Source organism: Nerophis lumbriciformis, linkage group LG06 (genome assembly GCF_033978685.3).
Source record: "Nerophis lumbriciformis linkage group LG06, RoL_Nlum_v2.1, whole genome shotgun sequence".
In the NCBI taxonomy this organism is placed as follows: Eukaryota; Metazoa; Chordata; class Actinopteri; order Syngnathiformes; family Syngnathidae; genus Nerophis; species Nerophis lumbriciformis.
Genome location: NC_084553.2, coordinates 42989554 through 43133732, shown reverse-complemented (window position 1 = coordinate 43133732; position 144179 = coordinate 42989554). Strand labels below are relative to the sequence as shown.

The 144179-nt window shown below is 41.0% G+C and overlaps 1 long non-coding RNA gene across 1 annotated transcript; it reads left to right on the top strand.

Annotated features, from left to right (window-relative positions):
* The first annotated feature begins 34655 nt into the window (after positions 1–34655).
* LOC133608340 (uncharacterized) lies at positions 34656–142128 on the top strand. The gene is made up of 5 exons (XR_009815566.2): positions 34656–34792; positions 131451–131563; positions 138800–139272; positions 141458–141630; positions 141722–142128. It is a non-coding gene; the product is annotated as an uncharacterized lncRNA (long non-coding RNA).
* Positions 142129–144179: the final 2051 nt, after the last annotated feature.

The window sequence follows — 144179 nt, the reverse complement described above, 5'->3', positions numbered from 1 at the left end:
CTTAATATTGAAGTATATAAACAAGTTAAACAGTTTACTTACAGGCTTATCTTTTCCGAGGCTTGTGAGAGCTAACGCAACTTGTCTGCTTCTCAATTGTCTCATATATTGACTTCCTGAAATAGTCAACCCGGAAGTGCCTAAACAAATCAAGCATAGTAATTTCCTATCGCCACAAGGTGTCAGTAAGAATCTACAATCAAATGGGCATAACAACACTAGAAGGTCCCAAAGTTGCCGGATGTGGGTCCGAAGCAAAGACTGGTGGGAGAGAGTTGTTTTGAAGAACTTTTTGGACAAGGACTGGAAAGAAAACTTTCAAATGTCTCGGAATTCAGTCACTGCTTTTCTGTCGTCTGCATGAGATGAGCGTGCTAGCCACCGAACTAAAAGCCCGGGTTGTCAACACGATAGCCCGATAGGAGTGAGGTTCACCAACGTACACATGGTGCACACTGGCATAGGTGGATTAATGAACGGGCCTACCGGGCCTAGGCCCAGGGGGCCAGAGGCCCCAAGGGGCCTGGCCAACTTGGCCCCGCGGCCGCGACGCATGCAAAACTACTTTTGCAAAAATAATAATCTTAGGCCCCAAGGGGCCAGGCCAACTTGGCCCCGCGGCCATGATCCATAGAGGGTCAGAGGCCCCAAGGGGCCAGGTCAACTTGGCCCCGCGGCCGCGACCCACAGAGGGCCAGAGGCCCCAAGGGGCCAGGCCAACATGGCCCCGCGGCCATGATCCATAGACGGTCAGAGGCCCCAAGGGGCCAGGTCAACTTGGCCCCACGGCCACGACCCACAGAGGGTCATAGGCCCCAAAGGGCCAGGCCAACTTGGCCCCGCGGCTGCGACCCACAGAAGGCCAGAGGCCCCAAGGGGCCAGGTCAACTTGGCCCCGCGGCCACGATCCATAGAGGGTAAGAGGCCCCAACGGGCCAGGTCAACTTGGCCCCGCGGCCGCGACCCACAGAGGGCCTGAGGCCCCAAGGGGTCAGGCCAACTTGGCCCCGCGGCCACGATCCATAGAGGGCCAGAGGCCCCAAGGGGTCATGCCAACTTGGCCCAGATCCATAGAGGGTCAGAGGCCCCAAGGGGCCAGGCCAACTTGGCCCCGCGGCCACGATCCACAGAGGGCCAGAGGCTCTCAATCATTATTATCAAAGCTAATTCTCAAATTGTATCACACAACCTCACTCACATATTCTTTATCAATTATTAAAGGTTGTTTCTGAATTTTGATCACAGAACTTAATGCAAATATTCTTGATTGATTGGCAAAGCTCATTCTCAAATTTTGATTACACAACCTTACTCTGACAAATTATCATTATCAAAAAGCTCTATCTCGAATTTGGATCACAGAATCTCACTCAAGTATTCTTAGCTGTGCCCCTCCCCCATCGAGTCTTTCATAAACCGGTCTGTTCTTTTAGAATCTCCTCATTTGGTACTTTGAACTCGTGAGTGACTGCTCAAAATTTGGTATCCTTTCCCTCAGTTCAGACTCAGAGATCATTTGAAATCATTCCACAAGAAGTTTAACGCGCACACACACACGACACACACACACTTGAGTTGAGCATTACTTGGAAATTCTTATATTTTCCATTTTGCCGTTATTATCAGCATCTTCCCATTTTGTCCTTTTCTTTCAAAAAAGTTTACAGTCTGACATTTGTCACTGCTGTCAGTTAATAACTTTTTGGTCTTTGACCCATTTTGTCATTTTCTCGATTCGATCGTCACTGACCACTCTCTCCTGTCTGGCAGACATCGTTGCTGCCATCATAGCCAGCAAGCTGCCTGCAGATAGCAACATTTTGGTGTCCTTTGTGAAAATATTTAGAAAGTAGACAAAAGTACACAAAGTTGTACAACTATTATCTTTATGATCTTTTTGTTTGTTTGTTTGTTTCTCTGTTACTGTGTGTGGCCAATTAAGCGACTTTTGGCCATAGCTGGCTGGTGACATTTAGCGACTTTCTGGTTGTTGTTAAAATTAATAATAGCAACAGTTCTCTTCATCTTAATACAATTTATTGTGTCTGTCTCTCCACATTTTGCCATTAGGTACTTTGAGCTCTTGTTGGTCAGTCACTCTAAGGTACATTGTTGCTGCCATCATAGCTAGCAAGCTGCCTGCAGATAGCGACATTTTGGTGTCCTTTGAGAAATATTAAGAAAGAAGACAAAAGTACAAGACATTGTACGATTACTATCTTTTTAAAAATTATTTGTTTCACTGTCAGTGTGATTGAGCGACTTTACCGCTAGATTTCGCGTCTTTTGGCCATACCTGGCTAGCGACTGAAAACATCATTTAGCGACTTTTTGGTTGTGAAGATAAGTGGTAAAAGCAGATCTGCCTGTTGGTCTTCCCACATTTTGCCATTTTGTACTTTGCACTCTTGTTGGTCACTCCAAGGCATTTGTCCCTGCCTTCAGCTAGTCACTTGGCTCTTTTGGAATTTATTTCACTGTAATTGGCTCTCTCTTTCTCCTCAGTACAAATCAGTCTGTTCCCTTGCCATTCATCACTGACCACTCCGCTCTCCTGTCTGTCAGACATTGTTGCTGCATGCAGATAGCTTGGGGTCCTTAGTGAAAATATCAGAAGAGAAAAGTACACAATTATCTTAATCATCTTTTTTTATTCACTGTCAGTCCTTCAGTGAGTCCCAGTGTGTTGGCGATTAAGCAACGTTGGCATTCGATTTAGAGACTTTTGGCCATACATGACTGGCGACTCAAAACGTCATCTAGTGACTTTCGCTGTCTGAGTTTAGCATTGATTGGAAATCTGTTATCAGTTCTTATAGAAATCAGCTGATTTCTGCTTTTGACTGTTAATGCTAGATTGATAGTTTTGAAAATTGCATCACTCACACACACACACACACACACACACACACACACACACACACACACACACACACACACACGTACACACACACACACACGCACACACACACACACACACACACACACCCAAACACACACACACACACACACACACACACACACACACACACACACACACACACACACACACACACACACACACACACACACACACACACACACACACACACACATAGTTGGTTAAGCTGTTGTGATAGGCAAAGAGCCAATGTGCACAGAAAGAAGGGAAATATGGATCATAAACGTCTAAGTGGAGGAGCTAGAAAAAAAATTCAGCAAGAAAAGAAAAAAAAGGAATCAGTTTTACTTGAGAGTGTTCCAAATATCTCCAGCTTATTCAGTACAAAGACATCTGCTGAAAGCAATTCTATAAATGCTACTGCAAATTCAGCTCAGGTTAGCAATGCACCTGAGCTAGCATGTAGCTCCCAAGATCCTGAGACCACTACAAGTGTACGCACTGAACCAAATGCTTCGGATGCTAATGATTCAACCAACTCAGCAGTAGCCAGTTGCTCGGATGAATGTGAGGTCACTGCATAGAAAATGAGTTGAATCTTTCTTCAACACCATCTACAGTGACAACTCTACCTAGTGATCCCGCTAAATGGGCTGATACCCTCACTGAGTCAATGAAGGAAGTTCTTATTCAAAGAGGTGCAAAATCATTTCACAACCGTCACAGCCATTATCCAGCTTCTGTGAGGAACTGTGGGCTAGGAGGCAAAACCCGATGCCTAAACAATGAACATTTTACTTCACACCTGCCCAATGGACAACGAGTACAAAGAGAGTGGATGATGTACTCTCCCTCTACTGGTAATGTTTACTGCTTTGCATGCAAACTGTTTTCCCCAAAAACGCATTCTTTTGTGACAGGCTATTGTGATTGGAAACACTCAGAAAAATTTGGTGAACATGAGCGAAGTGCTGAGCACATAACCTGCATGCAAGCAGTCTTGAACCGCGCCACAGGTGCCACAGTTGATGCAGACCTGTTCAAACAGTTTCAGGCAGAGAGCAGCTATTGGAGGCAGGTGTTACAAAGAGTTGTTGCAGTCATTAAATTCCTTGCAGAAAGGGGCCTTGCATTTAGGGGTAAAAATGAATCGTTAGGGTCTCCTCTCAATGGGAACTACCTTGGTATTCTGGAGGTCCTGGCTGAATTTGATCCCTTTCTAAAGGATCACATCAGAAAGTTTGGGCAGATGGGTCGAGGTAATACCTCATATCTGTCCTCCACCATTTGTGAGGAATTCATTGAATTGATGGGTGCAAAAACCAAACAGGCTATAGCAGATGAACTGCAAGCAAGCAAATACTACTCTATCATTGTGGATTCAACCCCAGATTTATCTCATGTGGACCAATTGACATTCATATTCCATTTTGTTAGCAAAGAGGGCAGTGTTGTTGAACGCTTTGTGGGTTTTGAGCCCATTACTAGCCATACAGGTGAAAGTTTGGCTAACTGTGTCATGTCTGTGTTGGAAAATCTAGGGTTAGAGCTGTCAAATTGCAGGGGGCAGGCTTATGATAGTGCCAGCAACATGTCAGGGAGGTATAATGGGTTGCAGGCTCACTTAAAGAAAAGCAACCCATTAATACACTATATTCCATGTGCAGCTCACTCTTTGAATTTGGTGGGAGTCAACAGCATTGACAGATGTGGAAATGAAGTCTCTAAGTATTTTGACTTGATTCAGTCTATTTACAACTTAACAACTGCATCCACACACCGATGGGACAGGGTATTTGGCAATTCCAACATATATCTCACACTTAAAGCTTTATCCAACACGCGTTGGAGTTGCCGTGCAGAATCTACCAAAGCACTGTGGCAGAACTACAGTAAAATAAGAGCAGCACTACAGGGTATTTCCACTGATGACACAGAGAAACGAGACACACAAACTGAAGCTGACAGTCTAGTGCGGAAGCTGGATTTACTTGAGATGGCCTTCATGGCAGGCTTTTGGGACACTGTTCTGTCCAGATTTCAGGCCACAAGTCTGCAACTTCAAAAAGCAGACATGGACCTTGGTACAGCAGTTAGATTGCTGGAATCTCTGCGCACCTTTGTTCTCTCCCAAAGAGATCTATTTGATCATTTTGAGCAGAAAGCCTTAAACATGTTGGGTGGCACCCCATCTTACAGGGCTGAACGGACGAAGAAACGTAAAAAGTTTGCTGATGAATCAGCATCCCCAGATGTTGTGCTTGAGGGAAGGCAACTGTTTCAAATAGAGACATTTATTGCCTCTATTGATCAACTGAGTTCAAGCCTTAATCACCGTCTGGAGGCCTACAAACATCTGAACAATTTGTTCAGTGTCCTTTTCTCTTTGGATACAGAGTCCAATGCTTCAGTCCTTCACAAGGCCAAGATTCTCACTGAATCATACTCATCTGACCTCAATGAAAGTCTTGGACAGGAGCTTATACAGTTCAAATCTTTTATACAGCTCAACAACACTGATGAGGAGAGGACCCCTTCAGGACTGCTCAAAACAATAATACATTTTGGACTACAGCCTACGTTTCCTAATACATACATTGCGCTACAGATTTTTCTCACTCTACCGGTCAGTAACTGTGAGGGAGAACGCTCATTCTCTCTTTTGTCAAGAGTCAAAAATGAGCTGCGCACAAGAATGACTCAGAAAATATTAAATGCGTTATCTCTAATGGCAATTGAGAGTGAGCTGACAAGAGAGTTGGACTTCAATGATGTGGTGGATGATTTTGCGAAATTGAAAGCACGAAAGAAACCCCTTGCTTAAAGGTGCACTGTGTAAGATTTTTAGGTTGTTATTTCCAGAATTCACCCATTCACTAATGTTAGGCTACCTGTTTTCATGAATACTTACCACCACCATAAAATTCTAAGTATCCATTATGACTGGGAGAATTGCACTTTCGCCATTTCTGGGAACTGTCTGTCACCTGGATTCTGAAGATAGGATTGACTTTAGGCAGAAGCTTGGTGCTTTCTCTGGCAAACTGAACCTCAAGCTTCATTCTCTGCAGCTTTGCATTCTTGTTCAGACTTTCATCGACAAGGAACTTTTCAACTTCCCCACTATCGTGAAGGGGCCACCAAAAGATTTCAGTGTGTCCAGCATGTCTAGTCTCTTCTTCTCCTGTCTTTGAGCCATCTCTTGTTTCTCTTCAGCCCAACTCTCGAATTTTGCCTTCATGAGTTTACTCCAGTTGAGTTCAACCTCTCTTTTTGCTTGTGCTGCTGCCTTGAAACCTCTGAAGCTCCTGGCTCTTCTGTAAAATTATTGACCTATTGACTGCGTTCAGTGTGCCCAACTTCTTCAGTCTGTAGTCCACCTTGCCACATTGTCTCTCCATCCCAATGTTGTGCACAGGGGTGCCATCAATGTTACTAGCCTGTTCACTGACAGGGTCCATTGGGAAGGTCTCCTCATCCATCCCATAGTCCATCCTCTGCCTGGCCAGGACAGTCTTCAGATGGGGCAGCATGAGATCTGTCAGCTGCTTCACTTCATCCAAGTATTCGGCAGCCACGTCTGACACTGCGTTCAGGACATGTCCAGTGCCTGTCCAGCCACTATAGCATTCTTGCTGTCTACATCCAGATCCACCATGAAACTCTGTAGCACTTGCTCCATCTTCATATCGGCCTCCGCCAACCGCATCACTTTATTCATGGCACTGCTGAAGCCCAGTGTAGTGTGGGTGCCACAAAAGATCTGCCCTGCTGGTTTTTCCAAGTTGTTCATCTCTGCCAACAGCTTTGAAAAGCCTTTGTTGTGCTCTGTGCTGTCAGTCATATGTGCATCTACAAGTTTATAAACATCCTCCACATTGACTCCTCTGACCGACGCCAGTATTTCGAACCCCATATCCACTTGCACTTCTATGTCCTCAGTGGTCTCTCGGTGAATGGGTAAGACAGGCAGAGGAAATGGGCTATCTTGACCTGCATGCAGCCCTTGTACCATGAACTGGCCTACACCTTTCTTTGTGGTGCTCTCCGATGCATGTGTTATCATTTTACCTTTCTCCTTCTCCTCCTCAAGCTTTCCCACAAAAGAGATACAGACTTTGAGCCTCAATTTGCTGCACAGCTGCCGTTATGCCAAAGTGTTTTCCTAAGATATTATTTTATTTTTAATGATAGAAGGGAGGAAAAGGGGGCAAAAATCATGTCCAATTTAGTTTTTTGGGTGGGGTGGGGGGTTTATTTCATGATAGGTACCAACTTCCAATACATAATATCTCTCAAATGACCCAATGCACCATCACTGAAGTGGGCGTAATCATTTTCCAAAATTTTTATTTTTAGGGCATTTATCCCCTCCCCCTACCTGTGTCTGTGTGAAACCTGTGCTTGTCTGTGTGGTATACCTAATAGTGTGTGTGCAGTATGTGCACTCTTCTGTACAGTACAGTGTGCATGTCTGTTCACAGTATACAGTATTTCTTGCATAGTGCGTGCGTGTGTGTGCGCGTGCACGCGCGGGGTTGAGGGGCCAAGACCATGTCAGGCCCAGGGGGCCAAAATTTCTTAATCCGCCCCTGCACACTGGCTGACCTCCGTTACACATGCACACTGGGACTTCATATGTGACTGATTAAGTGCATGGAGATGTAGTCACTGTCCGTAAATACAGTATCTGGCACGTACATTAAGTCAACATCTGGTTTGTAAACAATCGTCAGGTTATTCACAAAATGCAAATGCATGCATAGGGTGTGCTTCACTATAGGGCTCGAAATAAAACGTGATTTCGCAATGCATTGTGGGTGCCGGGTAGTCATTTTTGTTGGATGTAGGTTTTGTTTACATGGGTGTACTGTACCCGCGGTAATGTGAAAAAGCGCAGCAAACTGGATTACAATGGATCGTAAAAAATACCAAATAAAAACATAAACCGCACCGAGACAAACTACATTGAAAAAATAAGTAAAATTGGTAGAATTGATCCACATGAGCATGTCCGATAGACAAGAGATTTGGGTAAACTGTTGCCATTGTTGAAGCCAAACTTGTCTATATTGCGCATCGACGGTTTTCATCTCTTATGTGTTTGAGATTGAGTGAGGGTTCCCACCCTCATTTAATAGGCAGATTTCCCTGAAAAAACAAGCCCATTACTTTTAAATAGTTTGATCACTGTGCTATTTCTCCGAAAATAAAACTCTTTCATTTTTGTGCTTACCCAAGACTAAAAGAAAACAAACTAACATGCTTTTTTCCAAAATACTGTACGTTGTTTCTCGCCCGCAGCTAGCTTGGCTAACGCTAACAGCCTATTAAATGCTACGTGTGAAACTGAATAAAAAATGCTTTGATTCAAATGTACAAGTCTGAAGATATAATGTACACACCAATATGTACCAGGTGATGTCGTTAAAAGTCATCTTTGATCGTCTCAGGGCAGCTTTCCAGGATATTCACTGTCTCTTTATTTGCTTCATAACCCGACTTCTTTCAGCTTTTTTTCTTTCACTCTGGAGATGAGAAAATTGTCATCCGGTCCATTTTTTTTTTCTTCATGAAGCGATTATGACCACGTTTGTGGCAGTTAATGATGCCACACATTCACGCCATGTTTTGGACTTTTCAAGAAATAAAACAAAAACTGTTGTATTCAGCCAGGTACATAAACAATTCGGTGTCCAGCAAAACCCACGATGTAACGCGTTTCTACGTCACACTTTCAAGCCCTACCGGCATAATGTTAAAGTTAAAGTTAAAGTACCAATGATTGTCACACACACACGAGGTGTGGCGAATTTATTCTCTGCATTTGACCCATCACCCTTGATCACCCCGTGGGAGGTGAGGGGAGCAGTGAGCAGCAGCGGTGGCCGTGCCCGAGAATAATTTTTGGGGATTTAACCCCCAATTCCAACCCTTAGACAAAGAGGTAATGGGTCCCATTTTTATAGTCTTTGGTATGACTCGGCCGGGGTTTGAACTCACAACCTACCGATCTCAGGGCGGACACTCTAACCACTAGGCCACTGAGTAGGTTGCACACCCACATGCACGCACACACACACACACACACACACACACACACACACACACACACACACACACACACACACACACACACACACACACACACACACACACACACACACACTGTCACTAGCCTTGTGGTGCACTCACTGTTTGAAATTACAAAACTCTTTAACTTTACCAGCCAGGTTGCTACATTGATTAGGAATTAAAAAAAAACCTGCTTTACCTTGTTAGTTAATTTTCTTAGCGTGCAGCGGAAGGGAGGGGGCAGTGTTGACAACGCTGTGGATACTTCATGAACGTTTCAAACCACACAACACTTGTCCATTGCTTTTTTGGAATCATATTTAGCAAAAACTAGAAAAATACTGTAATAAAACAAAACAAAACTCTTACAAAGCACAGTAGTTGACGACAGCACTGCTGTGCTGACTGTATGAGCACCGGAGACCGATCAACCCGCCCACAATCGCTGAGCGGCCGGGCACAAAATGGCTGCCCTGCAGGCACACAATGGGTGGATGAAACATTTGCACACTGAGATAAGGATTGCACAGCAAAGCATCATTTTTGTCAGTCTGGTTTGTAAACTGAGAAGTTAATCTACAACGAGGGGTTTGTTTGCAGTTTGGCAACATATGCTATTCATTGGTGGAGTTCCAATATTTTTCGCTTAAAAAATACGACATACAGCAGTAATTGAATTAGTGTTGGAAAAAGGTCAAAAAAGGATGCTGCTGTTTCACAAAGAAAGTTGACAAACGAGATGAAGCATCTTTCTCCATGCTCTCCATCCTCAGTCTTTAATTTAAGTGATCCAGACAGGCAGGATGTTTAAAACGCTATTAGAATTATTCCAAAATATCCCTGGAGAGAGCTAGCAATAGAAATGGAGAATGCATAATGCAACGAGATGTTTCTAATCACATTAACAGCGCGGCAGGAGAACATTGTTCCATCCAGCGAGGACAGCCGCCACTCGTCCACTGGTCCCTCGCGTCCGCTGACTTTTTTAATCTCATTGAGTGATTTTCAAATGCTTGTTGTTTGGAATGTGGCACGGCATCTTGAGGTGTTCACTCTTCCGCGACCTCGCCGTCTATCTGCGAGGGTCTCCCCGGTGGGAGTAATGCACCATAATACATCAGCTCTTCACGCCCCGAGGCTAAATGATAGCCAAACTCTCCAGTTTGCCTAATGGACTAAGTGAGTATCCGCTGGAAGTTATGAGGCACATAACAACGCTGCCATAAATAAACAATGCTGCCGCCTTTACAATCCCGTTGTCCTCATTTAACAGCCCTCACGGTGATAGACTGGACCGTTTCTTTACTGCCAGAATGGTATTTCGCAAAGATTACATCAGGAGGGTTAAAGCGAGACCCCAATTTACTTTGGGAAGACCGCTATCGCGCGCAAATGACCTCTATGTGCTGACGCTTGTGGCTGGGAGATTTGTCAGGCCATAACTGTGCTGTGGTTAAGATTTAGGGCGGATCAAGGATGTCGGTGGGGGATTCAAAAGTGTCCTTTGAAGCAGATCGGCTGTGCTTGAGCAGCAAGAACAGGAAATCCTGATTTGGCCAGAAAACATCAATAAAAGTTGGAAAATCCAATTCTTTGGACAAGAAAAATGATGGAACGTGAAAAGGAATAACTCAGATCCTAAGCATACCAAATCACAGGCCTGATCTACTAAAGGTTTGTGTGTACTAAAACCAGAGGTGGGTAGTAACGCGCTACATTTACTCCGTTACATCTACTTGAGTAACTTTTGGGATAAATTGTACTTCTAAGAGTAGTTTTAATGCAACTTACTTTTACTTTTACTTGAGTATATTTATAGAGAAGAAACGCTACTTTTACTCCGCTACTTTTATCTACATTCAGCTCGCTACTCGCTACTAATTTTTATCGATCTGTTAATGCACGCTTTGTTTGTTTTGGTCTGTCAGACAGACCTTCAAAGTGCCTGCCTTACTGGTGACGTTTCACTCCGTTCCACCAATAAAATGCAGTCACTAGTGACGTTTGACTCCGTTCCACCAATCAGATACAGTCACTGGTGACGTTGGACCAATCAAACAGAGCCAGGCGGTCACATGACCTGACTTAAACAAGTTGAAAAACTTATTGGGGTGTTACCATTTAGTGGTCAATTGTACGGAATATGTACTGTACTGTGCAATCTACTAATACAAGTTTCAATCAATCAATCAAAAATGTGAAGGAAAAAAGACACTTTTTTATTTCAAACGTACATCCCGTCACAAGCCTAAAGACTGACTGCACAGTTCCTGTCTTCACAATAAAAGTGCCGCTCCATCGCGCCTGCGCTTTCAAAATAAGAGTCTCCGAAAGCCAGCGCAAACAAGCTAGCAAGCTACGGAATTTGCCGCCAATGTATTTCTTGTAAAGTGTGTGAAAACGAATATGGAAGCTGGACAAATAAGATACCAAAAACCAACCACTTTAAAGTTAAAGTAAAGTTAAAGTACCAATGATTGTCACACACACACTAGGTGTGGCGAAATTATTCTCTGCATTTGACCCATCACCCTTGATCACCCCCTGGGAGGTGAGGGGAGCAGTGGGCAGCAGTGGTGGTATTAGACAGAAAGGAGGAACTTTTTTTCTCCTGCATTTGAAAACGTGGACGTTAAGCACTGCTGTCTGATTACAATCAATGCAAGTCATCAGAATCAGGTAATACACCAACTTATATTCTTGTCAACATGAAAGAAAAGAATCTATATGTGTTAAACATGCATGTATATTCATTAAAACACCTTTAACATGTAAACAAAAACGGCAAAATAAATAAATATAAATGATATACTGTATATATCAATGTATGTGTATATATGTGTATATATATATATATATATATATATATATATATATATATATATATATATATATATATATATATATATGATATGTGTGTGTATGTTACTCATCAGTTACTCAGTACTTGAGTAGTTTTTTCACAACATACTTTTTACTTTTACTCAAGTAAATATTTGGGTGACTACTCATTACTTTTACTTGAGTAATAAATCTCTAAAGTAACAGTACTCTTACTTAAGTACAATTTCTGGCTACTCTACCCACCTCTGACTAAAACACGTGCAAACTTGATAGCACATGCAAAGCAGAGTTACTGTGAACAGAGGATTACGTCTCTTAAGTGAACAGAATAACATTTAGCGTGTCTGTCTTCATGAGTATGTAAAATATATCCTGATTAGCAGAACGCCCATACTACTGGAGAAAAACATCCAAATATAATCATTAAGCACAAGCAGTGTGATCTATCAAGACTGAAACTGTTCTGCGGGTGCTATTCTGAGTCTTAATTTAGTATGGCTGAAAAGTAGGTACAAACTGACACAGTTACGGCTGTGAGAAAGGAGTTGATTGCGCTGCAAAGACACATGGTGGACAGAGAATCCTCCATTCCTGTCACACCTGGGTGAAGTCTTGTCTGGGTTTTGTCTGGTTTCAGGTTGTCCTGTCACTTCCTGTTTTATTTTGAAAAGCTAACACTCCTTCTCTCGTTTCAGGTCACTTGCCCTTGTGTGTCATCGTTTGTCCTGATTGATTTCACCTGTTCCCCCACGCTTAAATGTCTCGTCCTCGTTTTTTCCTGCGCCAGAGTGTTTGGTATCGTATTGTGCGTACCTCCAGCGTTTATTTGCCATAGTCTTGTCCACAGTCATAGCCATGTTTTTGTGTTGCCGTTTGCATCCTCTGGAGAGTTTTGTCCATACCTTTTTCAGGTAAGGTTAGTTTCATAGATTAGATTAGTGCAGCTTCTTTGTTTGTCCTCCTAGTATCGCCTCCGTTGGAGTGCCTTTTGTTGTATTTGGAAGTTTAATTTCTTAGAACCTTTTTTCCCTCCGTAGGGAAGAGTTTGTTAATAATTTTGTAAATTTAGTAGTCAGGTTAGATCTGTTTTAATAGCCTGTCTTGTTTATCTCCCGTTTGGACCCCTTCCCTTGTCACAATAAAGAACTGTTTCTGAAACCCTGCACCTGTGTTCAGAGTCCAATTCTGGTCGTGACAATTCCTTCATTGATCAGGTACTCCAAAATCCGCCTGGTACATAAAATCTTTATGATGCTGCTCCACACCCCCTAAAAATATATGTACAGCTACGCTTTCAACTAACAAGCTGAGTGTTAAGGTCTGTATCTCGGGGTGACAATAATGTTCCACAAATAAAGTCTGCCTTCTCCCAATCAGCCTTTTCCTACAAAGCCATCAAAGAATAGTATGTGCTCCCAGACAATCTAAAGAACAACACAGGTTTTCACAGCTTCTCACGGGCAGTCAAAGACTGGCTTTTAGACCACCAGATGATACCTTCGCAAGTACTGTCTGATGGCTACTAGAGTACGAGCCTAATAGTGTAATAACGCCATCTTGTCAACGTATGCAATACCAATGGTGCATACAGCTATTGGACTTTATGTTATGTTACAGTCATGGTCAAAAGTTTACATACACTTGTAAAGAACATAATGTCATGGCTGTCTTGAGTTTCCAATCATTTCTACAACTCTTATTTTTTTGTGATAGAGTGATTGGAGCACATACTTGTTGGTCACAAAAAACATTCATGAAGTTTGGTTCTTTTATGAATTTATAATGGGTCTACTGAAAATGTGACCAAAGCTGCTGGATCAAAAGTATACATACAGCAATGTTAATATTTGTTCACATGTCCTTTGGCAAGTTTCAATGCAATAAGGCGCTTTTGGTAGCCATCCACAAGCTTCTGGTTGAATTTTTGACCACTCCTCTTGACAAAATTGGTGCAGTTCAGCTAAATGTGTTGGTTTTCTGACATGGACTTGTTCCTTTAGCATTGTCCACACGTTTAAGTCAGGACTTTGGGAAGGCCATTCTAAAACCTTAATTCTAACCTGATTTAGCCATTCCTTTACCACTTTTGACGTGTGTTTGGGGTCATTGTCCTGTTGGAACACCCAACTGCGCCCAAGACCCAACCTCCGGGCTGATGATTTTAGGTTGTCCTGAAGAATTTGGAAGTAATCCTCCTTTTTCATTGTCCTGTTTACGGTCTGTGAAGCACCAGTTCCATTGGCAGCAAAACAGGCCCAGAGTATAATACTACCACCACCATGCTTGACGGTAGGCTGGTGTTCCTGGGATTAAAGGCCTCACCTTTTCTCCTCCAAACATATTGCTGGGTATTGTGGCCAATCAGCTACATTTTTGTTTCAGCTGGCATCACGTGGACAAAGATAAGACCTTCTGGAGGAAAGTTCTGTGGTCAGATGGTCAAGACAGCCATGACGTTATGTTCTTTACAAGTGTATGTAAACTTTTGACCACGACTGTTTTAAAAAAAAATATATTTCTGAACTTTAAATTATGCTGCTAAAATACTGCAGCTTGACAACATTGCACACTGATTTGTAACTTGCACTTCCTGTATGTATTGAACTAGTATTTTGAAGTGAAGTGAAGTGAATTATATTTATATAGCGCTTTTCTCCAGAGACTGAAAGCGCTTTACATAGTGAAACCCAATATCTAAGTTACATTTAAACCAGTGTGGGTGGTACTGGGAGCAGGTGGGTAAAGTGTTTTGCCCAAGGACACAACAGCAGGGACTAGGATGGTGGAAGTGGGGATCGAACCTGCAACCCTCAAGTTGCTGGCCCGGCCACTCCACCAACCGAGCTATACCGCCCCAATTTAACTAGTTCTTTATTATGTCATTTTAATTTTGGTTTGCATTGTTAATCTTGTTGTGTAATTTTAAATGTGCCGTAAAAGGACTGTGATGGAAATGAACATGGTGCTAAATCTGGTGCAGCCATCATGTAACTGCACATTGTCCTTCAAAGAAACAAATACAAAATTCTGCGGGAGTGTCAACATATATGGACTGTCAGAAATACAAATATTAGACATATTGTCTGTTTAGCAGCTATACATATTTTATAGCTGCTGGATGACTTAAGGGGCTGATTAAAAGGAATTCAACTGATGCTGAAATAATTATTATAATATATCTCCTATATGGAAAAAGGTCTTAAATATGGACTTTCTTGCATTTGGATCATTCCAGACACACAAATGCGCTGCAGTTGTGATAGTCCATCGCCTACCTGCATAGCACGAAAAATAATTTCTGTTTGTTGAGTGCGATTCTAGATTGCAAAAAAGGTGTAACATACTATAGAAATCGCACACAGGTTGGAGAGGGTAATAACATAAATGTACAATAAATGATTATTCCCATGGCCACAGCCAGTAGTACGTGCAAAAATCTTACTTGAATAAGGCAGTCTGCACCAGTTATCAATTGTACACGCAGTCTTGGTAGATCACACACAACATGCCCACTGATAGTACACACAATGTTATAGTTTGCACACGCTGTTTAGCGCATGGTAGTAGATCAGGCCCCATGTGTACTAAGTATTAAAGGGGCTGCAACATTTAAACAGATGCCTAAAGGGTGGCAACTTTCCAATATATCTTACACAGTATATGCCGCCCTTTTATGGCTTCTCGTGCGTAATGATGTAATTATGTACACACGTAAAACATGCACGCACATTAGCTTTAAGTGTTGTTAGCTAATAATAGCAATTTGAAATGGAATGGAGTGATCTTTATTGTAGTACAACAACAATTTTTTTTCAGAACAAATTTGGATCGTTACCATTAGCCGTCATTAAATGTATATTCAATCATAACAACAACAACATGACCGCAAATGTTTTCGTTGTATGTTTTAGACTGCTTTCGTATGTGTGCACGCGCTCCTTACACATACGTACGTGTTGACGCGACAGGGTGAGTGACCGCCGTAAACACCAATCATTTTATTCGCGCCGGTAAAAATGTTTATTACATAAACTTTGTAATTGTGGAAAATATAGACAATTGTCAAACTAATGTGTTCTGGTAAACCAGTAAAGCTAGCAAATGGTGTTCTTGTTATATTTTTAACTTTGAAAAATGTTACTGTGTACTGTGAGGAAGTTTCAAACAGGACCTTTAACTAAGGATGCGCCGAGCAACATTTTTGGCGTCCAGTCCTGATCCAAATTTTTTACCTCAGATCCGATCCAATTTTGAGCTTCGATCTGATACTACGACAACAGATCATACAAGTGAAAATGTTTTATAGCAAGTAACTAAAGAAAAACATAACACATTTTTGATAAATCTTATCAGAATTAGAAATAGCCACTTTTTTCTCTGGTTTATATGGGTAAGCACGCCATTTATGTCAAAATAGCTGGTCTCCAAATTTCACATTTGCAGCCTCGAGTCGCTTTTACCCCACTCTACCAGCTTCCGTCTGCTCCATTATTTCTCCCTCTTCTTTGTGCTTGCTTCTAGAAGCAGCAGTTCATCCTCAGTTCTTTCAGCTTCAAAAAGATAAGGTAGTGAACCTTTATTTGTCCCGAAATAGTTGTCAATGTGTCTGTTACCAAGTCTGCTGTGATTAAAACACACAAGCGTTTTGTTTCCGTAAGTAGGAACACACATTTGTTGCCAGAAGTTAGATTTGCACTGCTATGGAAACGGAAATCAATGTACAGAAAAAATCAGTCTCGGCATTGATTAAAATGATCAAAATACGATAAATATTGAACATATTACATATTGTTATGAACGTGTCTGTTACTACATTATGTATAGACTTGCAGTGCGTATACAAAATTGAATACTTTATTAATCCTGAGGGGGAAATGAAATAATAAGATTATGTAAATGATTAATTGCTGAATTTGCTAATATTATTGTAAATCATATGATATCATATTTGTGGTATTGAATGCCACATCATTTTTTTTAACAAAAAATAAAGTGGCCAGTGCAAAATATAAAAAAAACACATCTACAATTGGCTCCCGTTTAAATAATTTTTGTTGCCCTTAAAACCTCCCTGTAACCATACACTCACTCCCAGACTTCGGGAAGGTTTTTAGAAGGTTGTAAACCTATTTTTTGTGCTCCAGCTATTACAATGTTTGATTGATAAATAATGACTCCTACTTTGCAGAAATTAATTTATCACGGTCAATGTTGTCTGTCTATCTGTGTTGGCCCTGCGATGAGGTGGCGAATTGTCCAGGGTGTACCCCGCCTTCCGCCCGTGTGCAGCTGAGATAGGCTCCAGCGCCCCCCGTGACCCCGAAAGGGACAAGCAGTAGAAGATGGATGGATGGATGTCCAGAACCGATCAACAGCAGTACACTAGGGACGACTGTAATTTTTTAAATAAAATCTCAGCCCGACTTCCTGTTCCTGCCGACTTTCCCAAGCCTTTTTCTACTTTGTAGGGCAAAAGAGGCTGTGATGAATTCTGCCTAGCAACAATCGGCCGTGCAAATAAGAATCCTCAGAAATAACAACAGGGTATTAAGAATCCTGTTATTATTAGCAGCAATACATGAATCAAGTTTGCTGTGTAATGTTAGCCTCTGGTGAATGCAGCTGTTTAAAATTGGCGGCAATAACAGTAATCTGCTTGTTCCCACTGCCTGTCAAGCGCGATCTGAGATAATGTCGCTCTCCTCGCTTCTCCTTTCCCTCCTAATCTCCTCCATGCTGACTGGTCGCCGATTTTAGTCTCCTATCTCTCTCTAAAAGTGTCACTGCAATGAAATGGCGTAAGGGAATTGCTCTGCGCTTTTTCTTCAGCCGCTGCAAACCGAGCAATTTACACCGAGGTGTCCCGCTCCTTTCCACTTGACACAGGCGGAGAAGTGAATTTATACAAAGAGAGAGTGAGGAGGACATGCAGAGAAAGAAAGAAGGGAGTGCAAGACATCCTGTCTGTGAAGGTAAAAGAGATAGGAACCCTTTGGAGGGAGAAATACTGGATAAAAAGGAGGAGAATAAATAACTAGACTGGTCCAACCAAGGACATGTCCCATTTTCACCTTCCCCAAAAGTTGTTTGGTTTCACAAGTCCTGCCGGAATGTTCTCTTGTTTGTTGTCATGTAAATAAAACTTGCATTATGTTGTTTTTTTCTTGGCTTGTTGACATGTAATACTGCTTAACTTCACTGACCAGCCGCGAAAAGGGTGTGTGTGAGGAGGCGTGGCCTGCGGACCTGCAGCGAGGCGGGGTGTGCCGGGGCCGGCTCCGAGACCGGCGACAGGTGCGTAGATGGCCCACCTGTGCGCGTTTGACTGATCACCTGTCACTCTATAAAAGAGCGAGAAAGAAACGGAAGAGGTTGGAGAAGTTGGAGTGGTTGATGGTGAAGAGAAAACCTGAGCACGAGCGAGAGCGAGAGCGAGACGGAAACGGAGACGGAGACGGAGACGGAGACGAGAGCGGATTGCTGAAAAGCAACCCGAAGAGCGAGAGCGTCACGAGAGGCGATTGCTGAAAAGCAGGCCAATAAGTTTATTGCAAAATAAACCAAATCACAAAACCGTCAAGCCTGTCATGTCAGTCCTTGGTGGTCCGAATAACCCGGAGGTGCAAGACCTCCACAGTGTGCTAATGAAAATAACACGAAGACTAGGGCTGTCCCCAAGGCCGCCTTAAAGGGGAACTGCACTTTTTTTTGGAATGTTGCCTATCGTTCACAATCCTTATGAGAGACAAGAAGAAAAAAGTTTTTGGTTTTTTTGCATTCTAACATGTAAACATCAGCTCGTTCTAGGTAGCTAGTAATGCAGCTAATGGGAGCAATCAATTCTACCTCTAAATCACTTTAAAAATGCATTCAAAAACAGTCAACAATATTTCATTTCATTCCATAACGTGTATAATAACCAAGCTGTAGCAACATTGATATTGTAAGAGCGAACACTGAGAAACTCTTTTTCTACGGTAGTAACACATCGGTGTTAGCCGTAAAAGCTAACTACAGCAAGAGATAAGCTAGCTTCTACGTCAACACGAAACACGTTTGAGTGTGTAATGCACAACGCTGCGATACAACACCAATCTGTACTGACTAAAAAACATGAACAATCATATTTAAGTATCTGTAAAGTCTTAGCCCACATTTTATGTTTTGTTTGTACTCAGCTAGACAGACAGCGTATGCTGTGAGTCATGATACACGCATGACGTATCATGATCAATATAAAGTGTGACTCACATGATGGACAGTTGTGCGTTTGGTCCAGCTGGCCGGGGACGTTTGTTCTCTGGTTTATTTGGGTAGGCACGCCATTTATGTCGAAATAGCTTGACTCCAAATTTCACATTTGCAGCTTCGATTCACTTCACCTCACTCTATCAGCTTCCGTATGCTCCAATATTTCCACCTCTTCTTTGTGCTCGCTTCTACGTTTGTAGAAGCAGCAGGTCATCCTCCGTTCATTCAGCTTCAAAAAGATAAAGTAGCGAATTCCATTTGTCCCAAAATGGTCGTCTTTGTTGTCTGTTACCAAGTCTGCCGTGATTAGAACACACAAGCGTTTTGTTTCCGTAAGTAGGAACACACATTTGTTGCCAGAGGGTCAGACGTGCGCTGCTATGGAAACGGAAATCAATGTACTGAAGGTATCAATATTAAAATGATCAAAATACGGTAAATATTCAACATATTACATATTGTTATGAACGTGTCTGTTACTACATTATATATAGACTTGCAGTGTGTATACAAAATATCAATGGAGGGTTTTGAGTTGTTTTAGAGGGCTTCGAAGGCTACAACGGTGACTGCCATTCGCCGCATCTTTTAAGCATTTTTTTATCATCTTCAAAATCCTAAAAAAAAGATTTGTTCTTGTCTCTTATGATTGTGAACGATAAGCAAAAAAAGCGCAGTTCCGCTTTAAATCAGGAGCCCCTGATTTTGACGGCAAAATGCAATGATTGGTGTTCATGGCTGTTAATCACAGACAGCTCTGCTTTGTTGTGTTTTCCTACTGCTCTGAGCAGAGCATGAACCCATGTCGCCGGTGTGAAAGGCAAGCATGCTGACTACTGAGCTAAAAGCACAGGCAATTTTTTGGGATGTTTTTTTAGAGCGCTTTATAGCCGGAATAGACACAATATTCAATATGGCCGTCCGACATTGTGGCATTTTGTGATTTTTAAATTGTATTTTCGCATACTTTGCAGATTGGAAATACAATTGGATATGGTTTACTGCAGTGGTTCTTAAATGGGGGTACGCGTACCCCTGGGGGTACTTGAAGGTATGCCAAGGGGTACGTGAGATTTTTTTTAAATATTCTAAAAATAGCAACAATTCAAAAATCCTTTATAAATATATTTATTGAATAATACTTCAACAAAATATGAATGTAAGTTCATAAACTGAACATCAAATCAAGTAGGCTATTCCATTCATTACCATAAACCCAGAGTTTCCCCCATGCCATGATGGTTTGACCCTACCTGGAGGTGCCACATGGCACCAACTGTCAATCAACTAAAAGATCCTCAGTGAAGCACAAGCTCAGGTTTCTCACTAAAATGTCTGTCAAAAAGAACTGTGAAAAAAAATGCAACAATGCAATATTCAGTGTTGACAGCTAGATTTTTTGTGGACATGTTCCATAAATATTGATGTTAAAGATTTCTTTTTTGTGAAGAAATGTTTAGAATTAAGTTCATGAATCCAGATGGATCTCTATTACAATCCCCAAAGAGGACACTTTAAGTTGATGATTACTTCTATGTGTAGAAACCTTTATTTATAATTGAATCACTGTATATTTTTCAACAAGTTTTTAGTTATTTTTATATCTTTTTTTCCAAATAGTTCAAGAAAGACCACCACAAATGAGCAATATTTTGCACTGTTATACAGTTTAATAAATCAGAAACTGATGACATAGTGCTGTATTTTACTTCTTTATCTCTTTTTTTCAACCAAAAATGCTTTGCTCTGATTAGGGGGTACTTGAATTAAAAAGAAATTCACAGGGGGTTCATCACTGAAAAAAGGCTGAGAACCACTGGTTTAATGAATACAATGTAACACAAGCATATAAAGGCAACTTGTTTTTTCACTCCAATGGTACTTTAAGTCGATGCAAAGCCAAATTTGACAGGGAATGCCATATTTAAGCGTTGCTCCACCGAGAGTGCACATATTGGATTAAGGCGTGTAAAGACAGACATAAGGAGGAACTGCACTTTTTCTGGAATTTTGCCTATTGTTCACAATCATTATGAGAGACAAGAATACCCTTTTTTTTCCTTCTCATGATTTTAAAAATGATAAAAAAACGCTTGAAAGATGCGACTAATAGGAGTCACCGTTGTAGCCTTCAAAGCCCTCTAAAACAACTTCAAAACCCTCCATCAATATTTTGTATATACACTGCAAGTTTATAAATCATGTAGTAACAGACACGTTCATAACAATATGAAATATGTTCGATATTTACCGTATTTTGATAATTGTAATCATCGGGCCTGATTTCTTCTGCTCATTGATTTCTGTTTCCATAGCAGCGCACGTTTGGCTTCTGGCAACAACTGTTTGTTCCTACTTCCAGAAGCAACAGCATGCGTGTTCTAATCACGGCAAACTTGGTAACAGACAACTAAGACAACTATATTGGGACAAATGAGGATTAACAACCTTATATTTTTTCAGCTGAATATACTGAGGATGAACTACTGCTTATAGAAGCGAGCATGAAGAAAAGGGTGAGACGTTGGAACAGACGGAAGCCGAGCAGGTGAGGTGAACGTGACGACTATAAATGTGGAACTTGGAGCCAAGCTATTTCGACATAAATTGATTTTCTCGGATTACAATGGACGCTGTGTGAGAGAGGAATAACGTACTGGGACACATAAAAAGTGAGTTAAAATGCAAATTAGGATTAGAACTGTAAATACAATTTATTCTGTTGATTAGTGTAGTTGCATTTTTCTTTGTTCTACATTGTTAAATGTTAGAGTATCAAATTCGATCAAAAGACTGAAGGGTCGTGATATTCATGAAGGAACCAAATCTATTGACTGGCTTGTTAACATGAACAAGGGTTTGTTTTGATTTGAAGCGCTTGACGGTGATGAAATACTTGCATTTACATCTCACTCTGAACCAATGCAAAAACAGCAGCAGCTTTGCATAGAGTGGGTGTATATCTCCTCTCTGCTCTGACTGGAATGGGACTTTGTTGTCATTGCACTTAAAAGTACAACAAAATTTGTTTTCAGTACAAGGAAGAGGGAGGAGGGGCTCACGGCGGCACTGGCTGTTTGTTTGGAACATTAACTGCAGAGTGATATGCTCATTCATGTCTCCAAAACATCACAAAAAGTCGCTAGATTTGTCGCTAGTCCCAGCTGCACTCGGGCGCATACTTGCCAACCTTGAGACCTCTGAATTCGGGAGATTGGGGGTGTGGAAGGTGGGCGGGGTCTTAATCCCAGGAATGTAGGCTCATACGACTTCTTTGTTTGTCTTGTCTTTATTGCACATGATGTAATTCAACCACACAACAGCTCCAATGTGTGGCAAGTCCCGGCAAAACTCGAACACCCACTTCCTATTAACAACGTCACTTCCCTATCTCTCCCGGAAGTCCCGCCCCCCAGCCACAGTCATTGGCTAACACCCCGTAGCCAGCAGCTACAGTATTAACGTGCCGGCTGGAATAAACACACGCTGAGAAATAGCTCCGTGCTTTATGGGTTATAAATAAACCTATGGATAACGGAGACATATATAATAGTCTCCTTTTCAGGTGAGAGACGACGCTAAAGGCAGTGCCTTTAAGGCACGCCCACAATATTGTTGTCCGGGTGAAAATCGGGAGATTTTCGGGAGAAAGATTGTCCCGGGAGATTTTCGGAAGAGGCACTGAAATCCGGGAGTCTCCCGGAAAATTCAGGAGGGTTGGCAAGTATGCCCGGGCGGAAGGCAGGGTACACCCTGGACTAGTCGCCACCTCATCAGAATCAGAATCGGACTCAGAATCAGAATAGTTTTTATTGCTATTGTTTGAGAACGGGTTCACAAAGTAGGAATTTTACTTGGTGCAATCGTGCAACATAAAACACATACAACACAGAATAGAATAACATGAGCTGTAGCATCGCAGGGCCAACACAGATAAACAGACAACTTTATTTACTCGGGTAAATGGGAACGTTTTTGTAAAAGTTCCTACGCTAGAAAAGGCCTTATTGAATACCTACTGAAAACAAGTCAACACAGACATTATTGTCTAAATCAGGGGTCGGCAACCCGCGGCTCTTTCGCGCCGCCCTAGTGGCTCTCGTGAGCTTTTTCTAAAATGTATAAAAAAGATGAGGGGAAAAAAATATATTTTTTGTTTTAATATGGTTTCTGTAGGAGGACAAACATGACACAAACCTCCCTAATTGTTATAAAGCACACTGTTTATATTAAACATGCTTCAATGATTCGAGTATTTGGCGAGCACCGTTTTGTCCTACTAATTTTGGCGGTCCTTGAACTCACCGTAGTTTGTTTACATGGAACATTTCTCCGACTTTCTAGGACGTGTTTTATGCCACTTCTTTTTCTGTCTCATTTTGTCCACCAAACTTTTAACGTTGTGCATGAATGCACAAAGGTGAGTTTTGTTGATGTTATTGACTTGTGTGGAGTGCTAATCAGACATATTTGGTCACTTCATGACTGCAAGCTAATCGATGCTAACATGCTATTTAGGCTAGCTATATGTACATATTTCATCATTATGCCTCATTTGTAGCTATATTTGAGCTCATTCAGTTTCCTTTAAGTCCTCTTAATTCAATTTATATCTCATGACACACTATCTGTATGCAATATGGCTTTTAATTTTTTGCGGCTCCAGACAGATTTGCTTTTGTATTTTTGGTCCAATATGGCTCTTTCAACATTTTGGGTTGCCGACCCCTGGTCTAAATAGCTAGCAAGATCATTGTGTCTTACCTACAGTAATGCATGGTGGTGGTATATCTCCATAACCTGGGGCTGCATGAGTCCTGCCGAAACCGCAAAGCTGCGGTTCCAACATCTACTGTGACATTCTGATTCCCTCCCTTGGGAAACTGGGTCGCACGGCAGTTTTCAAACATGATAACCCCTCCAAGACAACAAGTGCCTTACAAACACACAACACTTTCTTTATTTTTCAAGATGATTCCTACTTCTTAAGTCTTTTTTCTCCCGACACACACACACACACACACACACACACACACACACACACACACACACACACACACACACACACACACACACACACACACACACACACACACACACACACGCACACTTGTATTTGTTACCTTCTTGAGACCTCCGGAAAATGCCTACCTTTTTAGGACCACCCTTTCTAGATGTATAAAGAGTTGTATTTACAACATTAATAATATATAAATACTATGCAAAAATAGAAAAGGTAAGCTTTTAGTTAATTTTGAGAAGGGATTTTTTTTTTTTTGTAATTGGTTTTTGATCTTCATTATTTACTTCAAGTTATTACAGTATGTCTCTATATATATACAAACCCCGTTTCCATATGAGTTGGGAAATTGTGTTAGATGTAAATATAAATGGAATACAATGATTTGCAAATCATTTTCTTTTTTTCTTTTTCTTTTTTTTTGTGTCCTGTCCAGCTTCTCAGGCAAATCATATCGTTGATGTAGATGCCCATGTCGGCTGTTCAGATTTACTTTACAAAAGAGAAGTGTAGGATACTTCTCTTGTTGCCTTATTTGTATTTGACTTCATTAAATGTATTTATATTATCATTTAGTGCAGCCGGGCAAATCATTTTCAACCCATATTCAGTTGAATGTGCTACAAAGACAACATATTTGATGTTCAAACTGATAAACATTTTTTTTTTTGCAAATAATCAATAACACGTGACAAAGAAGTTGGGAAAGGTGGCAATAAATACTGATTAAGTTGAAGAATGCTCATCAAACACTTATTTGGAACATCCCACAGGTGTGCAGGCTAATTGGGAACAGGTGGGTGCCATGATTGGGTATAAAAACAGCTTCCCAAAAAATGCTAAGTCTTTCACAAGAAAGGATGGGGCGAGGTACACTCCTTTGTCCACAACTGCGTGAACAAATAGTCAAACAGTTTAAGAACAACGTTTCTCAAAGTGCAATTGCAAGAAATTTAGGGATTTCAACATCTACGGTCCATAATATCATCAAAAGTTTCAGAGAATCTGGAGAAATCACTCCACGTAAGCGGCATGGCCGGAAACCAATATTGAATGATCGTGACCTTCGATCCCTCAGACGGCACTGTAATCAAAAACCGACATCAATCTCTAAAGGATATCACCACATGGGCTCAGGAACACTTCAGAAAACCACTGTCACTAAATACAGTTCGTCGCTAAATCTGTAAGTGCAAGTTAAAGCTCTACTATGCAAAGCGAAAGCCATTTATCAACAACATCCAGAAACGCCGCCGGCTTCTCTGGGCCCGAGATCGTCTAAGATGGACTCATGCAAAGTGGAAAAGTGTTCTGTGGTCTGACGAGTCCACATTTCAAATAGTTTTTGGAAATATTCGACATCGTGTCATCCGGACCAAAGGGGAAGCGAACCATCCAGACTGTAATCGACGCAAAGTTCAAAAGCCAGCATCTGTGATGGTATGGGGGTGCATTAGTGCCCAAGGCATGGGTAACTTACACATCTGTGAAGGCACCATTAATGCTGAAAGGTACATACAGGTTTTGGAACAACATATGCTGCCATCTAAGCGCCGTCTTTTTCATGGACGCCCCTGCTTATTTCAGCAAGACAATGCCAAGCCACATTCAGCACGTGTTACAACAGCGTGGCTTCGTAAAAAAAGAGTGCGGGTACTTTCCTGGCCCGCCTGTAGTCCAGACCTGTCTCCCATCAAAAATGCATGGCGCATTATGAAGCGTAAAATACGACAGCGGAGACCCCGGACTGTTGAACGACTGAAGCTCTACATAAAACAACAATGGGAAAGAATTCCACTTTCAAAGCTTCAACAATTAGTTTCCTCAGTTCCCAATCGTTTATTGAGTGTTGTTTAAAGAAAAGGTGATGTAACACAGTGGTGAACATGTCCTTTCCCAACTACTTTGGCACATGTTGCAGCCATGACATTCTAAGTTAATTATTATTTGCAAAAAAAAAAAATTAGGTTTATGAGTTTGAACATCACATATCTTGTCTTTGGAGTGCATTCAATTGAATATGGGTTGAAAAGGATTTGCAAATCATTGTATTCCGTTTATATTTACATCTAACACAATTTCCCAACTCATATGGAAACAGGGTTTGTATATATATATATTTTTTTAAATTAGCTTTGGCCAAAGGGGGCGCATTTTAACTTCTTACACATGCTTGTTATTAGATATGTTGGCCAGAGGGGGAGCACTTCAAATTTTTACACACACTTGTTATTTCATATGTTGACCAGAGGGGGAGCACTTTTAAAACAGACAAACAGTCAATTTAAAAAATCTTTCCTTTTTGGCACCACCCTAATTTTGATAGATTTTACCAGCAGGGGTGCAAATGAGATATATATTTTTTGTTTTCAGTAATGTGCTTAAGGTCAATGACAAACGAGTCACGGACCACAGATGGCCCCTGTGCCGCACTTTGGGCAACCCAGCTGGAGAAGCTAACTGTTAATGGCGACTATATGCTATGTCTTTGACGCATGGATGCGATTGTCGTGTTCCCCTCCAACGCAGGAAACAAGCAGAAGCGGCGTGCAGGTAAGATTAAGTCTTTTTTAATAAATTAAACGCAGGACAAAAATACAAGACTGAAGACGCTAGCAAGCGTGGAGCTAAACAAAACATAAAATGTCACCAAGGGTGAAAAACAAGGAATGCTAGCGTGTACAAAATCAGTGAGGAGAAAAACCAGGAGAACGTAAATATTGCCATAGCAAACATTGACCCACCAACTATTGCTGGGTGACAGGAAAGTATAAAGGGGAGTGATTAACCAAAACACCTGGTGGGAACACTAATTGCTAAACTAAGACAGGTGAGGAGAATCAGTGCCCATGGAAACCAACAGAAAACAGCGAAAGAGGGTGCACCCAGGAAACCCGGATCATAGCACTATAGTCTTAGTACTGTAGTGTATTTGTTCATCCTAATGTCACATATGGGACGCGGGTTGTCTTACGTCAGCACCAGAAGTCGTAAAATCAGCTGTTTACCTGGCAGGTTTTTTCGGGGATGAATAGGGAAGTCCTTCTTTAGCTGCCGTCTTGTTTTATCAAACATTGCTGCCTTTGCACCTGTCAATGTTTACTTTTGTATGCACATTAAATCAACAAAAAATCCTGACTTTGGAGCAATGTTCACAAACTCTAGTATTTGGCTCTTTATTAGATACATACACACGCACGCACGCACGCACATCCCCCCCCCCCCCACACACACACACAAACACACACACACACACACACACACACACACACACACACACACACACACACACACACAACCAAAGTGTGAAACGACATGGAGTATCTTTCCATCAGTCTGCAGACTGTCGCCAAATCCCCTAGATGGCAAGCGAAAACACCTGTCACCTAATCATACCTCATTTTCGTGTTATTTTGTTGGTGTGAAACTGAATTCACGAGTACATCGACACTGCCGAGGTACTCTCAAGTATCATCCTCATGTCAGCTTGTCCATGAAACACATACAAAGACATCTGCGACCTTTAGATGAAGCCGATGTTAATGGTTGCCATGGTAGCAATATAAACAGTTGGACCTGCGTGTGTATTCCTTTTTACTGTTATATTGTTCCCCTTTTTTTACAGCTCTAACTATTAAGTGGTTGAGTTAGTGTACAGACAATTTGCAGTATACATGACCCAATATGGATCACCTGTTGGTAACACAATGTGTCTTAATCATGCAACCCACAAACGACACTCTACTAATCAGTCAAGTATCACACTGCAGTTATAGGATGTACAGCCATTCAGAAGGGGTACATACAGTGAGTGTGTGCATGTGTTAGGATTAATTTTATTTTGTCCCAATCAGCTCTGATCTAAATATTAAAGCGGCAGGTCACCACTTAGAACATTTAAGTAGAATAATAATGAACAGCTTCAAAAATCAGGTATGGAGACAAGGATGCTTAACAAAAGAACGTGTGTGGGTGTGTGTACGTGTGTTTGAGAGAGTGAGGTAGAGGTGCAATTTCAACTTGACTGATGAACAAGTGACAAAGAGGCACAGGAGAGTGTTTGACATGTGCATATTTCCTCACATAAGCATTCTAGCAATTTATCCAATGGGGGAGTGTGAAGAAGGACAATATATGTAGCACAGCACTTACACTGTAGGCCAAGTGCAACCTGAAGGATTGTGCGGTGATGGTGACAACTGATACCATATAAGAGCTTTCTGTGTGTGTTTGTGCTTTCCAATTACACTTGAACACACGCAACGCAATTATACAACTGGACTACCTTGCCAGGAGACGGATTTTAGGAAAGTGTTTGCATAGTACGATGACATTAAAACAGCCACCTTTGAAGGAGCTATTAATTATTGAGGTTTGCAGGAGTGTATGTTTTTACAGCAAATTTATAGTATAGTGTGTCACTGTTTCTATGTAATTCTGTATTAGTTAGGTGTCCAACCGCCTGCAGATGGCGCACTGTTCATTACATTAAATGTGTCATGACAAGAGAAGGATAGGGTAGGATTGGATAGGCTTTATTTATCCCACAATAGATAAATTATTTGGTTGCACTGCAGATACAAACAGTTCACAAAAATAAGGTAAAACACATGAAAACAAGAGGGAAACACTAAAGAACACAACGGCCAAAATAGACATTAAAGGGCAAAAAAGCTGATGCAACCTGCTGCCACTTCAGCGGCACCAGAATTAAAACACAGCAAAAAAGACAAAAAATGGGCAATAAACAAAACATATGATTGCACCATGCAAAGAAAAACTAAATAAAACAAAACAAAAACATCATCTTAGTACTGGCATGCGTGTCATACCAAATTCTGAATCCTCAAGGGCAGTCCGGGACACCCGAAACCGAACGTCGCTCCGCCATACACACACGCTTGATATGTTTACATGCAAAAAAAACCCAAAACAAAACAGAATAATATTGCATGGATTTGATTTAAACAAGCTTTTTAATACACATGTACAAACATTTTTTTCTTTTTAAAGATGCGAATAACATATTTAGAGAAACTGCCGTAAACAAAAAAGTGCCAACAACTTTAATAAAAAGTGGTCAAAATCCATCCATCCATCCATTTTCTACTGCTTGTCCTTCTTGGGGTCGCGGGGGGCTGGAGCCTATCCCAGAATATGATTTTATATAATCATATAACATTTCATTACTCCCTTCAATATAAATGTTCCTTTACCTTAGAGTGTAAAATTGAAACGATCTGATACAGTGTTTCTCAACCAAAAATACACGCCACACACACAGATAACCTACCCTGCATCCTATGCCTTCGCCGCTTCACCTCACGTGGTGTGACGAAAAACGGAGCAGCGCCCTTAGTGGCTGGCAGCTTGGGGCTGAATGCCCACTCCCTTAACCCTCGTTGCAAGTCTCTAGTTGTATGTCATAATATGCATGTACTTTGCTACCGAGTTTATTTTCTTACTCCAGACTGGACCCCCCAATACTCATCCTACCGCTGCATCCATTTTCCCCCCACCTTTTAAGGGGCGCCGTAAGTTCGACACATCAGCGTTCCTGTTCTGTTACCCTGTACAATGTGTGTCTAATCTTGAACGAGTTTGTGCTGAAAATTTAATTTTGTTGTACTTGTGCAATGACAATAACAATCCAAAGATAAAGATAAAGATCCATCCAAAATGCCACGACCCATTGTTGGGCCATTAGCGCCCCATAGAGTTCCGTAATAAAATATCTGTTTCTCAGCTGTGGTCCGTATGAGCCACAGCGGTACTCAGTTGTAATACACTTTTTCACCACTTGTGGCAGTAATGACAAAATCAAACAAACAGAAGAAGTTTATCACCTATGTCACAAAGAAAAGCAATATTACAACTAAAGTGGTGAACCCATATTTTTATTTGCACTTTACTTTTATTGATCGTTCAGTTAGAAAACATATTCATTATTGATTTAGTTTACTTATTTAAGCTTAACAAATATAAATAATAACATTTGAGTAGGCCCCAGGCCCCTTTGTAGTGGAAAAGTTGGGCCCCGAGGTCAAAAATCTTAAAAACCCCTGATCTAATACACATAGGATTATCATCAGTGGAGAATACAAATTATAACAATACATAATTATTACAATGATTAAATTATTATAATTACATATATTAGTACATATCCTGCGAGTTAAGTCCCCTGCTGTCTTTAAAAACCTAGTGATAGCTCAGTTTCTAACTTTAATCGAGCATCCTTGAATGCACCACAGTTAAGTGATGCAAAAAGTGAAACTTGCACATAACTTTCTCCTATGTTGCCACTTATGGCTTTATTATACGTTTTTACCTTTCTTCTATTACTTAATTCTTTTTACAAAATGCTGGTGCTGTGTGTGAATGCTTAAAAGAGAACTTTGATGAAATTAGATGATTTCTGTGTTGAGTGAAGTGTTCCAAGCTGGGTTTACTGCTATCAGGTGGAATGAACCATTTAGCATTTTTGACAGGGGGTGTATGTAGTAGTCTTTGAGGTTCTTAATTTGATTCAATAAACTTTATTATTGAACTTTCACGGATATATTTAACATGACGTAATTTTTTTAAACAACTTACATATTTAAATTACCTAATTTTTTTTTACAAAAGCCCTCTGCCCCCGTGCTTGGAGCCCCGGTACAACATTCCCACTTCTCCACTTCTACGCTCCTGTGTACCAGTCCTGTTAATGTGTTTTTGTCCTATCCACAATTAAGGTAAATTATTCTACATTCCATTCCAGTTAATGTAAATTCGTAATATTTAATATTGTTTTTCCAGTACTAGTCAAACAAAGATGGCGGCTGCTAGTTTAGCTGTGTTAATTATTGCTGTACAATAATGTTAAAACAGACATACTACTTTCTTCTGGTGTGTTTACAAAGCTTTTAAGGCCACTCATCATGATTTTAGGGATGTAATGTTGTTCTGCAACTGTGGTAAAAAGTTATAATTAATATGGACTGACATTTGATAGTGTTAATCACTCATAGAGTGAGTGGTACCTCAACCTACGAGCACACTGCTTTCCACGAATGAGCTCGTAACTCTATATACTCGTATGACAAAGCAGCCCTGCCCATTGAAATTAATTGAAATCAATTTCATCCGTGCTTGGCCCTCCCAGCACTGCCCAATTTTAACATTTAACATGACGTTTAAAAAGAAAAACAAACTTTTATATAAGAAATATTGTTTAAAAAACAATGCAATATAAATACAAACTACTACAGTAATAGGGCTGCACGATTTTGACAAAACACAACTTATTGCAATTTTTCTCTACAAAATTGCAATTCGATTTGCGATTTTTATATTTTATACGTATAGAAGCATGAAGCGTGAATATAATGAGTGAAGGAAAAAATGTTACTTTTAGACTGTCAATCAACATATTTTTGTCTTAAGGTGCCACACAGAGCAATGTGCAATAATTGAATTTAAAAAATGTTTGGCTTTATGTACTCAGAGCTTTTGTCTACATCATGCTCTTAAACTCAAGAAATAACCGATAAAAACCATACCGTCTTTATAATAGTGTAATCTTTATAGAAAATAATCATGCAAGTATGTATTTAAAGGGGAACATTATCACCAGACCTATGTAAGTGTCAATATATACCTTGATGTTGCAGAAAAAAGACCATATATTTTTTTAACCGATTTCCGAACTCTAAATGGGTGAATTTTGGCGAATTAAACGCCTTTCTATTATTCGCTCTCGGAGCGATGACGTCACAACGTGACGTCACATCGGGAAGCAATCCGCCATTTTCTCACTTTCGTCGGTGTGTTGTCGGAGGGTGTAACAACACGAACAGGGACGGATTCAAGTTGCACCAGTGGCCCAAAGATGCGAAAGTGGCAAGAAATTGGACAAAATTTGTTCAAAATACGAGGCTGTGGGGAAAGCCGACGAAATGGTCAGTCGTTTGTTCCGCACACTTTACCGACGAAAGCTATGCTACGAGAGATGGCAAGAATGTGTGGATATCCTGCGACACTCAAAGCAGATGCTGACATCAACTCCAAAACTGGACAGATCAGCTTTCAGGAAAAGAGAGCGGATGAGGGTATGTCTACAGAATATATTAATTGATGAAAACTTTATTCATTACTCGCGGTTTTACGTAAATTATTATACATAAACTGTGTTTACCAATAATTTAGCTTAAAAACATTTATTTTTTTCAATCATTCGAGTACATTCGGGTAGTCTTGTGTAATGCAGTATTTTGTGTCTATTTAGGTATGGTTAACCTGAGTGCTGAAATCGTGGAAAAATATATGTTCTTAGCGCGCCTAAAATGGGCTGTCTGCACTCTCAAAGTGCATGTTGTTGCCAAATGTATTTCATATGCTGTAAACCTAGTTCATAGTTGTTAGTTTCCTTTAATGCCAAACAAACACATACCAATCGTTGGTTAGAAGGCGATCGCCGAATTCGTCCTCGCTTTCTCCCGTGTCGCTGGCTGTCGTGTTGTTTTCGTCGGTTTCGCTTGCATACGGTTCAAACCGATATGGCTCAATAGCTTCAGTTTCTTCTTCAATTTCGTTTTCGCTACCTGCCTCCACACTTCAACCATCCGTTTCAATACATGCGTAATCTGTTGAATCGCTTAAGCCGCTGAAATACGAGTCTGAATCCGAGCTAATGTCGCTATACCTTGCTGTTCTATGCGCCATGTTTGTTTGTATTGGCATCACTGTGTGACGTCACAGGAAAATGGACGGGTGTATATAACGATGGTTAAAATCAGGCACTTTAAAGCTTTTTTTAGGGGTATTGCGTGATGGGTAAAATTTTGAAAAAAACTTAAAAATAAAATAAGCCACTGGGAACTGATTTTTAATGGTTTTAACCCTTCTGAAATTGTGATAATGTTCCCCTTTAAAAGTATATTATCCTTTATTTCTCATTACTGTAGAATCGTTTACTATTTGGACTGTTTACCATTGTCGTTGTTATTCTAAATAAATGAACAAACACATAAAATGGACCCATTTCTGTAAGGAAAAATTTTACTTCAATAAATATTTAACATCTTTTTTTTGCCCAGTTGGAAAAAAGGTTGTCTTCTTTTTTTTTGTTGCCAACATGTGATCATGGCATTCTCGCGTGTTCGTCTATGTTGATGGGCTCATATTGCCTGTCCGATGTGAAGCTGAAATATTACCACAACAGGACCCATAGCTTTGTAATCATATTGTTTTGTCATTATCGCTTGTGGCGAGTAGGGAGGTTCTCTGTCTGTGCTTCTGTGCTGGTGGTCACGCTCTCTGCCCACCGGGACAAAGATTGTGAAAGACTGAAAAATTCAATGATTTGGTGAATTTGCAAACAGCTAAAATAATGTACAAAGCAAACTATAAATTGCTACCCAAGAATGTACAACAACCCTTCTAAAAAAATGTATATCCATATATATATATATATATATATATATATATATATATATATATTTATATAAATATATATATATATATATATATATATATATATATATATATATATATATATATATATATATATATATATATGTATTAATATATCTATATATCACCTTCGAGAATTTTTTTTTTTATAAACATTTGTATGCACGTACAGCACTTAAGACCTTTAGTATATCAGTATGTGGGATTACATTATGGAATGGATTGAACAAAGAAGGTAAAAATGCACTAATATAATCCAGAGGCTGTTCAAATTAAGATTGCTTACAAAGTACAAAGAATAATTTTGAGAAACATCTTGAACCATATTGAAAATGAAATATTCTTCAACTCAGTATGTTAATCATGACTGAATTAATCATCTATTACAAGAACTGCTGTACTTGTAATTCGACTGATTTAAATTGTGTTACAAAAAGAAGACAGTACGTGAACATACAGTATGTACTTTGTATTAGTAAGTGCTCTGAAGTGGGAAAGGTGTAGGATTAAATACGCTTTGCTTCTTCCTACTCTTTTTTGGACATGTTGTAAAGAGAAATTATATGAAATTATGGGATGCATCGTATCAAGTGTGTTCATGTTCGAAATAAACTAAACTCAACCCAACAACAACTCAACTGGGCTAAAAAGAACTGTACAATTTGGCCATGAGGAGCAAGGAGAAGCAGAAAATTGGGATAGGAATGCGTCTATTTAGTGGAAAGATGGTAAAGTCAACACCATCAATTGGCTGTGAGAGAGCAGGATGGAGCGGGAGAAGCACGTGGATGAAAAAAAAAGAAGCATAGACCTCCTGGAAGAGAGAAGCATCTTTGAAAGGATAAAAGATGTGTAATCGCCTTCTTGTTTCTTTCTCCCCCAAAGCCCTGCGCTCCTGAAAACAACTGGGACTTTAAGCTTGGACAGATAGCAGACAGAGGGATGGTGTTTAGAGAGGAGGAGAATACTGCAGAGGGTTAGTTTGGGGGAATGCACAAAACACACAGTACTGAAAAAACATGCACACACACTTCCACACATAGCTATTTTTTGGCAGCTTGTAGATAAACGGCACACACACACACGCACACGCACACACACTCACACACACTCACCCATACTCCTAAACAGGGTATATCTTGCTCTCTTCTACCTCAAGAATCCCCGGAGAGGTGCCATGATGAAGATGGAGATCTGCATGCATTGACTGGGACTGGGACACAAAGAAGCATTCAGAACCTCTGAAAGGAAACAGGTCTATAAAGGTTGGCACACTTTAAAATAGTTAGTAAAGACAAAGTTTCAGATTTAATCGCTCCATGACTGCATTTTTAAAATTATTCACTGCCAGGTTCTCTAACATGGGTGTGAAGAAGTTCTTACATAATCTCATGCTGTGAAGTTTGGAGTCTCTGAACTAATGTGTGAAGGTGATGCATTGCAAACATACAGGCTCAATTCCAATGTCCCTCAGATTTTTGTTAATGCCATTTTAAATCAAGTTTGCAATTACTTTATATTAATTAATTTAGTTATTTGCAATGTAATATCATTTAAGATTTTTGCCCGTGTTGATGGGCTCATTTTGCTCACTTGTTTAAAGGCAACATTTTCCCACACAGTTACATTTGGTTTTGCTATCCGCTTTTTTCCTGCAGGTTTTCCATTACATGTAATTGATCGTGGTGCCCTGCCACAGCAAAAGAAAGGCCGTAACACCTTAAATAGTTTTTTTTTTTTTTTTTTAACATCTAAACAAATTTAAGTAATATATTGTATGAATTGATCAGGGCTGCCAAGTAATAATAAAAAAAATCAAATTAATCACACTCTTGAACTGTGATTAATCATGATTATTATTTGCTTGCATAAATACAAATTGCAAAAGAAAATACCCCAATATTTGGATACAAATGCAATTTGCTAGTCAGAATGTCATACAGGAACGTTTTTTAAAAGTTTCACTATCCACCATCTGAGCAGCGTGGCGGCCAGCCATAAACTTGAGGGTTCCTAGTTCCAATCCAGCTTCCGCCATCTTAGTCACTGCTGTTGTGTCCTTGGGAAAGACACTTCACCCACTTTGCTCCCAGTCCCACCTACACTAGTGTAAATGTAGCATAAATGTAGATACAGGGTTTCTCAGTGTAAAGCGCTTAGAGAAAAAACTATTATATAAATATAATTCACTTTACTTCACCACTGAACTGCAAGTCATTGATTTGCTCAAAACTCGCTGACAGTGTACAGTAAGAATTAAGTGCACATTTTGAAAGTCTCTGCAATGGTATAGCAAACTAGGTACAGATGCACTGTATATTAATAGATCATGTAATAAAGAGACCCATAAACGAGTTTACATTGTGCACCATTACATCTGCATTTACTCTTCCTTAGTTTAACCAGTTGTTTAAACAAATGTAAGCAATTTTTTATTTTTATTGCGCAGTTGGTGTCGCGTTATTATTGTGAAACCTGAAGTGTGTGTGTGTGTGTGTGTGTTTGTGTGTGTGTGTGTGGAAGAAGGTGCCTTGACGAGAAGCCAGTGTGTTGACGAGAGACCAATCAATCAATCAATCAATCAATCAAAGACGTGACTGTTGTCATTGAAGAAGGTGCCTCTCAATTCCCTCGTTACTGTCTGTCTTTCTGCTGGGCTTCATCCAATTACAAAACCTCGGTTACAAAAAGAAGCTAATTTACATTTTCGGATGACAGCGCTGATCTCTTTTTTTGTACAAAATAACGTATTTTTCGGACCTGTTTTATATAAGCACTCGTTGCACATGTAGACTCTATATATAGGTTTTAGGTACTAATTCAGACAACCTTCCTAATTCACCAAAAACCAACAAAAAGTGAAAAAGTAGATATTGATCGGTATGCATGGGTTATCACTCAACCCCGACATGGAGGCCCCTCTTTTCTCCAATGTGGACATCACAGTCCAAAAAAGACAACTTTCTGTCTTTGACATCCTCACGTGTGAACTTGATGGTTTTTGTCCACTGAGTTAATGTGCTCAGTGAAGGTTTGCACTTCTTGGTTTCTGATTTTCACCCATACTACTTGTAGCTTGTTACTGCCCATCACTAAATAGGCTTTGGTCCATCGTAGACAATCCACATCATCCACTGCACAGCACTATCTCCGCACAGAAGAGCAGTTTCAGTAAAAGATTGGGCTCACTGTCCTGCCATACTGACAGACTGAGCCAATCGTTCATCCCCCACGCCAAGCAATAAAACAAGCAACTTATTACAAACCCCGTTTCCATATGAGTTGGTAAATTGTGTTAAATGTAAATATAAACGGAATACAATGATTTGCAAATCCTTTTCAACCCATATTCAATTGAATGCACTACAAAGACGAGATATTTGATGTTCAAACTCATAAACTTTATTATTTTTTTGCAAATAATATTTAACTTAGAATTTCATGGCTGCAACATGTGCCAAAGTAGTTGGGAAAGGGCATGTTCACCACTGTGTTACATGGCCTTTCCTTTTAACAACACTCAGTAAACGTTTGGGAACTGAGGAGACACATTTTTTAAGCTTCTCAGGTGGAATTCTTTCCCATTCTTGCTTGATGTACAGCTTAAGTTGTTCAACAGTTCGAGGGTCTCCGTTGTGGTATTTAGGCTTCCACACATTTTCAATGGGAGACAGGTCTAGACTACAGGCAGGCCAGTCTAGTACCCGCACTCTTTTACTATGAAGCCACGTTGATGTAACACGTGGCTTGGCATTGTCTTGCTGAAATAAGCAGAGGCGTCCATGGTAACGTTGCTTGGATGGCAACATATGTTGCTCCAAAACCTGTATGTACCTTTCAGCATTAATGGCACCTTCACAGATGTGTAAGTTACCCATGTCTTGGGCACTAAAACACCCCCATACCATCACAGATGCTGGCTTTTCAACTTTGCGCCTATAACATTCCGGATGGTTCTTTTCCTCTTTGGTCCGGAGGACACGACGTCCACAGTTTCCAAAAACAATTTGAAATGTGGACTCGTCAGACCACAGAACACTTTTCCACTTTGTATCAGTCCATCTTAGATGAGCTCAGGCCCAGCGAAGCCGACGGCGTTTCTGGGTGTGGTTGATAAACGGTTTTCGCCTTGCATAGGAGAGTTTCAACTTGCACTTACAGATGTAGCGACCAACTGTAGTTACTGACAGTGGGTTTCTGAAGTGTTCCTGAGCCTATGTGGTGATATCCTTTACACTCTGATGTCGCTTGTTGATGCAGTACAGCCTGAGGGATCGAAGGTCACGGGCGTAGCTGCTTACGTGCAGTGATTTCTCCAGATTCTCTGAACCCTTTGATGATATTACGGACCGTAGATGGTGAAATCCCTAAATTCCTTGCAATAGCTGGTTGAGAAAGGTTTTTCTTAAACTGTTCAACAATTTGCTCACGCAAAATAAAACAATGTGACAAGTGGTGACCCTCGCCCCATCCTTGTTTGTGAATGACTGAGCATTTCATAGAATCTACTTTTATACCCAGTCATGGCACCCACCTGTTCCCAATTTGCCTGTTCACCTGTGGGATGTTCCAAATAAGTGTTTGATGAGCAACTTTATCAGTATTTATTGCCACCTTTCCCAACTTCTTTGTCACGTATTGCTGGCATCAAATTCTAAAGTTAATGATTATTTGCAAAAAAAAAAAAGTTTATCAGTTTGAACATCAAATATGCTGTCTTTGTAGCATATTCAACTGAATATGGGTTGAAAATGATTCGCAAATCATTGTATTCTGTTTATATTTACATCTAACACAATTTCCCAACTCATATGGAAACGGGATTTGTACAATATTAGTACACGCAATTGCACTATTTTTTTGTCCTTTTGCATACTGACCTCTATTGCACAACAAAACTGGACTTGTGTTTACTGTATATTCTATCGTATTTTTATTCTTACTTAACCTTGCATGCCCCTGTCTCTCTTTACCATGACACGCTGCTGGAAATGTGAATTTCTCTTTGGAGATTAATAAAGTATCTATCTATCTATCTATCTATCTATCTATCTATCTATCTATCTATCTAGCTCTTGGTTGCTGATATAATAGCGCTCAGATGGCTTAATAAACGTCTTTAAAAAAATCTATTCTTGAGGGGCGGCGTGGCGAAGTTGGTAGAGTGGCCGTACCAGCAATCGGAGGGTTGCTGGTTACTGGGGTTCAATCCCCACCTTCAACCATCCTAGTCAAGTCCGTTGTGTCCTTGGGCAAGACACTTCACCCTTGCTCCTGATGGGTGCTGGTTAGCGCCTTGCATGGCAGCTCCCGCCATCAGTGTGTGAATGTGTGTGTGAATGGGTGAATGTGGAAATACTGTCAAAGAGCTTTGAGTACCTTGAAGGTAGAAAAGCGCTATACAAGAATAAAAGTTTGTATTGATTCAGAATCGAAATAAATAAAAAATGCAATTGATAATTAAAAATGTTTTTTCCAGCACTCCTTATAATTTACCTTTACAGAACCCTGTTGATTGTGAGTAAGCTTGGGTCAGAGATACACAAAGGGTTTTTGTTGTCAATTGAAATCAAGCAATAACTGGAGAGAGGATGCTATTTATGAAATTTGAAAACTAATATATAATGACTGCAATTTTCTAACCAATGGGAATGTGTAGAGGAAAACTTGTCTCGCCGTACCTCCATAGTCACTTATCTATTAGTAATTTATACAGCACAACACAGCAGAAACAGAACCCATATTGTAGTTGCCTTAATTAGCAAACTGCCCAGTCAGTATTAATGGCACTGATAACAGTACTGCAAGTGTTACATGCATGAGTGTAAATGTTTAAAGCAATTTAATGCTGAGTTTTACAAAGCTGATTTGAGCACGGTTGTCATTTAGGTGCAAAAAGAAGTTACACATAAATCATGGAGCAAATATTTCCTTTGATTAAAAATAAACATTTAGATAACAGAACGATAAATACTAGGGCTGTAAATCTTTGGATGCCGCACAATTCGATTCGATTCTTGTGGTTAATGATTCGATTCAGAATCTATTCTCGATTCAAAACGATTCTCGATACTTTTTAAATAACATTGGGTGCCAGTTCCATAATTAACTACATTCCACCATGAAATAGATAATAAACAGCTGTGAAAATGTATATATTACTAACAACAAAACTGCTTTTTTAAAATAAAATTTTACCCAAACATTTAATAAAGTCAAATACAAATAAGGCAACATGAGAAGTATTCCACACTTCTCTTTTGTAAAGTAAATCTCTACGGCAGATATGGGCATATACATCAACAATATGATTTGCCTGAGTGGCAGAGCAGGACAGATTAAAAAAATAAATGAAATAAAAAACAATTTTTTGACTCGATTAACAATCAGTACAAATAAGAATTGTGATTCATTCGAAAGTCGATTTATTTTGACACTCCTAATAAATACCTTTTTTTTTTTTTAGTTCTACAAGTCATCATTAACAGTTTTTTTGTCACAAACTCGCATGGCTGCGGTAGTTGTGACCCCAAGATGCATGGGACATGAGGATGACGTGCAGGCAAGAGTTGTTTAATTCTCACAAGTAGCACAAGGAGGTGCAGCATGGAAGTGCACGAAAGCTTACTGCAAACCAGAGTTAGTAACATTTAACAATCCTCGAGCACTGACTGGAGGGCGAGGCAGGCATGGATAGCAGCCTGATTGACAGCCACAACCAGGTGTGGCCAGGCTGCCAATTAGTGGCGGGCGAGGGAGAAAAGCGCTCAGGGAGACAGACAGGAAGTGGAATTAAAATAAGAGCGCAGACCAGGAAATAAACACAGACACTAAGGAAACACCAAATCATGTGACACCTGATGGGACAGGTCGTCACATTTTACTTGTTGCTCAGTCAAATCTAGAACTTACTGACTTTGAACAGGCACATGTTTGATGTTCTAAAAGTACACTGCAAAAACTGAAATCTAAGTAAGATGAAATATCTCAAATAAGGGTGATATTTGCTTATTTTCTGTCTGATAAGATCATTCTTCTCACTAAGCAGATTTTATGTTAGAGTGTTTTACTTCTTTTAAGGGGTTTGGTCCTAAATTATCTCAGTAAGATACTACAGCTTGTAGCTGAGATTTTATGACCTATATTGGGTAAAACATGCTTGAAACTAGAATATCAACTGATGCAAAGCTGTGTCATTAACACTCACAAGTATAAAACTACTTTTTTAAAGTAATAATTTCTTACTTCAAGCATGAAAAAAAAAAATCATGATGCCGAGCGCCTATCATTATGTCAAGATAATGGCACTAGCATTTAAAAGTTAAAGTTAAAAAGTTAAAGTACCAATGATTGTCACACACACACTAGGTGTGGCGAAATTATTCTCTGCATTTGACCCATCACCCTTGATCAGGGGCGCTGCTAGGGATTTTGGGCCCCATGAAAAGAATCTTTACAGGGCCCCCAACACAGTGTCATTATTTTTTCTGTATTATAATTTCATCATCATTAGGGGCCTCTCTGGGCCCCCCTCCATCTTGGGCCCCTAGAATCCGTCTCCTTTACCCCCCCTTTTCGGCGCCCCTGCCCTTGATCACCCTCTGGGAGGTGAGGGGCGCAGTGGGCAGCAGCGATGGCCGCGCCCGGGAATCATTTTTGGTGATTTAACCCCCAATTCCAACCCTTGATGCTGAGTGCCAAGCAGGGAGGTAATGGGTCCCATTTTTATAGTCTTTGGTATGACTCGGCCGGGGTTTGAACTCCCAACCTACCGATCTCAGGACGGACACTCTAACCACTAGGCCACTGAGTAGGCTGAATTTACTTAATTTAAGAATATTTTTCAACATATTGAGCAAAAATGTCTCTCTTTTTTTTTCTACCAAGAAAAGTCCACTTGTCATTAGTGAGAATATACTTATTTTAAGGTATTTTTGGGTTCATTGAGGTTAGCTAATTTTACTTGTTTTAGAAAGTCTTGACAAGCCAAATTTTCTTGTTGTATTGGCAGATAATTTTGCCAATACCCCTAATTTTTGTATTTTTTTTTCCTTGTTTTTGAACACTGACTTTTTGCAGCGTACTTTTCTCTAACAGTCGCTGTTTTTGACTGAATTGCTTTAAACTTCGAGATAAAAGTCCCTATTAATTTTAGATCGTTAGCCAAGATGCTGAAAGGTTGGTTGGGTTTTTGCCACAGGTTTTGGTTCTGACAATACATGAAAGTTATTTATTGTGACATACGCTGCTCACATTAGTGTTATGCGCACAATAGGCTCAATGCAATTATAAAATATCACAACGCGTTTAGAGCATGTTTGACAGCCTTTTTATAAGTCTGGAACTATCTCTGCGAATGTTTTGCCGACAGATGTTGGCCATAATTGCGGCATTTAGTGCTCCTGTTTTGATACGCAACAGTGGTAATTATGATGCAGCTGCTGACAGAAGACGACGTCCTCGCATCTCCGCCGTAGTTGCCGTTGTGGATGGTTTTTAACGACACCTTGATGATTGTTGGGTTACAGTCGCGAGCTGTGAAACGTTTAACTCTGCATCTGGTCACCATTGTCGGCTGCCAGTTACCACAAACAGAGCAGCATTGGTTACATTGTTTTGTCGTTTGCAAAATCTGTTGCGTAAAACAAAAAACGCCCATGCGACCTCACTTGTTTTATCTTCGTTCTTTCTTTACGGTCAGCCTGGTTTTTTGTGTTTGCTTCTGTGCCACCAAGGTTACTCGTTAATGTTTGTGTGACTTCAGCCTTTAAAGCAAAAAGATGTGGCTCAACTTCCCGTAGCTGACTGTCTGTCCTTCTTTAGACTGCAGTAGTTGAGACAGCATATCTGCTGATTGCTACTAAGTACTTAAATTAATTTAGCCATAATCACTTAATCGCCATTAATCAAAAATAAATAATAGATAATAATCCCCTATTACAGCAAATTATTTCCAAGACAACTCATTACAGGACAGACAAATACCTATTTTTGATACGTTTGCCCCTATAAAATGCTTCTCACAGTGTTTAAACACATTTTGAATTCAGTTTTACACAATAAGAAACAATCGTAATTAAAAATGTGCAGTTATGCAACATCACCTCTTGTCAGAGCATCTCTCTGCTGGATAATGTTAAGTGAATTGACTTGTGAGACGGCACCTTATGCTGGATTCCTAGCTCTTTTCCCCCAACAGAAAGCGCCATAAAACCACTTTCTGTCCAAGTTAAAAAAAAACTACAACAACTAATTATTTGTAGGTTTTTACCATTTAAAGCAAAGAAGAGAAACATGTAGGGTTGCAAAGGCTGAACCGCAAATGGGCAGTTGATGTTTAATTAATCATACGTATTCCCAATTTATTTACACACTTTGTTGCACTTAAAATACTTTGTCAACATTTATTTAGCCTTAAACAAGATTTAATTTGTGGCCCCATGTTGGTCTTTAACGTTACGCTTATAACAAGTTCTATGAAAACTATTACTTTGACACAACTTTAAAAAAAATTGAGACAACATTTACCAATCAATTGTTACAGATTTTGTGAATTTTAGTTTGTCATAGGTTGGTGAACATTTTTATAATTAAGTTGGTGATAAGTTAAAGATGCAACACAATTAAGTATGATTTTTAAATTTCCCAAATTTCTGAGTTTGTGCATAAAAGCCACAACCAAGAAAAATACAGTTCAAGTCTGTTAATAATTATATATGAAGAAATAATGGAGTATTAATAATTTTCAAGTTATAAAAGATGTGTAATAACTATAAATCATTTATGAACAATAAAAACAAAAATACAACATTGACAACTACAATTTAGTTCAATCCAATATGTTCATTAGCTATGTATTTATATTCCAGATAATATCCAACGTTTATATGAAGAGGTAAAAAAATATCGTTTGAAGAAAAGTGTTCAAAAACTCCTATTGCAGTCAAGCCAATTCAAAACTGCTATGCCGCTTTGGCATTGATTGAAAAACCAAGCAAAACACATAAAATGGACAAAAAATATGATAACAAATGTTCTTCAGATAATATCCTTGGGGAAAAAGTTTGGCTACAGTATATACTTAAATAGTCGTCATGATGACGGAAATCAAAGCGATGCTAAATTAGCAATGATCTGCATGGGCTTTTAATTGGATGTGGCCGCGATGCTGCACAACCGAACTAAAACTATTACAAATGACATGTTAATGCACGGCACACTGACAAAGCTTAACCTATTGTCACTATAACAATCTACAAGGTTAATATAGTTTGCTTCTCTTTCTTCCCCTCCATTTATCTGCTTTCTTTTGTATTTGAAATTATCATTACATATATATATTGTTGCATGTAAGACACTTGTATTGTTGATAATAGAGGTCATTATTGGTATTTTTATTGCTCCATTTGTAGTGCAATAATGTTCATTGTCATTTCTGTGTTATTAATATTTACTTCACTAACTGCTTCTTTACTATCACATTTGTACATATCGTATTTGCTGATGTTGTTTTATTGTTGTTGTTGTTGTTGTTGTTGTGTTTGCTGTTGTTGTTGTTGTCTCTATGTCTTATCCCCCTCTTGTCCCCGCAATTTCCCCCTCTCTCTTCCTTTTTTTCTCTTTCTATCCCTTCTTGCTCTGGTCCGGCTGCGCCAAATAATAATATAAATCAATTTAATAAAGTCAAATACAAATAAAGCAACAAGAGAAGTATCCCACACTTCTCTTTTGTAAAGTAAATCTGTACAGCAGATATGGGCATTGACATCATTAATATGATTTGCCTGAGTAGCTGGACAGGACAAAAAAAAAAGACTAAACAAAGGACATGTTGACTCACTTATTGAATAGAAGTTTGAGGCATGTGAAATTTTTAATGTTTCAAATCCGCGTTTTGAAACATTAATTTGCGCATCAAAATTGAACTTCCACAATTTTTGATGAAATATCAATAAAAATACTATCTAAACAAAATTTGTTGAACGTTCGCTTTAGCCACAGGTACTCGCTGTTCCTCTTGCCTAAACGACAGACTTAGTTGCAGGACACGGAGACGATCAAGAGCACCGAAAGATTCTCGCTAGTTAGCTAACAATGTCGCTAGCTTACTTGTTGTCGCCTCTGTTCTTTCTCCGAGCCCCAACATTGACGGCTGTCCATTTTGCTACTAATCATATTTGGATGATTACAATCTGAACACTGTTAGTTCTGAACCAGTTGTAGTTCTAGAGTATTTATTAGTGGCCAGTAAGAAAATATATTTTTGACGTGACGGATTGTAAACAGAGGTCACAATACCGGATAGAGTTGCCAAATGGGGAACATTTTTCTGAGTTCTTTGCATGCATGTTATTTAATTTTACATTACACTTTCAATGATAATAATATTTGTAAATGATTTATTAAAAAAAACAAAAAAATGGAACATGCACGTTTCAAAAAGACAGCCAAAAGAAGTTGGTAGATGAGAATGAATGTAAAGGTAAAATATATTGCAGGAAATGTAGTCTTGATTTTTTTTTAAATATTTCGATATTTGCGTGGCAGCTCTTCATGCTGATTGAACATGTTCTCCTTTTTTTTTCTCAATTATTACTCTTTTTTTCCTCAAAGGGTTACCAGAAAGAAAGCCTCATTGTAATCATGAGGCAATTGAGTCCATCCATGACGAACAAGCTAACACCCGCAGAGCGCGATAACCACAGTGATGATCAGCTACTGAAAGGAACTTTTAAATGGTTTGTTAATAAACATGCTGTGCTTTGATGAAAAGATAACAATAAGCTGTTCAAACTTTAAAACTTCAAATATTCTTTATTGTCAAATCCTCCATACATGCAAGGCTTAAGGAATGATCGAGACACCAGGGTAATTAAGAAAATGCATGATTAATCTGCATTTATATACGATTAATGCAATTATTTTTTTGTAATTAAGCTAACACGTGTTGCCTTAACTTTGACAGCCCACATAATTTTTCTGTTTAAAAAAATACATGCTAATTAGCTCATTGTGTGATGCTGATTGAAATGTTTCTCCTTTTTTTCTAAATGTTTACTCTTTTTTTCCTTAAAGGGTTACCAGAAACAAAGTATAATTGTAATCATGAGGCAATTGAGTCCCTACATGTAGAACAAGCTAACCACCTGCAGAGCGTGATAACCACAGTGATGATCAGCTACTGAAGTGACAGGTCGCCATAATCATGTGCCCCTCCAAGTTGTTGTAGCCCTAAACAACCGCATTGAGTGTTTATGCCAGGGGCCGGCCCTGAGTAAGTCACAAATGTAGGAAAAGCCTTGGAGCCTTCCTGAATGTTATTTTGTGTTTCATTTACTGCTATAAAATGTTACATTTTTAAAACCAGATTAATTACACTCGAATTGGGATGAATCACGATTAATCGCAGTTCATAACATTGCCTCAGGAATACTCTGCCAGCATTTTTTGTCGCTGGTTAATGATGTACTTGTAGAGTCTTTTGCTAGCGGCTGCCTCAAAAACGTGTTTTGGTTTTAAATGGTTTGTTTAACATGATGTGCTTTGATGAAAAGATAACAATATGCTGTTCAAATTTTTAAAACTTCAAATATTCTTTATTGTCAAATCCTCCATACATGCAAGACTTAAGGAATGTTCGAGTCACCATGGCAATTAAGAATGTGTGGTTCAAAAATAAATGCATGATTAATCTGCATTTATATACGACTATCCATCCATCCATCCATCCATCTTCTTCTACTTATCCGAGGTCGGGTCGCGGGGGCAGCAGCCTAAGCAGGGAAGCCCAGACTTCCCTCTCCACAGCCACTTCGTCCAGCTCCTCCCGGGGGATCCCAAGGCGTTGCCAGGCCAGCCGGGAGACATAGTCTTCCCAACGTGTCCTGGGTCTTCCCCGTGGCCTCCTACCCGTCGGACGTGCCTTAAACACCTCCCTAGGGAGGCGTTCGGGTGGCATCCTGACCAGATGCCCGAACGACCTCATCTGGCTCCTCTCGATGTGGAGGAGCAGCGGCTTTACTTTGAGCTCCTCCCGGATGACAGAGCTTCTCACCCTATCTCTAAGGGAAAGCCCCGCCACCCGGCAGAGGAAACTAATTTCGGCCGCTTGTACCCGTGGTCTTGTCCTTTCGGTCATGACCCAAAGCTCATGACCATAGGTGAGGATGGGAACGTATATCGACCGGTAAATCGAGAGCTTTGCCTTCCGGCTCAGCTCCTTCTTCACCTCAACGGATCGATACAGCGTCCGCATTACTGAAGACGCCGCACCGATCAGCCTGTCGATCTCACGATCCACTCTTCCCTCACTCGTGAACAAGACTCCGAGGTACTTGAACTCCTCCACTTGGGGCAAGATCTCCTCCCCAACCCGGAGATGGCACTCCACCCTTTTCCGGGAGAGAACCATGGACTCAGACTTGGAGGTGCTGATTCCCATCCCAGTTGCTTCACACTCGGCTGCGAACCGATCCATATATACGACTAATGCAATTATTTTTTGTAATTAAGCATATGCGTATTGCCTTAACATAATTTTCATGTTAAAAAAAACATGCTAATTAGCTCATTGACATAAAACTACCATAGGTTGCATGGAAATTGCCATCCTTAAAATGTTTCACAACTCATCAGCTGTGTATTCCATGTTCTTTGTCCAAATGCTTTTTAATATGGTTGTCTCAATGGAATCGAACACTTACTTCTCAGTATTTAAGGCAATCTCCGAGAGAACCCTGGGGGTCACGTTTTTTATGCTGCAACAAAACAACAATAAAATCCAGTCGCCTTAAGGCACACTGGCAGCTATGTCGAGGCAATGAAGGCAATGTTAAAAAAAATCTTCCTTTTACTCTCCAGGGTGGTAGATGAAGGATGAGTGTTGGATAACAGGGATCACAGGCGACCGGTGGGATAATGAGGATTCGCTCAGATGAGCCATGTCATCCCTTCACCCTTTGACACAGCATCGTAGCTAATTTAGCTTCTTTTACCGCCATCCCAGAGAGAATGTATCACCTATTTCAATGATCCCCTCGGGAAATTCTTGTTTTTTCGCATGATGCTCCATCTTAAAAACAAAGCTAAATGTGTCTTCTGGAAAGAAATCAGAAATTCACAATAGCATGGGATCGTTCACCTCCACTTGCACCCGATTGTTTATAAACTTGCTGCCATTTACAATAAACACAACAGAACAAAAGCAATTTAAATAGCGCACCCAGCAAATAACAGAACCAGTCACTATTACAACTTTGAGAGTTTGCAAACAAAAGTAATTTTCAGTTTGTACTGATTGGCGAAATAATTTTTCTGATAATTGAAAGTATATTTTGGAAATTTTAAAACACATTCATTACAACTCAATCCATCCATCAATTTTGTACCGCTTGTCCCTTTCGGCGGGGTCATGGGGGGTGCTGGGGCCTATCTCAGCTGCATTCGGGCTACTTAAATAGAATAGAATAGAATAGAAAGTACTTTATTGATCCCTAGGGGAAATTCAGCTGTGCCATATGTAGTAATGTGGCCAGAAATGGTATTGCAATCACAGTCAAAATCCTGTAGTCCCCTCCCACTCTCCATGGCTGAGGTTGCCAGATACGCAGCCGAATCCGAATCCTACTCCAAAGAACTTGGAGCTAAGCATTCGTTGCACGAACATCTAGCTTTGTTAGACAAGGTCATAGACTGTATTGGATATTACAGTTTACATAGGAAATGTCCATTTCCATTTAATACAAGTAATAACAAAATGTAAATGCCTTACTTACCTATCAAGGAGGAAATTAGCAAGTTTGGCGTCAGATGAAAAAATCTTCTCTGCCTTCAATCGTGTCCAAAACTGGCAATTTAAAGTGCAGGCAGAGGTAGCTAAAGCTGTGAAATGATGACCACCGCTAATTAGAGACACTGCCTTACTTATAAGAAACTGCGATTAATTGGAGTATTTACGTTACGAAGATTCTTAAAATATGAACAAGGCACACCGTATTACAATTGTTACGTACAATCTAAGATTAAAATGAATAACATTAAAACTTAGTCACATGTCGATTCCTATTCTATACCAAACACAATAACAGACTAAATATCAAATTTTCTAGCATGCACACATCGCACTGTATGGAATGGCCTCAATCTCGTTACCTTGCGTAATGACAATAAAGCTGATTCTGATTCTGATTCTGAAATACCAAAATAATTACAAACAAAAGCTTTGATTTTCTTTGTCATGGATTCCTCGCACCTCCAAAGACATGCACCTGGGGATAGGTTGATTTGCAACACTAGATTGGCCCTAGTGAGTGAATGTGGGTGTGAATGTAGTCTGTCTATCTGTGTTGGCCCTGTGATGAGGTGGCGACTTGTCCAGGGTGTACCACGCCTTCCGCCCGAATGTAGCTGAGATAGGCTCCAGCGACCCCCCGCGACCCTGAAAGGAATAAGCGGTAGAAAATGGATGGATGGATGTTTTGGTGCTTGTTAAAATGTACATGAGTGCCTAATAAAGTCAAGTGTGAAGTTCCAAACCTTATCACGTTCCATGTCTTGATTAACTTTGCTTTACCACTTAAATTTTTTTGAAGTTCTCCCCTCAACACAGGTTTTCACTCTGCATCCTTAGATCATTTCTTGCCATTCATGTTAATTACTGATTTAGATATGCAGCGTGTCGACATTTTAATAAGATGCACAGGTTTTTAGCTTTCATCATGAGTGCTCGCACATCGGAGTGAACCAACTCTTATGTGGTAAATCACACAACGGCTACCAAAATAACGTGCCACTCTCAACCACTGCCAGTCAGTTAAAACATCTCCGGCAGATGGAATGGTTCTCACCTCGCTGTGATGTATACAACGGTTTTCACATGTTACACTGCAACTGGTCTTTTTCCTCTCTCACTCTTCCACGAGCCTCCTTTTGTAAATCTTAAAGAGGAACATTATCACAATTCAGAAGGGTTAAAACCATTAAAAATCAGTTCCCAGTGGCTTATTTTAATTTTCGAAGTTTTTTTCAAAATTTTACCCATCACGCAATATCCCTAAAAAAAGCTTCAAAGTGCCTGATTTTAACCATCGTTATATACACTCGTCCATTTTCCTGTGACGTCACATAGTGATGCCGATACAAACAAACATGGCGGGTAGAACAGAAAGGAATAGCGACATTAGCTTAGATTCAGACTCGTATTTCAGCGGCTTAAGCGATTCAACAGATTACGCATGTATTGAAACGGATGATTGTAGTGTGGAGGCAGGTAGCGAAAACGAAATTGAAGAAGAAACTGAAGCTATTGAGCCATATCGGTTTGAACCGTATGCAAGCGACAGCCAGCGACACGGGAGAAAGCGAGGACGAATTCGGCGATCGCCTTCTAACCAACGATTGGTATGTGTTTGTTTGGCATTAAAGGAAACTAACAACTATGAACTAGGTTTACAGCATACAAAATACATTTGGCAACAACATGCACTTTGAGAGTGCAGACAGCCTAGTTTTCATCAATTAATATATTCTGTAGACATACCCTCATCCGCTCTCTTTTCCTGAAAGCTGATCTTTCCAGTCCAGTTGGAAATGCATCTGCTTTGAGTGTCGCAGGATATCCACACATTCTTGCCATCTCTGTCGTAGCATAGCTTTCGTCGGTAAAGTGTGCGGAACAAACGTCCAATTTCTTGCCACTTTCGCATCTTTGGGCCACTGGTGCAACTCGAATCCGTCCCTGTTCGTGTTGTTACACCCTTCGACAACACACCGACGAGGCATGATGTCTCCAAGGTACGGAAAACAGTCGAAAAAACGGAAAATAACAGAGCTGATTTGACTCAGTGTTTGTAATGTGTTTGAGAAAATGGCGGATTGCTTCCCGATGTGACGTCACGTTGTGACGTCATCGCTCCGAGAGCGAATAATAGAAAGGCGCTTAATTCGCCAACATTCACCCATTTAGAGTCCGGAAATCAAAATAAAAAAAAAAAAAAGGTCTTTTTTCTGCAACATCAAGGTATATATTGCCGCTTACATAGGTCTGGTGATAATGTTCCCCTTTAAACGGAATAATTCAGTCACAGCCCACGGCCAAAGACAACACTGAAGTTGGATCGATGGATGTATAGACATATAGGTGTATAGATAGATACAGTAGATAGATAGATAATGTTTTATTCTCTTTAGCTTGGTTTTAGTCAGTTGCCTCAACTGAAGGACCAATAAAGTGAGGGAGAAACCTTACTTCCTCACACATGTTTTAAACCTTACAATTGCCTTGTGGGTCTGGGAGAGGTGACAGTTTGGTATTTACAAAACACAAGAGTGCTTCTGTTGTATAAAGGAACTTGTAACACATTGGCAGGTCCTTGCATTAACATTTTAATCTTGCTAACTAACATAGAACACTGGGGTCTAAACTTGTGATTCACATAATTGAGGCGTTCCTCAAGGCACCCTTTTAGGTCCTCTCCTTTTTGGCAGTTAACACATTTTTTCACAATGTAATTTCTGTAAGTAAGGTGTTGCTGTAGCTTGTTTACTTCAGATGCAGTCAGTAGCCATTTGTTCAACTTCTCTAGGTATATTAATAGGGTTCCTCAAGGTTCTATTTTAGGTCCTCTTTTTTTCATAATTTGAGCTGGTCAACTGGTGACCTGCAAGTTCAGTTACACAAACGTGTGAGAGACACACATTTTTAGCAGAAGATCCTTAAAAACAGCAGAAAGCTTCTGTCACTTTGACAAAAATAAATAGACCAAAATCAATTTTTTACTGGAGAGAACGCTGGTTCTGCGGAATATAGAGAATAGGACTGATAGTGAAGGGAGAAGTCCAGGCCCCTGGTCCTTAGCTTTCTGGAAATGTGGCCCCAAAAACAATTTTGTGGAATATTCCTGCTGTAGGGCATCTGATGCCTCACGTGAAGACGTCAATCGGCCATTTAAATTAGTATCTTTACCATCTAATACTTTTCGATAATTCAAAGGACCTGTCTAACACTAAGCCTGTGACATCATCAGCCACCCCATTAGCATAAAACAAGCTGCCAAATTGCTCGGCTTGTTGTATACAAACTATTATTTTCCCGCCATGACCTTTCCCTTTGTGTGGGCTTAGTGTTCCCGTGATGTTGTGAAGGGATTAAGCCTGTTTGCTGTAGGGACCAAGACGGGCTTCAGTGATTGTGAAGGAGATGGAGATTTATCACATGCATGCACGCACAGTTGCATAATATCTGCAGCACGCACACAAAGAGCTGTTGCTGTGCTTAAGCTAATGTGGTTCAACTTACAAAGTGTCAATATTAACCACATAATTTATGCCAGATCGTAGTAGGCTAAACGAGACTTTCTCCTAGTCTAGATGTTGCTGTAAGAGTGTGCCTATTGTACTGTTCTTCTAAACGTGTTCTACTACTGTACAAGTATTATATATACCTGTAAATACAAATGCTGAGGTAAATTGGTTAATTGTTCCAGTCCAGTCCTGCAGGTGGCAGTAATACGCATTTCTAACTGACAATTGGATTTTAATGGAATTATCTATAATTGACATATTTAACAACGTTTCTAGGTCATGGCACATGTTTGCCTGTAGGGGTGGATGATACTGCAAATGTTGGTATAGATGCAATACTATAAATATGGGACCAGTACTGATACTGGTATTTTCACTGAACATTTTTCAAGCTCATTGAATGATTTTGTGAGTTTGGCATCAAGCTTGTTTGTGAACCATTTAACGATGTATATAATTTACCACAATCTAACAGAATAGAATAATATAAAAAAAGAATACACAAAAGAACAATAAAAAAATATTTTAGTGCCAAAGTGCCTCTTTTCCCCCCATGGTGTCTGCGGGACTGCTCGTGGTAGCTCTTTCAGGCTCGTTTAGTGGGATTTGTATTTTTATCACAACCTTGTTTTGAGGTAACTTTAGTATTTGGACACATTTTAACCCTGTATTTTTACTGTGACTTGTTGGTGGCATTTTTTATTTTTATTTTTTTGCATTTTTTTTATTGTTGTTCTCTGACTTTTAAAATCCAGCCAAAGCCAAACAATGGAGTACTCTTCCCTATTTTCGGCACTGATTATTTGTTGGGCTTTGTTGGTTCAGCTTCCATTGGGTTGTTTCTGCTATTTTGTTAATGTCCTCTAAGCTTTTTGTGGCCCTAAGCTGTTTATGGTGCCATTTCAGTCTTCACCCCACCCTAACCCTAACACCACCTAAAAAACAAAATAAAACTAATAATTGACTTAATTCAATTAAAACAGTTTTTTAAGCACATGTTAAAACCGTATTTAGGTTTTTGACATTTGGTTTAAAACCTAATGATACCTATAATAATGATAATATAGTGTTATTGAATGCACCACCATCTTTTTCTATGAAATGAAAAAGTGGAACTTAAACAAATTTGTCTGATGCTGCTATAAATAGATTCATTATATTTTTACCTTGGATTGATTGAGACTTGTATTAGTAGATTGCACAGTACAGTACATATCCCGTACAATTGACCACTAAATGGTAACACCCGAATACGTTTTTCAACTAGTTTAAGTCCACGTTAATCAATTCATGGTAACGTTAAGGAATGAACCATTTAGCATTTCTGCAAAGGAGTGTAGTTAGTGTTACACATTACTAATTTGATTCAAACAACGGTATGATTTAAATAAATGATGTTTTAAAAATGTCAGATTGGAATGAAAGAAAAAAGATCTTAAAATCTTTGCAAAAGCCAAGGCTATGATCATGGGGCCAACACTAGTGGTTGAGGTCATAAACAACTGCATAGCGTGTTTATGCCACGGGCTGGCCCTGCTTGCATGCATGGATGTTTCAAAACATTAGCCGTTATTTCAGATGACGTAAAAATGCTGCCCCAAGTGCTGCAGACATTTTTTTTTTGTCACACTACGATATGTATTACAATATCGCACAGCGCTACCACCCACGCTTATTTACCTGGCCATGTGTTGCTATGCAGAATTTTAAGCGCATAACCTGTCCATTGTCAATATAAAATTCTGGCAACTTATTTGTTGATTTGGGACGGTTTAGCTTGGTTGGTAGAGCGGCCGTGCCAGGAACTTGATGGTTGCAGGTTCGATCCCCGCTTCCGCCATCCTAGTCACTGCCGTTGTGTCCTTGGGCAAGACACTTTACCCAACAGCTTCCAGTGCCACCCACACTGGTTTAAATGTAACTTAGATATTGGGTTTCACAATGTAAAGCGCTTTGAGTCACTTGAGAAAAAGCGCTATATAAATGTAATTCACTTCACTTCAATTTGTTTAAAAGCTAATCTATGGGCTTGGAAATTGTACAAGTACCAAAATGTATTGTGGTACTTTTCAAATTTGTTTTTAAAGTAAAGGGGACTACAAAAAAAAGGCTTCTTTTTAACAATCAATATTACAATACATTAAACATATGGTTCTTATTGCACTCAAAGAACAATTTAAGAAGATTAAAATACAAATTAAAATACAAATCAAAAGGCATCAAACACATTGGCCTTTTGTTATTGCACTCATAGAACAATTTACAAGTGTATATATTACATATAGCCTGCCATCATCGAGGATGAGGTTAGAATAGAATAGAAAGCTTTATTGACATTGTATTAAATGTTTCATGATTTATGGTTGCCATTCTTGATCTGTGCTTTACAATCATTAGTAAATACAAAACACTATACTATGGCTGAAACTACACATATAATACATGTAGCAGCCAAAAACACACATCGGTAAAGATGAAACACGAATTGTAGCAATTTGTTACAAATTTCAGTAATTTCACTTGCATTAGTTTGCGCCACGTGGGCGGTTTTAACTCCACTAATATTGTCATCAAGCCAAGCAGTTGTGTGCGTATCTACGTACTGTATCTATATGTACACAACAGAGGAGCTAATTAACTACAATACCTTCAAAGTCATTGTGCAAGTCTGGATGATTGTTATTTAAATGTTTACCAAGTTTGAAGCGCTGGTGGTACTGTCTTGCCCACTTTGGCGAGGCATGTTTTAAAGCACGGCGCCTCCGTGTTTAAAGCGTCACCTTCATTGTAGGTTTTAAAGTGAAAATACCTCCATATTGCGCTTCACACACTCTTTCTATTAACCAGTAGAATTGCCTTAATTTCCCATTTTTCCTCTCTACTCTGTTTCTGCTTGTGCACTCTGTGAGTGTGTGCGCGCTGACACACTCAACATGCTCCTCATCTCTGTTCGTCACCTCTGCACGGCAGCATACCGATATTTTTCAAAGGCAGTATAGTACCGTATTCAGTCCATTAGTACCGCGGGACTTTATTACAAAACCCAAAACCGGTGAAGCTGGCACGTTGTGTAAATCGTAAATAAAAACAGAATACAAGGATTTGCAAATCCTTTTCAACTTATATTCAATTGAATAGACTGCAAAGACAAGATACTTAATGTTCGAACTGAGAATGGTAATTTTTTTTTGCAAATAATCATTAACTTAGAATTTAATGGCAGCAACACATTGCAAAAAAGTTGGCACAGGGGCATTTTTACCACTGTGTTACATGGCCTTTCCTTTTAACAACACTCAGTAAACGTTTGGGAACTGAGAAGACTATTTTTTGAAGCTTTTCAGGTGGAATTCTTTCCCATTCTTGCTTGATGTACAGTTTAAGTTGTTCAACATTCCGGAGTCTCCGTTGTTGTATTTTATGCTTCATATTGCGCCACACATTTTCAATGGGAGACAGGTCTGGACAACAGGCAGGCCAGTCTAGTACCCGCACTCTTTTACTACGAAGTTACGCTGTTGTAACACGTGCAGAATGTGGCTGGGCATTGTCTTGCTGAAATAAGCAGGGGCATCCATGAAAAAGATGTTGCTTGGATGGCAACATATGTTGCACCAAAACCTGTATGTACCTTTCAGCATTAATGGTGCCTTTACAGAGGTGTAAGTTACCCATGCATTGGGCACTAATACACCCACATACCATCACAGTCCGGATGGTTCTTTTCCTCGTCCACAGTTTCCAAAAACAATTTGAAATGTGGACTCGTCAGACCACAGAACACTTTTCCACTTTGCATCAGTCCATCTTAGATGAGCTCGGGCCCAGCGAAGCCGGCTGCGTTTCTGGGTGTTGTTGATAAATGGCTTTCGCTTTGCATAGTAGCGTTTTAACTTGCACTTACAGATGTAGCGATGAACTGTAGTTACTGACAGTGGTTTTCTACTCAGTGACGTAGTGGTTAGAGTGTCCACCCTGAGATCGGTAGGTTGTGAGTTCAAATCCCGGCCGAGTCATACCAAAGACTATAAAAATGGGATCCATTACCTACCTGCTTGGCACTCAGCATCTAGGGTTAGAATTTGGGGTTAAATCACCAAAAAGGATTCCCGGGCGCGGCCGCCGCTGCTGCCCATTGCTCCCCTCACCTCCCAGGGGGTGAACAGGGAGATGGGTGACATTTCATCACACCTATTGTGTTTGTGACAATCATTGGTACTTTAACTTTTAACTTAACTTAACTTTTCTGAAGTGTTCCTGAGCCCATGTGGTGATATCCTTTATACACTGATGTCAGTTTTTTGATGCAGTGCCACCTGAGGGATTGAAGGTCATGGGCATTCAATGTTGGTTTTGAGCCTTACCGCTTACGTGCAGTGATTTCTCCAGATTCTCCGAACCTTTTTATGACGGACAGATGGTGAAATCCCTAAATTACTTGCAATAGCTTGTTGAGAAATGTTGTTCTTAAACTGTTAGACAATTTGTTTACGCATATGTTCACAAAAAGGTGACCCTTGCCCCATCCTTGTTTGTGAATGACTGAGCATTTCATGGAAACGGCTTTTATACCCAATCATGGCACCCACCTGTTGCCAATTAGCCTGTTCACCTGTTGGGCGTTCCAAATAAGTGTTTGATGAGCATTCCTCAACTTTCTCAGTCTTTTTTGCCACTTGTGTCAGCTTTTTTTTAAACATGTTGCAGGCATCAAATTCCAAATGAACTAATATTTGCAAAAAATAACAAAGTTTACCAGTTTGAAAGTTAAGTATCTTGTTTTTGCAGTCTACTTAATGAATATAGGTTGAAAAGGATATGCAAATCATTTTATTCTGTTTTTATTTACGATTTACACGACGTGCCAACTTCACTGGTTTTGGGTTTTGTAGTACTGGTATAACGTACAACCCTTCTTTGTATTATATATAACATAAACACAGTGTGGTACTACCGCAGCTGCCTTTAACACAGAGTTAAATCAAATCTTCTCTCCACATCCCCACAAATTGAAGCTTGTCTTTATTATCTAAAGCCACACCACTCCACAAAGTTTGTTGTAAATGGGTTGAACACTTTTGTAGTTGCGCTGGTAATCTTTAGACAACATAGCTTCAACATCATGGAGAGTTGCCAATAGAGGCAACAACAAAGAGATGACAATGAGACAAGAGACCATTTATGTAGACTCTGAAAAAGAATCAACTAATTGGCACATTTCTGTCAGCGCATCACTGTGTTCTTAACGAGGTGGCTTGCCTAATGAATAATGCCACACAAGCTTAGATAGGGTGTTCAGTTTACAATGTTCCTGCAAGAAGGTCACATCCATCCCTCATTATCCTTCCTCCTTTATTAAAGTCCACAAAGCTTTTGGCACACTCCTGCCAAAGTACTTAGTAATGTTGATACCGCATACTTTGACAGATGTTTGACAACCTGACTTGAAAAAAAACACTGTACTAAATTGAAGCTGCAGATCATTTTAATGCATACTTGCCAACCCTCCCGGATTTTCCGGGAGACTCCCGAAATTCAGCGCCTCTCCCGAAAACCTCCCGGGACACATTTTCTCCCGAAAATCTCCCGAAATGCAGGCGGACTCAGGTCCATGCGGACCTGAGTCTGCTTTCCCACAATATAAACAGCGTACCTGCCCATTCACGTTATAACTGTAGAATGATGGAGGGCGAGTTCTTGGTTTCTTATGTGGGTTTATTGTTAGGCAGTTTCATTAACGTCCTCCCAGCGCGGCAACAACTCACAACAACAGCAGTCACGTTTTCGTCTACCGTAAAGCAGTTTGTCTGCCGTAAACAGCAATGTTGTGACACTCTTAAACAGAACAATACTGCCATCTAGTGCATTTGATGAAAGCACTTTTGTGCGTGCCACACAGCAATGCATCATCAGAGAGGGTGTTCAGCATGGTTAGAAAAATAGTGACAGAGAATAGAACAAGGATGGACAATTCAACCCTTAACTCAACAATGAGTAGATGAGTGTTATGTGTGTGTATATGTGTAAATAAATGAACACTTAAATTCAAGTCTTTATTTTATATATATATATATATATATATATATATATATATATATATATATATATATATATATATATATATATATATATAAAATAAAATAAATATATATTTATAGCTAGAATTCACTGAAAGTCAAGTATTTCTTGTATATATATATATATATATATATATATATATATATATATATATATATATATATATATATATATATATATATATGTGTATATATATATATATATATATATATATATGTGTATATATATATATATATATATATACATATATGTATAATATATATATATATATATATATATATATATATATATGATTACTTGACTTAGTATTTCTTATATATATATATATATATATATATATATATATATATATATATATATATATATAAATATATATATATGAAATACTTGACTTGGTGAATTCTAGCTGTAAATATACTCCTCCCCTCTTAACCACGCCCCGCCCCCAACCACGCCCCCCGCCCCCCGCCCCCGCCCCCCCCCCCCACCTCCCGAAATCGGAGGTCTCAAGGTTGGCAAGTATGTTTTAATGTTTTCTTCTGATTGGACAGTTCATGTTTGCTAGAGTGACTAACTTAAAATTGAGTGTCACAACCCACTGAGACTTTGATGTCACCGGGCCGCCGCCTGGTGGTCACTCTGATGCTTCATGGTTTCACACTAAGCTGCTCCCATTAAAAGGACCATGGACTCATTTTGGGGCAGGTAAATATTCATCTCTAAAAAGGAAAGCCTTGCCCATTGGTATGAAAGCTTAAAGTTATTAAAGGCCAAATATTTTCTCTGCTTGTCAGAACTGCATAAATTGTATAAACTCCACAGTTCATAAGTCTTTTGCAGTGTTTGGCTTAATTGACTAAAACTTTGCAGCTGCTGACCTTGCTGTTGTGTTGAGAGGAGTCAAATATTGTGAAAGCATAGGATCATCATAAATTACTGAAAACATATGCTTTGAGAGCAGGCTCAAGCGTTAAAACTTCGCTTGAGCCTGTGAACGGTCGGAATAAATGCAATAGATGTAATGAGGTCACATTGGCTCCATTGTAAGCAGACTTTTATTTACCAGTTAGAATGCATACAAAAAAAACAGATGTGTTCTTGCTTCTCATAAGGATTGTGAATTATAGGCAAAATTCCAAAAAAAGTGCAGTTACACTTTAAGTTTATTGGGCTGCTGTCAGCAGTCAGTAAGGGCTTTAATTTGAGTTTGCGTCTGCCTTTGTCTTCATGGAAAAAGCAGCCGGACTGTCAGACTTATTGTACATTCATTTTTACTTGGGCTGTTCAAAGACAAAGCTTGTTTGCCTTTGCCAGCAGAAAGTCATACAAGTGTCAATTAGAGGTGGGAATCTTTGAGCAGCTCACGATTCGATTACTTAATTTAATTATAATTTGATAACACACCTCTAATAGTTTTTCCTCCCGGAAAGCAGGGCAACAACAAAAGGCTACAGCATATATGGAATACTAAATATGTGAGAACTGTAGCTGCCTGCCTAATTGATAAAATAAATAAACAACCCACTATTGAGCAGGCGTCCTTGTTTTAATTTCCATGCCTTACAAAACCATGGAATACCCAGACACTTTCCCCCGAATCCCCGTCCACTCGCAGCTCAAAGAGGTGTGTACAGTATAGGGATGTCCTGATGCAGGTTTTTGCACTTCCGATCCGATACCGATATTGTTTTTGCACTTCCGATCCGATACCGATACTGACCGATACCGATACTGGCCTATCCGAGCATGTATTAAAGTTTAAAGTTATTTAGCCTACTTAGTTGTCAGAATCATGTTGAAAAGGGTTTTAGTACTCTTGATAACAACTAGCCAGCTGAATTAAAGGAGTTTGAATAATACACAATGGTTGGTAACAAGAAACTGACCTGTTTATTCAAGGATAAACACAAAATAGACAAAATGATACATGACAAACAGAAATGGCATCATTGAACTAGGGCTGGGCGATATGGCCTTTTTTTAATATTGCGATATTTTAAGGCCATATCGCGATACACGATATATATCTCGATATTTTGCCTCAGCCTTGAATGAACACTTGATGCATATAATCACAGCAGTATGATGATTCTATGTGTCTACATTAAAACATTCTTCTTCATACTGCATTAATATATGCTACTTTTAAACGTTCATGCAGAGAGGGAAATCACAACTAAAAAAAAACACTATTTTTTTCATACAGTGTTGATGTGGAAATGTTTGCCTCGGCATTTTGATGGTGTGGACATGTGGCACCGAATGGAGATAAGCGTCTCGACAGACCTTACAATATTTGAACAATGATGACGAAAACTGTTTTCTCTGTCGTGTCCGTGTGTCGAAAATTGTTATGCGCTTATTTTTTTATTTGATTTTGTGCGTGGCATAGCTTTGCCGTGCGCTGAGGACGCTTGAGCAGGCGCGCACCTTAGCGGCTGTGCTAGCATCACAGCTAACGTTAGCCATGCTGCTACCTCGCTCTCTGCTGGGAGAGGACGTATACGTATGTGACGTATGTCGTGACAGTATGTGACGTGTGTAAGAAGGTGCGCTTGTCTGTCTGTAAGAGGGAGACACAGGAAAGAGTGAGAAGAGCCTGTCGTGTAATGCCAGCAGCTAAAAGCAACTGCGTGAGAATCCACAGACCTGTGGATGTGTTGAAGGTGAGCTGGAAAATGCGGAACGGAAATTAGGGAGCAGCAGAAAAGTGGAATGTATTATTTAAATCGGTGCGTTGGAAAACACGGACCGGAGGTTTTTTTAAACTGGATCTGGATCAGCATTTTCCCATGCCTTGCCGATACGCATTTTTTTGCAAATATCAGCGGCCGATCCGATCCAAATATCGGATCGGGACATCCCTAGTACAGTATATACTCATTCATATCTGACAGTGTTGTTGCACTATATGGATAATATTATTTGTTTTAGTTTATTAATCTACCTGCTAATTTCCTGTTCTTAGTTGGTTACTTTCGGTTATAACGCGGTTCCCATAAGCTTTCTGTTGACGTGTACAAAACATTTATTGTTTTCTTGTTTCACTACTTCACATAAGAGCCAGTTCAGCACCACAGCTACAGTGACATAACTTGTCCTCTCTTCCCACTTCAATGTGTGTCTGAACTAGATCTGGATTTTAGAATCGACTGTACAACTTTATCTAAAATACTGTACATAAATAATCAATATGTGGACTCTTGTCCATCTAAACATTGAAGAATCAATAATGTTTCCTACCGAAAAGTCAATGTCTGACAGAAAATGACATGAAGTCATATTTGAACACAGATTTTGATTTTTTTCAGGCTTTGGTCTTAAAGGGGAACTGCACTTTTTTTGGGGAGTTTTGCCTGTCGTTCTCAGTCATTATGAAAGACATGACGACAGATATGGAGCCAGAACACTGCCAGTAAGATTTGGTTTAGAAAACAAAAAGAATTACATTGTAGAAAAAATTGTATTGGCACAAAAACAAGTTTTGGCAACAAATGATTATCCATCCATCCATTTTCTACCGCTTGTCCCTTTAGAAACATACAATATTTTTGGTGGATGTTTTCGATGGCAATATTCATACTTTTATTGTTTTTGTGTGTTTCAAAAGTTTTTATGATCGCTTCTCTTTTTTTCGATTTTGTTTCTTTTTTTTTGGTTCCGCTTCTGTTTTTGAAATGAGGACAGAGGGTGTCTAAATTAAGTTTGAAAAAGCTTAAAAATAGGAAATTATGAAGCAAAAGTTGTTTGCTCGCATATTTTGCGTAGGGCAGCACGGTGGTAGAGGGGTTAGTGCCTCACAATACGAAGGTCCTGAGTAGTTGTGAGTTCAATCCCGGCCTCGGGATTTTTCTGTGTGGATTTTGCATGTCCTCCCCGTGACTGCGTGGGTTCCCTCCGGGTAATCCGGCTTCCTCCCACCTCCAAAGACATGCACCTGGGAATAGGTTGATTGTCAACACTAAATGATCCCTAGTGTGTGAATGTGAGTGTGAATGTTGTCTGTCTATCTGTGTTGGCCCTGCGATGAGGTGGCGACTTGTCCAGGGTGTACCCTGCCTTCCGCCCGACTGTAGCTGAGATAGGCTACCCCCCGTGACCCCGAAGGGAATAAGCGGTAGAAAATGGATGGATGGATGGATCTTGAGTAGGCCTTTATGTGTTGCTGTTGGCAGATTAATTTCATGCTCAGAGAGAAATCTTGTATTTGTAAACATGATACAGTGACCTATTTTGTTACTCATTGACTACTTCGTAAAGCACTCTGGTCAACTTCGTTACTTTCACAATTGTTCTTATATATGCAGTATATTTTAGTACTAAGCGGTTATTAGAATATATATATGTTATTTATTGAATGTTTAATTTATTACTATGCATAAATTATCTTTACAAAGCAAATAAAATAACTTTAAAGCAATTACTCATATTTATTAGTTATGATACAGTTTATAGAGGATTTATTATATGATTGTTAGACTTTTTTCAATAAAATGTAACAAAGCAGTTAACCATCAGCTTCGCTCACTTGATAATGTGCTGTAGTTGGATGTCCTGTCAGAAATATGCCTGTGAAGGAAGTCCAGATGTCCCACAAAGGCAGAGATCTTCTTTGTCTTTCTTGTTGAACTACATACAGCAACATCACAAAGTACGACTCAGATATCATTTTTAAAAATGTTTTAGTGAAATTGTTTATAGAAATGTCTCCTCTAAAAGTCCAGGCTATTTTTGAAAATTAATTGTAAATAATCCCTCAGCTCTACGTTGTAGCAGTTGATACTTTAAAAGTATATGCAGGTTGTATTTTCAATTTAATCACAATAGCGGTAGTTTCAGCACATTGTTTATACAAGTCAAAATAATACTTGACAATACAATACAATACAATAAGACACACAATAAGACATGAGTCCACCTATTTATGTGTAAACATAGAAAGAAAAAGATAGATCAGATGTAAGGCTTTACTTCCAAACACTGAAAAAGGTTCAGTGCATGAAGTTGTCTCCACAGCCTGGATATGAGGCTCCCTCCCGGGGAACAAGAGGAAGAACCGCCAGGGGTCGCTCAACATTACGATAATCGAAGTCTTGTGTTTTAAAAAAAAAATGGTTCCCCATGTCACACCAAGCTTTACATGTCTGGTGTTAAATGTTTTAAATGAATAAATACAGCTACAATTCCATTTTAAAGTCACTCTTTTCTCTGCATGTGGAAAAAGTATTGTTCCATACAAAGTTTCGCCAAGTATCACGGCTATATCGAGACAAACATGGATAATTTAAAATACATAATCAATTTCTGTACCGCATATACCAGTGGTCCCCAACCACCGGGCCGCGGCCCAGTACCGGTCTGTGGATCGATTGGTACCGGGCCGCACAATAATTTTTTTTTTTTTTTAATTTATTTGTTAAATCAACATAAAAAACACAAGACACACTTACAATTAGTGCACCAACCCAAAAATCCTCACTCATTCACACTCATTCGCACAAAAGGGTTGTTTCTTTCTGTTATTAACATTTCTGGTTCCTACATTATATATCAATATATATCAATACAGTCTGCAGGGATACAGTCCGTAAGCACACATAATTGTATTTTGGGATAGATTTTCAAGCGTTGACCGGTCCGTGGTACCAAAAAGGTTGGGGACCACTGGCATATACTACATCCTCAATGTATGGCTAGGTTAACCCAAATATATATAACTTTTACACTTGATTTAGACGCCATCAAATCAGTTTTTACAGTCCAGTAAAACTGCTTACAAGTAAACTTGATATAAGCCCCGCCCACAGGCGCCCGCCCCTCGTGCTAAAACACTGCCATTATTGTGCTACCGGAAAAAAAAGAAGCGAAACCGAAAAAAAAGAAACCAAATCGTAAAGAACAGAAGCGATCAAACCAACCTTTGAAACACACAAAAACAATAAAAGTGTACACAAATATGAATATTGGCATCGAAAACATCCACAAAAAATATTGTATTTTTTCAATGTTTGTATTTATTTGTTGCCAAAACTTGTTTTAGTGCCAATACAACTATTTCTACAATGTCATTTTTTTTTTCCGATACCAAATCTCACTGGCAGTGTTCTGGCTCCATAGACAGATGTATTTTTTTAATGCATTCTAAATATTAAATACATGCGATCAAAAGTCCGCCGACAATGGAGCCTATGGGAGCCGCTCTATTCTGCATAAAAAAGCCCTTAAAAAACATCCAACCACCTTTATTAAGGTTTTATATACATGCTGTAAGTATGTATGTAAAATAGTTTGTCTGCGTTTGCGCTTATAATCAATATATATTGCTGCCGCTTTTTAGATGTTTGTTTATTGGGTCTTTTGGGCGGAATAGATGACCTCCCAATAGCTCCACTCTAAGCGGACATTTATTTACGTTTATTTACAGGTTAGAGTGCATTAAAAAAAATACATATCTCGTCATGTCTTTCATAACGATTTTGAACAATAGGCAAAATTCCAAAAATAGTGCAGTTCCCCTTTAAATTTTTGATCAGCTGATGAACAACCTACTTTCAAATGCATTTTTAATATCATTTCTTGCTCTCATTTTTGTGTCTACTAACTACCTGTGTATCTGGGTTTTATATAAAACTGTCTTTTTGATTACCTGTTGTTGGTTTTCTATGTTTTTTTTAAATAAATTGACACTCTCGTTTTCACGTACAGCAGGTAAGGTTGTAGTTTTGCTTCATCATTTACTTTAAGCGTGAGTCTTATCAACCTGATAAGACTCGGCAAAGTGATGATATGGTAGCATCTGCTCACAGATGCTCTCTGGTGGTTGTTTGAGCACACTGCAGCTAGTTCTGGATAATCCCACTCCTTAATGCTTCAGTCACATGCAGAATTCCCAGAGGAATGAGGCAAAAATACAACCTTACCTAAGATTATTTTCAAAGTGTACACAAATATGTATCGTGTATATGTAATTTTTTTTCTTCCCAAGATGGCGCCGCTGTAGTGGCTGCTGGTGGCAGGAGCTGTGTGCTCTTGTACCATCCTTTTGTGTTCCTGATGTTTCCCTCTTGTTTTCATGTGTATGGTTTTTTTGGCCTTTTGGTCCTTTGGGCTTCACAGTGTCTTGGCTGAATGAGCAGGTATCGGACACCTCGGTATCCTGAGACGCATCCTCGCTCATCCATGCAGACTGGACACTGGCCGAGAGTTAGTGGGCGGCCGAGAGTGGAGTCGGCTCTCTTGGTTGCTTTGTTGGGTCTGCTCTTGTCTCTGGCCATGCTCCCCTACCCCAGCAGACGATGGCGTGGAAAAACTATGTTTTTTTTTGTATTTTTTATTTTTTTAAGATGTATGTATAAGTGGCTGGTTGCATCAGCTATGCTCTTTTAATGTCTTTAATGTCCTTTGTGTTTTTTGATGTTTTCCTCTTACACACATGCTTATGTGTGTTATGGCTATGAATTTTTTCCCCCTTGGCTTCAGTCTGGACCCCCTCTCCAGGGGCACAGGCTTAGACTAAAAATTATCCCCCAGCGTTAACCTGTTTCTCACCTTTTTTGTAAGGGGAACCGGAAATTGGCAGACCCGTTAGCGATCCTGTTCTGTCTCCCTGTAATGTTTGTCTGCCCTTGAATGGGATTGTGCTGAAAATCTTAATTTCCTCTCGGGGATTAATAAAGTATTTCTGATTCTGATTCTGAAAAACGGTAATAGTGTTGTTTTTAAAACATTTTTTTTAAAGAAATGTTTTCAAATTAGGGCTGCAACAACTAATCGATTAAATCGATTAACATCGATTAAAATCGATTATAAAAATAGTTGGCGATTAATTTAGTCATGATTCGTTGGAACTATGCTATGTGCATGCCCGGAGTTTTTATTATTTTATTTTTTTTGTAATTTTTTTTTTAATAAACCTTTATTTAAAAACTGCAACATTTACAAACAGCTGAGAAACAATAATCAAAATAAGTAAAAAAAAATTACAAAACAGCGCAAGGGCAGCGCTGAGGCTACGTGTCATGAGGTAGAGGTAAGCTAGCCAATGATGTGTCATGTACAGCTCACGTGACGACGCCGTCTCCTTTGCTGGAACATTCGAAAAATGGCGCAGGAAAACAGTACGGATAGTTTAGCGGAGAAACATCTTGAGGTTATTGCTTCAATGGAGAAAAGTGTACGACCTAAGTCGTCAAAAGTGTGGGAACACTTTACTTTAAAGACTTCAAAGAAGACTGTTTCCTGCAAAATGGCACGGAAGTACAACATTGCTTCAGGAGCACCTGAAAAGGAAACATGTTGGAGCCATGGATGAAGGGAAGAACTCACGGTACGTAACTTTTTAAGTCCATAGTGGTGATGTACCGAAATCTGTTACCCATCAGAATTTGTGACTCCAGGGGGCGATGTTCTCATGGCATTTGTTTGATGGTTAAACGGCAAGCCCAAAGAGGAGGCGAAGAAGAACGCTTGCGTAAATGGCGTAAACTATCGTTGTCAGAATTTCAGCATTAATAAATTACACATATTCTGGAAATCAATGATTTACTTTCATTATAGTATGAGTCCATTGTATCAGCTGTTGATTCTCTCTCACACACATACATTTTCCGGATTAAAAGCTATCATGGAATGAAACGTCAGTTGTCAGAATTTCAGCATTAATAAATTACACATATTCTGGAAATCAATGACTTATTTTCATTATAGTATGAGTCCATTGTATCAGCTGTTGATTCTCTCTCACACACATACATTTTCCAATATAGATAAGGCTATACATGCACATGCGGTTGTTCTGTTTGTTATGGCTGTATGTTCCATATTCTTAAACCAGTCACCTAAATTACAATTTCCTGCCCTTTTTACACCCCCCCCCCCCCTTCATCTCCATTCACTTTTTCTCATTTGGACCCCCAGAATCAGGACGCACTAGGGTTACATTTTCCGATAAGCCCGTCGGCGTTTTGCCCAGCCAATTAGGCGTAAATTTATGGCATTTCACACTATTAACAGGAGGTGGCGCCTTACCAAGGTACTTGAAACATTTGGCTTTATCCAGTTTGAAGCCCACCTTCTAATTTATTAGCGGATTTTGACTCCAATCTAAATCATGGAATCAAGCACCTATAGAGAATTGTTGGAATACCTTACCGAAGGGAAAGTACCACCAAATTCCAAAAAATACGAGCGCTTCAACCTGAAAAGAAAAGCGGCAAACTACATTGTGGAAGGCAAGTTATGGTACCTAGCATCGCACTTGATGACCACCCCAACAAATGCCAAATTGTCTCAAGAGGTTCAACGACTTAGTATTATTAGAACAAAATGTGATGGTGTTAATGTATTTAAAGAAAAACAGAGCATTCTCTTTCTAAATTTACAGTTTTACATTATACTAACTACAGCATAATTCAATCCAATCCAATCCAATCCACTTTATTTATATAGCACATTTAAACAACAACATGTTTCCTAAGTGCTGCACAACAATATTAAAAACAACATTCAAATACTATCTTGAGCTCCACCAATGACTGAATAAAAAAATAAAAATAAATACATATAAAACCAATATAAAAACAATATAAAATAAATATGATTAAAAACGATTTTAAGGGTGAAACCAATTAAAACAGTAAATAGAAATCAAAATGTTAAAACACAGAGGGCAACAGTGTTCAGTGTTTGTAGATTTTCATACTTAAGATGGACTCTCACCTAGCACGAGAATGCGGCGCAACTTTACTCAGTCAGAGGTGCATAGAGTCCCATCTGTCCAGCAAAAACTCACGGGAGGTGTGGCGGGGCATTCATGACATCACGAACTTCAGAGGCTGCAATATGACAACTGCGGATCAGAGTGCGACACTGGCAGAGGAGCTTAACTGTTTCTTTGCCCGTTTCGAAACCCCGCAGCGACACTCATCTGCTCCAGCCCTGCCCCCGCCCCCACCGGGCTCCGGCGCCACTCCACTCACTGTACAGGAGCACAGTGTCAGACGAGTGCTCCTGGCTGTGAACCCCAGGAAGGCTACCGGACCAGACGGAGTGCCTGGAAAGGTGCTCAGGACGTGCGCCCACCAGCTCGCTCCCCCCCTCACCAGGATCTTCAACCTCTCCCTGGCCCAGGCAGTCATCCCATCCTGCCTGAAGTCATCTACAATAATCCAGGTGCCGAAGAAGTCTCCCATCACCAGCCTGAATGACTACCGACCAGTGGCCCTCACTCCGGTAATCATGAAGTGCTTCGAGCGACTTGTTCTCCAGCACATCAAGGACCATGTCCCTCCAGACTTCGACCCCCACCAGTTCGCATACCGGGCGAACAGGTCCACAGAGGACGCCATCGCTGTTGCTCTCCACTCTGCTCTGAACCACCTGGAGCAGCAGCAGAGCTACGTCCGGATGCTCTCTGTGGACTATAGCTCTGCCTTCAATACAATAATCCCGGACAGACTCTGCAATAAACTGGACACTCTTGGCTTCCCCCCTCTCACAAACGCCTGGATAAGGGACTTCCTAACGGACCGACCCCAGAATGTGAGACTTGGCCCGCACCTCTCATCCTCCCGCACGCTGAGCATCGGCTCCCCACAGGGCTGTGTGCTGAGCCCCCTCCTCTACTGCCTTTACACCCATGACTGCAGTCCGGCCCACAGTGACAACCTTACCGTCAAGTTTGCCGACGATACCACAGTGGTCGGGCTCATCTCCAGGGGTGACGAGGCTGCCTACAGAGAGGAGGTCCTGAAGCTGACGGCCTGGTCTTCGGAGAACAACCTCGCTCTCAACACCAGCAAGACCAGAGAGATCATCGTCGACTTCAGGAGGAGCAGCACCGACGCTGCCCCCCTCTACATCAACGGCGAGCGTGTAGAGAGGGTCCACACCTTCAGGTACCTTGGAGTCCACATCTCTAATGACTTCTCCTGGACAGTCAACACCATCATCAATCATCAAGAAGGCTCAGCAGCGACTACACTTCCTTAGAGTCCTCGGGAAGTACAACCTGAAGCCTGACCTGCTGCTGACCTTCTACCGCTCATCCATCGAGAGCCTGCTGACCTACTGTATTACGGTATGGTACGGCAGCTGCACTGCAGCAGACAGGGAGAGGCTGCAAAGAGTGGTCAAGACGGCTCAGAAGATCATCGGCCGCCCTCTCCCCTCTCTGACGGACATCTACACCTCCCGCTGCCTCAACAGAGCCAGTGCCATCATCAAAGACAGCACCCACCCTGGCTCTGACCTGTTCCACCTGCTGCCCTCTGGGAAGCGCTACAGGTGCATTAAAACCAAAACAAACAGGCTAAAGAACAGCTTCTTCCCCAGGGCCATAACCATCCTGAACGGACTGCCCCATTGTCCCTCATAACTGCCTTCTCTTCGGTGCAATAACCCATTCCACCAACCACCCTGTTTTTGTTTTGTTTTTTCATGTATATATTCATTTCACACCATATTCATTGCACTTCTACATTTTTTTAATTTTTATATATTTGCACATTGTTTTTCTAGCATGCACACATCGCACTGTATGGAATGGCCTCAATCTCGTTACCTTGCGTAATGACAATAAAGCTGATTCTGATTCTGATTCTGATAAATGGTGTCTGAAATTGTACATATTTTAACCTAAATCCATGGAAAATTGAAGAAAAAGTGAAAGTAATGTTAATTTCCTTTTTTTGTTCCAAAAAACCCTTTCTGTATATTTTGGGTTGATGGCAGTTCTCTGCCTCATCGGATATTGACCCTTTGAGGCCGTGCCCATATCCTAGTTGATTGTGTGATGGATAAGATATTTTTTGTCGCGGATTTACTCATGTGTTTTGTTTTTTTGATAAATAAATAAACGGTCTCGGAGCCATGTTTTCATTTTATTAATTTAATAGTCTAAGAGTAAATCTTAATATACATAGATCCTTCATGAATGAATATACACTGCCCCCACGCCATTTGTGAGTTTTGCATTTAATTTGTATTGAATTAGGCCGCTCACTTTGTTAGGTGCGAGCACAGCAAGTAAAGCATTGAAATTTCTACAATAAACAAATACCATTGCTGCAATCTCTGGATTTCAAATCAGAGATATTTGTATTTCACTGTATTACTTTTCATTGTAAGAAATAAGCTTTCAATTAATGCTTTGATTTGTCATAGATGGCAAGCTATATTACCTCCGCCACAAAGGATCGGCCAAAGAGCTGAAAGTTAAAGTGGTGTGTGGGGCAGCAGCTGAAGCAGATGCCATATTTAGAGAGTTCCACTCAAGTGACATTGGTGCACATTGTGGCCAGATCAAAACAAGGGATGCAATTTCCAAGAGATTTTACTGGCCCTCGATGACGTGTGACATTGAAAAATGGGTAAGATTTGGTTTTCCCTCATTTTTGCCTTTACAACATGTCTTGCCTGTCTTACTGAAAGGTACTGCTGCCTTGTCGGAAATAACTTATGACAGGCACTTATGACTGTCCACTTTGAAGGACAGTCTGCTGGCTTGTCATAAAAACATTAAAAATAATAGAGCAATTTAAAAAAAATTCTGAATGTCAAACAATTCAGATATTTTGGCCTTCATTGCTGAAATAAACAAAAAAAAGAGTCTTTACCATTTTGGCCTATATACCCCATTCCCCTTTGTCAAACAATTAAATAACATACTCTGCACATACCCATACTGACATAACTTTTAAGCCGTTAAATATTTTGTATTGATCAATGTTTTCTATACTCAGGTGTCTGAATGCACATCCTGTCAACAGAAGGGCAGGGTTGACCTAAAGGCAGGCACAGAGTACAAGCCAATCAAGGTGAACTTCACCTTTTGCATTTTAATTACACAGCATGTATCCTTGGCGACAGGTGGGGTGGCTAGCACTGCAATCTCCCATGAAAAGGTGGCCCTATTCAAACTCTGGCAGGGATAAGGCCTCGCTGTATATAGGTCAATCATTTGAGACTACCAAAGTCAAACTAGTTGTGAAGAATATGCAAATGTTGCCTACATTTTCATGTCCCCGAACCATTGCCTCATAGCAGCTATAATTGTCCATGTGTTGGTGTGAGTTTTTGTGTGTTTAATCCACGCTAACATTGTTCTCCACCCTTCTCTTCAAGACCAAATGCCCCTTTGAGCTGGTCGGAATGGACCTCATAGGCAGGCTGGTGAAGACCAAGACAGGCAACCAATACATTTGTGTGATGGTAGATTACTGCACCAGATGGGCACAGGCATATGCAATGTAAATCAATTGATTTACATTGAACTGATACACTTGACCAAATGCATTAATTTCAGATCCAGTGCGAGCGGTGCGGGCGATGGTACCACAGCTTGTGTGTGGGAAACCCCAAGGAGGAGGGATATAGTTGTGATGCATGCCAGGAACATACCATGTTAATTTCTGTATTAGAAAATAAGTTATGATTGTATGTTGCATTTGAATTCCAAAATTTATTGTAAAAAAAAAAAAGGTTTCTGTTTAGCTCTGTTTCTGCTTAGTTTAGTTTGATGGTTAGGGTATATGTATTTTAATAAAAATCTGTATTATAAATGCTGAAAGATGCAGTGAAGTAAGGTCTCGAAATCTGACGGCCAAGTCACAGTTTATCGGAAAATGTAACCCTAGTGCGTCCTGAATATGGGGGCCCAAATAAGAAAAAGTGAATGGAGATGAAGGGAGGGGGGTGTAAAAAGGGCAGGAAATTGTAATTTAGGTGACTGGTTTAAGAATAGGGAACATACAGTAAGGTCTCGAAATCTGACGGCCAAGTCACAGTTTATCAGAAAATGTAACCCTAGTGCGTCCTGATTCTGGGGGTCCAAATGAGAAAAAGTGAATGGAGATGAAGGGAGGGGGGTGTAAAAAGGGCAGGAAATTGTAATTTAGGTGACTGGTTTAAGAATATGGAACATACAGCCATAACAAACAGAACAACCGCATGTGCATGTATAGCCTTATCTATATTGGGAAAATGTATGTGTGTGAGAGAGAATCAACAGCTGATACAATGGACTCATTCTATAATGAAAATAAGTCATTGATTTCCAGAATATGTGTAATTTATTAATGCTGAAATTCTGACAACTGACGTTTCAGCATTAAGGATAGTTTACGCCATTTACGCAAGCGTTCTTCTTCTCCTCCTCTTTGGGTTTGCCGTTTAACCATCAAACAAACGCCATGGGAACATCGCCCCCTGGAGTCACAAATTCTGATGGGTAACAGATTTCGGTACAACAGTGGCAACAAGCATTCATGAGTTCAGCTTTTTTGCGAGTAACGTTAACGTTATGCCTTTGTTGCAACGCGGGGCTGATAATGTGTCTCCGGCACATTTGACTCCGTTTTGAGAGGGAAAACGCACGGTTACCAATTTCGAAATAAACGTAACGGACAGAAATATCTCAGGTTGGTTTCATAATGGATCAATGTAGCCGGGCCCGATAAAGCTATATAAATATATTTAGATTTGAGGGACGCTTTAGTATAACTAAACGTTATGAAGGTGCTGGAATATTTCATGCTATTATTCAGAGGCAGCCTAAAATGAATTTTTTTTCATTCACAACAGAAACGTGTACAATACCTGATTCAGTTCTGATCTGATGAGTTACATTTCTGTGTTATTATTGGTGTATGCTGCATCCCCAATGTCCAGAACATGGTGCCAGTATGCTGGTTTTTTTCAATAAAATACTAGAAAGGATAGAAATGTAGTTTGTCTCTTTTATCCGATTATTAATCTATTAATCGAAGTAATAACCGACAGATTAATCGATGATCAAATTAATCGTTAGTTGCAGCCCTATTTCAAATGTTTGAATTTTTCAACCCATTTTTAGTTGAAATGAACGTCCAATGCAACAGTGTACTGTAAATAAATGAACCCCTGTCAAAGCTCTCTGCTCCTGTAAAGTCCAGACATGCTCACACACATACTCAAAGATCCAGACACTCAGTCCTGCCCGGGTCACAATTACTTTCATCACCAGGCCGCTCCCTCGCTGTCGGCTGTCCTAAGGTATCGCTTCTATTTGTGAAGACTCTAATTGCTCAAGTGTCTGGGAAATGGCTGCCGAGTGTGTGACTGGCTAATGAGCTCCCCGAGAGAGAAAAAGAGTAGTTAGCCCAAGCAACACCGGACTTAGCTTCCTTGATAAAGGTCACATACCTCAGGGGGAAAATGCCACAGTGTGAGGTCTGATGGAGGACATGGAGGAGCGAGGGGTGGCTGACGTTTTGCTCACTTGTCCAGAATATCAGATGAGGTGTCATGTTCCTTTTTCCAAAGTGTAGCCCTCGACACCGCACTGACAGCAGACTTTGTCGACTAAGTCAAGAAGAAGCTCGGCCTGGGCGATGGGGCCTAAAAGTTAAATCTCCGATTTTTTTCTCAAAACATTTCATTTTCAAAATTTTCCCCTATTTTTTAAAGAAACCAGTGAGTACAAATGACAGACATAATTCCAAACTAGTGTTGTCCCAATACCAATATGTTGGTACCGGTGCCGGTACTAAAATTATTTAGATACTTTTCGGTACTTTTCAATACTTTTCTAAATAAAGGGGACCACAAAAAATTGCATTATTGGCTTAAAGGGGAACATTATCACAATTTCAGAATTGTTAAAACCATTAAAAATCAGTTCCCAGTGGCTTATTATATTTTTCGAAGTTTTTTTCAAAATTTTACCCATCACGCAATATCCCTAAAAAAAGCTTCAAAGTGCCTGATTTTAACCACCCGTCCATTTTCCTGTGACGTCACATAGTGAAGCCAACACAAACAAACATGGCAGAAAGAACAGCAAGCTATAGCGACATTAGCTCGGATTCAGACTCGGATTTCAGCGGCTTAAGCGATTCAACAGATTACGAATGTATTGAAACGGATGGTTGTAGTGTGGAGGCAGGTAGCGAAAACGAAATTGAAGAAGAAACTGAAGCTATTGAGCCATATCGGTTTGAACCGTATGCATGCGAAACCGACGAAAACGACACGACAGCCAGCGACACGGGAGAAAGCGAGGACGAATTCGGCGATCGCCTTCTAACCAACGATTGGTATGTGTTTGTTTGGCATTAAAGGAAACTAACAACTATGAACTAGGTTTACAGCATATGAAATACATTTGGCAACAACATGCACTTTGAGAGTGCAGACAGCCCAATTTTCATCAATTAATATATTCTGGAGACACCCTCATGTCAGCAGGCCAGGGAAGCTAGGGTCGATATTCTTCTCTTGATCATCTTCGGGACGGTGTGAGCCAAGACATCCAGGGGGGTTTAGCTCGCTCGTCTGCGGGAACAAACTGCCGCCATTGCTTGCTGTGCTAGCGAGGTCCTTTGTCCCTGAATTGCTCACACACTCCGGCAGATTCAATGGGGGTCTGGCGGCAGATTTCTTTGACTTTATCGTTGGAAATGCATCTGCTTTGAGTGTCGCAGGATATCCACACATTCTTGCCATCTCTGTCGTAGCATAGCTTTCGTTGGTAAAGTGTGCGGAACAAACGTCCAATTTCTTGCCACTTTCGCATCTTTGGGCCACTGGTGCAACTTGAATCCGTCCCTGTTCGTGTTGTTACACCCTCCGACAACACACCGACGAGGCATGATGTCTCCAAGGTACGGAAAACAGTCGAAAAAAACGGAAAATAACAGAGCTGATTTGACTCAGTGTTTGAGAAAATGGCGGATTGCTTCCCGATGCGACGTCACATTGTGACGTCATCGCTCCGAGAGCGAATATTAGAAAGGCGATTATTTCGCCAAAATTCACCCATTTAGAGTTCGGAAATCGGTTAAAAAAATATATGGTCTTTTTTCTGCAACATCAAGGTATATATTGACGCTTACATAGGTCTGGTGATAATGTTCCCCTTTAATTTTAACAAAAAATCTTACGGTACATTAAACATATGTTTTCTATTGCAAGTTTGTCCTTAAATAAAATAGTGAACATACAAGACAACTTGTCTTTTATTAATAAGTAAGCAAACAAAGGCTCCTAATTTAGTCTGCTGACGTATGCAGTAACATATTGTCATTTTCCATTCTATTATTTTGTCAAAATTATTAAGGACAAGTGGTAGAACATTAATTATTCATCTACTTGTTCATTTACTGTTAATATCTGCTTACTTTCTCTTTTAACATGTTCTATCAACACTTCTGTTAAAATGTAATAATCATTTATTCTTCTGTTTGGATGCTTTACATTAGTTTTGGATGATACCACAAATTTGGGTATCAATCGATACCAAGTCGTTACAGGATCATACATTGGTCATTTTCAAAGTCCTCATGTGTCCAGGGACATATTTCCTGAGTTTATAAACATAATATACATTTAAAAAAACCGAAAGAAGATATTGCGATCCCAAAAAATATCTACGTAATCATAGTAGTATTGACTAGATACACTCTTGTACTTGGTATCATTACAGTGGAAGTCAGGTGTAGATCCACCCTTGGCGTTTGTTTACATTTTGACGCCGGTGAGCTACGGTGTGGAATGAAGTATGTTTAGCTATTCCTCGTCCTGCAGGGATGATACTTGTAAGGAACTTACTTTATTTGTCGCCTTGGAGGCGAGGATTAGTGATTTAGAAGTAGCTAAAACACTGCCGCAAGCGGATGGACTTTATCCGCTAGCTAGCCATGTCTTAAAGTAACTCTTCCTGAGAGCGTTTCAGTGTTATAACGTCACCTTTATCGTTAGTTTTTAAGCCAAAATGCATCCGTTCTCCCTTTTCTGTCTACACACTATCTGTTTGTAAGTTCTCCGTGATTGTGTACTACCGAACATACTCGTCTGCTTGTAACCAGCAATGACACGACGTGACAACGACGGGGGGGTGGTTGACCGGTACTTTTCAAAGGTGGTATAGTACCGAATACGATTCATTAGTATCTTGGTACTATACTAATACCGGTATACCGTACAACCCTATTCCAAACAAGTTTTTATTTTATTTAATCAAAAACTAGTAGTTTAAAAAGACACTGCATACACTCCATCTTACTCCTAGCAAAATTCTAATTTGAATAATGTTGTTCTTTTCACACCAAACATGAATTGTACTTTTTATAGAATAATTTTCAAAGAACTAAATTATGAGCGCCCTGTGATAAGGTGGCGACTTGTCCAGGTTGTACCCTGCCTTCCGCCTGAATGCAGCTGGGATATGCTCCAGCCAACCCCCGCGATCCAGAGAGGGACAAGCGGTAGGAAATGGACGGATGGATGGATAAATTAAGAGCTTCCTCTGGGAAGCAATTAAATACGTTGTTAACAAAACCAGGAAGTCGAACCACAATTAGACACAGGAAAAACACCAAACCAAGTTTGACCTGCCTTGACAGGTCCTGACACCTTGGCAAGTGAGTGATAGCAGACAAAAATAAACGTGTAAAGGTCTTCTAACAGACTTTGTTCTCCCTACTCTGGTACATGGTTCTATAAGCACATTGAAGGGGGACTATCGTCAGTCCCTGTCTATAAACCCATTAGGTCCATCTCAATAGAAAACACAGGCTCGCTTGGCCGTCCTTTCATGCAAGTCTTTTTGTGAGTTGGATACCTTGCTTTATCTTTTCCTCCTTATTAAGCTCTCACATATGGCAAACTAAAGACAGTCCACCAGCTTTGATTTGAACAAGCTGCGAAAAAATAATGTGGTAAAGTAAAAGCCCTGTCTGCCTATGCTAATGGAACTCGTGGAAAACGGTAATGAATCTCTAACCCTCTCTTTGCCTCTCTCTTTAACCACATCTATTATCTCTTGGAAATTCACACCCAATACCCCTCACCCCCTAACCCTCTTTGTACATTACACGGCCCATACACTCTTTTGTAGGTTTTAATCCCAGGGTGCTCTTAAAAGAACACAGCTGCCAAAAAAACCCCCAAGAGCTATAAAAAACTGTTGCTGTTTTCAACCATGTTGACAGTCCATCCTTGTTCATGCTCTTTAATGCCATGATATTCTTGTTTTCTTGGCTTATTCCAACATGATAGTAATCCAACATGCCAAAAAAGGCTTCATAGGGGTTTATACACAGGCCTTGGCCCGAAACACCAGCTCCAATTAAATGTTGTGTTATTGCCCCCTTGCAAAGGCACTCCTTCTGCATACTGATAACAACATACAGTAGCACTTCAACCTTCGAGCGCAATTGGTCTTAGGACCGAGCTCGTACAGTAACTCAAAACATTCGCATCTTAAATAAACCTTGCCTATTGAAATTATTTAATATCAATTTAATCTGTGCCTGGTCCCCCAAATCACCACCGTTTTAACATGTTGCATGCCATTTGTACTACAAACAGTACAACATAATGTACTGTACTAAAAATAATTGAGTTCTATGAAGTAATGTAATATTGCAGGGATTCTCAAAACTCTGGCTCCATCAAGTGGTACGCCAAACAATCACTAGATACATAGTACATAGTTTTATTGTTCTATATTCAAACACAGTGTTACTGTTCAAACTCTGTGTAATGTTACAGTGGTCAAAAATACTAAATAAACTTGTTAAATAATTCCTCAGTCTTACTTTTATTGACTACCGTATTTTCCGCACTATAAGGCGCACCGGATTATAAGGCGCACCTTCAATGAATGGCATATTTCAAAACTTTGTTCATATATAAGGCGCACCGGATTATAAGGTGCACCTATGTCAACAAAACAGTCAGATAGGTCAGTCAAACTTTATTAATAGATTACAAACCAGTGTTCTGACAACTCTGTTCACTCCCAAAATGAATAAACAGCTGATTTACTCGTGTTACGTAAATCAAACGTTAATGCAATCACAAATAGTAACACTCGAAATAGTGCAGAGCAATAACAATATCAATAACTCAACGTTGCTCAAACGTTAATGTCACACAACACCACACACAAAATAAACATGTAAAGCTCATTTTATGAAATTATTCCTCATCCACGAATCCCTCGAATTCTTCTTCTTCAGTGTCCGAATTAAACAGTTGAGCGAATACGGCATCCAAAATGGCCGGCTCCGTCTCGTCGAAGTCGTCATTAATGGAGTCAGTTTCGCTGCTGTTGTCCAGCAGTTCAGTGACAATTCCTGCCTTCCTGAAAGCTCGGACCACAGTTGAGACTGATATATCAGCCCAGGCATTTACGATCCACTGGCAGATAGTGGCGTATGTCGTCCGGCGCTGTCTCCGTCTTGGTGAACGTGTGTTCGCCTTCTGTCATCCACTGTTCCCACGCAGTTCGCAGTCTAGCTTCGAATGCCCTGTTGACACCAATATCTAGCGGCTGGAGTTCTTTTGTCAATCCACCCGGAATGACGGCGAGTATTGAATTAAGCGCGTAAGCGTGTCTCTTAATGTGATGTTATGAGCTAGGCTAGGGAATATAACAACTACACTACCCAGCATGCAACGGGAGTGACGAGCATGCGCGGTTGCCCTGAGAAGCGTTGTTGTATGTCGCCAAGACTTGCCATGCCAGCAGTTAGAATGTGGTTATGAGCACGCTGTGAATAAACGTTGAGAACTCAGCCAACACGCCTCGTCTGCATTATTTATAATTAGACAGACAACACACTTAATAGGAGCCATTTTGGGGTCTTTACATAAACACACAAATGGAAATGAAACGTCATAAATCCCAGCATGCACCGCGCTCTTCTTCTTCTACGGGGCGGCTGCTTACCGTAGAAGAAGAACTTGTTCTTCTAGTAGGGAAAATTGAGTTGGTGGCTGCTTAGAGTAGAAGAAGAAGCACTTCTTCTTCTACTTCTAACTGCTGTTTCCCCCGAAGCGCTTCTTCTTCTACGGGGGAAAAAAGATGGCGACTGTTTACCGTAGTTGCGAGACCTAAACTTTATGAAAATTAAGTTTGTTGTGGCTCAATATTTGTCCATATATAAGGCGCACCAGATTATAAGGCGCACTGTCAGCATTTGAAAAATATTGGAGGTTTTTAGGTGCGCCTTATAGTGCGGAAAATACAGTATTTAGGCCTACTACGATGTAATACTGTTGTAATATTCGTCAACATGGTGGTATTTGGAGAGCAAAGGTTTTTTTTATGGTGGTACTTGGTAAAAAATAATGAGAACCACAGTTATGATGTACAAAATTTACATTAACAAAGCGACATCGCTGAAGTTGGTTTCACACTGGTCGTTGTTTCAGTGGAAGCTTGCCCTCACTTTGCCCAGGCTGCTGGGAGCTTGCACAAGAAATGCCACTCTGAATGCTGGTTGTTCAACCTTGTCTTCTTAGAGCTGCTTCTTCATCAGGCACACCCTCAAAAGCTCCTTTATAATATCCATTTGGATACTGTATTGTTTTGCCGTCCATGGCTGGTGCGAGAGTTGACTGCTACTTTAGTGTGGTGCCAATGGACTGGGCTCAGCTCAAGCTGCCCCGCGGGGTCGGATGCACGGTTGGTTGTGTTTTTGATTATTTGTTTCTTCTGTACAGTGGTTAATATCTGCTTCTTCTCTGTGTTTCTTCGTGTTAGCTTTCTTCAATCCCATGGTTAGAAACTGGAATGTGTTGACCTCTGGATATCAGGTGTTTAAGGCTATTGCTGACCAGATGTTTTGGGGCAGATCTTGCTGGGTCCGTTCTGCCATTTACTGCACAGGCTAGCTGTGGGAAGGCTCATAACTCTTTTCATCCTTGCTTCATGGCGGCGGCACACAGTATAATGGTCACTCAAATCTATGCTAACAACTTAAAGGGGAACATTATCACCAGACCTATGTAAGCGTCAATATATACCTTGATGTTGCAGAAAAAAGACCATATATTTTTTTAACCGATTTCCGAACTCTAAATGGGTGAATTTTGGCGAATTAAACGCCTTTCTATTATTCGCTCTCGGAGCGATGACGTCACAACGTGACGCCACATCGGGAAGCAATCCGCCATTTTATCACTTTCGTCGGTGTGTTGTCGGAGGGTGTAGCAACACGTACAGGGACGGATTCTAGTTGCACCAGTGGCCCAAAGATGCGAAGGTGGCAAGAAATTGGACGAAATTTGTTCAAAATACGAGGCTGTGGGGAAAGCCGACGAAATGGTCTGTCGTTTGTTCCGCACACTTTACCGACGAAAGCTATGCTACGACAGAGATGGCAAGAATGTGTGGATACCCTGCGACACTCAAAGCAGATGCTGACATCAACTCCAAAACTGGACAGATCAGCTTTCAGGAAAAGAGAGCGGATGAGGGTATGTCTACAGAATATATTAATTGATGAAAACTTTATTCATTACTCGCGGTTTTACGTAAATTATTATACATAAACTGTGTTTACCAATAATTTAGCTTAAAATCTTTTATTTTTTTCAATCATTCGAGTACATTCGGGTAGTCTTGTGTTATGCAGTATTTTGTGTCTATTTAGGTATGGTTAACCTGAGTGCTGAAATCGTGGAAAAATATATGTTCTTAGCGCGCCTGAAATGGGCTGTCTGCACTCTCAAAGTGCATGTTGTTGCCAAATGTATTTCATATGCTGTAAACCTAGTTCATAGTTGTTAGTTTCCTTTAATGCCAAACAAACACATACCAATCGTTGGTTAGAAGGCGATCGCCGAATTCGTCCTCGCTTTCTCCCGTGTCGCTGGCTGTCGTGTCGTTTTCGTCGGTTTCGCTTGCATACGGTTCAAACTGATATGGCTCAATAGCTTCAGTTTCTTCTTCAATTTCGTTTTCGCTACCTGCCTCCACACTACAACCATCCGTTTCAATACATGCGTAATCTGTTGAATTGCTTAAGCCGCTGAAATCCGAGTCTGAATCCGAGTTAATGTCGCTATTCCTTGCTGTTTTATCCGCCATGTTTGTTTGTATTGGCATCACTGTGTGACGTCACAGGAAAATGGACGGGTGTGTATATAATGATGGTTAAAATCAGGCACTTTGAAGCTTTTTTTTAGGGATATTGCGTGATGGGTAAAATTTTTAAAAAAACTTTGAAAAATAAAATAAGCCACTGGGAACTGATTTTTAATGGTTTTAACCCTTCTGAAATTGTGATAATGTTCCCCTTTAAAGCCAAGAGACAGCTTGTATCTCAAAATACTCGTCAATTGGGGCACTCGCAAGTTAAGGTACCACTGTATATGTAGCTCGCTATAATGAAAGGTGTGTTAATGTAGCAGTTGTGGTCCGGTAGCCCAGGTCAATTTTGATTTATTTTCCCCATATGTATTTTTATTTCAATGAATGCAGTACAATTCAGATTTTTTTTCATATTTGATCTGGGCCTCTTGGCATATGTAGATATAAATCACATATGTATTAGATGCGACTGCAGTCTGAAAGTTTGTGTCGCGTTCAACCGAACTGTACGTCATGGAATGGTGAAAAATGTCACACTTCTTCGTCAAAACAGACAGGCGCGGCAGTAAATTATGAACGAAGCAGCAGAAAACAGCAGCCTTTGAAAGTGATTGAAATATTGGCAGACTTCTGTCAATGTCACACTTCTTTGCCTTCTCATCCACACGATCCTCAGTACAGATATCGCAACAACGGCCCTGCTGCCCCACAAACGACCATAGCCAAAATCCTTGCCCTCATTCTTAATCTCCTACTTCAAATAGTAAATGTTGATTCCAGTTGCTCCTTGAAAATGCCTAAATGTGCTAGGACTTACACTAACATGAATCAGGGCCATGATTAATTATGTACATAAACACATTGCATTTCGATTTATTCAGGATAGCCCCTTGAGATGCGGCATTTAGTTTTCAAGGGAATCCTAACACAAATACAGAAACACAAACAACATACATCGCAACAAAACGCAATTAAATACAAAAAAACACTGCTCTACCACTTCCACAGCACCCTGCATCACACCCGCTCACACACGTTTACATAAACCATTGCAATCGATAACAATACAATACAATACAACAACACAAAATCAGGAGCAACATAATACAATTTCAAAATCAGAAACAAGAACACCTTGTTTGCAGGTTGGAAAATAAATTAGATTTAAAGATTAAAAAAAAGAAGTAATGAACTTTAAAGAAACGGGGAGATTATTCCAATCAGATGGGGCTTTGAACTTGAATGACCTACGGTCTATTGCCCGATTAATTTTTGCTATTGGGAGGGGGGGGGGTTACCCACATATGCGGTCCTCTCCAAGGTTTCTCATAGTCATTCACATCGACGTCCCACTGGGGTGAGTTTTTCCTTGTCCTTATGTGGGCTCTGTACCGAGGATGTCGTTGTGGCTTGTGCAGCCCTTTGAGACACTTGTGATTTAGGGCTATATAAATAAACATTGATTCAGTGATTGATTGAATATGTGTAAGAAAATAGACAGTTGTATACTGATCTAAAAGTTGTGTAAGTATGGTGGAACATGTCAGTAAATACATTTAAAAAGAAACAAAACCCAATGAAAGTGACGCCTCAATTTAGGACTAAGCCAATTAACAGCCTGGTACGTGACACAATGGTGAGTCCTGAATGAGCACCTCAGGACAAATCTGCACAAACAAAGAAGCAAAAAACAGCGAATGAAAAGTTCCTGTTTTTGAAGTAATAAACTAGAGGCGGACTTCTGTCAATGTCACACTTCTTTGCCTTGTCATTCACACGATCCTCAGTACAGATATTGCAACAAGTGTCCCGCTGCCCCACAAATGACCAAAGCTGACACTAACACAAATCAGGGCCTCGTTTAATTATGTACACAGGGCTCTGCGTGTGCATGTTCCGTGCGTTTACGGACACAGTCAGTTCACATTAAACACACAAGGAAGTCTCATATTTTTTTGGAAGTATAAGCAACTAAAAAGTTTGGATTTAACAAAAAAATCAGAATTGGGCATCATACTCAGACTGTGAACGTAGCCTCAGTAATTCCTGAACTGTGAATTGTTGGCAAGTCCCACCTAGATCATTAAATTGTTGATAACTGGAAACATAGCCTAACAACGTTGTATAATTTAAGACCCCACTAAATGTCCAAAGTTGTGAGTTTGAAAGGTTTTTTGTATAAATCGTGCCCTGTGAGTGCCTGAGTATCTGCCCAAGGTTTACCCGCTTCTTGCCCAAAAGTCGTTTGCAATTAGCTCCAGCTCATCTGTGATTCTTAACAAGATAAGCCAAATGTGTAGAAGAAAAACTGTCAAATGAATGCAGACTGACGATCAATGCTGGAGCTGAGCTGTGAGTGAAAGGCACAGGGTGTTTTTGATGTGCGACTCACGCTAAGTGCTGAATCCTAATAAGCAGCCAGCCAATGAAAATGGCAACACAAGTTTACAACCAATATCTTAACACTTGAACACGCCACAAAACATCCTCATGTAAATTTGACCTTTTTCCTTAGACATCAAAGAGTTATGTATGCACTAACACTTAAAGATCTCTCCAGGCCATGTGAGTGACAAGAAGAAAACCTATGCGTTTCTAAGACTTTTGTCAATAGTCTTTAATATTGATTGTTTTGTATTTGGGTCAATACTGTAATAATACATATAACACCGAAGTATTACCAGAATATAATTATATTTGTTTTTGAATGACTGCCTGATTATTTCTTCACATTTATTTACAGAGTGGGTTCCACACTGTACACATTCTCTTCCAGGTGTTTGCAGGCAGACAAACTTCTTCCTGTGGGGAAGCAGATGGCTTCAACCAGGACATATTGCTACTGTCTTTTCAGCTCACTAATCACATATTTATGAACATTAATAAACCTTCACAGCTACACATCGCTGTTGTTTGATTAAGGTAATGCGGTGGACTCTCTGATCTAACTAAATTATTACCTTATTTGTATGCAAAATACTTCAATATGAGTATGATTTGAATATGAACAGTGATACATGGTAATGAAGCATACTTTACAATTGATTGATTTGAAATGATTTGATTTGTAGGTAGCTTCTACCTTCATCATTCATCCCCCAATCAATCCCACAGTCTCCTACAGGATCCCTTACCTCCAGGCCCGCAAGGCTCTGTCAACCTGTGGCCGTGCAACAGAGGAACCATTTATCTCCTCTACGGCATGCCGACAATAATCTGAGAAGTGCATGCGGGTCGGCGTGTCTGTGTATGTGTGCGCGTGCTCACAGTTGCAAAAGAAACCACTCGTAAACAGAACTGTGCAGGACCAAGCAATAATCGAATGAGCAGAGGAAGCCGAAGCGGCGACGGGCGAGATACCTGGAATCCGGTGTGATTTAATGGCGTCGTCAAAATCTGGGCAAGGACAATGGTTCACTGGAGCTTGGTGGAGAAATGAGAATTGGGGAAACGGGCAGAGGCTATGAGGAATATCGGGATGGGGGCTATGAACCTAAAAAGAAGGGAAGAAAGATTACTCTAGGGTTTGGAGGCTCGCCGCCTGAGGATATGGATTGGGTTGCAGTATGCTAAGGCATCCTGAGATATGTGAGATAGAGAGGTTTTTTTGCAGGCGAAAAGATGAGCTGGTGGCAAGTATGTCTGCGAGAAAATGACATGGGTACATTTGAAATAATGCTAAGGCCTGATAATGCCATGTTGGTTTACGAGACAGGCTCTAATCGAGATGCTTTTGGAATTAAATTCAGCATTTAGTGAACTAAAGATGTTCTGAAAATATAGAACTGATGTTAAAATATATAATGGGGATTTTGCCTCAGGCACAACTGAGGGTAGTGGCCCCCACATCCAGCAGCTGAGAAGGAGAAAACACATGTTACAGAGTACTGAATATGTAATGGTTATCGGTAATAAAGATAAATTGTGGTAAAAGCCGTTTGTATTATCGTTTAAAATTAAAACGACCATAAAAATTTGATTATGAAGCTCATTTCCTGGAGATGCAAATTAGCCTGCCGACTGCTTGCTAGGTTAAATGCTAACATGAATACAAGGCATGTTAATGTATTTCCCCATGACAAACATCATACCCGAATCTAAACATGTATAAACACATAGCTGTCTGAGCTACTAAGCTATTCAAGTGTGCACATTGAACATACAGGCTGTGCTGAATGCTCTCTTAAGACAGATACGTTGAAGTTAAAGTTAAAGTATCAATGATTATCACACACACACACCAGGTGTGGCGAGATTATTCTCTGCATTTGATCCATCACCCTTGATCACCCCCTGGGAGATGAGGGGAGCATTGAGCAGCAGCAGTGGCCGCGCCCGGGAATCATTTTTGGTGATTTAACCCCCAATCCCAACCCTTGATGCTGAGTGCCAAGCAGGGAGGTAATGGTTCCATTTTTATAGTCTTTGGTATGACTCGGCCGGGGTTTGAACTCACAACATACTGATCTTAGGGCGGACACTCTAACAAAAAGGCCACTGAGCAGGTTAGATGTCCAGAGACATATGCGTTATGCATATGTGCTTGTATATATGCAGTTACTGTAACTGTATATGTATGTCTGCACAGTGAATGTGCGTGTGGATAGATGTGTTGTGAGTGTGTCTGTACTGTATGTACTGTATTTGTGTATGTATGTGGGAGCGTATGCACCTTTGTATGTGGGTAAGTACCAATGTGTAGGCGTATGTATGTAATAAAGAATGAATATACGTATGTGTGTATATCATACTTGCCAACCTTGAGACCTCCGATTTCGGGAGGTGGGGGGTGGGGGGTGTGGTCGGGGGTGGGGCGTGGTTGGGGGTGGGGGGCGTGGTTGGGCAGTGGTTAAGAGGGGAGGAGTATATTTACAGCTAGAATTCACCAAGTCAAGTATTTCTTATATATATATATATATATATATATATATATATGAAACTGCTTAACAATAAACCCACATAAGAAACCAAGAACTCGCCCTCGATCATTTTACAGTTATAACGTGATTGAGCAGGCACGCTGTTTATATTGTGGGAAAGCGGATGTGAAAACAGGCTGTCCTCACTCAGGTCTGCATGGAGCTGGAAGGAGCGTGGCCTTCAGCTCCGGCTGAAAATCGGGAGATTTTCGGGAGAATATTTGTCCCGGGAGGTTTTCGGGAGAGGCGCTGAATGTCGGGAGTTTCCCGGAAAATTCGGGAGGGTTGGCAAGTATGGTGTATACATGTATGAATAAATGAATGAGTAACCCCCCGCAGCCGAATGGGAAGACCGCCCTTCCCCACCAGCAACCGGTCCCCCACGAGCCCAAGCCCCCCGCAGGACCGCCCAGCACAGGGCCACGGGAAAATGATAGAACTGATAAAACATGTTTCCTCTGGGTCACACATCACACCGTGCCCCCCGAGCCCGCCCCACTATTTGCTTCACAGTGTGGTTACTTATTTCTTTAAAGACAACTTGTGGCACTCACTATGTTTTCATGCACTAAATTAGTCAGATTTTTCAAATAGTTTGGTTTTCTGTATTTTCACACCTACATGGAAAGTCCCAGTGTCCATGCACTCTCTCTAATGCGACTATTGGTCATATGCCGTGGGCCTCGCGTACACTGACGGGGTGCTTATTTCATTTTAGCGCGGATAAATGTATTCCTTTACCGGTGACCTATGACATCACTCCAAAACAAGATATCTTTGACGCCAAAGCCCACTTATTGTTGTGGTTGATTTCCGCTGTAATATTGGCACATATTGGCAATTATTACGTCTCTAATGGCTATGCTGACGTTAAATAGCAGAATGCATAAAAAAAATGATCTTGGATTGCACTACGAACATAACACTACTACCAAAAAGGTCTCAGAGTTGCTGTATTGGATGACGCGGGTCCGAAGCAAAGACTGTAGGCAGAGACTCAGACAGTTGTTTTGAATGGATTTTTTGGACGTAGAATGGTATGAAAACTTTGGAAGGTCTCAAAGTTTATTCAATACGATTGATGGAAGAAGTTTTAAATCCGAAGGAAAAGCCTTTTCGTGCCCAATTCAGATAGAGATTGCTAACTTCAGGCTTGCTACTTGTTGTGTACCAGCTTGCCAGTTGTGCGGAATACATAGTTCTTGCTAACCAGTTCAGAGTACACAAATGCAGCGTAAAAAGGTTTGCGTACGCTTTCTTCTTTCCCTTTTAATATTCCTGCACCATTATCTTACGTCTCACTCGTCGGGAGTCCGAAGGAAGCCGCTATCATACATATCCTTCACTACCTTTTTAAATGACCTACTCAGTGGCCTAGTGGTTAGAGTGTCCGCCCTGAGACTCACCACACTACCACTTCGACTTGTTATTGCCACTAGGTCACCTGCTCAGTGGCTAGTGTCCGCCCTGAGATCGGTAGGTCGTGAGTTCAAACCCCGGCCGAGTCATACCAAAGACTATAAAAAATGGGACCCATTACCTCCCTGCTTGGCACTCAGCATCAAGGGTTGGAATTGGGGGTTAAATCACCAAAAATGATTCCCGGGTGCGGCCACCGCTGCTGCTCACTGCTCCCCTCACCTTCCAGGGGGTGAACAAAGGGATGGGTCAAATGCAGAGGAAAAATGTCACCACACCTAGTGTGTGTGTGTGATAATCAATGGTACTTTAAGTTAAATAAATCTTGGTTTCTTGTTTTTCCTATCGATGCACTTCAAAATGTTGCATTCTTTTAATCTGTGAAGCAAATGAACAGTCTCCTCTTTATTCCAATTGTTGCCTTTGTTTTTACTGAACGTGGAGTAGTCTGCGCATTGAGACTGCCGCATGCGCTATACCAAGGGTCCCCAGTGGCGGTACACACCCACTCAAGAGATCTGGTTTTCAACTGCATAATCAAGGTGTGTTAGTCCGACTTGTCAAAAACCGAACGATCAGATGAAGGTGCTTCAATGGGTTGAAGGATGCTTATTGAGAGCCCAACTATTTGGGAAATCGGACTAATTTAGTGCATGGACACACGTATTGAGTGACACTTTAAACGAGCCATCTGAACTACTGCTACTGATTATTCGTGCATGCTAAAACTCCAACTAGGTGCACACGCACACACACACACACACACACACACACACACACACACACACACACACACACACACATACAGGCATGCGCACATACAGTATATGTAAATGTCAGACCATTAATGAGTGTCAGCCCCCTGTTTAATTGGATCATTGGATCAACTCAGCACTGATTCCTGCAAATCTTTTTTGCCTTTTCTTTATGAAATGCAAGTTTTAGGTTAAGAAGCACCTATTTAAACTACTAACTGAATTTGATCATCATTACTGTTGAAAAATATATATGAGCAGCATGCGCCGCATTGAGAAATTACGCTTTCCCCCATATGCCAGTAGTGGGTATCCTCAGCCCCCCACTATTTAATGACAACAAGACCCAATAGGGGGCAGCAGTGCTGTATGTGTGTGTGTGTGTGTGTGTGTGTGTGTGAGCGTGCATATGCACATGCATCACTGCCAATCACGCTGACTTAAATGACTACGCTTTGGGCCACAACAAGAAGCCCAGTAAATGTTGAAGAACATCTTGTGTGTGTTCACACCTGCTGTGTTCCAGGCTTTGTTGGGCCTGACTGGACGTGAGTGGCTGTCTAATTAATGAACAAGTGAATCATTATGGCACAAGGACAACCAAATGTGTTGCAGATGAGGGGGAATTAGTAAGAATAGACAGAAAATGAGGCAGAGGGATTGTATTTATCAGCTATCTACTTTGTGAGAGCAACACCATTATGCATTTGAACTACAGTGAAGCTCGAGAATTGTGTACACTTTCACCGAAAAGTGGCATTACGCAATCACAAGCCCTTCGCTGCTTGTACTGCTTGTAAAAAATAGCTTTTTTTCCCAGCCTTTTCCTCATGTCTCTGCTCTGTAAAAACTGTACCAACATGAAATGGGGGTCAAACTATTTTTCCAGCTTCAGACCTGCAACAGAGGGGGAAAATGTACTAGCAACAAGTTGCGACCGGGGTGTGAAGTACAGGACAGCAGGCCTCAATTTTTTAACTTTTTAAGGTCAAGGCAAGTGTTGCCTTAAAGGAGGGCTCATATTGTAGGGCACCAATGCAAGTTAGAAGAGCACCAAGGCAAACATTATTTTCTTTCGAGGCAGGGGCTCCAACGCATGCATGCATCATTATCAATATAGACTAGATTTCACATTTTGATAAAGGGAGGTTTTTTTAAAATATATTTTTCAACTATATGTACATGTAGTTGATGTATCGGGACAGATCCATTAACTATACACGATAACACATTAACAAAATGATGTGTCACATGAATGTTTTTCGAAGGAATACCTTAGTGACATGAAAAAAACACAAGTAATGCAAAAAAAAACTTTACTCAGCCCCCCACGACGGCGTGGCGCAGTGGAAGAATGGCCGTGCGCGACCCGAGGGTCCCTGGTTCAATCCCCACCTAGTACCAACCTCGTCATGTCCGTTGTGTCCTGAGCAAGACACTTCACCCTTGCTCCTGATGGGTGCTGGTTAGCGCCTTGCATGGCAGCTCCCTCCATCAGTGTGTGAATGTGTGTGTGAATGGGTAAATGTGGAAGTAGTGTCAAAGCGCTTTGAGTACCTTGAAGGTAGAAAAGCGCTATACAAGTACAACCCATTTATCATTTATCATTTATTTACTATTTGATGTCAAAATAAAACACAAAGCAGTGTGGCTAGTGAATATAGAGTCTAATAAACAAGCTTTGTTCTTCTCTTGGTTCAGTACAACAGTTTGGCCAACAAAAATAAAGAGGAGTGACACCGTGACCTCTCACATCGAATACACACTCTTCACAGCCTTCGTTCAGTTCGATGAGATGACAAAACATTTAGCTAGTATTAATGTAATATGAACACTGATACAATTTGCAGTTAAATAAAGGAGGCGTGAACATCCCAGTCAACAAAGTAAAACTTTATAAACAAGTTGAGACAATGTTCACGACACATCGCCTGCTGCAAAAAACATCAAATCGTTTTCTCCTTCGCTGTATACTTTTAGTGTGGGGACAAGTGTGTCTGTCTCCAATATTGTCCACACCTGTCTCCATCTAAACACAGCAGCGCGCTCTTAAACGCACGGCGGGAAGCGAGGGAAAATTACGTTAAACCAAGCGCTTGGCTCCGTTTACTCCGAATGGAAATCTCCCGAGCAAAGTGTGTGTCCTCAGTCCGCCATGATTATCACGCTAAGTGCGCAAGCGCCTGACTTTGTGTTGCCCATCGCTCATTGTCATTTCTGTATTATTTTTTATTTTCGCTAACTGCTTATTTGCTATCACTTTTACCATCATATTTGTACATGTCGTATTTGCTGATGTTGCTCTATTGTTGTTGTTGTTGTTGTTGTGTTTGCTGTTGTTGTTTTTGTCTCCCTGTCTAATCCCCCTCTTGTCCCCACAATTTCCCCCTGTCTTCTTTTTTTTCTCTTTCTATCCCCTCCTGCTCCGGCCCGGCTGCACCAAATGATAATATAAATACATTTAATAAAGTCAAATACAAATAAGGCAACAAGAGAAGTATCCTACACTTCTCTTTTGTAAAGTAAATCTGAACAGCCTATATGGGTATCTACATCAACTATATGATTTGCCTGAGAAGCTGGACAGGACAAAAAAAACCAAACAAAAAAAAACAAACAACGTAAACCGTTGGCCAACCAAAAAGTAGTCACAGAACACTATACGGTATAGTGTTCTGTGACTATACACTATACGGTATAGTGTTCTGTGATTACTTTTTGGTTGGCCAAGCAGACGTGACGACAGACTGTCCTCACTCAGGTCCGCACGGACCTCGAGGGGGCGTGCCTTATGTCTGGCTGGAAATCGAGAGAAATTCGGAAGAATGGTTGTCCCGGGGAGAGGCACTGAAATTCGGGAGGGTGTGCCTTCTTTAGGTGAAGCCAGCTTTACAGCTATGTTGTTATTATGCTGTTTGTTACTCATGTATGTTATGTTGCAGCTATTTAAAATAGTTTTGTCGATTTGTTCTGGCCTGAAATACATTGGCCCTTTGAAACATATCTTTGTCTTTGTGTGTTGTATGTAGACCACATTGCTTAGCAGAGTTCAGTGATGCAAATGCATGCCAAGTTGATCAACACATTGTATTATTCTCCAGTGCAATAACAGTACTGAAATGAAGGCTTAAAGGGCATTAATGGAAGCTTTTAAAAAAAAAAGAAGAAAAAAAAAAAGTAACTAATTAGTTACTTTTCACAGTAACGCATTACTTTTTGGTGTAAGTAACCGGGTTAGTAACTGAGTTACTTTTGAAATAAAGTAACTAGTAACTGTAACTAGTTACTGTTATTCAGTAACTAACCCAACACTGGAAAGCACACACTTACCTCAATGTCCTGCTTTGCTGGATTCTGTTTAAAACGCACATGCGATCTACAAAATTAAAATTTGGTAGAAATTGTTTGTAGATGCTAAAATCTGACACTTAGCAAGCTAGCCATATGGAGTTGGGTAACAAAATATACAACTATTAGGGTGCATAATAGCAAAATTTAAAAAAAAGGTAGAACGCTAACGTTAACATTAGGGCTGTCAAAGTCCACGCGATGATAACACGTTAACTATAAGTTCCTTTAACAGCAATCATTTTTTAAAAGCGCGATTAACGTTTTTGACCCTCTGCCCGGTCCGTAGTTTGAGAAAATGTGTAATGGCGTCCAGTTACTGTTGAGCCGCAGGCTCGAAAAATAGCTAGTTCAACTGCACAAACAAACCCTTATGGAAATCTCAGATCCAAAGCCATGGCAAGTCGTTCTTTGAACAATACAAGACAATTTTACCTTCAATCGTCGTGAGATGACATCATTGGAGCGAACGCCGCGCGCGCATTGCTGCTTGGAGTGAGAAGAAGCTTCACGTCCGTGTTTGGATTACAGTTAAGTGCATTGAAAACATGAAATGTAGATTGTTACTCGGACTGCTTTAGTAAGATGGAATACAAGCCCAGCCCTGAAACTGAACTTTTATCTGAGATTTTTGTCCAAACATATCAAGTCTTTTCTCATACCAATCACACACGTCCGGTTGGCGGCTTCACAATAATAGCGCTACGCTTCACATCCGGTCTAACCGACAAAACAAAAAAAATGTTTTACAATAGATCATGCAATTCTGTTACTCTGTGATATTTCTACCTAAATAAATGTTTTCTGGCAGCGTGGGTTCCCTCCGGGTACTCCGGCTTCCTCCCACCTCCAAAGACATGCACCTGGGGATAGGTTGATTGGCAACACTAAATTGGCCCTAGTGTGTGAATGTGAGTGTGAATGTTGTCTGTCTATCAGTGTTGGCCCTGAGATGAGGTGGCAACTTGTCCAGGGTGTACCCTGCCTGCCGCCTGAATGCAGCATGTGAAGGAAGAAAACTTTCTCTCTTTGAACAATCTAGGCTTCTTCTTCGCTACCACTGAGACTAGGTTTAATACTGCAAGCATGTCCTACCGGGTCCTTTTGGCTCATTGGACTCCAGAGGCAGCTGACAGGTACCGACAGGCCAAGCGGTGTGCGGCTTCGGCAGTCGCGGAGGCAAAAACTCGGACATGGGAGGAGTTCGGGGAAGCCATGGAAAATTACTTCCGGACGTCTTCGAAGCAATTCTGGACCACCATCCGCCGCCTCAGGAAGGGGAAGCAGTGCACTGTCTCCTATTTCTGGGGCTGAGGTTGCCGAGGGAGTTAAAAAGCTCCTTGGTGGCAAGGCCCCGGGGGTGGATGAGATCCGCCCGGAGTTCCTTAAGGCTCTGGATGCTGTGGGGCTGTCTTGGTTGACAAGACTCTGCCACATCGCGTGGACATTGGGGGCGGTACCTCTGGATTGGCAGACCAGGGTGGCGGTTCCTCTGTTTAAGAAGGGGAACCGGAGGGTGTTTTCCAACTATCGTGGGATCACACTCCTCAGCCTTCCCGGTAAGGTTTATTCAGGTGTACTGGAGAGGAGGTGTACTCAAACCTCGGATTCAGGAGGAACAATGTGGTTTTTGTCCTGGTTGTGGAACGTTGGACCAGCTCTATACTCTCGGCAGGGTCCTTGTGGGTCCATGGGAGTTTGCCCAACCAGTCGACATGTGCTTTGTGGACTTGGAGAAGGCACTCAACCGTGTCCCTCGGGAAGTCCTGTGGGGAGTGCTTAGAGAGTATGGGGTAACGGACTGTCTGATTGTGGCGGTCCGCTCCCTGTATGATCGGTGTCAGAGCTTGGTCCGCATTGCCGGTAGTAAGTCGGATCCGTTTCCAGGAAGGGTTGGACTCCTGCAAGGCTGCCCTTTGTCACCGATTCTGTTCATAACTTTTATGGACAGAATTTCTAGGCGCAGTCAGAGTGTTGAGGGGATCCGGTTTGGTGGCTGCGGGATTAGGTCTCTACTTTTTGCAGATGATGTGGTCCTGATGGCTTCATCAGGCCAGGATCTTCAGCTCGCATTGGATCGTTTTGCAGCCATGACTGGGATGAAAATCAGCAACTCCAAGTCCGAGTCCATGGTTGTCGCCCGCAAAAGGGTGGTGTGCCATCTCCGGGTTGGGCAGGAGATCATGCCCCATGTGAAGGAGTTCAAGTACCTAAGAGTCTTGTTCACAAGTGAGGGAAGAGTAGATTGTGAGATTGACAGGCGGATCGGTGCGGCGTCTTCAGTAATGCGCACGCTGTATCGATCCGTTGTGGTGAAGAAGAAGCTGAGCCGGAACGCAAAGCTCTCAATTTACCGGTCAATCTACGTTCCCATTCTCACCTACGATCATGAGCTTTGGGTTGTGACCGAAAGGACAAGATCACGGGTACAAGCGGCTGAAATGAGTTTCCTCTGCAGGGTGGCAAAGGCTCTCCCTTAGAGATAGAGTGAGAAGCTCTTTCATCCGGGAGGAGCTCAAAGTAAAGCCACTGCTCCTCCACATCGAGGGCAGCCAGATGAGGTGGTTCGGGCATCTGGTCAGGATGCCACCCAAATGACTCCCTAGGGAGGTGTTTAGGGCACGTCCGACCGTTTGGAGGCCACGGGGAAGACCCAGGACACGTTGGGAAGACTATGTCTCCCGGCTGGCCTGGGAACGCCTCGGGATCCCCCGGGAGGAGCTGGACGAAGTGGCTGGGGAGAAGGAAGTCTGGACTTGGAATATGTTTTAAAAAAGCTGGCACAAGTGGCAAAAAAGACTGAGAAAGTAGAGGAATGCTCATCAAACACTTAGTTGGAACATCCCACCGGGGAACAGGCTGATTGGGAACAGGTGGGTGCCATGATTGGGTATAAAAGCAGCTTCCATGAAATGCTCAGTCATTCACAAACAAAGATGGGGCGAAGGTCACCACTTTGTGAACAAATGCGTGAGCAAATCGTCAAACAGTTTAAGAACAACATTTCTAAACGAGCTATTACAAGGAATTTAGGGATTTCACCATCTACGGTCCGTAATATCATCAAAAGGTTCAGAGAATCTGGAGAAATCGCTGCACGTAAGCGGCAAGGCCCAAAACCAACATTGAATGCCCGTGACCTTCGATCTCTCAGGTGGCACTGCATCAAAAACTGACATCAGTGTGTAAAGGATATCACCACATGGGCTAAGGAATACTTCAGAAAACCACTGTCAGTAACTACAGTTTGTCGCTACAGCAAAAACTCTACTATGAAATGCCACCGGCTTCGCTGGGCCCGAGCTCATCTAAAATGCACTTATACAAAGTGGAAAAGTGTTCTGTGGTCTGACGAGTCCCCATTTCAAATTGTTTTTGGAAACTGTGAACGTCGTGTCCTCCGGACCAAAGGGGGTGTATTATGGGTAACTTACACATCTGTGAAGCCACCATTAATGCTGAAATGTACATACAGGTTTTGGGGCAACATATGTTGCCATCCAAGCAACGTCTTTTTCATGGATGCCCCTGCTTATTTCAGCAAGACAAGGCCAAGCCGCATATTGCACATCTTACAACAGCGTGGCTGCGTAATAAAAGAGTGCGGGTACTAGACTGGCCCGCCTGAAGTCCAGACCTGTCCCCCATTGAAAATGTGTGGCGCATTATCAAGCATAAAATACGACAACAGAGACCCCTGACTGTAGAACTACTTAAGCTGTACATCAAGCAAGAATGGGAAAGAATTCCACATGAAAAACTTCAAAAATTGGTCTCCTCATTTCCCAAACATTTACTGAGTGTTGTTAAAAGGAAAGGCCATGTAACACACTGGTAAAAATTCCCTGTGCCAACTTTTTGCAATGTGTTGCTGCCATTAAATTCTAAGTGAATGATTATTTATTTTTTTTATTACGTTTCTCAGTTCGAACATTAAATAGCTTGTCTTTGCAGTCTATTCAATTGAATACAAGTTGAAAAGGATTTGCAAATCATTGTATTCTGTTTTTATTTACGAATTACACCACGTGCCAACTTCACTGGTTTTGGGTTTTGTACTTCTGCACATTTTCAGTGACGTCGTTTTTAATCACGGTTGGCTGGTTCACATGGGGTCTCTTCTTAGTCGATCAGCATGTCTGTTGTTTTTGATAAGTTGAACTGGAGGTAAGACTCATCAAAACAGCGTACAAAATCATCAATGCTAACGTTATCATGCTAACATGCTAACGGTTGCATACTAGCAATTGAGTCACATTAGCAAGAAGCATTTTGACTTTGATACAGTTTGAATCAGTTAAGAATTGTGGAACTAGTCCCCCTTCTTGATATTGAATAAGTGTTATGGAAAAATGGGAAATTGTTACTGTTGTACAGGGGAAGAAGACGGCACATTGTAAATAATGTAAATAATTCAATGTATATACTCTGATGATGATTAACTTGTGTGATGACTGTATTATACTGATAGTATATATTTATACCATAAATTGATTAACATGGACCCCGACTTAGACAAGTTGAAAAACTTTTTCGGGTGTTACCATTTAGTGGTCAATTGTACGGATTATGTACTGTACTGTGCAATCTACTAATAAAAGTCTCAATCAATCAATCAAAAACAAACAGTGGGGAAGTCGTTTAACTCTATACAGTGTTTATTATTAAACACTATTTATATATCTAAACGAGGGAATTGAGTGTGACAAGCCAAAAGGGCGTGTATGTGTGTGACTATGTGTAGCAATTATCTGATGAGTGTTACTGGTAGTGTTCAGCAAGAGGCGGAAGTCCAAGAGGAGCAAGGCTCGCTCGGAGGTCCGTGAGCAGACGTGAGGTCGAGGGGAGGAGAGAGGCGTCAAAGTCCGTGTCCAGGCGGAAGGTCGAGATCCAAGAGGCAGCCAGGGAAGCAGAGGGAATACGGGGAGACAAGACACACAGCCCGTGACGCGGGAACGGAGGTACGCTGCTGGAAGGCGACAAGGAGACAAATGAACAAGACGGGGGAGTAACACAGAGAGAGAAAGAGTGCATAGAGCTTGCTCGGTTCGGCTTACTGTACAGGATTAGAGATGTCCGATAATGTCTTTTTTGCCTACATCCGATATTCCGATATTGTCCAACTCTTAACTACCGATTCCGATACCAACCGATACATATATATACAGTCGTGGAATTAACACATTATTGTGCCTAATTTTGTTGTGATGCCCCGCTGGATGCATTAAACAATGTAACAAGGTTTTCCAAAATAAATCAACTCAAGTTATGGAAAAAAATGACAACATGGCACTGCCATATTTATTATTGAAGTCACAAAGTGCATTATTTTTTTTAACATGCCTCAAAACAGCAGCTTGGAATTTGTGACATGCTCTCCCTGAGAGAGCATGAGGAAGTTGAGGTGGGCGGGGTTGGGGGGGGGGTTGAGGTGGGGGGGTGTATGGGGTAGCCGGGGTGTATATTGTAGCGTACTGGAAGAGTTAGTGCTGCAAGGGGTTCTGGGTATTTGTTCTGTTGTATTTATGTTGTGTTACGGTGCGGATGTTCTCCCGAAATGTGTTTGTCATTCTTGTTTGGTGTGGGTTCACAGTGTGGCGCATATTTGTAACAGTGTTAAAGTTGTTTATACGGCCACCCTCAGTGTGACCTGTATGTCTGTTGACCAAGTATGCTTTGCATTCACTTGTGTGTGTGAAAAGCCGTAGATATTATGTGACTGGGCCGGCACGCAAAGGCAGTGCCACAAAGGTTAATTGCCGCTCTGTGCTTCTCCCTACGTCCGTGTACACAGCGGCGTTTTAAAAAGTCATACATTTTACTTTTTGAAACCGATACCGATAATTTTGAAACCGATACCGATAATTTCCGATATTACATTTTAAAGCATTTATCGGCCGATAATATCTGCAGTCCGATATTATCAGACATCTCTATACAGGATAGGTCGCTACGTTCTGGCTAAGGATGCAGGTTCGCACTGGCTTAAGAAGGCAGATCCTCTCATCAGCGCACAGATGGGAAAAAAAATGTCCCGGAAAGTGTAGAATTCCTGTAAATGTCGAAAGTTTTGGGAAACCAAAAAAAAAAATCACACAATTAATACCTAGTCTACAGTTGTCCTGTTGTTTGGTAACTTGTAGTGACATTTGAGACACTTTTGAGGCTCCTTCTCTTTGTGACTGAATCTCTTCAGGTCGCTGGTATGTGAATGACATACTTGGGGAGAAGCTGCTGCTGGATTTCTATGGAGACATCTCTCGACCCCAGATGTAAGAAAACTCTTTTTTTAGACCGTTTTTCCCGTGTGCAAATACCATATTCAAACGTTTTAACAATTGTCACATACAGCACCATCACGTGGGAATAAGTTGACTCGCAAAATCACTGTGGGCATCTATCCAAATGAGAAGTCATATTCTAAGAAACTGAAAAAAATGTCACAAAGGGTAAGTTGGCTGCAAAAGTAAAACAGCTAGCGTGTAGGCTGTAACATAAACAACATGGCCCGGGTGTGTTTGCGTTATTGAGATAGTCTCTTTCCCAACAACATGCAACAATGAATGTAGAAAAAACTATATAATTATAAACTGTGCAGTTGTGCATTTTTTTGTGTGTGTCTATCGATGTATCCATCCATCCATCCATTTTCTACCGCTTATTCCCTTTGGGGTCGCGGGGGGCGCTGGAGCCTATCTCAGCTACAATCGGGCGGAAGGCAGGGTACACCCTGGACAAGTCGCCACCTCATCGCAGGGCCAACACAGATAGACAGACAACATTCACACTCACATTCACACACTAGGGCCAATTTAGTGTTGCCAATCAACCTATCCCCAGGTGCATGTCTTTGGAGGTGGGAGGAAGCCGGAGTACCCGGAGGGAACCCACGCAGTCACGGGGAGAACATGCAAACTCCACACAGAAAGATCCCGAGCCCGGGATTGAACCCAAGACTACTCAGGACCTTCGTATTGTGAGGCAGATGCACTAACCCCTCTGCCACCGTGCTGCCCTCTATCGATGTATCTTCTTCCAATTATTTTCCCATTGTCCAGGACAGTGGTTCTTAACCTGGGTTCGATCGAACCCTAGGGGTTCGGTGAGTCGGCCTCAGGGGTTCGGCAAAGCCTCCGCCGCGGAGGTCAAGTCACACCCGACTCATCGTGTAAATAAAAACTTCTGCCTATTGGCGTATTATGGATACCCCCAAACAATGTGCCCTCTAATTTTCCATATACGTGGACCTACTCAGTGGCCTAGTAGTTAGAGTATCCGCCCTGAGATCGGTAGGTTGTGAGTTCAAACCCCGGTCGAGTCATATCAAAGACTATAAAAAAGGGACCCATTACCTCCCTGCTTGGCACTCAGCATCAAGGTTTGGAATTGGGGGTTAAATCATCAAAAATTATTCTCGAGCGCGGCACCGCGGCTGCCCACTGCTTCCCTCACTTCCCAGAGGGTGAACAAGGGGATGGGTCAAAAGCAGAGGACACATTTCACCACACCTAGTGTGTGTGTGACAATCATTGGTACTTTAACTTAGATGTGCACTAGGGATGTCCCGATCCAGGTTTTTGCACTTCCGATCCGATACGATATTGTTTTTGCATTTCCGATCCGATACCGATACTGACCGATACCGATACTGACCGATACTGGCCTATCCGAGCATGTATTAAAGTTTAAAGTTATTTAGCCTACTTAGTTGTCAGAATCATGTTGAAAAGGGTTTTAGTACTCTTGATAACAACTAGCCAGCTGAATTAGGGGAGTTTGAATAATACACAATGGTTGGTAACAAGAAACTGACCTGTTTATTCAAGGATAAACACAAAATAGACACAATTATACATGACAAACAGAAATGGCATCATTGAACTAGGGCTGGGCGATATGGCCTTTTTTTAATATTGCGATATTTTAAGGCCATATTGCGATACACAATATATATCTCGATATTTTGCCTTAGCCTTGAATGAACACTTGATGCATATAATCACAGCAGTATGATGATTCTATGTGTTTTGATTGATTAATTGAGACTTTTATTAGTAGGTTGCACAGTGAAGTACATATTCCGTACAATTGACCACTGAATGGTAACACCCCAATAAGTTTTTCAACTTGTTTAAGACGGGGTCCACTTAAATTAATTCATGATACAGATATATACTATCAGATATATACTATCATCATAATACAGTCATCACACAAGATAATCACATTGAATTATTTACATTATTTATAATCCAGGGTGTGGAGGGGGGCGCCTGATGTAAGTGTCAAAAAGACAGCCAAAAGAGTTTGATATGAGAATAAATCTAAAGATAAAATATAGGGTAGAAATGCACCCATTTGCAGGACATGTAGTCTTGATTTTCAAAATGTTCTTTCAAGGCTTGCATGTCTACATTAAAACATTCTTCTTCATACTGCATTAATATATGTTACTTTTAAACTTTCATGCAGAGAAGGAAATCACAACTAAAAAAATCACTAATTTTTTCATACGGTGTTGATGTGGAAATGTTTGCCATTTTGATGGTGTGGAGTCTGGACGTGTGGCACCGAATGGAGATAAGCGTCTCGACAGGCGTCACAATATTTGAACAATGATGACGAAAACTGTTGTCTCTGTCGTGTCCGTGTGTCGAAAATTGTTATGCGCTTATTTTTTTATTTGATTTTGTGCGTGGCATAGATTTGCCGTGCGCAGAGGACGATTGAGCAGGCGCGCACCTTAGCGGCTGCGCTAGCATCACAGCTAACGTTAGCCATGCCGCTACCTCGCTCTCTGCTGGGAGAGGACGTATACGTATGTGACGTGTGACGTGACAGTATGTGACGTATGACGTGACAGTATGTGACGTGTGTAAGAAGGTGCGCTTGCTGTCTGTGAGAAGGAGACACAGGAAAGAGTGAAAAGAGCCTGTCGTGTAATGCCAGCAGCTAAAAGCAACTGTGTGAGAATTGTGGATGTGTTGAAGGTGTGCTGGACAATGCGGAACGGAAATTACGGAGCAGCAGAAAAGTGGAATGTATTATTTAAATAGGTGCGTTGGAAAACACGGACCGGAGTTTTTTTTTAAACTGGATCTGGATCGGCATTTTCCCATGCCTTGCCGATACGCAATTTTTGGCAAATATCGGCAGCCGATCCGATCCAAATATCGGATCGGGACATCCCTAATGTGCACACTGTGGCCACACCAGCAGCACACCTGTCCCAAACCTAACTCAATAACAAGTTAAATGTTTTATTATTATAATCAAATGACAGCAGTCATTTTCATGGGATTTTTTTCTAATATAACATTTTGTTTTTCATGAGCTGTGTACTAGTAATATATGTCTGGGTGGGGGTCCTGCTTTGGAAATAATTTGTACCCCTTTCCGATATCGCATTTAGTTCCCACTAAAACATTCACATGTTGCACAATGAGATGTAAACACGGGATCATGTGTACATTCCTGTAACTTTATGTTTGTAAAATATATCTTTAGTAGTATTTCTTTAATATAACATAATTTCATGGTTAATATTTATAAATTAAGATCAAATTAAGAAAAAAACATTTTATTTTTCACTAAAGAAGGGGTCGGTGAATGTGCATATGAAACTGGTGGGGTTCAGTACCACCAACAAGGTTAAGAACCACTGGTCTAGGAAGTTGTGTTGTATGCAAAAGCAGCACCACATCAAAGTGAAACGAGCCTGCAAGGACATATTCAAAAATCAATGAAGTCTTGGATTGAGATGAAAAAAATGTATCATTGACTGGTGTCTGTATCTCTCGCCAGAACACATACACAAATGATCAGCTACAAGTCGCTGACAGAAAATATGTTGGCGACACTAACAGGGCTCCAATGCTGCTAATCGCATGGTCAGATATGTTAATGTTTTTCTACCACAGGTACTCATGTGTCTGTCCTATTCATGTCTACAGTATATCTTATCCTAAACTTGACTCAGCCAACACTGGAGGGTCTGTGGGATAAACTGAGCCCAATTCATCCTCATTAAAGCTTTGACCCAGTCTGCAATGCCCATAGAGGGTTTTTAGTGTTTTGTTTGCAGGATTATCAACTGAGCTTGTTTAAACTTTTAAGGGTTATTGTTCTATATCCGAGCAACATTTCCATTCTGGTTTAACGATGACTGACTAGAGGTGGCCAAAGTTGCTGGAAAGTTTAGGAAGAAGCAGAGCTTATATTTATTCCTAACTAACCCTTCTCTGTCTCTTACTGATAATTCATTCACACCATAACTTTTACAAGTTTAACTTAAGTTCATTTCAAAGAGGACCTATAATGCAAAACCAGCGTGTCCTCCGCATTGGTACCTGTTTCTGTGAATTTGGGATCTGTAAAAGTCCTGAACATTTTAAATCAAACCATGGATACTTTGTGGAGATATTTATAAAACAATCTTGCCTTCATTAATTTTTCCTCCATATGAGCCATTTTGCAATTTGCCCTATTTGTAATGTTTTTCCACATTTGTGACATCAGCAGATATCTCCATTTGTGGTACAAATTTGCGCGAGTCCGCCATTGAAGTCAGACTTAGTCGTCAATAAGTTCCTTCTTTTTCTCTATCCTCATGTTGTGGGGCAGACTGGCTCGTACATGCACATGCATCCTTTGCCATATCCAATACAAAGTAGTAGGGTTACAATACGATTCCCAAACAATACTTTTTAAAACATTACAATCCGATGCAGTTGGAAGCTTTGCATGATGAAAAAAAATATCTATCTATCATGTCAGAGTAATGTCATGTTTTTATTTTTTCTTAAATAGACACAGACACAACAGGCAGTTACTGTATTAATTATTAACTTCAAGGCCTTACAATCCATAGACTTTACAAAAAACAACACAACACTTTGCATGATAGGAAAAACACAAAATATGTTATTTTTCAGCAGCTTCAGCCCTATCCAAACATATAACGTATTAATATATTTGTAATGTTTTTTTTGTGTGTTTTATGCTCTTTTTTTGTTAAAAACAAAATCAAAAACAAACTAACAAACACCATTTTTTTATTATGGGAAAAAAATATGCACTATGTTCCAAAAATGCAACGTGGAATACTTTAAATTAGTAATTACAGTCTTTGATAGGTCAATACTTAATTTAGATTTAGAAGCACTATTATTTTTGGAACATTGACAGTTGTTAGTTTTTTTTTTCAAACTTTAGCATTTCCTCTCAGTTTGTACTGAAAAGTCATTGCCCTCGTGCTTATTCTTTCTCCATGTATAAATTCCCTAAACAAGCGGTGGCACTTCTAGCTGATTGTGGAGTCTCCAGCGGCATCCATTGCACTCGTCCACAGTACATTGTGGGTATTTATGATAATATACTTCACTTGTCAGTCACGGCAATTTTAAAGCCAGCAGAAGCAGAGATGTACATCTAAGTGTATTAGTCGGTCACACATATTACATTAGGGAGTCCAATGCCTTGCAAACGCATTGCAATAACTCCAGCAATATTCTGTTATCACTTCAAAATCTGATTGTTTGCTGCAGTGGGACGATTGTTTTGACAAGGTCTTAGAGTATCTTAACTCTGTTGGGGGAGCTGCTATCGCGTTGCTAATCAATACTGTGTGTATGCCGAAAATTGGGCCGGATAAAAATGTAAAAGTATGGTAATTCTCCATAAAATTTGTATTTGTTGGAGATGTATTTGGAGATAATATTCATTGAGGTCCTAACAGAGCTAAAAAGACAAATAGGGATGCTTTTGCAAGCGGGGGGGATGTGAGTCTTGGGTTTTTGTTACAGCTCTTATATTACATCGTAGTGCTGAACATTGCTAGGTTAAATTCTGTGCAAAGTGCTAAATCTATTGAATTTTAACAACATTTTGTAGAAGTACACAATTGATGCCCATGGAAACTGTATACACAGTTCACAATTCAGTGGTACAGTTTGACTAAACAAAGACATAGAACAGCATGCAAGTTAATAAAACATTACATTGACACATTTTAGTTGAAAGATGTAAATGTTGCCGGGACAAATTAATTAAAAAAATTGACAGGTTTACAACAACATATGACATGTCCTTCACAATATTATTACTATGAGGGAAACAGCTGGAGAAAGAGAGAAAGATTGATGTCAAATGCAAATTCCATCCCAGGAATATTATTGCCACATGTTATTGAGAGACCTGGTAAATAACACTGGAACTCATCACAATTTCAAAATGTCACACACTGCATGAGGTCTGAGACTTTCATTATTTCTGGCATCCTCACATAAAATGCGAGTTGAGAGGGACATATTGTCATGACTTGGTCCTGAGTGTTTGCTTTTCCGAGATGCAACGGAAAGTTGGCTCGGGCGAGACGGACATGTGAGTACATTTTTTATTTAAAGACTATAAATACAAAACAAGGAATAAACAAAAGGCGCGCACAATGGCGGAGAACAAACTATGAAACCAAACACCTGCACAAAGGCAAAAACTATGAACAACAAAAAACACTATATGTGGCAATAATAAACAAAACTTACTTGGCATGGACAAAAACGGCATGAAAAAGCGCAGCAAGGGTCATAAGTGTGTGGAGAGTATAAATGCGGGGATGTCACCAGAAAGACAAACTGAAAACACTGAACTTAAATACTACAGACATGATTAACGAAAACAGGTGCATGACTCAAAACGTGAAACAGGTGCGTGACGTGACAGGTGAAAACTAATGGGTTGCTATGGTGATAAACAAGAGTGCACAATGAGTCCAAACGTGGAACAGGTGAAACTAATGGGTAATCATGGAAACAAGACAAGGGAGTGAAAAGCCAGAAACTAAACAAAACATGACTAAGACAAAACATGATTACACAGACATGACACATATTTTCTAGCGAACCTTTTTCTCTACGCTTTCAGTGTGACGTGCAAACATCCACCAAGGCTCAAGAGTCTTTTAGGTGCCGATAAAGTTTCACGACTTCTGTGGAGGAGAGATTTCAAAATGACAAATATTTTTTTAATGTTCTGTATTCACTGTAAAGAACCAAATTTAGTACGCTTTCTTACTTGGTTGATGCCATACCCCTGAGGAAAGTAGTTTTCTGAGTAATGCTGATAAAATGCATACAAAGAAACATTAAAGGGGAACATTATCACCAGACCTATAAATCCAAGATGGCGGCGCGCACAGATGCAGCGGCTTACGGCTCTCCATTTCAGTGCTCTTTCTTCCTTCTTTTCTTCATGTTTTTTTTCCTTTTGTGCACCACCTGTACTGCAAACACCCGGTACACCCGCCAGTCACTCTTGGATATCGGTAACTCGCACCAGATATCTGTTTCGAGCGACTTTCACCACGAGCACAACATCCCAGATGACATAGCGAGAGCACAGGGCTCTCCGTGGTTTGTTGTCGGGTCTGGGAGACGGCGCAGACGGAGGAGGGAGAGGAAGCAGAAGCGTGGCCGCAGGTCCGGCGTCTTGCTCAGGCTTAGGAAACAACCCCACAAGCCACCTCTACCGAGCCTGTTCCTCTCTAATGCCAGATCCCTTGTACAGAAGATGGACGACCTGGAGTTACAACTTGCTGGAAACCGCTATGTTCGGGACTGTTGTGCTATGATTATCACCGAAACCTGGCTTCACCCGGAAATACCCGATGCTAGCATGCAGCTAGCCGGACGCACTCTGCTCCGCCGGGACAGAACTAAGGACTCCGGTAAGAGCAGAGGAGGGGGGCTCTGTATCTACGTGCATGAGAACTGGTGCAACAACGGGACAATCACTGAACAGCACTGTTGCCGGGACGTGGAGTACATGTCTGTTAGATGTCGGCCTTTTTTTCTCCCGAGAGAGCTGTCTGTTGTTATCATCACGGCTGTGTATATTCCACCGGACGCCAAAGTAAACACAGCGCTCTCTCTTCTGCTGAACACCGTCAACGAACAGCAGCGGGCCCACCCCGACGGTGTTCATATCATAGCAGGGGATTTTAATAAGGCCAATCTGAAGACTGTACTCCCTAAGTTCTACCAGCACGTGAAGTGTTCTACAAGGGGCAAGAACACCCTGGACCACGTGTATACCAACATAAAGCACGCGTACAGAGCTACACCCCTCCCCCAGCTTGGACAGTCAGACCATCTTTCCCTCCTGCTCTCTCCTACCTACACCCCCATCAGACGCCAGGCCAGGCCTATCACAAAGACTGTTATGACCTGGCCTGACGATGCACTCCCCAAACTTCAGGACTGCTTCCAACACACAGACTGGGACCTCTTCCAACAACAGGAGCTGGAGACAGCCACAGGAACGGTGCTGGACTACATAAAGTTCTGCATCGGGAATGTGACTGTGGAAAAAACCATCCGGGTTTACCCCAACAAGAAACCCTGGATGACCAGCCAGGTCCGCACACTCCTCAGGGCCCGCGACGCAGCCTTCAGGTCAGGGGACAGGGCACTGTACAGTGTTGCTAGAGCCGACCTGAAGAGAGGGATTAAAAAAGCAAAGGCGGACCACAGGAGGTGCATAGAGTCCCATCTGTCCAGCAAAAACTCACGGGAGGTGTGGCGGGGCATTCATGACATCACGAACTTCAGAGGCTGCAATATGACAACTGCGGATCAGAGTGCGACACTGGCAGAGGAGCTTAACTGTTTCTTTGCCCGTTTCGAAACCCCCCAGCGACACTCATCTGCTCCAGCCCTGCCCCCGCCCCCACCGGGCTCCGGCGCCACTCCACTCACTGTACAGGAGCACAGTGTCAGACGAGTGCTCCTGGCTGTGAACCCCAGGAAGGCTACCGGACCAGACGGAGTACCTGGAAAGGTGCTCAGGACGTGCGCCCACCAGCTCGCTCCCCCCCTCACCAGGATCTTCAACCTCTCCCTGGCTCAGGCAGTCATCCCATCCTGCCTGAAGTCATCTACAATAATCCCGGTGCCGAAGAAGTCTCCCATCACCAGCCTGAATGATTACCGACCAGTGACCCTCACTCCGGTAATCATGAAGTGCTTCGAGCGACTTGTTCTCCAGCACATCAAGGACCATATCCCTCCAGACTTCGACCCCCACCAGTTCGCATACCGGGCGAACAGGTCCACAGAGGACGCCATCGCTGTTGCTCTCCACTCTGCTCTGAACCACCTGGAGCAGCAGCAGAGCTACGTCCGGATGCTCTCTGTGGACTATAGCTCTGCCTTCAATACAATAATCCCGGACAGACTCTGCAATAAACTGGACACTCTTGGCCTCCCCCCTCTCACAAACGCCTGGATAAGGGACTTCCTAACGGACCGACCCCAGAATGTGAGACTTGGCCCGCACCTCTCATCCTCCCGCACGCTGAGCATCGGCTCCCCACAGGGCTGTGTGCTGAGCCCCCTCCTCTACTGCCTTTACACCCATGACTGCAGTCCGGCCCACAGTGACAACCTTACCGTCAAGTTCGCCGACGATACCACAGTGGTCGGGCTCATCTCCAGGGGTGACGAAGCTGCCTACAGAGAGGAGGTCCTGAAGCTGACGGCCTGGTCTTCGGAGAACAACCTCGCTCTCAACACCAGCAAGACCAGAGAGATCATCGTCGACTTCAGGAGAAGCAGCACCGACCCTGCCCCCCTCTACATCAACGGCGAGCGTGTAGAGAGGGTCCACACCTTCAGGTACCTTGGAGTCCACATCTCTAATGACTTCTCCTGGACAGTCAACACCACATCAATCATCAAGAAGGCTCAGCAGCGGCTACACTTCCTTAGAGTCCTCGGGAAGTACAACCTGAAGCCTGACCTGCTGCTGACCTTCTACCGCTCGTCCATCGAGAGCCTGCTGACCTACTGTATTACGGTATGGTACGGCAGCTGCACTGCAGCAGACAGGGAGAGGCTGCAAAGAGTGGTCAAGACGGCTCAGAAGATCATCGGCCGCCCTCTCCCCTCTCTGACGGCCATCTACACCTCCCGCTGCCTCAACAGAGCCAGTGCCATCATCAAGGACAGCACCCACCCTGGCTCTGACCTGTTCCACCTGCTGCCCTCTGGGAAGCGCTAGAGGTGCATTAAAACCAAAACAAACAGGCTAAAGAACAGCTTCTTCCCCAGGGCCATAACCATCCTGAACGGACTGCCCCATTGTCCCTCATAACTGCCTTCTCTTCGGTGCAATAACCCATTCCACCAACCACCCTGTTTTTTTTTGTTTTTTTTTCATGTATATATTCATTTCACACCATATTCATTGCACTTCTACATTTTTTATATTTTTATATATTTGCACATTGTTTTTCTAGCATGCACACATCGCACTGTATGGAATGGCCTCAATCTCGTTACCTTGCGTAATGACAATAAAGCTGATTCTGATTCTGATTCTGATGTAAGCGTCAATATATACCTTGATGTTGCAGAAAACAGATCATATATTTTTTTAACCGATTTCCGAACTCTAAATGGGTGAATTTTGGCGAATTAAACGCCTTTCTAATATTCGCTCTCGGAGCGATGACGTCACAACGTGGCGTCACATCGGGAAGCAATCCGCCATTTTCTCAAACACAGAGTCAAATCAGCTCTGTTATTTTCCGTTTTTTCGACTGTTTTCCGTACCTAGGAGACATCATGCCTCGTCGGTGTGTTGTCGGAGGGTGTAACAACACGAACAGGGACGGATTCAAGTTGCACCAGTGGCCCAAAGATGCGAAAGTGGCAAGAAATTGGACGTTTGTTCCGCACACTTTACCGACGAAAGCTATGCTACGACAGAGATGGCAAGAATGTGTGGATATCCTGCGACACTCAAAGCAGATGCATTTCCAACGATAAAGTCAAAGAAATCTGCCGCCAGACCCGCATTGAATCTGCCGGAGTGTGTGAGCAATTCAGGGACAAAGGACCTCGGTAGCACGGCAAGCAACGGCGGCAGTTTGTTCCCGCAGACGAGTGAGCTAAACCCCCCTGGATGTCTTGGCTCACACCGTCCCAAGATGATCAAGAGAAGAATATCGACCCTAGCTTCCCTGGCCTGCTGACATGAGGGTTTGTCTGCAGAATATATTAATTGATGAAAATTGGGCTGTCTGCACTCTCAAAGTGCATGTTTTTGCCAAATGTATTTCATATGCTGTAAACCTAGTTCATATTTGTTAGTTTCCTTTAATGCCAAACAAACACATACCAATCGTTGGTTAGAAGGCGATCGCCAAATTCGTCTTTGCTTTCTCCCGTGTCGCTGGCTGTCGTGTCGTTTTCGTCGGTTTCGCTTGCATACGGTTCAAACCGATATGGCTCAATAGCTTCAGTTTCTTCTTCAATTTCGTTTTCGCTACCTGTCTCCACACTACAACCATCTGTTTCAATACATTCGTAATCTGTTGAATCGCTTAAGCCGCTGAAATCCGAGTCTGAATCCGAGCTAATGTCGCTATAGCTTGCTGGTCTTTCCGCCATGTTTGTTTGTTTTGGCTTCACTATGTAACGTCACAGGAAAATGGACGGGTGGTTAAAATCAGGCACTTTGAAGCTTTTTTTAGGGATATTGCGTGATGGGTAAAATTTTGAAAAAAACTTCGAAAAATATAATAAGCCACTGGGAACTGATTTTTAATGGTTTTAACAATTCTGACATTGTGATAATGTTCCCCTTTAAAACAAGATATAATATGACATAATGAAACTTTGCTTCATCCCGCCAAGCATTGGCGATCACTCGAAGCGAGTATGATAGTCCTCCTGTTTCAGGAGAACGCCTGTGTTAATCTTTTAAAGTGGGGAAACTGGTGCACAGGAAGTCACCACACTGTCCTTGGCAAAGAGAATATCAGGGTCCAATGGCATGGAGACCAAGACAATTGAGGGGCCCATCTTTGCTGCAGCCTTCTTCCGCCTTTGTGACCGTTGTGGAGGTTCTCTACATCCATCATCCGCCCACTCAGCCGTTGAGGTCTTTTTTGACGAGGGGAACGCGCAGTCTCCAACGTCACTTGCTTTTCTCTCAGGGTGTGCTCCCCTAGACTAACCCACAAAGCAGCGGGGCAGTGGTTGGGTGATGCTAGGGCGTGTCCACAATGTGGGCCTGCGCATCACGCCTCTGGGGACCACTGCAGCTCCGAGATCCCCTGCCACTTTTGCCTTGAGCTGCAGGTTTCAAGTCTTGGTGAAGGAGAGGCTGTGTACTGGCAGGAGAAGACTGACGCACAAGGCTGCTTCTCCGTTCACCACAAAGGCTAGCCAGCGGCAGTGTCTGTAAGCGAGAGGTTAGCAAGCAGATGGGAAGTAGACAAGCAACCTTCCCTCTAACTACTGCATTAGACGCATCACAACACCCTATAGGCTAGGCCCATACACACACAAAATGACACACAAAACATGCCGCCAATAATCAAATACAAATAGTTTAAGTAAGGCTGTTTGGCCACGTTGATTCGAAATCCAGATTTCTTTTTTTAAAAACTAAATGGACACCAGAGTAAATCCTCGGGCAACATAATTGGTAATTGTAAAACATACATATTTTTAAATGCTTATATATGTTCAGGGGCTCTAACATAATAGTGCGAGAGTCCAGTCCACAGCAGGGGATCATTTTGAGTGGAGACAAGTCAGCAGCTCAGAGACTTCCCCAACTGATGCACAGATAAGTGGTCCACCCTGGGTCCCGACTTTGGACAGCTAGCGGTTCACCTGTGGTCACTGAATCAGGTGCCCCCTCTCTCCGCGAAGGAGAGGGGGGCAGAACAGAAAAGAGACGGCAGATCAACTGGTCTAAAAGGGGTGTATATTTAAAGGCTAGAGTATACAAATTAGTTTTAAGATGGGACTTAAATGCTTCTACTGAGGTCTCTAAGTGTTACCGGGAGGGCATTTCAGAGTACTGGAGCCCGAATAGAAAACACTCTATATCCCGCAGACTTTTTTTGGGCTCTGGGAATCACTAATAAGCCGGAGTTCTTTGAACGCAGATTTCTTGCCCGGACATATGGTATAATACAATCAGCAAGATAGGATGGAGCTACACCCTTTAGTATTTTATACGTAAGTAGTAAAACCTTAAAGTCACATCTTAAGTGCCCAGGAAGCTAGTGCAGGTGAGCCAGGCGTAATATGATCAAACTTTCTAGGTTGACTAATTAATAATCTGCACGGATACGAGTTTTTGGACATTTTAGTATGCGTCTCTGCTTGGTACCCCAAAATATACTCAAATGATGTGCTATATTTTTGTGCTCTGTGTTGAGTTTCCAAGGATATGAGGATCCAATTGCAGTTTGGCTACTTTGCAAAATAAAAAAAAATCCGGACAGTGCACATTTGGAGAGGGTTGAATTGCTTTATATTTAGTTTGCTTTGCATAATATGAATATTTAGGTGACTAATAGAAACATGTTGACAATCTTAATATGCAAATAGAAGGAGAAGATTGAAATTGAATCAATATGCTAATACAAATCCCGCTTTTTATGCGATTTGGTTTGGAATGTGATCCCTTTTTTTTTTTTGCTACATTTGAAAGGATAGTTTTTAAGTCGTCAGTCTCCATTGTGCCTGGTGTGGAGGAAATGTGCATTTTGGAAAATATCTGTGTTTGTTCCTGCTTGAAAAGTTCTGTTTTCTGACAGTATGAGAGTCCTTTAAATGCTTTGAGACTGGTGGTCGCAGAGAAAACAGAGGGGTGGTATTATGGGAGAGAGCTGCTTTGTGTGTGCGCTGAGACACCTATAGAGAAGGATAAATTGATTGTTGATTGACCAGCTCCTCATCGTCTTTTTTACGCCCAGGAAATAGCTACAGTATTTTATATGCACTCTGGTGTCAGTGGACAAGGGCAATTTTTGGGAGTCTTCCGCTGAATCTGGAAGACTTGGAAAGTCTGAGCATGCATCTGAAGAAACAAGCATTTCCCAGCATAACTTGTTGTGGTTACAATTATCACTTTTGACAGTGATATCATGCATCTTTGATGTGTTACTTTCGTGACACAAGGTTAAAGTGGTGTCGTTTTTAGTCCTCTACAGTTAAATTATTGCTACGTTTAGTTGTAATTTGACACTGTTAATGAGGATGGTTAGTGCAATTCTAATAACTCCACTGTGGCATCCAATAGTAATTGAAATTGATAAGTTATATATGGATATCTGTATGAAATATCGGGCCTTATCTGGTCCGCAGGCCGGAACACCTGTGCACTAAGGTGCAGTGCCTTTGATGTCGAATCATTCTTGAGAAACAATAAGTAAATCCCAAACAACTGATTTGAGCTGTCTCTATTTGGGATGTTGTGTAAAAATTCTGCAAATCTTCTACAAATTTGGCTATTTTGCGACGCTTCAGGTCAGTTACCATCTCAAAGATTGGATTTTTCTTTGGCTTTAATCTTGCTTGCAAAGATGAAGAACAATGATGACCTTAAAACTGAAAAGAGAACCTCTTGTGGCATACTGTACTGTAGTTTTAGTGTTATGCCGAAGTGAAAGGTACAGTATATCTAATGATGTCTGCTCAGTGCAATATGACCAAATCAATATTAAGTTCATAACAACCATCTCTAAAATCAGTTTACTTCCTTTGTACATGTACAATTAAGAATGCTATTTAAACATTGTTTGTACCTTAATACCATTCCTATAATGAGTTATATAAGTTATAAAAATAAACACATTTGAGTTTACCCTAAAAGTTCCACCATGATAGTCTATATTCAATCAGTGTTATTACTTTTGCTGTTGTTTTAAAAAAAAACAACCCAATCTTGAATTAATCTACAATATTGTTGTGGTCCAAGACCGCGTTGGCAGTGGGCATTCTGGCTTTACTGTACCTGCAAAAGGAAACTGGCCTTATTTCTATTCATGGGTTCTGCTGCCAACTGGCCTTTAATTATTCAGCTGAATAAATTACCTATAAAGCAGAAAGTGGAGTCATGGCATGCCAGGAGGGAGTTGGCCTGTCAGCTTCAAAGGGCCAGAACCTGCCCAGATCCTGTGGGCTTCATTCCACTTAACACCAGTCACTAGGCATATATGTCTTGGCTTTCATAATCCCAGTTTAAATGTCAGGAGGTTGCAAGGTCCCAGGTGTGGGGCACAATATTCAATAGATCTCGCATTTAATTCAGCCTTTGTGGCTTTAGTGACTTTCAGTGGAATTAAGGGAATAGAGGTTGAGGGAGAGGTCAACATCCCAGGCAATCAAAGATGAATTTGGTTTATCCTAATGCACAGGCAATGAGCAAACACCCTTGACAGTTTTGAATCCAACTATCAATGGACCATTTCATAGTGAAAACCCTTCAAGCTCCACTTGTTGTACTATGTTTGAATCCTGGCACAATTTATGCATTGGAAGTTCTAATCTCTTCCTAGAGAGTCCTGATATGTGGATGCACTGATCCCCGGTAGTCCTGTCAAGGGGCAGTATGTTTAACCCCACCAGCTACTTTGGTGGCTCGGTTGAGTCCAAGAGAAAGAGACATATATTGAGTGGTTCAAGTATTTGTCTCCCAGGTGAGCAAGCACTTCACTGATCCCAATGAATGTGAAGCAGGGAGTTTCCGAAAAAAAAAAGTTAATCAGACGCACCATTGTTATGCAAAATAATCCTGTAATGTATTGAAATATTCTGTAAAAAAGTTTTGATTAGGTGTTTGACTTCCCAGACTCTTGCTGTGATGTTGCCATGCCAACCAGAACAAATCAGGCATTTCTTTCTGACAAAACAATTCTAGGGTTTAAAATAAAACATACAAATCGTTGAACATCCTATATACCTGGTGTTGTCTTTACATCTTTTCTGTAATTCCAGCTATCATTGAATAATCAAAAAAGTAGGTGTTATTGCGTTTTAGAAACTGAATTTCACTTGCCAACCTTGAGGCCAAAATGTGTATCTGTTTCTAGTCTGGATTTTCAACTCTGTGCTCAGAGGAAAGTGTGCTTTACTAATGGTATAAATGTCACCATAGACTCCTGCTAATGCTTTCATAGCCTCTCTCATATCTCATATCGCTAATATTGTGAAGCCTGGAAGTGCTGGTGCTATTTGGAGGGCTTTAATGCTCACTTAGTTGTGATGAAAAACATCACTCTCCAGCTCTACAGCTCTGCATTCTACAGGTAGCAATGCTGCTGCTGATGGGTTCTGTTGTACACCACCTAATTTGGTGTCACTTTAAAAAAATTGATAGGTGACACCTTAACTAGTTTTGATGAAACTGTTTTCTTCTCACTTTCTCCTCTTCTGCGCTTTATTTTTATGTGAAACTGTCAAAAACCGTGCCAATAAGGTTTTGGAACATCTTCCGCAATCAAGTCTGCGCAACATGAAATAGTTCATGGTGTGAGAAGGGACGAGGAGCTGTCAAAACAATCATGCTTGATTGAGCATTTTGGTATACCTTAAGCTCACAAATTAAGACAAAAGTGTTTTAAATATAATACATCTCCAATAATTGTTTTCATGAGATGTTTGGGGGACCCAGGGAACAGCCTGTGTTTGCGTAATAGTAAGTATGCCCCCAACTGCAGTCTATTACGAATAAATACTCACCTGGATCTAAAGATTTGAAATACAGAATTTAGGTTTTATTGTTATTTATTTAAAAGTAAACATCCCTAATAAGTGTATGAAGTGTGTTTCATTATCAATTCCCTTTAATTTGCAATTTAGTTGCAGATTCTGCAATTTGCGCCTTCTACAACAAATTGCGCCCCAGGCAGCTGCTTGTGTTGCTTATCGGCAAAGCCCGGTTTGGCCTCTCTAAGCCACTTTGTATTGTCAGTCAGTAAGTTTCTTCTATTTACATTCGTGTATGTAAAGCCCCAGTTTTTTTCAAATCATACCCTCGGCCAAATGCTTTTGTGCCTCCCCGACACTTGATTGTGATCATTTCAGCTTGTTTAGTTGTGTGGGATTGCGGTTAGAGAAGAAGAGAATGCTACATGTTGATAGCTTTGTCCAATTCAAGAGTCTGAAGCTGACGAATGATTCAACTTGCGCAGTACATAGAAGCCACACGCTTTTGGCTCTTTCTCAAGCTGTGACCAACATTCTGGAATCACACAATCGGTCCGTTCTGGTTGTGTTACATGATTTAATTGTTACCCTGACGACATGACGAAAAGATATCTCAGGCCCACAAAAGAAGATCTGAAAATGAACAAAAGTGGACTAACACACAACATGTTAAATGATAGAAGCAATTTTTTTTTAAAAGCCTGAATTATCCATCAATCCATCCTCTTCCGCTTATCGCGTGGACAGCAGCCTAAGCAGAGAAGCTCGGGCTACTTTGTCCAGCTCCTACTGGGGGATCCTGGGGAATTCCCAGGCCAATTGAGAGAGATACTCTCTCTAATGTCTGCTGGGTTTGTTCTGGGTCTTCCTCTTTGCCTTTGGCTCAGCCTTCTCTTCAACAAGACAGGCCGATACAGAGTCTACATCCCTGCAGACGCCTTAGCGATCTGCCTGTGCGTTCACGATCCATTCTTCCTTCGATCGTGGACAAAGAACCCTACATACTTAAATTCCCTCACTTGGGGCAGTATCTCATTCCTGACCCGGAAACACTTTTCCAGAAGAGAACCATCGACCATTCTCATCTCAGTTGCTTCACACTCGGCTGCAGACCGATCCACTGAGTGCTGAAGATTACGGCCTGATGAAAACAGCAGGACAGAGAAAAGCAGAAAACCACTCCTGCAGCTACCAAACCAGATCCTCTTAGCGCCCTGAATGCACCTAGGAATTCTGTTATGAACATAATTGATGGCAAAGGTAAGCCCTGGCTAAGTCCAACCCTCAAATAAAACGGGTCTGACTTACTGCCAGCAATGGGGACAAAGCTTAGATATCCTTTTCACACTGGGAATGGACAGTCAAAATCAGGCAGTCCAATAGCCCATACTCGCAGAACCTTTCCCACAGGATTTTCCGAGTATCACGGTCAAAGGCTTTCTCCAAGTCCACAAAACTGTAGACTGGTTGGGCAAACTCCCATGCACCCTCAAGGAACCTACCAAGAGTGGAGCTGATTCACAGTTCCATGACCAGGATGAAAGCGAGATTGCTCCTCTTGAATCTGATGTTTGACTGTCCCCTCCTTTCCAGTACCCCTGAATAGACCTTACCAGGAAGGCTGGAGAGTATAATCCCACGATAGTTGGAACACACCCTCTGCACCCACTTCTTAAAAGGGGAACCACCACCCTGGTCTGCCAGTCCAGATGCACCGCCCCCCATGTCCACGCAATGCTGCAATGTCTTGTCAACCAAGACAGCCGCAGATCCTAACGGAACATAAACAAATATGTCAAATAAACCCAATAGCAACTGCTTCTATTAACTCAAATTGCCCATGTATATTTGGGTTAAAAGTTCCTTTTGTTATGTGTCCATCTTTAGAGCATTACTCTCTGTCCATGCTGTTAAGTTTGAGCAGCATTTGGTTTTCAATGTTAGTAGAGTTCCCCCTTCCTGGCTTTGCTGTGAACAGTACAGCCCAGCTAAAGAGATGTCCACAAGCGGCTGAAACTGGTAAGCCGGTGTTGAGACAATATCTCTTATGTGATCAAAATATTTTCATTGGTATGTACATCCAGTCTTTTTCATCAAACATACTGAAATTTTTGCATTCATAAATACAGTAAAGGTTTTATACATTAGAATATGGACATGATTATTAAGAGGTGGGCTTGTTTAAAGTAGATATGCCTAGCCAGTGTATTACCTGCAATAGACAGTGCCCAGAGCACTTGAAGGAGCAGAGAGATACACCACTGAGCACTGGGACAGCCACAACAAAATCTTGTATCATCCTCAAAGAAATCTCACTTGTGGTGTTGTTGTCCTTGTGCTCAGCAGTGCATCTCTTGCAACCTGCCCCTGCAAAATGGAAGTGAGTGGAGCGTTGTCTACTACTAACGCACTGACAATTCATTAGGACATCACACAACACTACATCAAAATAGCTCAACTATTACATTTCCATGCATACGAATGAATGCTCATTGTGTGATTGTATTTGAAGTCATGTCTAATATATATTCAATCAGGTTTTCATTTCCATTTCACAAAACAAATTAGAAATCAAACAATCTACCAATCCTCCACGAAGACTTGCACATGTATGGAAAGTTCGCTTGGATGATAGCGCGATCAAAGAGTACCGTATTTTTCGGACTATAAGGTGCACTTAAAATCCTTTTTTTCCCTCAAATCTCGACAGTGCGCCTTATAACCCGGTGCGCCTAATGTACAGAATAATTTTGGTTGTGCTTACCGACCTCAAAACTATTTTATTTGTTACATGGTGAAATGATATGTGTGACCAGTAGATGGCAGTCACACATAAGAGATATGTATAGACTGTAATTTGACTCAGGAAAACAACACCAATGTTTTATATGTTCCATTGAAAATATAGAACATTACACATGGCGCTAAAAAAATCTATCAAAATGTTTTAGTAAATGTTTTAGTACGACTTTGGTAAGCTATGAAGCCGCACCGCTTGATGAATTGTACTGTGCTTCAACATACGAGTATTATGGTGTGTGTATAAGGTAAAACATATTATCTGGCGTTTTGTTTAGCAATATTAAGAAAAATCAACTTTTCTTATCTTCTGGTACCTGCTGATCTGTTTTTGGGATCTGCATAAGTCCTGACAATTTACGGGCGTCCGCCTTTGTAGTCCGTGCCGACACCGTAGTCGATAAGCTTCTTCTTTTTCTCCATCTTCTTGTTATGGGACATTCATCCTCCGCTGTTACCATTTCTAATATAAAGTAGTGTAAAGTTCTTACTTATATATGTCAGTAAACTCGCCATGAAACTGGGACATCTTTGAACAGCAGGACCTGGAGGACTACATTTTATCTGTGCTGAGCTATATCAAGTTCTGCACGGATATTGCTATGACCGAGCAGTGTTACTGTAACGCCGTTAGTTTCGGCGGTAACTAGTAATCTAACGCGTTATTTTTTTTTATTCAGTAATTTAGTTACCGTTACTACATGATGCGTTACTGCGTTATTTTACGTTACTTTTGATGTAGTATCGGCTAGAAACAGAAGCGCTGCGGTGTCGTTCTTCTGAATCTTCCTCTGTCACAAGCCGGAGAGAAGAAAAGAGGCGCGGTCTATGTGTGTGTGTGTGGGTGTGGGGAGGGATGACGCACACACGCGGTTTGATATATGAAACAAAAAAAAAAGTTGTTGGCACATTCAGTCCACACACAGCGTGGTCATGGCGAGCGGAGTAACGGAGGAGCTTGAACGCCCCCGCCATTGAATCGGTGTGTTTATAAGTGCAGACTCGGTTGTGCAAAACGAGGGTTTTAAACACATGCTGAACGTGCTTGAACCACGTTACGACATCCCGTCGCGCACCCACTTCAGCAATAAGATTGTGCCAGATCTTTATGAGCAGGAGAAGAAAAAAGTTGTGGATGAACTATCCCGAGCATCATCTGTTGCGCTCATGACAGACGGGTGGACGTCCAGCAGAACTATAAGCGCTCACTTCATCACAGCAGACTGGGAGATGAGAAGACACGCCCCCTCTACGAGAGTCACCTTGCGCAGGTACTGACACAAGCAGTGGAGGAATGGAAGATAAAGATATCCCAGTCACACGTGATAATGCCAAAAATCAAATAATTACAGAGAATGAGGCAGGACTGGGACCACAGATAGGTGCTTTGCACATGTAGTGAATTTGGCATCACAGAAGGGAATCTCAGTCAATAGGATGGAGCGCCTCTTTGGGAGGATCAGGAAGGTTTCTTACTTCCACCCAAGCACAACAGCTGCTCATGTGCTCAAGACAAAGCAAGAAATGCTAAAGCTGCCTGCTCATACATGATGTCCCAACGAGGTGGAACTCCACTTATGATATGTTGGAGCAGCAGGCAGCTATATACTCTGCATTGACCTAAAACACCTTGAAGACAAATGTCACCTTGTCTGATGATGATGTGAGAGTGGCAGGTGAGCTCCTCCAAAAGTGTTCCATCTCTACTGAGCACTGAAACGTCACCATCTGTGTCAATGATCCTGCCACTGAAAACAAGTATTCTACAATCCATGGCTCCAAGTGTGGAAGACAGCAGCATCACTCCAGATGTCAGGCTTAATGTTTCAAGGAAGATGATGAGCCTTCTTATGTTGCACTTTAACTTGTTTTTTATTCATGGTCATTGGTCCAAGTTTAAAGAAAGGAGGAATGCCTTTTTATGTTGCACTGTTTTTCATTAATTATGTTAAAAGGAAAATAAAAATGTATGTCAAGTTGATCAACAGATTGTATTATTCTCCAGTGCAATAACAGTACTGAAATGAAGGCAAAAAGGGCATTAATGGGAGCTTTAAAAAAAAAGAAGAAAAAAAGAAGTAACTAAATAGTTACTTTTCACAGTAACGCATTACTTTTCGGTGTAAGTAACTGAGTTAGTAACTGAGTTACTTTTGAAATAAAGTAACTAGTAACTGTAACTAGTTACTGGTTTTCAGTAACTAACCCAACACTGTGACCGAGAATCGCATCCGGGTCTATCCAAACCAAAAGCCCAGGATGACTGGTGAGGTCAGGACCCTGCTGAAGGAGAGGAACAAGGCCATCAGGTATGGTGATGGGGCACAGTACAGTGCTGCCAGAGCCAGCCTGAGGAGAGGCATCATAGAGGCCAAGACAGCATGTCAGAAGAAAATAGAAGGACACCTCAGCAGCAACAACACAAGGCAGGATATGGCAGGGGGTGCAGCACATCACCGGCTACAAATCCAACAACCTCACTGTGGCTGACGGAGATGCCTCGCTGACGGAGGAACTGAACATCTTCTTCGCTCGCTTCGAGGTGGAGCAACCACATGCAGTCACATCACAACCCTCAACCCGTGACAACGTCCTCATGTTGGAGGAACATGAGGTGCAGCGCACACTATGTAGGGTGAACCCGAAGATAGCTACTGGACCGGATGGCGTACCTGGACTTGTACTGAAGACCTGTGCAGACCAGCTGGCTGTTGTCTTTACCAGGATTTTCAACCAGTCCTTGTCCCAGTACATCGTCCCACCCTGTCTAAAGGACTCTGTTAATGTCCCATTACCAAAAAAAACTGCAGTAAACTGCCTGAATGATTACCGTTCAGTGGCACTTACACCAATCATTATGAAATGCTTTGAAACTCTGGTTCGGGGGCACATCACCTAAAATCTGCCACCTGCATTAGACTCTCACCAATTTGCGTACAGGGCCAACAGATCTACATAGGATGCTATCGCAACAGCCCTCCACACTGCTCTGAGCCACCTAAAGCAGCAGGGGAGCTATGCAAGGCTACTCTTTGTTGATTTTAGCTCTGCGTTCAATACCATCCTCCCCCACAGACTGGTGCCCAAACTGACGGGGCTGGGACTGTCTTCCTCCATCTGCCACTGGATCCTGAATTTCCTGACAAATCGCTCTCAGAGGGTGAGAGTAGGCTACCACCTCTCAGCATCCATCAGCATCAGCACCGGCTCCCCCCAGGGCTGCATGCTAAGCCCCCTACTCTACACCCTATACATTCATGACTACACCCCTGCTCATGCCAGCAATATCACTATTAAATTAGCAGACAACACCACAGTAGTGGGACTCATTTCTGGGAGGGATGAGTCTGCCTACAGAAATTAAGTGGAGCGGCTGACTGGGTGGTGCAGGGAAAACAACCTGGTCCTTAACACCACCAAATCGAAGGAGCTGATCATGGATTTCCAGAAGAAAAAAACGATAAACATCCAACCACTGTACATCAATGGGGACTATGTGGAAAGGGTCTCTAACTTCAGGTTCCTGGGGATCCAGATCGAGGAAGACCTGTTGTGGAGTACGAACACCTCAGTGACCATCAAAAAGGCACAGCAGAGACTTTACTTTCTGAGACTCCTCAAAAAGAACCACCTGTCACAAAAACTGCTTGTGTCCTTCTATCGCTGCTCAATAGAGAGTGTGCTGACATACTGCATGTGTGTATGGTATGCCAGCTGCACGGCGGCAGAGAGAAACACACTTCAGAGGGTCATAAAAACTGCCATGAAGATCACTGGCTGCTCTCTCCCCTCCCTAGATGAACTGTACAGTGCCAGGTGCCTCAAAAAGGCCCAAAACATCATAAGGAACCCATTTCACCCTGGACATAAAGTTTTTGAACTGCTGCCCTCGGGGGGAGATACAGGACAATAAAATGCCGGACAAACAGATTTAAGAACACTTTTTACCTGAGAGCAATAGTGTCGCTGAACACAAGACGACAAGAATGACTGTGCATGTGAGCTGTGTGCTTGCTATTTTTATGTATTTTATGAATTTTTATCTATTTATGTATGTTCTTATGTTTTTATGTGTTATTATGAATTTGCACTAAATTAGTTTTGCTTACAATTTCGTTGTAAAATTACAATGACAATAAAGATATATTCTATTGTATTTTGTTCTATGAAATCGCTAAAACATACCGGTGTAGTGAGTGTACATTATTCACCCAAGGAACTTTAGTTATTAGAGAGTTTTGGTCAGACGGTTTTTCATGGGACATATTTCCGGCGTTGTTATTGCACTAGTGAGCCACGAATGAGGAGATGCTGCTCCGTTATTGATTTAAGTAAAGTCTGAATTTCATTAAAACAGTTAGCTCCATCTCTTGATACTTCTTCCACTCCCGTCCTTGCACGCTACACCGCTACAACAAAGATGACGGAGAAAAGACGCTGCCGAAGGTGAGCCACGTAAATAAGACCGCCCACAAAATGTCGCATCCTGAAGCGACTGTCAGAAAGCGGCTTGAAGATGATCTGTAAAACATGATCTATGCAACATTTTGACCAAAGAACCACCGTTACATGTTATGTAGACCACAGGGAAGTGTTTTCATTTTAGAAAATAAATCAATCAATCAATAATACAACCCCTTTAATGCACCCTATAATCCGGTGCGCCTTTTGTATGAAAATAGACCTGACTAGACCCGCTCACCGGCAGTGTGCTTTATAATCCGGTGCGCCCTATGGTCCAGAAAATACGGTATACATGCAGAGGGAACTTGTTTCCACACGCATAATGCAGGTATTATTCAGCTCTTTTAAAAGTACTTGATCTAATTAAGGTGTTCAGATGTTTGAAAAAGCTGGTTTTAAGCTAATCATCCAATAATTATTGTCTTTTAGTGAATATAAATATAAACTGTTAAAAGTAAGTTCCACAGCCCATAGCTAGTATTTACTTTCAAATAATGTATTCATCCCTATGTCCATCTAAGGAAGGTGACTGTTTTAAGTTTCACAACCTACTTTGTTAATGGGGTATGATATTTCCTTTGAAGAAACCATTTTTGTGAGAAACACCTTTCTTTGTAGTACCCTGCTGTACTTGCATGCTCTGCATTGCCACAAAGCATGGATGATCTTGCTTCATTTTTCAATCTTGTTAAAGGTTTACCCTTTACTGTGCACGCATATTATTTCAGCAATTGGTTGGTCTTCCAAAGTTTGAAAGCTATCATTTTCTTTTGCTAACAAATGGCATCCCTGTTGAGGACTTTGTAGCCCGAGAATGCGATTTACCTTGTCTCCAGGGGTGTTCTTTTCGCTAAAACGATTGTAGTCGTCCTCCTAGTCTCTTTAAACTTCCAGGAATATTTTTTCTATGTCAAAACAAGATGTTTTAGAGAAGGCTTGGTAGGTCTGTCTAGATTTAGGGCTGGTTATGGGCCAGTGACCTAACAATCACGAGTTCCTCAACCAAGTAACAGATCCAGCCAGGGAGGCCAAAATGTTTTGCTGCCTATAGTTGCTACTGATGCTGTGCTGCTTTTTTTTCTCTGAAAATACAAAACCCAAAACCAGTGAAGTTGGCAAGTTGTGTAATTCGTAAATAAAAACTGAATACAATGATTTACAAATCCTTTTCAACTTATATTCAATTAAATAGACTGCAAGGACAAGATATTTAAAGTTTGAACTGAGAAACATATATATTTTTTGCAAATAATCATTAACTTAGAATTTAATGGCAGCAACACGTTACAAAAAAGTTTTTTTTTACCACTGTGTTACATGGCCTTTCCTTTTAACAACACTCAGTAAACCTTTGGGAACTGAGGAGACAAATTCTGAAAGCTTTTCAAGTGGAATTATTTCCCATTCTTGCTTGCTGTACAGCTTAAGTTGTTAAACAGTCCGGTGTCTCCGTTGTGGTATTTTAGGCTTCATAATGCGCCACACGTTTTCAATGGGAGACAGGCCTTGACTACAGGCAGGCCAGTCTAGTACCCGCACTCTTTTACTATGAAGCCACTGTTGTAACACGTGGCTTGGCATTGTCTTACTGAAATAAGCAGGGGCGTCCATGTTAACGTTGCTTGGATGGCAACATATGTTGCTCCAAAACCTGTATGTATCTTTCAGCATTAATGGCGCCTTCACAGACGTGTAAGTTACCCATGCCTTGGGCACTAATACACTCCCATACCATCACAGATGAAGGCTTTTGAACTTTGCGCCTATAACAATTTGGATGGTTCTTTTCCTCTTTGTTCCGTAGGACACGACATTCACAGTTTCCAAAAACAATTTGAAATGTGGACTCGTCAAACCCCAGAACACTTTTACACTTTGCATCAGTCTATCTTAGATGAGCTAGGGCCCAGCAAAGCCGGCGGCGTTTCTGGGTGTTGTTGATAAATGGCTTTCGTTTTGCATAGTAGAGTTTTAACTTGCACTTACAGATGTAGCGACCAACTGTAGTTACTGACAGTGGTTTTCTGAAGTGTTCCTGAGCCCATGTGGTGATATCCTTTACACACTGATGTCGGTTTTTGATGCAGTACCGCCTGAGGGATCGAAGGTCAAGTGCCTTTCTGCTTACGTGCAGTGATTTCTCCAGATTCTCTGAACTTTTTGATGATATTACGGACCGTTGATTGTGAAATCCCTAAATTCCTTGTAATAGCTAGTTGTGAAATGTTGTTAAACTTTTTGACAATTTGCTCACACATTTGTTCACAAAGTGGTGACCCTCGCCCCATCCTTACACTTAAAGTATTTTTTTGGTACTAAGTCAAGTTGGGTCCGTCAAGGTTGTTTTTTAAAGATTGGCGTTGTTATACTAAGTGAAATAACACATCTTACTTTTATCATATCTTCATCCTCCAGTGTGGTAGTTCATGAATTTAACTTGAGTTGTTTTCACGCGTCATTCCCAACCCCGCCCTCTCTTTATTGTCACCATTCTTGTTAAGCCATTCAGCACAGTGGGCTTGATTACAATGTTTATTACCAGCCAACAGTGGCAGACACGCCAGCCATGCGCGCCTTCAGGGCACAGTTTGGTAATAGGATTTAGATTAATTTCATACGCTGGCGTGTCACCACCGTCTACCATCACCGCTCATGCGACAGTCCCTCATTACACACCATGCCACCGCCATCCCGCATCGCCAACCTGTGCGACGTGTTTTTTGACATCACGACACCCCGTTTATTCTCAGGTGAAATGATGGGGAGGAATGAGCACGGCTATGAAGAGGAAAGCTCGAAAATAATAATAATGAAAAAAAAAACAAAAAAACATCCCGATTCCCATGTCAGAGCACGGGAACGGCTGTGAGGGAAGTTTGAGCGGAAACAACTAGAAACTCCACAAAAACACGCCTTTGCGAGTGGGGCCTCCTTACTGTTCAGCAGCACTTGTGTGGACAGAATGATGATAACGACTGCGATTACTGTAGGTATTTTAAATTAACTCATTTTGATTCAGCCCACATGTAGACATGAAGTTTATGACGACTGTATTTTCTGGACCATAGGGCGAACCGGATTTTCAACAGATTACGCATGTATTGAAACAAATGGTTGTAGTGTGGAGGCAGGTAGCGAAAACGAAATTGAAGAAGAAACTGAAGCTATTGAGCCATATCGGTTTGAACCGTATGCAAGCGAAACCGACGAAAACGACACGACAGCCAGCGACACGGGAGAAAGCGAGCACGAATTCGGCGATCGCCTTCTAACCAACGATTGGTATGTGTTTGTTTGGCATTAAAGGAAACTAACAACTATGAACTAGGTTTACAGCATATGAAATACAATTGGCAACAACATGCACTTTGAGAGTGCAGACAGCCCATTTCAGGCATGCTAAAAACATATATTTTTCCACGATTTCAGCACTCAGGTTAACCATACCTAAATAGACACAAAATACTGCATTACACAAGACTACCCGAATGTACCGTATTTTCCGCACCATAAGCCGCCCTGGGTTATAAGCCGTGTCTTCAATGAACGGCATATTTCAAAACTTTGTCCACCTATAAGCCGCCCCGTGTTATAAGCCGCATCTAACTGCGCTAAAGGGAATGTCAAAAAAACAGTCAGATAGGTCAGTCAAACTTTAATAATATATTAAAAACCAGCGTTCTAGCAACTCTGTTCACTCCCAAAATGTACGGTAATGTGCAAATGTGCAATCAATAAGCATCAATAACTTTATGTTGCTCGAACGTTAATGTCACAACACACAAAATAAACATAACGCTCACTTTCTGAAGTTATTCTTCATTCATAAATCCCTCGAATTCTTCTCCTTCGGTGTCCGAATTAAAAAGTTGGGCGAATACGGGATCCAAAATGGCCGGCTCCGTCTCGTCGCAGTTCTGTGAATCCTGCCTTCCGGAAAGCTCGGACCACAGTTGTGACCGAAATATCCGCTCAGGCATTTACGATCCACCGGCAGATGTTGGCGTATGTCGTCCGGCGCTGTCTCCCTGTCTTAGTGAAGGTGTGTTCGCCTTCGGTCATCCATTGTTCCCACGCCGTTCGCAGTCGTGCTTTAAATGCCCTGTTCACACCAATATCGAGCGGTTGGAGTTCTTTGGTTAAATATTGCCTTAAGTTTAAATTCTGCGTTATACGCGTGTCGCTTAGTAGGAGCCATTTTGTGGTCTTTACAGATGTAAACACACAAATGAAATGAAACGCAATATCCGGGGGCTTCTTCTTCTATGGGGGCGGGTGGTTGCTTACAGTAGAAGAAGAAGCGCTTCCTCTTCTATGGGGGCGGGTGCTTACCTTGGCGGTTGCTTACCATAGAAGAAGAAGTGCTTCCTCTTCTACGGGGAAAAAAGATGGCGGCTGTTTACCGTAGTTGCGAGACCGAAACTTTATGAAAATAAATATTTATATTAATCCATATATAAGGCGCACCGGGTTATAAGCCGCACTGTCAGCTTTTGTGAAAATTTGTGGTTTTTAGGTGCGGCTTATAGTGCGGAAAATACGGTACTCGATTGATTGAAAAAAATAAAAGTTTTTAAGCTAAATTATTGGTAAACACAGTTTATGTATAATAATTTACGTAAAACCGCGAGTAATGAATAAAGTCTTCATCAATTAATATATTCTGTAGACATACCCTCATCCGCTCTCTTTTCCTGAAAGCTGATATGTCCAGTTTTGGAGTTGATGTCAGCATCTGCTTTGAGTGTCGCAGGATATCCACACATTCTTGCCATCTCTGTCGTAGCATAGCTTTCGTCGGTAAAGTGTGCGGAACAAACGACTGACCATTTCGTCGGCTTTCCCCACAGCCTCGTATTTTGAACAAATTTCGTCCAATTTCTTGCCACTTTCGCATCTTTGGGCCACTGGTGCAACTTGAATCCGTCCCTGTTCGTGTTGTTACACCCTCCGACAACACACCGACGAAAGTGAGAAAATGGCGGATTGCTTCCCGATGTGACGTCACAACGTGACGTCATCGCTCCGAGAGCGAATAATAGAAAGGCGTTTAATTCGCCAAAATTCACCCATTTAGAGTTCGTAAAGCGGTTAAAAAAATATATGGTCTTTTTTCTGCAACATCAAGGTATATATTGACGCTTACATAGGTCTGGTGATAATGTTCTCCTTTAATGACATTCAGACTTTACTTAAATCAATAACGGAGCAGCATCTCCTCATCCGTGGCTCACTAGTGCAACAACAACGCCGGAAATGTGTCCCGTTAAAAAAACGTTCGACCGGAACTCTCTAATAACTAAAGTTCCATGGGTGAATTATGTAAACCCACTACACCGGTAGTTTTTAGCGCTTCCATAGCGATATATAAGTTAGAACTTTACGCAACTTTATATTACAAATGGCAACAGCAGCGGGTGAATGCCCCATAACAAGAAAATAGTGTAAAAGAAGAAGCTTATCGACTACGGCATCGTCACGGACTATAGTGGCGGACGTGCGCAAATTTGCAGGACTTATGCAGATGTCAAATACATATTAGCAGGTGCCAGAAGGTAAGAAAAGTTAGTTTTGCATAATATTGTGAAACAAACGCCAGATAAGATGTCTGCTAATGGGTATCATTTTGCAGTCCTTATACACACACCATAGCAATACTTGTATCCCTGACTAGGGTAGCTGTAATGGGCCGACAATCCATCAAGCGGTGCGGCTTCAAAGTCGTACTAAAACATTTTGACAGATTTTTGAATGCTGTGTGTAATGTTCTTTATTTTCAATGGAACATTTAAAGTTTTGGTGTTGTTTACTGGCGTCATATTGCAGTCCACACATATCTCATGTGTGACAACCACTTATCATTACACCATGTACCAAATAAAATTGCTTCGAGGTCGGTAAGCACAACCAGAATTATTCCGTACATTAAGCGCACCGGCTTATAAGGCACACTGTCGATTTTTGAGAAAATGAAAGGATATTAAGAGCGCCTTATAGTCCGAAAAATACCGTACATTAATATTTATATTTTTTGCCAGCTAAAAGTACAGCTTGGATTGGGATTTTTAAAAAAAGGCACAAAAACATAATTTCTCCTCGACGGGTTTGTTTTTTTGTCTCATAAAAACTCACTAAGCAGCTGTCAATTTCCTATTCACCGTATTAGATGTATTTCATAGTTGGATTGAAATAATAAGTTACAATTCCATGTTTCTATCATACTGTAGCTCCAGAACAAGAAGGACGGTCATTTTGATGTCTTCATTTGACCAGTTTGTTGCTCGTAAACCTCTCAACTTTCTAGTGTGAATACAGGTGTGTAGAGTTGATAAATACAGTTAATAAATTAAGTCACATTTAAATAATACAAATGATACAATTTAAAATGGATAATGTGTGGTGATCTGGCAGCTCTGTTGCCGCCTTTCTGCTTTTTGTTGCAGTGCCTGCTTTTAGGGTTACGGGGCGATGCCACATTTGTGCACACCCATTTGCTCCTGACTACTTAAAGGGGAACTGCCCTTTTTTTTGGAATTTTGCCTATCCTTCACAATAATTCTGAAAGACATGATGACGGATGGAGTTTTTGAATGCATTCTAACTCGTAAATAAACGTAAATAAAAGTCCGCTTACAGCGGAGCCAATGAGAGTTCCTCTATTCCGCCAATTAAATCCAATAAATAACCATTAAAAAAGCGCCAACAATACTCCATTTACATTTTTTGATTTGAATATTAACCAAGTATTAGTGGTATTGTTATTATAAGCGCTAATGCAGACAAACTATTTATAGCAGCAATGTGTGTACATCATCAAGTGTCTGCTGTTTCCTCGCTTCCCTGCTCCTTGTAAGTTTATTGTAGATCATAAATCATGCCTATCACCTGGAAAGTGGATGGCTGAGGATGTAGTCGGTCAAGTTGGTACACTTTGACAGCCATTTAGGACCCGAAACTGTCAAGAACAACACGAAAAGATGCTTGGTCCCCCCCCTCCTCCCACCCCGTTTTTGTGGGGGTTTTGAGACATTCTTCATCTAAATGGGAATATATGAACCTCCAAGCATTTGGCATCCTAATGACAGCAGACCTTGCACAGTAAGTGATGTTTTATTATGTTTGTTGGCTCTCATGAAGTCTGCAGTGAGTAATAATCAGTGATGAAGAAAAAAAAAATCAAACGTTGTGATGTGTTTTTTTAAATGAATGCGCTGCGTATACTTAAAATGACCAAAATACATAATTATTATATTATATTATACATGTGTCCAGTACTACATTACATTACATATAAACTTACATCATGTCTATAAAACCTTAATGGAGGCTTTATAGGCAGAATTGAGCAGCTCCCATAGGCTCCATTGCAAGTGGACTTTTTGATCGCGTTTATTTAATATTTAGAAGGCATACAAAAATAACATCCATCGTCATGTCTCTCATAATGATTGTGAATGATAGGCAAAATTCCCCCCAAAAAGTGTAGTTCCCCTTTAAAGTGGAAAGACATGACGACGGATGGATTTTTTTTTTTTTACATACATTCTAAATATTCAATCAAAAGTCCACTTGCAATGGAGCCTTAGGGAGCCTTTCAGTTCTGCCTATGAAGCCCTTAAAAACACATCCAAACATCTCCATTGAGGTGTTATATACATGATGTAAGTATATATGTAATGTTGTAACGCGCACATTTATAACAACATTTAATATTGACCTATTTTGATCATTTTAAGCATACGCGGTGCATTAATTTAAAAAACGCAACTGCTTTTCGTGTCGTTCTCGCCAGTTACGGGTCCTAAATGGGTCCTAAATGGCTGTCAAAGTGTACCAACTTGTCAGAATAATTCTTCCGCTATCTACTTTTCAGGTGAGATGCTTGATTTATGATCTACAATAAACTTCTAAGGAGCAGGTAAATGAGGAAACAGCAGACCACTCGATTATGTAAACATAGGAACACAGGAAGTGATCACATTGCCGCTATACATAGATTATATATTATATATATTATTATAATAACAATATCACTAATACTTGTTTAATATTCGAGTCATGAAATGTAAATGGAGCATTGTTAGCGCTTTTTCATTGGTTATTAATTGGCTTTTAAGGGTGGAATAGTGGTGCTCCCATTGGCTCAGCTGTAAGCAAACTTTTATTTACGTTTATTTAATATATTTATTTTTTTTAAAGCGCAGTTCCCTTTTAACCTCTGCGGTCCATTCACTCGGCGCCAGTAGATTCCTGATGGTTCTCCCTTCCAGTCATATTCGTCTCCTCTGCGACAGCTCCACTCATGCTTCTTGTTCCTGCGGCTCTGTGGTAACTTGTTTCCTCTCCACACCTTTTGTGCGCGTTTTCTGTTTCTCCACATGTTTTCTGTGCATCGCTAGTTGTTTTTCAGTACTCCTTTTTGAATGTGCCTTTTGTTATTATTTGTATTATTTCTTCTCTGTGTTGGGGTCCTACTCCAACAAAAGCCGATCGTGACATAATGCTTGTGTTATTTACACTAGTAATTAGTATAACTCATCATTTTACATTATTAATAAAGTAATTTAGGCAACCAAAAAACTGAAGAGCCGTTAGGAAGCGGGAAGAGCAGGGGCTCTAAAAACACCCGAAATCCAATCACTGTTGATCAGTGCAGAGGACGAGGTCTTATTTATTGCCATGTTGTACTTATTTAGACCAGGGGTTCTTACCTTTATGATCTCGGGGCTCAACTTCTTCAGGCTGATTACAAAAAATAAACACTAATCAAATATACTGCAAAAGAATGGACTTATAACAGTGGTTCTTAACCTGGGTTCGATCGAACCCTAGGGGTTCGGTGAGTCGGGCTCAGGGGTTCGGCGGAGGTCAAGACACACCCGACTCATCGTGTAATTAAAACTTCTCCCTATCGGCGTATTAAGGATACGGCAACAGCAGAAGTCAGACTGATTTGCAGGTGTGTAATTTGTTGTGAGTTTATGCACTGTGTTGGTTTTGTTCTTTGAACAAGGTGATGTTCATGCACGGTTCATTTTGTGCACCAGTATAAAAACATGGTAACACTTTAGTATGGGGAACATATTCACCATTAATTAGTTGCTTATTAACATGCAAATTAGTAACATATTGGCTCTTAACTAGTCATTATTAAGTACTAATTAATGCCTTATTCGGCATGGCCTCATTATAACCCTAACCCTCTAACCCTGGCCCTAATCCTCTAACCCTAACCCTAACAAATAACTCTAAATTAAGGCTTTGTTACTTAGAATATGTTCCCCATACTAAAGTGTTACCAAAAACATAACTTTGTCTTGAATTTGAAAAAAAAACATTTTATTTTTCACTAAAGAAGGGTTCGGTGAATGCGCATATGAAACTAGTGGGGTTCGGTACCTCCAACAAGGTTAAGAACCACTGACTTATAACATCTGACGAAATACACATTTACAATTACACATCATTGAAATAAATAATAATAAATTAAAGTGCAAATGAAAATACAGATTAACTACTTTAGTCATAATTTTTGCATAATCTATGACCTTAGCTCCTGACTTCTTCTGTTTGTTTGATATTGTCAGCACAAGTGGTGGAAATGTGTATTACAACTGAGTACAACTGCAGCCTATACGGACCACAGCTGAGAAACCGATATTTTTGGCGGTCCTTCACTGTTTTAGACAACTAACTCATTGAGACGAACCAAGTGGAGGTTGGGATGCAGGGGATTTATTGCCATATCTACCATCAGTCTGTTGAGAAAAATGGGGGTGAAGGGACGCTCCCTCCAACAGGCTATCAAGTCCATGTCAAGTGCTGCCGAAAAAGCCAGAAACTGGCTATGGATTAAGCGCAAGGACCCCAACTGGGCAGTAAAATAAGAGACAATGGTATGCAGTCAGGCTTAGGCCTGACTCAGGGAAAAGGACGACCCTGCCATGCAGAGTCCGACAGGATATGGAGGGTATGGCATGGAGGGGGGTGTACCTGGGACGCTAGGTACACCGTTGAGCCCTCTGGAGACGTCGTGGTCTTCAATCAACGAAACGTCGATGAAACAGGGTGCCCACCCGAAGACCCCAATGACATACTTACCCTCCCTTTCACCACTCCACACCGACTGTTACCGTCAAGATTGTTCCTACTTACCAAAGGGATTGAAACATCTAGTTCTATTTGCTTTACCCAAGTAGTCCAATCCATTTTGCTTCAAGACGTGATTAAGTCTTTGTCAGAAATGTAAACAATCAACAAATAATTAATTGTTTCTGGGGCTTTGTAGTTCTGCATTAAGACTCTGACCAACGGCTGTGTTTTGTAACTCGTTTTTTATATTGGATAGTGCCTTTACATATGTACAGTACTGATGAGTAAGCGTCTTTTTAAATTATCCTTGCTGCAGGCTTTGGCTTTGAGACAGCTGTAACTGTTAAAATAAAACCTTCCGTCTGTGTTTCCTCTAGAGTCTAGGCCAATTGAACAATGACATCATCATCATCAGAAGAGACTGCTGATGAATGACAGGGAAGTCATGTGTTACTATAGGCCAGTGCTCTCTGATGAGGACAACGAAACAGTAAGTGACTCGCAGCCAGGCTTCATTAAACCCACAACAATGACAAAACACCACTGCATTCCATAGCATGAAATCCCTCAAAAAACAAATCGCCTCTTTATTTAGCGCCATTTATAATCAGGAAATATCGCACTTCGAGAACTAGGATAAACTGGGGAGGAAAAAAACAACTTTGTAGAGTCCTCCTGCTTTTATAGCAATCATTCATAGAGACTAGTTATCTTCAGCAAGCAATTATTTGATTAGCGGAAGGAAGGGTTTAAATCATTTAGGCCACTTCATAATAAGACGGAGGAGGACATGAGGATTCCAGAGATCTGGTGAATTGAACAGTGCTAAGCCAAAGTATTAAGGCTTATAATCTCCTCTTTGGTCAAACAGCCAAAGAACGGAGATATACCATATACTGCCTCCTATGGATGTAAGGGGCTTTTTAGTTTAAAAGCAAACAGATTATATACATTTAAAAAAGCCGCTTTTTTCTCACTATGTGAATTTCCCAAGAAGCCCACAAAGATAGTTGTAAAAAAACAAATCACTTTTATTGTTTAAACCTGACTTTATCAGCCTAGACCCAAATTAGAAACATTCAGGGCAAACATTGTTGAATGACAAATTAAATCTATACTGACATTTTAATGGTTAGTATTAAGTTATTTTTGCAAAGTTTTAGCTAAATGTAGTAGTCGTAGTAGTTTATTTCGGACATGTAAAAAACCAACCCCCCAAAAAATAAATCTAATGAAAATAAATAAATAACAAGAGAGTCAAGTACAGATATAGAAACAGATACTTCACAATGAAAACACATGTGAAAATGAAAATAATACATCATTTTAAGGTTTTTCATATCCAAAAAGGAGTGGGAAGAAGTGAAACTTTTTTACTCCCAGCCCTATTTCATAAAGGAATTATCTAGCTTTTTTGTCATGATCATCTATACAGTGATTCAATTACTAGTCTGATTTTATATCTTAAATAATAACAAAATAAGACAAGTAAAAAACAAAAACAAATGATTATTTATAATAAGAGTATTTAACAATCTTTATCTCATGTAAAAAAACATTTTTCGGCACTTATGTTTACACATACAGTATATAGCCACATACACACAAGTACTGTACTAAGTGACAGTAGCACCAACAAATACATAGGTAAATAAATACCCAAACAATAAATTGATAAAATGTGATTGTTAATACTCCTCGTTCTTGTATATATTGAAAATCATGTCTTTGTATCTCTTTTTAAACTGAAATATGATTGGACATTGGCATTCAAACTTTCCCATAGTGTAACTCCACATAACGAAACACAAAAGCTTTTTCGTGTTGTGCGTATATTTCCGATTTAGATAATCAATTTACCCCTTAAAATATAACCCCCTTTCCTTTCATTGAACCATTTTGAACATTCCCAGGCACTGGAATTCATCAAGTAGCTTCTGACCTATGCAGTTCATTAACTGTGTTTTGAAAAATCTGATTCAAAGGCCTACTGAAATGCGATTTTCTTATTTAAACGGGGATAGCAGGTCCATTCTATGTGTCATACTTGATCATTTCGCGATATTGCCATATTTTTGCTGAAAGGATTTAGTAGAAAACATCGACGATAAAGTTCGCAACTTTTGGTCGCTGATAAAAAAGCCTTGCCTGTACCGGAAGTAGCAGACGATATGCGTGTGACGTTACAGGTTGTGGAGCTCCTCACATCTGCACATTGTTACAATCATGGCCACCAGCAGCGAGAGCGATTCGGACCGAGAAAGCGATGATTTCCCCATTAATTTGAGCGAGGATGAAATATTTGTGGATGAGGAAAGTGAGAGTGAAGGACTAGAGGGCAGTGGGAGCGATTCAGATAGGGAAGATGCTGTGAGAGGCGGGTGGGACCTGATACTCAGCTGGGAATGACTAAAACAGTAAATAAACACAAGACATATTTATTAGCCACAACACAACCAGGCTTATATTTAATATGCCACAAATTAATCCCGCATAACAAACACCTCCCCCCTCCCATCCATATAACCCGCCAATACAACTCAAACACCTGCACAACACACTCAATCCCACAGCCCAAAGTACCGTTCACCTTCCCAAAGTTCATACAGCACATTTATTTCCCCAAAGTTACGTACGTGACATGCACATAGCGGCACGCACGTACGGGCACGCGATCAAATGTTTGGAAGCCGCAGCTGCATGCGTACTCACGGTACCGCGTCTGCGCATCCAACTCAAAGTCCTCCTGGTAAGAGTCTCTGTTGTCCCAGTTCTCCACAGGCCAATGGTAAAGCTTGACTGTCATCTTCCAGGAATGTAAACAATGAAACACCGGCTGTGTTATCCGGCACAACAGTCAAGGGGTGCATTCTACGGCGGGGGTGCGTTATCCGGCACAACACCTGCCGCAATACACCGCTTCCCACCTACAGCTTTCTTCTTTGCTGTCTCCATTGTTCATTGAACAAATTGCAAAAGATTCACCAACACAGATGTCCAGAATACTGTGGAATTTTGCGATGAAAACAGACGACTTAATAGCTGGCCACCATGCTGTCCCAAAATGTCCTTACAATCCGTGACGTCACGCGCAGGCGTCATCATACCGAGACGTTTTCAGCAGGATATTTTGCGCGAAATTTTAAATTGCACTTTAGTAAGCTAATCTGGCCGTATTGGCATGTGTTGCAATGTTAAGATTTCATCATTGATGTATAAACTATCAGACTGCGTGGTCGGTAGTAGTGGGTTTCAGTAGGCCTTTAAGTTCTAATACTAATCTCCATATTCCACAAATATTGGCTTGTAATTACAGTTTTTTCATACAGTTTTAATTTGTAACAGATTTATTGGTAGTTCTCTGAATCATTCAGAACATGGTTTTGTAATAATGACACCAAATCTACAGGTACAGTGTGGAGTCACTACTGCTAAAAGGTTAAAGCAGGGCTGTCAACTAAATGAAAATTAACTTACAAACCTTGTGGTCATCGATAAATTGTGTTTCTTTTCTTTGGCTGCGGTTTTCAAACTGGATAGAAGAGGTCTTGTAAGGTCGGGTCCGAAAGCGTATAGAGCGCTGCCTCAATACGGCAAAATGAAACGGCTCTGAGGGCCCAAACTTTGCCATTCTTTATGACTGCAGACGTGTGGTCCTTAACTCTGACACCATGTCATGTTCATTAGGAAGCTGAGCTTGTTTCTTACACGACTCATTTATTTCAGTCGTCTACAGTTCAACACACATGAGCTAACTTGGCTAACATTAGCAGGTCTTGTGAAGCAGACACCTGACGTGATCTACGGTGGCCTAGGATGGACAAATAAGACAATTCTCACAATAGAACAACTCCTATTTTCTGACATTCCCACAGTAAAAGAGTTAGAGTTCCTTCAGCCGCCTGACACTTTATACATAACTTGCTATCCGCTGTACCCATTTTAAACAACTGAGAGGGTGTAAAATCCAATCTATTCAAGATGTTTAGTTGACTAATCTTATTTTCAATAGATTTTGTTGTAATTTTTTCAAATATCATTTCATGACATGTACTTTGTAAACATTTTTAAATCTATCATTCCCTTGTTTGTGTATTAATAAAATAGTTAAAATAGCAGCAATGAAAACAAAGAACAAAAACAAAAAAAATAACTTCCTCAAAAAGAAAAGCATTTTGTGATGATGTTTAAAAAGCTGCACACTGGTATATTGACTATTGAATAACTCTTGGCAGTTTTAGCACTTTAATAGACTCAATGTGTAGAATTATATGTTTGATTAATTCTTAATTCTAAATGTTGGCTATTTGATAGATTGTGAGTTAAATGTTATGATATTAGTATAGTACCGCAATACTAATGAATCATATTCGGTACTATACCGCCTCTGAAAAGTACCGGTCCCTTACATGAGGACTTTGAATATGACCAATGTATGATCCTGTAACGACTTGGTATCAGATTGATACCCAAATTTGTGGTATCATCTAAAACTAATTCTTATCATCTAAGAATTGATTATTACATTTTAACAGAAGTGTAGATAGAATATGTTAAAAAAGAAAGTAAGCAGATATTAACAGTAAATGAACAAGTAGATTAATTATTCATTTTCTACCACTTGTCCATAATCATTTTGACAAAATAATAGAATGGAAAATGACACAATATGTTACTGCATATGTCAGCAGCTAAATTAGGAGCCTTCTGTTTGTTTACTTACTAATAAAAGACAAGTTGTCTTGTATGTTCCCTATTTTATTTAAGGAAAAACTTGCAATAAGAAACATATGTTTAATGTAACGTAAGATCTTTTGTTAAAATAAAACCAATAATGCAATTTTTTGTGGTCCCCTTTATTTGGAAAAGTACCGAAAAGTATCAAAATAATTTTGGTATCGGTACCGTTACCAAAATATTGGTATCGAGACAACACTAATACAAATAGATGCAGAATGTACACTGCATTATCACAATACTGTGATGCATATTAAATTATTCTCCCCAATCATCTATTAAGACTTTATAATATTATTGCAATTTCAAACTCCTGACTTAACTTAATATGCATGACTTTTCCCTCCTCCGACCCTAAGAGAATCAAGCTCCGGCACACTGCAAAAATGGATTTGACTGAGGGGTTAATTGAAGCTTTAGCCCCAATTATGGAGCTCAGTGTGTTAATAGGGTTATTGGAAGCAAAGTGGAAGCATGAGAAATCCCGGCAAGGGTATATATTTGCAACACATAGACGAACATGCCATTGTTGCAAATACACAATGGATGAGTGACACACACTAAATCGATGAGAATGTTCAAACATTCAAACAAACACCAAAAAGCGTGGGACAAGACAACACCTCTTAATTTAGTGTCAATGACATTTGTCTGCCTGTCACAAAAGCCCTTTAAAGACCTCTTCCATTAATGCTCGGCGACAGCCCTGCCACCCACAATGCGATGCAGCCAAATGTTGCACTGCAGCCGCTGATGGAGTATAATGAAATGGGTAATTATGCAACCGCACATTTCACACTGATGCTACGCTTGTCAACAGACAGAATCTGTAATCAGTCACCAGCTCAGAGCCTCGGGGGGAACATGGCGCCCTAATGAAATCAGAGGGAAAAACAGGAAAAACCTCAAAGAACCCAAAGAGTCTGCAGATATTTATTAAAGGTTCTCCTTTTTTTGCGTGGGGACACGGTGCTTGATGTGTACCGACAAGTAACACAAGAGGCAGCGTTCACGCGGCGCATCCTCTGAGAGCTCTGCACATCATAATAGCAAAATGGATGAAAGCTATTTTCAGAGAACAGTGTTTGCACTGCTTAAGCTTTCATGGCATGCAAAGAGGGAAATAATGAAATAGCAACAGCTGAACGCACTGACAAGGCAGCCTTTTCAACAGGCTCTGGCATCACGTTACCCGGGGGACAGCCATGAGCTAATTAATCACCCGCATTAACAATATGCACGATAATTAAAGGCACCGTACATCAGAATATGAAAGCTGCTGTATCCCTTAACCGGAGAGGTCAATGTGGGAATCAAACCAAACCTAACCCTTGTTGGAGGAGGGTCGTATATTTCACATACATGACTCTCATTGATCCCCATTTCACCATCCAATTACCAAAGAACTTTCAGAGACCATATTATGAAGCAATTACTGTGCTGACAAAAACATACTCTGTATGAAGAGGACCTTCTGTGCTTGTTTCCATGCTGTGTCGGTATTAGTCTCAGGGAGAGCAAGAAACAGCAACAGCTGCTGTTCCTGTTTTCCGTCCAAACCGAGTTGCCCTCATTCTATCCGGTCTGGATTACGACCTCTAAAGCATACAAGCGTGCGCACATTAACCGTATTAAAGACTGGAGGTTTTGGAGGTCGGAATACAACATGAGACATTTTAAGGCCCTTTTTATGTGATAGGTCTAGCACCAAGCACCATTAAATTAGGGAAAATCCCACTTGAGCAAGCCCTACAAAATGGCAAAACTTCCGGAAATTTTCGGGGTGTCCCAGTAGAACTTTTTTGCTTCCGATACTTCCCTATGTCTAGCATTAAAAGATTGCAGTTGGTACAAAATGCGGCTGCTAGACTTTTGACAAGAACGAGAAAGTTTGATCATATTACGCCTATACTGGCTCACCTGCACTGGCTTCCTGTGCACTTAAAATGCGACTTTAAGGTTTTATTACTTACGTATAAAATACTAAACGGTCTAGCTCCATCCTATCTTGCTGATTGTATTGTACCATATGTCCCGGCAAGAAATCTGTGTTCAAAGAACTCCGGCTTATTAGTGATTCCCGCAGCCCAAAAAAAGTCTACGGGCTATAGAGCGTTTTCTATTCGGGCTCCAGTACTCTGGAATGCCCTCCCGGTAACAGTTAGAGATGCTACTTCAGTAGAAGCATTTAAGTCCCATCTTAAAACTCATTTGTATACGCTACACTGCAAAAACTGAAATCTAAGTAAGATGAAATATCTCAAATAAGGGTGATATTTGCTTATTTTCTGTCTGATAAGATAATTCTTCTCACTAAGCAGATTTTATGTTAGTCTTTTACTTGTTTTAAGGGTTTTGGTCCTAAATGATCTCAGTAAGATACTACAGCTTGTTGCTGAGATTTTATGACCTATATTGAGTAAAACATGCTTGAAACTAGAATATCAACTGATGCAAAGCTGGGTCATTAACACTCAAGTATAAAACTACTTTTTTAAAGTAATAATTTCTTACTTCAAGCATGAACAAAAAAAATCTTGATGCCGAGCGCATATCATTATGTCAAGATAATGGCACCAGCATTTACTTAATTTAAGAATATTTTTCAACATATTGAGCAGAAAGGTCTCTTTTTTTTTCTACCAAGAAAAGTGCACTTGTTATTAGTGAGAATATACTTATTTTAAGGTATTTTTGGGTTCATTGAGGTTAGCTAATTTTACTTGTTTTGGAAAGTCTTGACAAGCCGAATTTTCTTGTTCTATTGGCAGATAATTTTGCTAAGTTCAAATAAAATACCCCTAATTTTTGTATCTTTTTTTTCTTGTTTGTGAACACTGACTTTTTGCAGAGTAGCCTTTAAATAGACCCCTGTGAAGATGTCTCTTTACTCGGGTTCTTCTGGGACCACAGGAAATGGCACAACACTCTGAGGCAGCATTTACAATGGTTTGAATTCTTTCTACACAAAGTCTCTTTGGCTTTTCAGCACCCTCTCACTCAGGCGGCGTCGCTTCCGTGTTCTCCAGCTCACCTTCCCTCCTCATGGTCTCTGACGCTGCTAGTAAAGGAACAGGTGATTAGATAACTCGTTCCAGCTGAGCTATCCACTCACCTGTCTGCTGCTTCATGGCCGGCCCCTGCACCCACCCCGCCCGCAGGGAACGCGTGAACCACGCCCCTTCTCCACAACCCCCTTTTAGACCAGTTGATCTGCCGTCTCTTTTCTGCTCTGCCCCCGTCTCCTGCGTGGAGAGGTTATTAGGTGACCACAGATAAGGCGCTAGCTGTTCAAAGTCGGGACCCGGGGTGGACCACTCCTCTGTGCATCAGTCGGTGACGTCTCTGCGCTGCTGACTTGTCTCCACTCAAGATGATCCTCTGCTGGCCCCACTATGGACTGGACTCTCACACTATTAACTAGATCCACTCGACGTCCATTGCACCGGGCGCCCCTCCAAGGTAGCTCATTGTAGGGATGTGCCGATCCAGGTTTTTGCACTTCCGATCCGATACCGATATTGTTTTTGCATTTCCGATCCAATACCGATACTGACCGACACGATACTGACCGATACTGGCCTATCCGAGCATGTATTAAAGTTTAAAGATATTTAGCCTACTTAGTTGTCAGAATCATGTTGAAAAATGTTTTAGTACTCTTGATAACAACTAGCCAGCTGAATTAGGGGAATTTGAATAATACACAATGGTTGGTAACAAGAAACTGACCTGTTTATTCAAGGATAAACACAAAATAGACACAATTATACATGACAAACAGAAATGGCATCATTGAACTAGGGCTGGGCGATATGGCCTTTTTTTAATATTGCGATATTTTAAGGCCATATTGCGATACACAATATATATCTCGATATTTTGCCTTAGCCTTGAATGAACACTTGATGCATATAATCACAGCAGTATGATGATTCTATGTGTTTTGATTGATTAATTGAGACTTTTATTAGTAGGTTGCACAGTGAAGTACATATTCCGTACAATTGACCACTGAATGGTAACACCCCAATAAGTTTTTCAACTTGTTTAAGACGGGGTCCACTTAAATTGATTCATGATACAGATATATACTATCAGATATATACTATCATCATAATACAGTCATCACACAAGATAATCACATTGAATTATTTACATTATTTATAATCCAGGGTGTGGAGGGGGGCGCCTGATGTAAGTGTCAAAAAGACAGCCAAAAGAGTTTGATATGAGAATAAATCTAAAGTTAAAATATAGGGTAGAAATGCAAAATGTTCTTTCAAGGCTTGCATGTCTACATTAAAACATTCTTCTTCATACTGCATTAATATATGCTACTTTTAAACTTTCATGCAGAGAAGGAAATAACAACTAAAAAAATCACTAATTTTTTCATACGGTGTTGATGTGGAAATGTTTGCCATTTTGATGGTGTGGAGTCTGGACGTGTGGCACCGAATGGAGATAAGCGTCTCAACAGACGTGACAATATTTGAACAATGATGACGAAAACTGTTGTCTCTGTCGTGTCCGTGTGTCGAAAATTGTTATGCGGTTATTTTTTTATTTGACTTTGTGCGTGGCATAGATTTGCCGTGCGCAGAGGACGCTTGAGCAGGCGCGCACCTTAGCGGCTGCGCTAGCATCACAGCTAACGTTAGCCATGCTGCTACCTCTCTGCTGGGAGAGGACGTACACGTATGTGACGTATGACGTGACAGTATGTGACGTGTGTAAGAAGGTGTGCTCGCTGTCTGTGAGAGGTAGACACAGGAAAGAGTGAGAAGAGCCTGTCGTGTAATGCCAGCAGCTAAAGGCAACTGCGTGAGAATTGTGGATCTGTTGAAGGTGTGCTGGAAAATGCGTAACGGAAATTACGGAGCAGCAGAAAAGTGGAATGTATTATTTAAATAGGTGCGTTGGAAAACACGGACCGGAGTTTTTTTTTAAACTGGATCTGGATCAACATTTTCCCATGCCTTGCCGATACGCAATTTTTGGCAAATATCGGCAGCCGATCCCATCCAAATATCGGATCGGGACATCCCTAGCTCATTGTATCCCATTGGGTTGAGTTTTTTCTTGCCCTGATGTGGGATCTGAGCCGAGGATGTCGTTGTGGCCCTTTGAGACACTTGTGCTTAAGGGCTATATAAATAAACTTTGATTGATTGATACGATGCCGATATTGGAGCTTTGAGTACTGGCTGATACCGATATTAATCTGATACAATATTAGCACAAATTATGGCACATACTGTTATATTTTGTAGTGTGGAATGTTGAAAAAAGGCTTGATCAAATAAAATTACTCAGATAACAATGGTAGGTATGAAAAACACTAACCTTATGACAGATTTATGCATTAGAAGTAGAGTGTTGAATAGTTTTTTTGGTGAAACCTAGTCGGAATAATAATTATTTGAGTTTACCTCATGACTCCGCAAGTGGAATGATGCGGACACATTTGTAACTGGATATTTTCATATACGCTTCTGCCTTGGAGACTTTGTATCTGTAAATAATATGCAAATATAATTATTTAAGTTGAGTTGAGTTTTATGTCTAACATGTACTGTATACAATTTTAATACAATATATCATGTCACGGTGCATGCGCAATCCCTCATGCCTTGTGCTGCAGGCTTGGTAGCGTGCCGGGACACGCCCCTGCTCGCTCTGGCCGCATTGCGGCCACGCGCCGGCAAAGCAGCTGCTGGCAATCTGTAATCTGCGCACCTGGGACTAATGAAGACAGACAGTATAAAGACCAGCGGACCTGAAGATCCAGGGCCGGAACGTAGTTCACTCCTCGCAGTAAGCATCCCGTCTCAGGTTTTCTTCCTGCGTACTTGCTCTCTCTCTGTGACTTCCCAGTTCCTGTGTCTTATGTCCTTTGTGTTCCCAGCAGTGCCTTTCCTGTTTCCCGTGATCGAGCTGTGTGCCTCGACTCCTCTCTGGATTTTGGACTGCCTCCCTCGATCCTCAACCCCTGCTTGGATACGGACCTCGTTGCTTCTCTCCAGCCCCGACCGCTTGCTTGCCCACGGACTGCCTTCTCGTCTTGCCCTTCTGGTCTGACGAAGGATTCATCCAACACGCACTTACAACAAACCCTGGTAACATTTACATTATTAATTCTACACATTGTTTTACACCAAACACTGAGAGTAGCATAGACATCCCACACACTCATCAATAGCTTCAATAAAGCTATTGAACGGATTCCTGCAGTGGTGTCGTCTCCTTCCCCCGCCGTATTTAACAAGAAATGGGCAACAAATTATGTTAGTATCTGCTTTTAAATATTTAGGATTTTTAATTGATGACCACTTGAGTTTTAAGGAGCACATTCAGTATGTTGTAAAAAAAACCTGAAACTTTTACTGGGATTTTATTATAGAAACAAGTCTTGCTTTTCTTTTACTGTGAAACAGAAATTGGTGGAAACAACCTTTTAACCTGTTATTGACTATGGATATGTGTTGTACATGAATGCTACTGCTGCTTGTCTCCACAAGCTGGATAGTGTATACCACGGGGCACTGAGATTCATCACCAACTGCGCTCCCCTTACTCACCATTGTGTGTTATACTCAATGGTTAACTGGACATCTTTATGTGATCGACGCCTCAATCATTGGTATGTTTTCATCTACAAAACCATTCTGGGTATCACTCCATCTTATCTGTCTTGTCTTTTAACAAAGAAACAAGGAAGTCACAATCTTCGTTCAATGAATGTTCTGCAATTTGTCGTCCCCAAAGTAAGAACTGAACTGGGCAAGAAAGCATTTAGGTTTTCTGCACCGAAGGCTTGGAATAACCTACAATCGAATATTAAACTTCAAACCCTAGTTACGTTGAATGAGTTTAAAGCTTCTGTGAAAGGATTGCAGTCTACCTTGTCTGTATGCACATGTGTCATGTGAGCAAGTTTTAATGTTGTAAATGTGATGTTTTATGTATTTGTTTACTGTTTTTAATGTAACCTTGCTGCTGCCCTCTTGGCCAGGTCTCCCTTGGAAAAGAGATTTTTGATCTCAATGGGATTTTACCTGGTTAGATAAAGGCTAATAATAATAATAGTATGTTACACATCACATATTGATACTTGCTACATTTGATACTTGTTTATATTGACACATTCGTTTTACCTTGCAATAGTGTCCAATTAAAGCCACTTGTTACGTGTTTCTATTGTATGCTCAAATGACTTCACTAAAATACAAGAAACGATCAAACTTGTGTGCTTATTGGAGGACATTTAGATGTTAACTGGCTATCGAGCTTTGCACAAGTAAACACACTGCAGGACTGATTGTAATGAGTTTATATTTGAGATTTTAAATGCAAGCCTATATCATATACATGTTTTTTTCTGCTCATATCGAAACAATGTCCAATATCAATTTCGGATCGGGACCCCCTTTGGAAAATTCCCCAAAACACTTAACTGCATATACAGTTTCTTGTCAGTCGACTGATTATTTTACTCCTTTCAAGAAACATCCATCCATCCATCCATCTTCTTCCACTTATCCGAGGTTGGGTCGCGGGGGCAGCAGCCTAAGCAGGGAAGCCCAGACTTCCCTCTCCCCAGCCACTTTGTCCAGCTCTTCCCGGGGCATCCCGAGGCGTTCCCAGGCCAGCCGGGAGACATAGTCTTCCCAACGTGTCCTGGGTCTTCCCCGCGGCCTCCTACCGGTCGGACGTGGCCTAAACACCTCCCTAGGGCGTTCGGGTGGCATCCTGACCAGATGCCTGAACCACCTCATCTGGCTCCTCTCGATGTGGAGGAGCAGCGGCTTTACTTTGAGTTCCCCCCGGATAGCAGAACTTCTCACCCTATCTCTAAGGGAGAGCCCCGCCACCCGGCGGAGGAAACTCATTACCCGTGATCTTGTCCTTTAGGTCTTAACCCAAAGCTCATGACCATAGGTGAAGATGGGAACGTAGATCGACCGGTAAATTGAGAGCTTTACCTTCCGGCTCAGCTCCTTCTTCACCACAACGGAAACATATTGACTCAAATGTAAGACCAGCCATTTTGAAGGCTTGTAGCGCCAGTGGCTCGGTGGTACAGCAGTTTGTCCGTAAACCAGAGGTTTGGTGTTTAGAACCCTGCTTCCTGCATCCCAGTCACTGCTGTTGTGTCCTTGGGCAAGACACTTCACCCACCTTGCCTCTAGTGCAGGGGTAGGGAACCTACGGCTCTAGAGCCAGATGATGACTGCATCTGGCTCTCAGATAAACCTTAGCTGACATTGCTTAACACAATAAGTAATGAATAATTCCGCTGGTAATCACAGTGTTAAAACAACCACGTATCAACCAGACTACAAAGCCATCAGCAAAACCATGCA